The sequence below is a fragment of the Antechinus flavipes genome, chromosome 5 (genome assembly GCF_016432865.1).
Source record: "Antechinus flavipes isolate AdamAnt ecotype Samford, QLD, Australia chromosome 5, AdamAnt_v2, whole genome shotgun sequence".
Lineage (NCBI taxonomy): Eukaryota > Metazoa > Chordata > Mammalia > Dasyuromorphia > Dasyuridae > Antechinus > Antechinus flavipes.
This window is the reverse complement of record NC_067402.1, coordinates 113,314,688-113,433,781: the sequence shown is the minus strand read 5'-3', so window position 1 is coordinate 113,433,781 and position 119,094 is coordinate 113,314,688. Positions and strand designations below refer to the sequence as shown.

The 119,094-nt window shown below is 37.7% G+C and overlaps 3 protein-coding genes and 2 pseudogenes across 9 annotated transcripts; 3 read left to right on the top strand and 2 right to left on the bottom strand.

The window, feature by feature from the left end:
* The first annotated feature begins 2,367 nt into the window (after nucleotides 1–2,367).
* MEST (mesoderm specific transcript) lies at nucleotides 2,368–29,370 on the top strand. 4 transcript variants are annotated; one of them, XM_051963144.1, is made up of 12 exons: nucleotides 2,368–2,948; nucleotides 9,935–10,089; nucleotides 17,279–17,358; nucleotides 18,747–18,824; nucleotides 18,910–19,046; nucleotides 19,723–19,781; nucleotides 21,591–21,631; nucleotides 24,441–24,511; nucleotides 24,938–25,039; nucleotides 26,317–26,463; nucleotides 27,420–27,483; nucleotides 28,165–28,287. In XM_051963144.1, the coding sequence occupies exons 1-12, from the start codon at nucleotides 2,545–2,547 to the stop codon at nucleotides 28,201–28,203; spliced, it is 1,377 nt and encodes a 458-aa protein (XP_051819104.1). In that variant the 5' UTR covers nucleotides 2,368–2,544; the 3' UTR covers nucleotides 28,204–28,287. The 4 variants fall into 4 exon arrangements, with proteins under 4 accessions (XP_051819104.1, XP_051819105.1, XP_051819103.1 ...); XM_051963143.1 differs by having other exon boundaries at nucleotides 2,377–2,948; nucleotides 26,387–26,463; nucleotides 28,165–29,370; XM_051963147.1 differs by having other exon boundaries at nucleotides 2,857–3,113; nucleotides 26,387–26,463; nucleotides 28,165–29,370.
* COPG2 (COPI coat complex subunit gamma 2) lies at nucleotides 29,269–66,737 on the bottom strand. Of its 2 annotated transcripts, none has more exons than XM_051963139.1 (24): nucleotides 66,538–66,737; nucleotides 64,479–64,531; nucleotides 63,839–63,919; nucleotides 61,316–61,387; nucleotides 58,752–58,831; nucleotides 54,216–54,291; nucleotides 50,095–50,187; nucleotides 48,543–48,629; nucleotides 46,379–46,536; nucleotides 44,899–45,032; nucleotides 44,243–44,310; nucleotides 41,532–41,720; nucleotides 40,697–40,792; nucleotides 40,161–40,404; nucleotides 39,308–39,383; nucleotides 37,596–37,699; nucleotides 36,799–36,924; nucleotides 35,795–35,857; nucleotides 34,684–34,823; nucleotides 33,828–33,999; nucleotides 31,881–31,978; nucleotides 30,757–30,895; nucleotides 30,395–30,493; nucleotides 29,269–29,749 (listed from the first exon to the last, which is right to left on the bottom strand). In XM_051963139.1, the coding sequence occupies exons 1-24, from the start codon at nucleotides 66,572–66,574 to the stop codon at nucleotides 29,619–29,621; spliced, it is 2,616 nt and encodes an 871-aa protein (XP_051819099.1). In that variant the 5' UTR covers nucleotides 66,575–66,737; the 3' UTR covers nucleotides 29,269–29,618. The 2 variants fall into 2 exon arrangements, with proteins under 2 accessions (XP_051819099.1, XP_051819098.1); XM_051963138.1 differs by lacking the exon at nucleotides 66,538–66,737 and adding an exon at nucleotides 66,037–66,485.
* Nucleotides 66,738–66,876: 139 nt separating this feature from the next.
* TSGA13 (testis specific 13) lies at nucleotides 66,877–80,855 on the bottom strand. Of its 3 annotated transcripts, none has more exons than XM_051963140.1 (6): nucleotides 79,826–80,850; nucleotides 75,771–75,835; nucleotides 72,891–73,097; nucleotides 69,822–69,955; nucleotides 69,035–69,147; nucleotides 66,880–67,233 (listed from the first exon to the last, which is right to left on the bottom strand). In XM_051963140.1, exons 1-6 carry the CDS (start codon nucleotides 80,619–80,621, stop codon nucleotides 67,052–67,054), a joined length of 1,497 nt encoding a protein of 498 aa, XP_051819100.1. In that variant the 5' UTR covers nucleotides 80,622–80,850; the 3' UTR covers nucleotides 66,880–67,051. The 3 variants fall into 3 exon arrangements, with proteins under 3 accessions (XP_051819101.1, XP_051819100.1, XP_051819102.1); XM_051963142.1 differs by lacking the exon at nucleotides 79,826–80,850 and adding an exon at nucleotides 78,018–78,181 and having other exon boundaries at nucleotides 66,885–67,233; XM_051963141.1 differs by lacking the exon at nucleotides 72,891–73,097 and having other exon boundaries at nucleotides 66,877–67,233; nucleotides 79,826–80,855.
* Nucleotides 80,856–88,980: 8,125 nt separating this feature from the next.
* LOC127538614 (14-3-3 protein zeta/delta-like) lies at nucleotides 88,981–89,667 on the top strand (annotated as a pseudogene).
* A 2,963-nt stretch (nucleotides 89,668–92,630) lies between these two features.
* On the top strand, nucleotides 92,631–92,711 carry LOC127539536 (uncharacterized; annotated as a pseudogene).
* The last annotated feature ends 26,383 nt before the right edge of the window (nucleotides 92,712–119,094 follow it).

Here is a 119,094-nt window from a genome sequence, read left to right as displayed (position 1 = left end):
TATATATACACATATGATACACATACATACATTCATATACACGTCTGGTTCGAACGTCAGCTCTTTGAAAGCAGGGACTTTTAATTTTTTCTCTTTGCAGCACTGGTACATAATGCTTGTTGACTTATTTCTTCTACACCAAACCACTTTAGCTTTAAATTTAATGCACACAATAATTATGACTTTTAGCTAGATCTTAATTTAAACTGCGGATATTACAATGCTTCTTTGCTATACCTACAAGTTGATTGTGGAAATCGATGACCCTACATTGTGGAAAATAGGATCCAAAGTAGTGCTATCTGGGGTAGGAATGGGGGGTGAGGGTGGGGAGGAGAGCCCAGACCGTATATAAATATATATAAATATATATATATACATATATATACATATATAGATAGATATAGATATAGATATAGATAGATAGATAGATAGATAGATATAGAGAGAGAGAGAGAGAAAGAGAGAGAGAGAGAGAGAGAGAGAGAGAAGAGAGAGAGAGAGAAAGAGAGAGAGAGAGAGAGAGAGAGAGAGAGAGAGAGAGAGAGAGAGAGAGAGTGTCATCCCCCCACTTCCTAGTATAATGTAGTAAGCTACTATAAACCACATAATTCACCATCTCTACTTGCTAAAATACTCGAACCTTTTAGCAAGCATTAGTTAGGAGACAGAAAAAACGAACCTGACTGCCCTGGAAGAGCTTACTCTCCACATCGTGAAGAAGTATCTTTTCTTTTCTTTTCTTTTTCTTTTTCTTTCCTTCTTTCTTTCCTTTTCTTTTTCTCCCTCTTTCTTTTCTCTCTCCTCCTCCCTCCTTCCTTCTTTTTCTTTCTTTCTTCCTTTCCTTCTTTCTTTTCTTTTTTCTTTTCTTTTCTTTTCTCTCCCTCCCTCCTTCCTTCCCTCCTTCCTTCTTTTTCTTTTCTTTCTTCCTTCCTTTTCTTTTCTTTTCTTTTCTTTTCTTTCTCTCCCTCCCTCCTTCCTTCCTTTTTCTTTTCTTTCTTCCTCCCTTTTCTTCCTCTCTCTTCTTTCTTCCTTCTTTCCTTCTTTTCTCTTCCTTCCTTCCTCCTTCTTCTTTCTTCCTTCCTTTCTTCCCTTTCTTTTCTTTTTCTCCTTCCTTCTTTTTCTTTTCTTTTCTTTTCTTTTCTTTTCTTTTCTTTTCTTTTTTTCTTTTCTTTTCTTTTCTTTTCTTTTTTTCTTTTCTTTTCTTTTCTTTTCTTTTCTTTTCTTTTCTTTTCTTTTCTTTTCTTTCTCTCCCTCCCTCCTTCCTTCCTTTTTCTTTTCTTTCTTCCTCCCTTTTCTTCCTCTCTTCTTTCTTCCTTCTTTCCTTCTTTTCTCTTCCTTCCTTCCTCCTTCTTCTTTCTTCCTTCCTTTCTTCCCTTTCTTTTCTTTTTCTCCTTCCTTCTTTCCTTCCTTCCCTCCTCCTCCTCCTCCTCCTCCTCCTTCTTCTTTTCTTTTCTTTTTTTCTGTCTGTCTCTTCCCTCCCTTCCCTTTCTTTCTTCTCTCTCCATGCCAAAATGGTACATTTTGTGTGTATATGTATATATTGTATATCGTGGTATAATTTGGGCACATAGTATTGGGTTTGAGTATCCTGCTTTTTTAATTTGTTAGATGTGTGACCAAGCAAACCTCAAATCCATTAAACATTAAGTATCCACCATGTGCAAGTGCTGGGAATACAAAGCCAAAAATGAAATGATAGCTGCCCTCAAGCAAGGAACTTACTACACCGCTGGGATGTGAGAAGAGGTACAAAATCTATAGCAACAAATATAAAAATAAAAGGGGAGGGGATTGGCGAGTAGAACCAACTGGGAAACTCAGGAACGACGTTATAGGAGGTAGCAATTGAACAGAGAGCCCTGAAGAGAGCTAGGGTTTGCAAGAGGCGGGGATGAGCAGGAAGAAAACGCCAAACAATAGAAATAACAGCAGATTTGGAGTCAGGATGAGTTTTGAACTCCTGACTTGGATTTTACCCGAATATACATCTTGAGCAAGTTCTTAACTTTTCAAGGCCCCAGTTTTTTATTCATAAAAGAAGGGCACAGTGTAGAGCACTGGACATGGAGTCTAAGGTCCCTATTATCTCTAGCCTACTTTGATTTTGTAACTATAGTTTTCCAAAATTTTCTCTATAAAGTTTACAAGATTCAACACCTTTTGTCCTTGTTAAAATACTCAAACCTTTCAAAGTGAACTCAACATTTGGTTTTTAAACCTAGAAAGCGTGTAGAGAGCCTAGTCTTTGAAATCACCAGACTCGGGCTGGAACTCCAGCTCTGTTATTTTGCCTGATCTTTTTGCTAGTGTATGTGACTGGGTAAGTCACTTTAGCCTTCTTGGGCTTCCTCAGTTTCCTTTCCTGTAAAATGAAGGGGCTGGGCTCAGTGACCATCCATGGTGACCCAGGGAAGTTAAGAGTGGTGGGCTGGGAATCAGAAATACCCCAATTCTGAAGTTGCCTCCTTGAAACCCGGGGTATTCATCAGTGAAGTGGGGATAATTATAGCACCTGCCTCCTAGGGTTGTCGTGGGGACAAAATGATATCTGTAAAGCGCTTTGCAAACCTTAAAGCGCCGTTCTTTCCAGCTCTTAACTCCTATTTAGCCTTGACAGGCTTTCAACGATTCCTCTCCAGTTTTTCAATGGGTGCTGCGAAGGCCTGTCATGGCCTCGCATTTCCCCTAGGTGGCGTCGTCGTTTGGAGACCCGAAGGAGGAAGAAAACGTCAGGTGGGGGAGAGGTGGGAGAGCGGGGCCCGCCTCGGCGACGCTCTATCCCCGCAGCCCGAAGCTCGGTGGCTCCGCCGGGCTCTTGCCCCGGGACTGTGCACAAAGTCCGAGGACAAGCTTTTCGGCTTCTCGGGGCTGCGGACGGCGCGTGCGCAGGCGGCGCCCGGCCGGGCATGGACGGCGTTCCGCTCTGGGGCTGGACCTGAGCTCAGGTGAGCGGCGCGGAGGGCTGTTGGCAGGGACGGCCCCGGGAGCCCTCTGGGAGCACTCCCAGAATATTCCCCACCGCGGCGTGATGGACAGGGGCCGGGCCCTCGGAAAGCGGCCGTCGCCCGCGGGAGCCTCGGTGCCCTTTGGCCGGAGCGTTAGTGCCCGAGGTCCGTGGGCAACGAAGACCAGGCTTCTGCATGGGGGGAGGCAGGCGCGCCGAGCCGAGTGTGGCGTCACGCGGGTTCGGCCGACCTGAGTGCCCCTCGGACCTAAATGCGCTGCTACCTGCAGGAGCCAAATGGCCCCGTAGACCAAGGGGACTGAGACAAGCCTGCTGCCTGCTCCCCTCCCCCTGATCCTCTCCCTGTCAGACCTGTCTCCGCCTGCCTGCCCCCTGCCCCTCTCCCCCTGCTCTCCCCCCTCCGTCCCCTCTCCCTTCTGTCCCCCATTCTCCCGAGCTCTCCTATCCGTTGGCAGCACCCCCTGCTCCCCTCCTCTCCCCCTGCCTCCGATCCCCTCTCCTTGCTCCTGCTTCTCTCTCGGCTCCCCTTCCTTCTCCCCACTGCCTGCCCCCTGCCCCTCTCCCCCTGCTCTCCCCCCTCCGTCCCCTACCCCTCTCCCTTCTGTCCCCCATTCTCCCGAGCTCTCCTATCCGTTGGCAGCACCCCCTGCTCCCCTCCTCTCCCCCTGTCAGCCCCCTGCTCCCCACCCTCTGCCTGTTCCCTTTTCCCTCTGTTCTCTCCTTCTTCTTTTATTCCCGACCTAGCCCTGCTCCCTTTTCTCTCTGCCCCCTTCTCTTTCCTCCCCTTCCTCTTCTCCCTTGTCCTCTACCTCTTTGCCTTTATTTTTCCCTTTCCTCTTCCTTCTTCCTTCCCTTCTTTCTTTCTCCCTCTCTCCTTTCCTTGTCACTTGGTTTGGGATAGCTACTCTTCCTAGTCGGACAATACCCTTGCACTCTGGGCATTAAACTATTTGGCAAGGGCAAAAGGGTGTGTGAGGTATGGAATGTGTGTGGCAATGCTACAGGGTGTGCGAAATGTTACAGATTGTGTTTGGTAATACCGTGCAGGATTACTGTAATGCCAGTTATTCAGGGCCCTGCATGGACTATATACTTGAATTCAGTTTGTTTGATTCAGCAAATACTTAGTAAGTTCCTCCAAGGGGCAAGAGATTGGGGGATACAAGGTGAAAAAGGAAACTGTCTCTGCCTTCCTGGGGGGAAGGGTAGAACATGTTCACAGATAAGCAAATACAAGATAATTTGAGGTGGGAAGAAGCACTAATGGAGGAGCTCAGAGAAAACTGATTGGAAGAGGTGGCTTTTGAGCTGAATCTTGAAGCTCGAGAAAAATTCTGAGAGGTGGCACTGAGAAGAGGAAGTCCACTCCAGGTATTTGGAGGGAGGGTGTTGCCTGGTTGATAGAGGACCCAGAAAATGAAATATCAGTTAGGTGTGCTGGTAAACTTCTACCAACTGCTGGCTCTCTAGAAAAAAAAAGTTTTTGAAAATTTAATCTGCATTATTAACATTTTCCCCATCACTTTCTTAAGTCTAGACAATCAACAAAACAGTTAAGTCCAGCACTGACTTATAGCAGTTCTGAGTTGTTAATATTCGCATTGAAAAATCTAATAGTTGCACAGCCCTGATTGTAGGAATGACTAGAATGAAGTGTGTCTGAGACTTAGAATCCATATAATGTGAAATAAAGGTGGAAAGACAAGCTAGGGTTATCTTTGAGAAAACAGGGGACCACTGAAGACTTTTCAAAGGGGAGAGGACTGCCATGGTCCAACCTGTAATTTAGGAAAATAATTGTGCAGGATGGATTGGAGGGGTGAGGTGAGGTCCTGGAATTCAGAAAACCACAGAAGAGGTTGTTTCAATAATTGGAGAGGCTTCGTACAAAAATGAGGCAGTGTAGTCCTGGACAAATGAACCAGGTTCTCAGCTCCTGGCTACTCAAAAGTTGCAGAGAAATTGTCTATCTATCTTGGAAGATGGGCCCTTCCTACATAGATCTGGCAAAAACAAATAGCAAAAATCAAACCAACAACCTCAAAAACAATATTCTAGACCAAAGGCTATGAGGACTTGAACCCAGGTAGTGGCCATGTGGGGAGAAACAGACAGTTTCAGTAGCTGTTGTGGTAGAATTGATGGGACTTGGTAACTTGACTGAATAGGGGGACAGGGAAGAGTCTTGAGATTCTAAGGTACCTGGTAGTTTGGGGAGCTGATAGCACCCACAAGTAGAAAATTGCAGTGGCTATGGAGAAAATTATGACCGTAGAGAAGGAATTTCAGAGTTTAAGATCACGGAGGAGGAATGGTTTTGGTGGTGGTGAAATCTTAGGAGTGAGCACTCTGGGTCATGGGAGTTAAAGAAGTTGATGAATTGGAGAATGAGGGTGTTTGAGGTCATAGGAATGCCAATATTGAAGCCATCAAAGATTGACTTGACAGAGCCTGAAATGGAATAGAAATTTGGGGGCAGACTGGGGCAATGAGTTCCATTTAACACATTGAATTTGAAGTGGCCAGGAGATATCTGAGTAGAGATGTCTCCTGGCATTAAGGATGAGGAAGCAGAGGATCAAAGCAATTAGATGGTTTCCCAATAATAAGTGGAATTGACTTGAGGAAATGTTAATTGAACCTATGGAAGCTAAGGGAAAGAGTAAAGAGAAGGTATACAGACTGTTCCTTAAGATAGTCCAGTAATCTTAAAAAGTGAGCTTATGGAGGAAGAGACACAAGACTATAGCTTCAGGGGATGGTAGGCTAAGGAAGTCTTTTTAAAGGCTACATGAGACCTGAGTAGGTTGGTAGATAGCTGGGAAGGAGGAGATTGAATTTGGGAAGTGGGGTAGGAAAGAATGATCCATCAGGCAAAGCTTAGGAGGAGATAGGATCAAAGCAAAATTAGAAGCCTTAAGCCAAGTAAGAGGATCAGTTCTTTCTCAGAGACTGGAGCAATGCAGAAGACTGGTAAAATATAGGGGAGAGGAGAGATTTTGCAATGGATCGACTAGCTTTTCCCAGTAAACCTCTGGGGGGGGGGGTGTAGAGAAAAGTGGAAAAGATTTGGAATATTCAGTATGAGGAGAGTCCTCTAGAGATGAATAAAAAAAAATTGCCAAGGAGGTTAAGGAGTGCAGTTGAAATTACATAATATTAATTTTTAGAAGATGGGTCTATATACTGTAACCTATTTAACATGTAAAGGACTGCTTGCCATCTGGGGGAGGGGGTGGAGGGAGGGAGGAGAAAAATAGGAACAGAAGTGAGTGAAAGGAATAATATTGTAAAAAATTACCCTGGCATGGGTTCTGTCAATAAAAAGTTATTTAAAAAAATAAAAATAAAATGAGTCTGAAAAAAAAAAAAAAGAAGATGGGTCTATTCCTTGTGTGATAAAGTTATGCCAGTCATGTTTACCACCTTGGGTTCGGATTCTGGAAGTAACTCAGGGATGAGGATTAGCAGAGTATGAATGGAAGAAGAAGGGAGCAAGAGAGTTAGGGAGTTCCAGGGTAGAAAACAGTGTCTAATTGAACTGTTAAAAAAAAAAAAAAGACAGAAAGAAAAAGGAAAGAGCTGGGTAGAATGGGAAGAACAGAGAGAGATGAAGAAACTGGAGCTTGTAGTAACAGCACGAGAATGAAGACTAGTTGAAAAGAGAGGAGATCTAGGGAGTTCTCGCTAAGGAGGAAGTTATGACCATAGAGAAGGAATTTCGGAGTTTAAGAACATGGAGAAGGAATGGTTTTAGGTTGTGGTTAGGTTTTTAGGTTGAGCACTCTGAAGGGTAAAATGGAACTATAGGTCATGGGAATTCAAGAAGCTGATGAATTGGACGACCAGGGTGTTTGAGGTCACAGGAATGCCAATATTGAAGCCATCAAGGGCTGATTTGGCAGAGCCTGGAATGGAAGGAGGAGTGACCTCTGGAGACTGGTAGATATTTGTCCATTGCAGAAATCAGGTCAATGATGGGGGCAGAATATGGGTCACCGCCTTCTTCTCTGACTGTTGTATCTCTTTGGATCTCTCCCCTTTGGAGGATTGCTGCAGACACCAGTCAGTTAGTAGTTAGGGGGTTGCAACACTAAAGAATGGGGTTGTCTTTAGGGAACTGACATTTTCAGTTTTGATAGGGAAGTTACAAATATACATGACTAAGCACAGGGATAGGTGATCATAGTGACAACATGGCCTCCCCTCCCCTCCTCTCCCTTTCACTTCTAGTGATTTTCTTGAGGTTCATATGATAAGGTAAACTGGCTTCTTGTTTGTATTGGGGTGAATTTTGTCCTTCTTATAAAATGGGAAAACTAAGACAGTTTCATGATTATACCAGACCTATTCTCTGAGGCTTTTGACTTAAGGAGCAGGGATGATTTTATTTTTGTTTCTGTAGTTTCCACTCCCATCCCCAACTCCATTGACATGGTCATAGTGTTTAACTCTGTGGGACTCCATTGTGGGTTTTCTTGGCAGAAATACTGGAGTGTTTGCCATTTCCTTCTCCAGCTCATTTTACAGATGAAAAAACTGAGACATATGGGGTTAAGTGACTTGCCCAGGGTCACAGAGCTAGTTAAGTGTCCATTCCCGTGTTGATTTGTGGCGTGGTGTTTTATCCATTGTGCTACTCAGCAGTCAGAGGAACTGGGTTTCTGCACATGGGTCAACTTAACACTTTCTCTTGGATTGTTCCAAGTTTCAGCTCTGCCTTTGGGAAATCCTAAGAAACACTGTGAATAGTAAGTTCCATAAACTTTAGTGGAGAAAGGACAGTCACTATGTAATCCACTGCCCAGACCTCCCCTAGAGATTAGTTATTCACTGGGGAATTTCAAAGCTGCTTACCTTAGGATAAATAGCAGCCAACTCTGTAATTGAGTAACTTGTTTTTGCCATATTTTCTCAAATCATAGCATGAATAATTAGATGGAGAACACAAACTCTTCACTTCTATCTCAGAATTTCGTGTTTCCTTCAGGAATCAGTTCAAACACCACCTTTACATAAGACTTTTCCTTATCTTAACCTCAAATGATAGTGCTTCTCTTTCTTAATTTCCTTCCTTCCTCTCTCTCTCCTTCTTCCTTTTCTTCCTCTCTCCTTCCTTCTTCCTTCTCTTCTTCCTCCTTCTTTCTTTTCTTTTCTTTTCCTTTCCTTTCTCTTTCCCTTTCCTTTCCTTTGCCCTTTCCTTTCTTTCCTCTTTTCTTTCCTTCTTTTCTCCTCCCTTCCTTCCTCCCTCCCTCCTTTCCTCCTTTCCTTCCTCCCTCCCTCCCTCTCTCCCTTTCTTATTCCTTCCTCCCTCCCTCCCTCCCTTCCTTGCTTCCTTCCTTCCTTCCTTCCTTCCTTCCTTCCTTCCTTCCTTCCTTCCTTCCTTCTTTTCTTCCTTTCTCCCTCCCTCCCTTCTCTCCCTCCTTCATCTCTCCCTCCCTTCTCTCCCTCCTTCATCCCTCCCTTCCTTCCTCCTTTCTACCTTCCTTTCTCCCTCCCTCTCTCCCTTCCTTCCTTCCTATTTTCCTCCCTCCCTCTTTCCCTCCCTCCCTTCTTTCTTTCCTTCTTTCCTTCCTCCCTCTCTCCCTCCTTCTCTTTCTTCCCTCCCCTTCCCTCTTCCCTAGCTAGACTCCTTGACACCAGAACTAGATTAATTTTTGCCTTTATATCCCAAGTCCCTAGCATAGTGCCTGGTACATAGTAGATGTTTACTAAATGCTTGTTGATTGATTGGAATGTGATAGGGCAGTGGTTTTCAAAATATCGTCATCAGATACTGGGATGCTTAGAATCCTCCATGGGTAGTCATCGTAATTGTTTTCATAGTGGTATTAAAATATTATTTGCCTATTAAAATACTTCTTTGCCAACTACATATCTGTAGGAGGCCAGATTTTCTTCAAGTACTTCATTTGAAACCACATTTTGCAATAGATTGAAGTCAGAAACAGTTATCAGAATCCAGCTGTGTTCTGTTAAGCCAGACTTTCAAGAAATTTGCAAAAATATGTAAAACAATGATACTCTTCTCATTTTTTAATTTGAGAAAATACAATTGTTTTTAATAAAATTTTTTTAAGGTTTACTTGTAATGAGTTTGATATCCTAAAATGAATTAATAAATAGTCTAAAATGTATGTTTTAATTTTGAATATGGTAAATATTGACAGTTATATCCACATAGAAGCTCTTTGGGGAGCCTCAAAAATTTTCAAGAATATAAAAGGATTCCCAGACTGAAAGATTTGAGAATGGCTGACATAAGGCCTGAATATATGGAATGGAACTCTCATTTTAAAATCATTCAACCATTTTTATCTTTTTCCTTTTAGCAAATATATTATCTGTTAATGGGGCATGTGAGGGAATGGAAGGAGAGATTTATGAATTCATAAAGTAAATTGAAGGGGAAAGGATAATTTTTCCTCTTTGGAAGACTTGGTAAAATGCAGTTGAGGAGGTTCAAAAAATGTTTCTATTCAGTCCTTTTACTTTAAGCAAATAGGTCCTTCTCTCTTGAGAGCTTGACATTGAAGAAAGAGACTGGGGTCAGATGGCCTGAGTTTAAATTTTCCTGTCTCTGTGACCTTGAACAAGCATTTAGCCTCTGTTTCCTTTGCCTCAGTTTCCTCACTCTGTAAAATGCAGTGGACTAGGTGACTAGCTCTGGAACTGTGGTTCTGAAGCAGGTTTATGGTTTGTTTGTTTGGATTTTTAAAATCAAGTTTTCAGAGGCAGCCCAGTAAGGCAGATCTCTGTCTTACCTCAGCATAGAGGAGGCAAAGAAAAGTATGTTAATACATGTATAATACATGTACATTAATAAAAATACATTACCTGCCACAGGCTTCAGAGCTGTTCTTTGCCTGGGTCTGTGGTCAGCCTCCTCCCAGCCTTCCTAGGGAGGGGTGCTGTGGGCGTTCACCTCGGTTTGGGGCTCATCCTGGGTCTCTGGTCTCCCCCCAGGATGAAGGAGTGGTGGATCCAGGTGGGCCTCCTGGGCATTCCCCTTCTTGCTGTCTACCTGCACATCCCTCCCCCCCAGCTCTCCCCGGAACTTCACTCCTGGAAAGCTTCCGGCAGGTTCTTCACATACAAGGACAGGAGCATATTCTATCAAGGTGAGGCTTGGGATGGGAACTGGTCAGATGGGATGCTTATGACAAAGGGATGCAACTGCAGGGCTCCCAGCAGAGCCACCGAGAAGTTCCTTGTGGTGACCCGCAGCTTCCCTCTGTACCTCTGCTGTCAACATCGTTCAAGGGTGAATTTGTTTACGTTCTTTTGCTTTTATTGAGACCTGTGGTTTCATTAGTGTAGGAAGAGAACTCTCAATGGGAAGAAATAATAGGTGTTTAATAAGCATTTATTTAAGTGAATTATCAGGGTTGTTTTTTTAAATAAGACATTTATTTAATTGACAAAAAGAACTTATATAACGACATTCTCTCTACCAATGCAGCATCTGCTTGTTGTCTGACTGAATATATATAATGGGTTTTAATATTATTTTTCAATGGAAGAATTTTGAAAGTGTATCATCTTTAATTTCAACTTGCCCAGAGTCACACAGCAGTGTGTATCCTAGACTTGCTGGCTCTGAAGCATGCCCTTTATCCAGGGACATTGGAATGGCAGGAACTGGGTTTGAATCTCAACATCTTACACACCAATGAAAGCATTACAGTAGATGACTCTAAGGTTCCTTCCACTCAGAGTCCTGTGACTCTGAACATTGTTGGCTTCCTTTCATAATCCATGCCAGATCTGTCATCCATTAATTTATCCCAATACTCTTGGAACCTCTTCATATTTTCAGGCCATGCTTCCTTTGGGGATAAGAAGTCCCTTAAGTTTACTGTGTGAAGAGTACCTAACTTTAATTTTTTTAAACTTAGCCTTTTAGAGTTAAAGGGAGTTCTCATGGGATATGGTGCACTTTAAGAAGTCCAATATTCTCCATAATCATGACTGTCATGCCATTATAGACTTAAAATTGTAGGCTTTAATTATCTGGTCATGATATTCTCCTCCTCTGCCTCCTCACTGTGTATGTATGTGTGTGTTTGTGTGAATATTATTCTTCATTCATTCATTCGTCATCTGCCAAACATTCATTAAGTACCTGCTATATGCCAGACTCTGGGGAGATAAAGGCAGCAAATAAGACAGTTCCTGTTCTTAAGTAGCTTACGTTTTATGGGGAGGAATTAATATGTGTACAAGGAAATACTATATATAAAATATATATCTGTCTATATTATAATACTATATATGTGCTATATGTATATAGCATATATATATATAGCAAATACTATATATACATATCTATATCTATATATCTTTCTAGCTCTCCTGCTAGTGCAATGTGGATGGAATGTGAGACCTCTAGTCAGGAAAACTTGAGTTCAATTCCTTCTTCAGATACTTAGTAACGGTGTGATTCTGGCCAAGTCACTTACTGCCTGCCTCAGTTTCCTCATCTGTAAAATATGGACAGTACCTCCCAGGTTGTTTTGAGAATAAAATGAAATAGTATTTGTAAGTACTAGTTCACTCCCTCCCTCAGTTTCTCCTCCCCACCCATCTCTTCTCCCCTCACTTCCTCTCCTTTTCTTCTTTCCTTTTCTCACTTGTCTTTCTCTCTCTTCTGCTTCCTCTTCCTGCCTCTGTCTCCTCTGCTGTCTCCTCATGTCCTCTTCTCCCTCTCCTTTTCTCTTCCCCTTTCCTCTCTCTCCTTCCTTTTTTCCATTTTCTCTCTCTCTCTCTCTCTCTCTCTCTCTCTCTCTCTCTCTCTCTCTCTCTCTCTCTCTCCTCTCCCCCTCTCCATCTTTCTGTCTTTCTTTGTCTCTGTACATCTGTCTTGTCCTCCCTCCTTTCTTCCCCTCCCCATAATATTGGTCTGGATGTCAGCATGGAGCTTTCCCAGGGCTGGGGGCTCTTGTCCACTTGGACACGTTTCCCTCCCTTTCTTATCTGCTTTGTCTTCCGGTTTTCTTTGGTTCTCAGCTTCTTGGAGGTTTCTTGGCGGGTGGGGAAGTCCCTAATGTTCCTCCATGGCACTTGGCACGGTACCTTGGGATCAGAACGGCTCCCAAGAATGTAGCTTCCTTGAGGGTAGGGATCATTTCATTCTCTAACAGTGCTTGCATAAATCATGAAAAATATATAGGATGTCAGATGAATGAATTTCGCATCCCATGATGTCCATGAAATATCCCAAGGCTGGAAGGACTCTTTAAAGAAGACTTTTTACCAAAGGCCATATTGCTAAAAACTTTTTTAGATAGGCACCACGTGATTATGAATTAAATTCTGGAAGTGAAGTCAGGAAGACCTTCATCTGACACTAGCTGGGGGACTGTAGTCCAATCACTTAACTTTTCTATCTCTGTCTCCTCATCAGGAATATGGAGATACCATATTCTGTGGTACCTATCTCACCAGGTTGCCTGTGCAACTCAAATTAGACCTTTAAAAGTCTACATTTGTGTCAACTATTGATCTCCAGACAAGTTACAGAGAAACTTTGTAGCACAGATTAGTCCCAGTTATGTTTGTGAGTGTGTTTATGTGTGTGTGTGTGTGTATAAATATGTGTTTATATCTGTGTGTGTATATATGTACATTAAAAAAATCCATTTTGTTCAGTCATGTTTTTCAGTTGTGTCCGATTCTTTATAATGCCATTTGGGGTTTTTTATGGTAAACAAAGTGGTTTGCCATTTCTTCCTCCAGTTCATTTTATAAATGAGGAAACTGAGGCAAACAAGGTTTGGGAGCTTGGCATTGGAGAAAGAGACTCTAGGGGCAAATGGCCTGAGTTTAAATTTTCCTGTCTCTGTGACCTTGAACAAGTCATTTGGCCTCCGTTTCTTTTGCCTCAGTTTCCTCAATCTGTAAAATGAGGTGGACTAGGTGACTAGTTCTGGAACTGTGGTTCTGATGCAGGTTTATGGTTTGTTTGTTTGGACTTTTAAAATCAAGCTTTTAGAGGCAGCCACATGGTCCTTAGGGTTGAGCAGCTAAGCAGATATTAATGCCTCTTTTTTATCATCATTTCCCTTTATAAAAATCATATCAGTTTCTGATGTTAAGCCATTTGACAGTGGCCAGGAATTTAGAGGCAAGAACTTCATTTTCTGGGTCTTCAATAGTTGTGGCTTATTTCCAGGGTGATGGTTAAAGGCAGTGGGCAGGAAGGGTGAGAGAGCAAGAGAAGGGAGAGAGAGCAATGTACATATAATATATATATTAAAATGTTAGCTATCCTCTACAGGATATGTATACAGAGGATGTATACATATATACATATGTATAGACAAACATATACATACATTAACATTTATATATAACATTTAACATTTGTAAACCATTTTAGAGATATTTCATTTTGTCCTCACAACAATCATGGAAGTAGGTGCTGTTATTTTCTCCATTTTACAGATGAAGAAACTGAAGCAGCTGAGGCTAGTAAGTATCTGATAGGTCATTTGAATTCGAGTCTTCCTGACTTCAGCCTGGCATTCTTTTCTGTATAGACAATAGTGAGGTACATATCTTTCACCTCCTCTCCCCTCACCTTTCTCTCTTGTTCTCTTCCCACATCCTTCTATCTGGTTCCTTTCCCATTCCTCACTTATCACCTTCTTTGTTTCTCCCTATTTGCCATCTAACTCATGTTCTCTTTTCCCTCCCTCCTTCCTTCCCCTCTTATCTCTCATTATAGAAATACAAAAGCCTTAGCAACTCAGTGTTTTCTTTGAATGTGAAGTCCCCAGTGAAATCCCTGTCCCATGGCCCAGAATACTCATCATTGTGTGTGCCTTGTGGTGATAAATGTATTTTTTTTACCCTTTTTCACCTGGCACCTACTAACAGATGTCTCTATAGAAGCCCGGGGTGACCCCAGGACAGGCTTTTCTTGTGCTAAGGCTGTGTATTAGCTAGCTGATTGTGTGTTCAGTCAGTTTCTTCTACAGTTCATCTGAGGTTATGTTACATAATTATCTTTGAGGCTTAGGAGGTCAGAATCAAGAAAGATGTTTTTTAAAAAAGTTCTTTATAGTAAAACTGAAAAAAATGGATGTAGTTTGTCCTGAACTCTCTCATCTTTTGTACTCCAACCTACAAATCCTTCAATATCAGGGTTCTTAACCTTTGTGGGGAATTATGGACCCCTTGAAATCTGGAAAAGCCTGTATACCTCTTCTCTGAATAACATTTTTAAATGCACAAAATAAAATACATAGAATTATAAATGAAGCCAGTTATATTGAAATATAATTATCAAAAATTTTTTAAATGGTCACAGACCCCAGGTTAAAAGTCCTTGATATACATCTTCAATCCTTTCTTCTGCTGTTTGTCCTTGGTCGCCAGCTCTTCTCTATCACACGGCTAGACCCATTCCGAGCACTATTGATCTGATCCTTTTCTGTCTCCTCCATCAACATCTCTCCCACCTCCCACCTATCTCTGTCTCTCAGTTAATCTCAGTTTAACTATAGGCTTCCTCCCTGATGCCTAAAATTGGGCTCCCCTTTTCCACAAAACACTTCCCTTCACCTTGCTCTACGTTCAATGTCTCAAGGGCCTAGAGCTCCATTCCTATGCCCTTTTTGACCTCTGGTTTGCCTCCTGACCTCCCCCCTCCCCTGAGGTTCAGGGATCTCCCAAATGCTAACTCTGATGGCCTTTTCCAGGTCTTCTCCTTGCCCTCTCTCTGTAACCCTAGACACCTTCAGCTCCTTCCTTTTGAATGTGGGCCCCTCCTTTGCCTTTCCTTTTCTCTCTGCTGCCCCGTTTTGGTTTTATTTTCTTCTCCAAATCATTTAGATTACAGGGGTCCCCAAACTACGGCCTGTGGGCCAGATGCAGCAGCTGAAGACGATTATCCCCCTCACCCAGGGCTATGAAATTTCTTTATTTAAAGGCCCACAAAATAAAGTTTTTGTTTTTACTATAGTCTGGTCCTCCAACAATCTGAAGGACAGTGAACTGGCCCCCTATTTAAAAAGTTTGAGGACCCTTGAATGAAGATCATCATCCCTCTGCTGCCTCCTCATTGTGCTCATCTAAGCCTGTATCTTGGCCCTCTCTCCGGCTTCTCTATCTTCTTGTGAACTTCTGAAGGCTTCATCGTTCACACACAGAAATCTCCCTCTTGTCCTCCCTCCATGTTTTTTCTCCTCTCTTTCTCTCCTCTTATGTCCCCTTCCTCCTGTAACCTTTGCTCCCCTTCTTTTCTTTCCCCCTTTTCTCCCTCTCCCTTTCTGTTTTTTTTTCCTTTTTCTCCCTCTGTTCCCTCTCCTTCTACCCCTTTTCATATACCCTCTTTCCCCTCCTCCCTTTTTTCCTTCTTCCATCCCTCCTCGTCCTCTTTCTTCCTCCCTACCTTCTTTTCCTCTCCCTCTCCTCCTCCTTTCTTCCTTTTTTCATTCTCTCACTCCTACATGTCTCTGCCTCTTCCTATCTTTTTCTCCTCTCTTTCCCCCTTTCCTCCCCTCTCCCCCCTCTGCCTCTCTCCCTCTCCCCCCTTCCATCCATTCTCTCCTTCCCCCTTCATTCTTCCATGTCTTTGCCTCTGTCTCTCCCTCCCTCCTTCCCTTTCTCCACACAAACACATCCCATCCATCCCTTGTCTCTCCCCTGAATTGGCTCTATGACCTCCATGCATATAGTTGTCCCATGGATGGTCCCATCATCTTTCCCCTCCCCTCCCTCTCCTGGACTTCCCAGGCCCTTTCCCATCCCAGCCTGCGACCTCCAGGCTGTGCTGGATCCCTCCTTTACCCTCATTGCATCTCTGGTCCGTGGCTGCCTCCATGCCCTACTCCCCCTCCTGTTTGCTGCCTCTGGCTGCTGGGGCAGCCTGCCATCCCCTCTGTCTGGCCTACCACAGTGGCTTTCTAATTAGCATCCTCATCTCCAGTGTCAGTATTACAGCCTGTTCTCTCTCAGCTGTCAGGTTAAGCACACATCTGACCATGTCAGCCCCTCCACCCAATAGCTAACTTGTTGTGGCTCCCTGTCACCTTCTGGATCAAATAGAAAATCTCTTGGGTTTCCTGCCTTTCCCATCTGTTCCACCGCTCCCCTTCTACGTGGCTGACATTGCGGCCCTGTCCTTTTGGCTGTTCCTAAGGCCAGACCTCCCTCTCCTCTTCCATGTGCCTTTACCATGACCCCCTCCTGAGCCTGCCAGGTGGTCCCTGCCCCCTCTGACTTCCAGCATCCATGGCTTCCTACAAGGCTCAGCTTTCTATCTTGAACAGTTCTTTTGGCCCCTGAAGCTCAGCATTTCTGTGGACTCCGAAACCCCGTGTGGGCAGATGCCAGCAATTGCTCCCCCCTTTCCCCCGCCCTAGCCCCTGTTAGATGGGATTGGCCAGCATGGCCAACTCCCTGGCCCTATCTTGAGCTCACTTCTTAAACTCACCCACAAGAGAGCCTGGCTTCTCAGGGTGGTGAATGTTGGTTGTAGTCTTGGAATCGAGTCCAGAAGTGCCTTCAGACCCTTACTAGCTATATAAGCCTACATTGGATAAGTCACTTAACTTCTGGCTCTGCTTTCTCATTTGTAAAATGGAGAAAATAGTAGGATGCACTTTTCAGGGCTGTGGGGGGAGGCATCAAGTGAAGTACCTGTAAAGGGCTTTGCAAACCCTGAAAAGCTTCACAAATGTGGTTTCAGTCCTGTCCAGCTCTCCATGACCCTTGGGGTTTTCTTGGTGGAGATAGTGCAGCGGTTTGCCATTTCCTTCCCCGCCTCATTCTACAGATAAGGAAACTGAGGCAGACAGGGTCATGCAGCTAGTGGGTGTCTGAGCCCCTATTCCTTGCTTCAGGCCCAGCACTCTATCATATACCATGCTTTTCAACTGCCTTATACAAATATTAATTGTTGTTATCATCATAATTATCATGTGTTTGGTGCCTGGTGTTTGAGTCTACAGATGATCTGGTACCTCTGGCTTCCTAAGGCTCGGGATTTCAGGAAGACAAGCAGACTCTTGTCAGAGCAATTTCATAACACATTTCTAGCCAATATTTGCATACATGGCAAGTCAACTCCAAATTCTGTTCATTAATGGAGGAAGAGGAAAGCCATGTACTGAATGCTATCCTGAACTTGCCAGTAACAAATCTGCATTTGTTTCTAAATAGTCTGACATTTAGACTCTTTGTTGGTTCTGAGAAAATCCCTGCATTCCCACCTTGTTTTAAATTGGGGCAATTGCATTGGGTTCATGGTTGCTTTGTGGGATTTCCACCTGACCCCTCCTTCCCTTCTCTCTTTTTTCTCAGACTCATGGGGTGCAGTTGGGAGCTCAGAAATAGTGGTGCTTTTACACGGCTTTCCAACCTCTAGCTACGACTGGTGCAAGGTGAGATGAGAGAGACCCAGGATCAAGGAAACTGACTCCTGAGCCTGCACACTAAGGTGGTCAAAACAACAAAATACAAACCAAATCCGAGGATGCCCACGTCTAGTTGGACACTTTGTAGACAATGGATGAAAAAGATTCTTTTTTTCAAAGTGTAGTTCTGTGATCTTTTCATTAACAACCATTAATCACAAATCAGTCTCATATAGAAATCTATATTGAGCAGTTAATCAACAAGCATTAATTGAGCATCTACTGTGTGCCAGATGCTATGTGCGCTCATCGGCTGGGGATACAAAGTAAAAAATGAAAGCTCAAAAAGAGCTTCCATTCTACCTGGGAAACAAGCATACCAATTACCAAATACAAAATAAATGTTGAATAATTTTGTGGGGTAGAGGATGGGGGCTTGAGTTTAGCATTGGGGGTCGGGGGCAGGATCTAAAAGGGCAAGAGGAGATGGAGAATTAGTCTTACCACCAGCTTTCATTCTGATTATGGTAACAGTGAGGGTAGTGGAAGGACTGCTGGGTTCAAAACCTTGAGCCTATTCTCAGGTCCCTTCCTCATGAGGAAAAAGGAACTGACTCTGGTTCTTGGATAAGCCTCAGAAGTATGGGTGCCATTTTAGCCCTTACTAAATAGTAATAATAAAATAGCTAGCACTTACAGAGTGCTTACTGCATATTAGGCACTGTGCTAAGAGCTTAATGATCTTAATTTGATCCTCACCACAGTCCTTGGAGTTGGTTGCTAATATAATCTCCATTTTGCAGGTGAGGAAACTAAGGCAGTGGCTAAATGACTTGCACAGGGTCATAGAGCTACTAAATGTCTGAGTCTGTATTTGAATTGAGCTTTTCCTGAAATGGGCTTGACTCTCTATCCATTGCTAAGAAATAGTGTGCCCTTCACCCATCAGTCCCTGAACATAGAGTGGCAGTTGGGGAAGCTTCCTTCAGTGGGAAGTGGGAGACAGTGAATTTGCATGACTGGATTACAGTTTCATTTACTCATTCATTCCTTTAGCTCTGTAGTTCAATAGAAGACTAGAAAACTCAGAAGTCTTGAGTTTTAAGCCCATCTCTGTCATCAGCTCCTTTTAAAACTCAGGGCAAGCTGTTGTTCCCTTCTATGGAATGGTTATAAGAGAAGTATTGATAATCCTGTCATTCAGATGGTCCTAAAAGCTACTGCCCAGAACAACAGGGTTGGGAATTAATTAATGGGAAAACAGTGGACTCTACTTCCTACAGAAGGAAACCTTAGGGATCAAGCTGCTCCCAGGAAGGGGCTCTGCTTGGTCACCTGAATTATGGGAGGGCCTGATAGGTCTGTAAGATGGGGATATCGCCTTTGGGCTGCTCATGCCTCTGTCTCTCTCACAGATCTGGGAAGGCCTGACCCAGAGGTTTCACCGGGTGATTGCCCTTGATTTCCTAGGTTTTGGCTTCAGTGACAAACCAGTAAGTGGGATCTGTGGAGGACCTTTACCAGGTATGGTTCCCAGTGGAAGACTCACACTCATGCTTTTTTCCCCCCTCTTTGCAGAGACCCCATAATTACTCCATCTTTGAGCAGGCCAGCATTGTGGAGGGGCTGCTGGGACACCTGGGACTTCAGAACCAGAGAATTAACCTTCTCTCTCATGACTATGGGGATACTGTGGCTCAGGAGCTGCTTTACAGGTCAGTGAAGTGATCAGCCTCCTCACCCTCTCCTTTCTGTGTGCTTTCAGAGAAAAGTCTAACCCTTCACACCACTGGACTGCTTGCCTCGGCTGCTCTACTGACCTGAGCCTTCTGCTCCTGGTTTGTTCATTCTTTCATTCAGCAAGCAATGCTGAGTGTGGTGGATAGGATGTCAGACCTACAGTGAGGAAGCCTCACCTTTTAGGGTTCAAATCTGACTACAGACCCTTTGTGACCTTGGGCAAGTCACTTAACTCTGTTTGCCTCAGTTTCCTCATCTGTAAATGAGCTGGAGAAAGAAATGGCAAACCACTCCAGTATCTCTGCCAAGAAAACCACAAATGGAGCTGGACATGACTGAAGGGACTTAACAAAAAAGTACAATGCACTTGTGCTTGGAGGGCAGGGAGAGAGATGGCAGAAGCCCTGCCGTCATAGTCTAGCACATGGAACATATAATTTCCTCTCTTTTATAGCTAATCATTTCTACTTTGAATTATGGTTATTGGTTCAAGTGCTTTTCCTTGTATTGTAGTAAGCACTCAAGGCTGGGATCGGTGCCTTGTTTTGTATGCTGCTCCCTGGTACCTAGCACAGTGTTGTGCACATAGTAGGACACAAAGTGCTTGTGGAAGGAATGAAATTGAATGGTTCTCCCTTTCCTTGTCTCTAGGTACAAGCATAATCGGACTGGTCGGGTTCTCATCAACAGCCTTTGTCTGTCAAATGGAGGTAACTGCCTGGAGTTGGCAATGATGAAAACTGGGGGATGGCCTAGCTTGGCCAGGTTGTGGCCTAGAAGGCTGGATGACTCAGGATGCATAAGATGCAAGCACTTAGATTTTCCTTAGGTGAAATCAAAATCAGTTTCATGATTGAAAGTTCAGTGTTCCCAGAATACTCTCTGCCAGACATGTTCAGTTCAATTTAATAACCATTTATTAAATAGCCTACTATGTACAAGACACAGAAAAAGAGCAGTAGAAGGGATAACAACGTCCCTGTTTGATGCATTCTTTTGACCAGGAGATGATTGTTGGGAATTGGAGAGGAAAGGAGTTCCACTGACTTGAGAATTCATTTTTGCTTTTTTAGGAGTAAAGTACTTGCTACTTACTTATAATTTGTTTTAAGATATATTGTTTATTTTTCATGTTAAACATTTTTTTGAGTTCCAAATTCTTTCCCTCCCCTTACTCATCAAGGAGGCAAGCAACCTATCAGTTAAAGAACAATTTTCAATATGTTTCAACAAACACAAACACCTACCGTGTGTAGTGTGGTGGAAATGCAAAAATGTAAAAGGGAATTGTTCTTGTCATCCCAGATCTCACAGTATGGTGGATGGATAAGATGCCCACCTCCACAATATAGGTTAATTTATGGTTGGAATAGGGAGAACCATTTGCAGAGGAGGGATGGACTTCTTCAGAAGGTAGTATCTTGATCACCTGATTTGGATCTTGAGGGTAGATCTTGGGGGATGGGCTCCTCCAATCCAACCCTACGAGTTCATAGATGAGAAAGCTGAGACCTACAGCACCAAGTGACTTGCCCAGGGCCACCCACCTGATGAGTCGGAGTGGAGATTCACACTTATTGTTTCCCTTTCATGCCTGGGGTCTTTTCTTTAAGCTACATGGCCTTTGACAAGTAGTTTATGGTAGAGTTGGGAGGGCCTGTCTGACGCCTTTGTTTTACAGCTGAGGCAGGTGCCAGAACTGGGGTACATGGGGGGATCTGATGGGGGATGGCTTTTGCACAGGTGTTTGGTGTCTGGGAATAGCAGGCTCCTTCATCATCTCAAGGAGAAACGGGGAAATAGAAAGCACCTCTTCCTCCTAGGTTTTGTATATACTAGAAAACATATGTTTTGCAACAGAAATGATGACAACGACTGGTGATAATGTTTCTGTCCTGCCTATTATGTACTAGGCACTGTGCTAAAGTACTATTTTACCCCCACAACAACTCTGGGATGCTGCTAGTATCCCCATTTCACAGATGGGAAAACTGAAGCCAACAAGGATTAAATGACTCACTAGTAAGTGTCCAAGGCCGCATTTGGGCTCTGGTCTTTCCGACTAAAGGCCTCAGTGCTCTTAATCTTACGGACGCAGTGGGAGATGGGCGTCCACTTGGAGAGGGCACAGCAGTCCCTAGAATAGAATGGAACATAGAGTGCAGCACTGGCCTCTGAAGTAGGCTGAGGAGTCTTCAATGAACTCCTTTTGCTCCTTGGGAGTTTCTTCATCCAAAACAGAGGAAAGTAACCTGTTCTCTCTGTTTTGCTAAAGAGACCAGAGGAAGCTAAAATGTCATCTCTAATGAGAGTGACATAATTGATTGTAAAATACTTAAGAGATCTCTGAAGGTAACCCTAGTTTTTATTTATTTTTTAAAATTTTGTTTCTCAGTGAAATGCTCTAAGGGGAGGAATCAGGGGAAAATGGGTGTCAGGTGCCAACAGAAGCGTGGACTTTCATTTGAGCTGAAGTTGTTGGTGGGTGACTAAGAGAAAGTTTTCTGCCTCTCTTGCAGGTATCTTTCCTGAGACTCACCATCCCACCTTACTCCAGAAGGTTGGCCAGTCCACTGGGTGAATCTTTAATCTGAGACTCTGTTTGTACAGAATTGAGTCTTTTGGGATCCTTTGTAAAGGCCTGTGGCCTCTCTCATGATGCATAGATGTTAATGAGATTACTTCCTAACCTTGAGAAGGAAGGACAGCTCCCATGATGCTCATCTTTCACCTTAGGCAGGCACTTTTGGACAAACACTGTATTCCATTTCCTTCTTTTTCTTCTGGAAATGGCCTGTATGAAGACCTGTGTGGATTTTGCTTTTAACATAAACATTTTATTTTAATATTTCTATATTTGGGCAAGAGCATTGGAAAATTTAAAAGACAAATGAAATGCAAAATGGAGACAAGAGATTGTAAATAGTTGCATGTATCAAGTTTCTCCTATTAATTCCTAACTTTTAGTTAAAAGGAACTAATATTGACAAAAGTGTTCATATCCCAAATTTTTATAATCTCTCCTTGGCCTTTTCTGTGTCTCTAGCATGGATTTTTTGCTGTTAGTTTTTAAGAGGTTCTTAACTTGAGGTTCAGAAACTTGAGTATGATTGATTTTATTTGTTAATCCTCCTATACATTTAAAAACATGATTCTGAAAGTGAATCCATAGTCTTCATCAGACTGTCAAAGGAATCTATGACTCCAAAAAAAGAACTCCTGTTTTAACTACATGATGTGTATTTTGTTCATTGGAGTTCGCTTTCTTCTCTATTCCTTCATACAAGTCTTTTCATATTTCTTTGAGTTCTTCATAATTGCTTCTTATGATGGAACATTGCAGATCATATGCTATTAACCTATACAGAATCACTGTAGGAAAAAAACAGACTCTAAAAATCCCCATGGTCTGCCATTTTGTTTATATGTGCATTATTCCACTCAGTTTTTGCCCTAAGAGAGCACGAGATGAGAGAGAGGAATCAGCTGGTCCCTCACAAGCAGTCTCAGGCCCTGGGCGTGTCTCAGAATGGAAGCCTGCTGCCAAGTGAGATCCTGCAGTTTTCCACTTCATCACCAGACTTTCCTTAGGGTGACATATCATAAAGCAAAGACATGTTCATTCTGCTTAGGTTGGTAGAGTGATGAAAGAGAGAGCCTTAATTGTCCTTCCTAGCCTTCCTGGTCATCTAGGAGGTCCCCTGCTAATTGCTCCAGGGACTCTAGCTTCCTGATAAATCATGAGAAGAAACAGTTATGTGGGGATAAGGGGATCATCTTCTAAAATCATCATATTTAGATGTCAGGCTCCTTTGAGAATATATTTTCCCTAACAATCAGTTTTCCTGCCAACTAAATCTTTACCAGTTTTCCCCTCATCCCCTATTTGAGAAGTTCTGGCCCCAGTCTTTTACTGATCAGTAGCTTAGTTGGGAGGGGGCAGAGTGTAGTGAAAAGTGAAATTTATATTGCATTGTTTCCATGACAACCACCTCAGATCCAATTGTTCCCTGAGATTGCCTTCTTCAAAGAACTCCTATGTTCAGTACACTTATTTAAAGATACTGTAGTAATAATAGCTATCATTTACATAGCATTTGAAGATTTGCAAAGTACTTTTATATATGTGATCTCATTGATTCTCCTAACAATCCTGGGAAGTAGGTGCTATTAATATCCCTATTTTACAGATGAAAAAATTGAGGCACATGGGTGAGTCATATAGCTTTTATGTGTTCTAGGAAGACTTTGAACTCGGGTCTCTCAATTCAGGATTCTTTATCTACTGTGACATTTAGATAATAGTCTATTTTATGAGGGATTTTAAGGGTAACTTTGCCAAAGTTCCACTTTCACCTCTCTTTAGAGCCTAATTGTCTTATAGGGGGGCATAATTCCATTGCATTTGTTCAGCCCTTTTTCAGTTGTTGGATACTTTAGATCATTTCTAGGTTTTTTTTTTTTTTTTTTGATCTTACAAATAATGCTGCCATGAATATTTTTGTACATACGTGTACCTTTATCATCTTTTTAATAATGTCTGTTGGCTATAGAAGTAGGACTGCTTGGTCGAAGAGAGTATGCCCACTTTTGTAATTTTCTTTATAATTTTATATTATCTCCAAAAAAGTTGGACCAATTTGCAACTGCTGCATCAAATCAATGGGCTTGTGGCTTAGGTTTTTTTCACCAATGATGTTAATGTGAGTTGGTTTTCTTATTATCTTTGCCAATCTGATGGGTACCATGTGGAACCTCAGAGTGGTTTTAATGTCTCAGATTTTTGAACATTTTTTCATGTGGATGAATTGTTCATTTGTCTTTACCCTGATAAAATATCCTTTGTTTGAGAGTGAGGTTTTTTTGGGGGGGATGAATATGTAGATGAATGTCTGTGGCTTATATAAGAAAGCCCTGTACTTGAGCCCAGTGGACTCCTCATCCAAATTCAGGTTCAAGTTGGAATTTGAGTGTCTAAGAGTCAAGTCCGAGAGCAGGGGTTCTGGAACTAGGATCCATGAATAGATCCATGTGAACTTGAATGGGGAAGAAAAATTATATCTTTATTTCAGTGTAACTGGTTTCCTTTGTAATCTTTACTGTATATGTTCTGCATTTAACAAGGCTGATTCTGTGAAGGGGTACATGGGCTTCATCAGACTGCCATGAACCCCCTTAGAGGGAGTTAGAAATAGGCTGTTCTTTCTCCAAGGGAGGAAGGAAAGAAATGCCATTTTTCAGATATAGAGAGGCTTAGTTCAAATCCTTTTTGTCCCAGGCAAACAGGCTGAAGTTCCCAATGCCCTGGTAAAAAGTCCCCTTGTCCTGTTTTGTTTCATTTCATCTTATTCTCTTTTTTAAACCTACAGCTGCTTAAAGATGGAGGCCTGATATCTCCTATTCTCACTCGCCTGATGAATTTCTTCTTCTTTGCTAGGGGGTGAGTTGCTCTGTGCCTGAACACTGAGGCTGTTTTTTGGGAAGCATTAGAATCAAAAATGCTGCCAATCTCAATCTTGGGCCTCAGTGGTAAGGCTGGAAAGTTCATAATCTGGAGGGTAAGGGGTGGGGTATAAATGGCCAGGTCCAGTTCCTTCTTCCCTCACCTCAGCAGCTACTTCGAAGGGCCCTGATGCATCCACTGCTTTGAGGAGCAGAGAGCTGAGAGACTTGTGGGGAGGTTGCTTTGGACTGGTTTGCATTTTCAGGAGTGTAAAGATGCTCCCAAATCTCTTCCCTCTAATGCAGGGAGTGACCCAAAGTGGTAACTAGATAGTATGTGCACTGTGCAATAGTCTTGAAACTAATACTGGAAGTTTTACTCATACCTACTTACCCACCCTCTCAATTTTGGGGGATCTTTCAGCCTTGCAGTGGTCTTTGGACCATACACACGGCCCTCAGAAGCTGAGATGTGGGACATGTGGGCTGGGATTCGAACCAATGATGGCAATCTGGTCATTGACAGGTAAAAGATGCACTTTCACTTTAGTATCAGATGTTTTACTAAAGGGAAAATGGCTTCTCCTCCTCCACCTCCACTCTGTTCCCTGGATGGCCTATATCTTGTCACAGCAGGAATACCACTTATTAGTTTGATTTTATATTCATTTGGGAAGTTGCTAGAAAAGAGAGAAAATGGGAACAGAGGGAATCTTGATCTGGAGGCCTTCGTGGCCAAAGACAATTTAATTAAGCAATTGCCAATTCTAATCTCAGTTTGGTCTGGAACTTTCCACCTAACCTTTAGCAAAGTCTTGTTCCTCTCTACATAATTGCTAATGTTAACCTCTTAAAAAGGTTTTATATCCTTGAGAACTTGCTGTCTCTGCTCAAATGTTATCACATTGTAATTTCTTCAACCACTGGGGCTGAGGATATTGCCACAGGTAGCCTATGGGGGTCTATCCAGATCCTATGTCTGGATACGGATCAGAGTTTGGCAGTTTTCAGAGAGGATGTTGAAAATCTGGACATTCCAGAAACAAGGCTTCATTTTCTGCCATTGAGTTCAATGTGGCTTCTACCTTGTCTTGTTATCTCCAAGTTCTAACTGATGTCTATGTTGGAAATTACAAGAAACAATCTATTTTCCACACGGGATCTATAAGCTTGAAGGTTGTTTTTAACATGAGATGATAGTATAATTTTTTTTCTTAGTGGGAAAGAAAAAGTATTTATACTAAGAATTGATGATCCATGTTCACCTATATGCCATCTTGGAGCTGAGAAGAAAAGGGATCCACACTAGAAATTAGTCTCTTCTGATAATACTGGAAAGGTTTCTTTTCCCTGTTTTCTAGATATGAGTTGTCATACAGAGTTGTGCTCATAATAAAATGGAAGGAGGAGGTTAGGGGTGTCTGGGATTATTAAGTTCCCTTCAAATAGTATCTTGTTGCCTTAAAAGCCTATGACTCTAAATGATCATGGGCATAGATGATCATCTTATGAGTGTCTGTACTGACCCAACTGAAAAAAATGGGAAGGATCTGTTTTCCCAAGAGCATGGGATGAGAAATCTGTTTTTCATTGCATCCCTGATGAGTAACAGTTGTCATTTTTTATATTTATCATGTTGAGTTCGATCTGTGCCTTGATATCTTTCTAGAACCACTGAATTTTGACATTACTAAGTAACTGTTTGGGGTTCTGGAGTTTAACAGGAATAAATGTGGCGAGTGGGGGCAAATGCCAACTTTCCCTAAGATCTAACAATCTAAAATGCCTTGTTGTCTATGTTAGGCCTTGTGGTCTCACTAGAGTGTGGCTTTCCTTGGCTCACACACCAACTCTCACTAATCTGTCCCTGAAGTCTCTTAGAGTACATCAACCAGAGGAAGAAGCATCGAGACCGCTGGGTAGGGGCTCTCGCCTCCATGGCAGTTCCTCGTAAGTGTTCCCTCATTGTCTCTGTTAAATTTTAGGTCTTAAGGTAAAGCATCCTACCTGCAGGGAAATCAGGCAGGTCCTTAAGAGTCAAAATGAGATGGTAACCCAGTACCAGGAAACAAATATACTCTTCTGTAAACTGAAAGTAAGAAAATACAACAGCAAAGTACTGTTGGGAATTAAGAAACCAAAAAGTGGAAGACTCCACTGCTGATCACTGATAATTAGGGTTATTAGAGTATGTCTGGATTTTGCTATCCTCCTGTCACTGAATCTTCATATATTTTGTCTCCTCTAATTTGAATATGAGCTTCTTTAGAGCAGGGACAATCTCAATTTTCTATTTATATTCCCAGGATTTAGCACAGTGCTTGGCACAAATACGTGCTTATAAATGATTTTTTAATTTATTTACTCATTAGGGTTACTACAATAATTATTTTGAATGGCAGCCATGGGATACAGACTTAGCAAGGATTAGTCTCTTCAGCCATATATATACATACTTAAAAATTAATTAAATCAAGTAAACCCAGCCTCTCTAGGGTTGCCTTATTAAATACATAGTAGGCATTCAACAATGATTTACATGTCAAAGAAAAATCAAATCCAACTAGTCTAGTGATAGGTTAAAATGTTTAAATATTAAATATGAAATAATATTAATGTTGAATTTTTGAAAAGAATCAGAACTCTACAAAGAGGAGATATTCAGATACAGAATAGACCACTAGAGGGGAGAAGTATTATGAATGAGCCACATGGTTAGCTGCCTCATTGCTAGAAGCTTCTTGCAATCTATTTAATAAAAGACAGTGAGTTAATTCTTTTCTTTTCTGGAGGGCAAGAAGAATAGGCCAAGAATGACATACTGTACTGAGGGCAGTTTTTGTTCTGGTTTGGGTTTTTGAAATGGAGGGTAAAGGGCCTCTAACCCTTTACCTGTTTCTTTCCAGTTCATTTCATCTATGGGCCATTAGATCCAGTGAATCCTCATCCAGAATTTATGAATCTGTACAGGTAAGCGGCTCTTGGGAATAGCTGTGTGCCAGCCAGGTTCGGGTGCAGAGAAAACAAAGCTGATGTTCCATCAGATGTGTCTTAGATTCCCTGGTTGGTTCATGAAGAAGTAAGTTAGGGCTTGGATAGTGATACTCCTCACATTAAACCCAACAGTGCTTGGAAAAAACAAAATAGAATTCCCTTGGCTGATATCGCATATCTCCCTGAACACATCTTGCTTAGTTAGGAAAACTGTTGTGGGATATTGGCAGGTAAAGTTGACATTTGTTTGTAGTCAAAGTGAAACATGCTAGGAACTTGAGCCTATCGGGCTGCAAGGGGAAACGGAGGATATTTTCCTCTAATTAATGTACTCCTTCTCCAAATCATTTGGAGTGGGTGGGACTGTTTTGTGACTTGGGTTAGTCCAGTTATACGAAACAATGCATTTGTGATCAGATCAAGTTTTAAAGTTTAAAACAAATAATTCTTTTACTTGTTACTCCTGCTATATAATATAACCCATGAAAGTAACTGATGCCTTCTTATCTCATCCCCAGCTCAAAGCTATCCTACTTTGAAGAAATGGGTTTTATTCCTATGTGGAAATTTGTTGTAGGTTTAATTTATTTAAGCTATTGCTTATTGGAACATCCAAGCCCAGCTTGAACATTTCACCTCTACATTCTTTTTCAATAGGAAAATGTTACCCCAGTCCACAGTGTCGATTCTGGATGACCACATTAGTCACTATCCACAACTTGAGGATCCTATGGGTTTTCTGAATGCATATTTGAACTTCATCAACTCTTTCTGAAGGAGGAAGAGTTATTTTCCTTGCTTTATTTCCTTTTCAGTCTTAGTTTCAAATTAGGAACTGATGCCTCAAAGAAAGATCATAACTATTTCCCATCACTAAACAATACCCTGAAGTAACACCATGAGCTTCAATGGGTTTTATCTCTTGTGTCCCATCCACTTCCTGTTCAGGCTATGGATCAAAAAGACTTGGTAATGTCTTCGTATTCGAAATTCTAATTGACCCTCCCAAATCTTTCAAACAAAAAGCCTTTTATACCAAAGGTTTCAAAGTTATGGACTCTTAGAATTTGAAGATGGCACTTTCATTCCCAATTACACAATCATGCAATTATGCAAAGTCTCCCAACTTCTCTTAAACTATATGCTTGCATGTTCTATAACCAACATGTAGCATCACGGCAAGCCAGATTCTCTGTTTTGGTCATGCTTTTGGATTTCTTTTACCATCTTGTTAAAGTGCAATTTATAGTTGAAGTACATCTTACAGATTGAGTTACATTTTATTTGTAAGTAAGTATTTTTTTTTATAAAGACACTAAACCAGCAAGTTATGTTCTGTGGCTAAGTAGTGAATCTAATGAATTACTAAATACGATTAATTTTTATATGTCAAATTAAATCCTGTTTTCAGAGTTACCTAAAATTTTGAGGCATGAAGGATCAATAATATCTGTGAAAAGAACTACTTCTATCGGCTGATATGTAGACAAGATTCTCAGCTGATGGCGTCTGTTTATACCTCAGTGTTTAGAAGGATATTTCAAAAGATGTGTCCTTATCCTGCAAGGAGATTTTCACCCAAGCCAATCTGCTCTGTTGAATTCCTTTTATGAAGAATGCTCAAGTGGCCTTCCCTTTTAGCCTGGTTTTTCCTGTTTAACAGAAAGAATTTGTAGAAAGTTCTGAAAGGCCTTTTAAAACAAATGGTGCTGGATCCTGTTTTATTAGCTACAGTTGCAATGTCTCAGTGAAGCAGGAACATTTGTATTTTAAAGTCTTTTTTATTAGCAACTTCAAGTATAACAAATTTTGAAACTGGAATAATCGTTTATTTTCTATTAATAAAAATGAATTTTGACAAAAGTGGACTCTGGATTCCTCCCCACCACTTGGGTTACACAAGTTCTCAACTCCACCAGGCGCTTTTGGACACAATAAGTTAGAGCAAGGAATGTAAAGAAGTTGAGCAGTTGGAATAAAAACAACGTGCATAAGGACAGACATAAGGACAGACATTTGCTTAGTAGATCTGCCTAGACATTTACTTTCCAAAATCATGAAAAAAGCCAACTGACTGGAGAGTGCATTAATTACAAAGCTTAGATAAAAATTTATCCAACTGAAGCTAAGATAACATCAACAGGTGTTTCCTCTTTGCTTCTCACAGTCACTTGCATGGTCACTCCATCTCCTAAGGCCAATCTAGACCTCACCAGTAAGTCGTAGCCACCTCTGTATACACCTGAGAAAAATCACAAAAACCAGATGGGGTAGTCAAACAAACTGCTTTTATAAAGACAAGTATAAATTTTTTATGCAGGGGAACTAAATATTATCTACATGGTTCAAATACTTTTTAAGGCTCTTTCTAGCTTATAGAAATGGGGAGGCACTCAACACTTGCTGCTTAATTAAGAGCAAAAACGGGGAGAAATTAGTCAGGATTATCAGCGTGAAACCAATGCAAATTTCTTGAGCTAAACAACATTTGGGTGAACTTGCTGATTTCAGACTAAAGGAACAGGATCAGTTAAACTGTCCTGTTAATGAGACTTCGATTCTGAAATGAAGAGGGTGGGCACAGCCAAAGTTCTTCCGTTAACAGAGTATATCTCTTTCAATTCAACAAACATTTAAGAATCTACTGTGCTAGTTAACACAAAAAACTGAGATGACTTAGTCTAGTCAGAGGGATGACATACACAAAGCTATAAAACAAAATATGAAAATGCATGAGGAGTGCAAACGATACCATTTGAGGTCTGAGTGGGGAAATTATTGCTTTCTGGGGAAAAGCATATGTAAAACATCACAAAAGATGGCATTTGAGTTGATTTTAAATTTTATAAACAAGTAAGAATAAGTGAAAAGGAATGAGAGTTCTTACCTGACAAATAGAGTGTATGAGAATTTTTGTTTTCAGGTACTTTGTCTGACCTTTCACATGGTTGCATGCCCAGAAATGTGACGATGTTATTGACAGCTTCTGTGTTTGAAAGATATAAGACAGAGCATTAGAAATGTTATATTTAGACATCTACTTCTTCATGAAATCTCCACTACTGGAACTATACTGAAAATAAGAGGTGGAAAAATTAGTGCTGTAAAAAATAAACTGTATGGAGAAAAAAGTAACAAGGCCCACTAAAATAGGCTATAGACTGACAATACTTTTCAAATCCATAGAGATTATGTCAGCTGGATTTGATACGGGCTGAACTCACTAAAGAGAGAAGAGATTAGTCTCACCTTCAAGGGTTTTGGTTGTGCTGAGGGCAAAAGTCTCCTCCTTTTCAAAGTTATCTCCAACCTCTTCCCAGGCTACAGCAAAGTTGGGTTTGAGCACCTTCTGGATGTGATCAGACATAGAGACCTCAAGATCTTCCAGCTGATGGTCAAATAAGACTGGTGTCAGTGCATAAAATTTCTCTAGTAGAAAAGGAAACTAAGCCTATTGGTAGGTAAATAACCCACCATTCCATTTCAAATTCTATTTATTAGGCCTTAGTACTTAATGATAGCAATTCTACTGCACAATAAAATACTCCTCTATGGATGATAGTAAAGAAAAGGTCAACTCCCAGTAGAATAGCACAGAATCTTAGTTGGAAGAAACCTAAGAAACTGTTTACTTCAACTCACACTTGAACAGGAAATCTGTCCTCCAAAACTCAACATTTATAAACATGTAGTGTTATAAGGTAATAGATATGTTTCTATCTCATATTCACAAGCACATAACAAGAAAACTGGGAAAAGACCATTAATAACTCAAGGGGAAAAGGTCTAGAAAAGTAAAAAAAGCATTCAGCCTGGACTGAAGTCCTCTAATGTGTGAGTGTGAATGTGAGAGACAGACACAGACAGACAGACACACACACACACACACATACACACACACACAGTGTGTGGAGCCACTACTTTCTTATAGCAGCCCATTTCCTTTTTGGATGGTCCTAACTGTTAGGAAGTTTATCCTTACATCAAACCTAAATCTGCATCTCTGAAATTTACCCTCCAACTCCTCAGTGCTTCATCCATGCTGGTTACTCTCCTTTGTTTGCTGTTACTCTCCAGTTTGTTTCTAACATATGGTACCATAAAATGAATGAAGTACTTCAGATAAAGTCTGCTCAGGGCAGAGTCCTACGCTTCTTTTGTTTTGGGCATCATATTTCTCAATATAGCACAGGGTCATACTGAATTTTTGGGTAGCAATGTCGATAAACTACATTCACTGTGCAATATGTTAAGATCTGGACTATCTCCCTTAATTACAATGTAAGCTAACCATCCCTAAACAATGTCATCATCAGGTATTCCTAACAAAAACAACTTGGTACCAAAAGACCATATATTCAAGGGAAACTTACCACATACTCATCATCATATCCATCCTCATCTGGAATACCAGTATTAGGATCACAGTCCCGAACTGTAAACTTCATTGTGCAGCTAAAGGTGCAAGCAACTAGAGATGAAGAAAAAATCAAGTTTGCCCATGTCAAGGATCTTGCTACCACTAACATTGTGCAGTACACGCTATATTCCAAAAAGCAGGTTAGATGCAGTCTCTTAACTTGGATAGAGTTTCTCAAGAAGTGGTTTGCAGGCTTGTCAAACATGTAAATCACACCACAAAAGAATAAAAATATTAACTTGTTACTAAAGATCTAAGTCTATGTTAAGAAGTATACAATCAGGCAAAATTGGTCACAATAATGGTATAAAAAGTAATCCAGATTAAAGCACACAAGACAACAAAAAACTTTATGAAAAATGCATCCTTACAGTAGGATCTAAAACATATCAAATCCCACTCTTAATAGCTTCATTAAAAAAAAAGGTTACAGTTTACATCACAGAAATTCAGGGTTAGGAAAGGCCATCTACTTCATTCACACTTGAGCAGCAATCCACTCTACATTCTTGACAAATAGTCATCCAGCCTCTGCTCAAAGACTTTCCTGGTGGGGAACCTGCTATATCCCAAAAGCAAGTAACGTATTTTTGGCAGCTCTGGTAAGTTCCCCTCCCCCCTTCAACTTTAGCTGAAATCTCTCCAAACATGACAGAATTTGAGAGTTGGAAGAGACCCTAGCAGCCATTTATTCCAACTCATACCTGAAGGAATTTCCATTATAATATATCAGACAAATGGTCAGTCAGCCACAGATTGAAGATTTCCAATGAGGGGGATTCTCATCACCTCTTAAAGCAGACCATTCCTGCACCATTTTGAACAGCTCTGTTGGGACGTTTTTCCTGATGGCAAACTTTTTTTTTTTTTTTTAGTAATAGCTTTTTATTTTCAAAATATATGCAAAGATAGTTTTCAACATTCACCTTGCAAACCTGATGGTAAACTTTAAAATTTGCCTGTTTGCACCTTCCTCTTACAATTCTCTCTGTAATTCTTCCCTCTATAAGCATAATAAGTTTAAACCCAATTCCCTTTCCAAAGTTAAGTAGTGTTTTATGACATACAAACTATTTTGTATTCTTTTTAAGGGAAGGAATAAAATAGAACAACATGTCTTGAAGCCTAGAGCTTGGGGTCATTCATCCTCTCCTGTGAATCAGAAATATTCCTTAAAAAAGAGATTTCAGAAGTTGCCTGGAAGGAGAAATTTAACTTTTTTTGTATTATAGTTTCTTTCTCTGTAAGGATATTTTAAAGGTAGCAAAATACATAAAAATAAGCTCACAGAAATTAGAAGAACTGCTTTAGAAAGATCCAGAAGTTGGCTTAAGATATGACTTGAGAGAAAACTTATTACAAAAGTGACTAAAGATATAATTGACATAAATTTGCATGAGCCTTAAGAGGGACAAACTGGGTGAAAGGAGCAGGATAGAACTAGAGGAAAGAGCAAATTCAGGAGAGGAAAAGATGAGTGCTAAGGAAGACACGGACAATGAGATATTTCTGTCTTACATCTTGTGTAATGCAATTCAAAGTTAAGACTTCCAATTATTTTCCATACAAAGTTTTACCCATAGTCTTGCGAAGAATAGACTTTCTAACTACAATCAGAAGGTTAAGAAGATGTACTATGTATACCCCATGGCAAGTTATGCCAAGAAAACTTATGTATATGAACTAGCTTTGGCCACAAGGCTCCAGTTGTGACTTGAAGACGGCCTGTCTTGCTTCTCTAAAATACCTTATCAGTAGCAGCCCAGCACTGAGTTTCAGAATTTCAAGTTAGAAAGATCTATGCCACTGGGATCTAAGAGTGTGACCCTGAACAAGTGCTAGGTTAAATCTTGAACATTTCCTAGTTCTCTCCTAAGACCTCAAAAGAGGAGGGCTATACCTGCAGTAGGATCATCATCAGGTAGACGAACAAGAGTGTAACATATTCCTGGCTGGTTATAGGTGAGGCTGGGGGCAGGGATGCAGCAGAGCACGTCATAGGCATCTGAAGGCTCCATCTGCACTGTCACCTTCTCTAGGAACTGGTCATTGAGAGTGTTTGTACAGTCAAACTGAGAAAACAATAAACAAGCATGTGTAAAGAGGTCAAAGTTTTCTTTGGCTATAAAGTAACAAGACAAGAATCTCCCTTTGATACAGCATTGCTTCCCAGAAATAATCCCCTACACATTTCCTGACTTGACACTAATATCTTTCCCCTTTAAATTACACTGTAACTTTGGCCTCTGTACCCTTGCCCTAGAAGGTTCACTATTGCCCTAGAAATCGTTTAAGTCACATCTTAGCTTAAGGCAATTCTCTCCAAGATAATTAAAATAAAAATAATAAATATTTGCACTGCATAAAGTCCTTTATGTAGGAAGCTATACCTATTTTGCTTCTGCTGAAGACCTTCCACTTCAGAAGTTACAAGAGTCACTGGTCTCATCTTGAGAAGCACATACCAGGAAGTCTCCACCAAATACACTATGATTTTAAGTAAAGTCTATTCTCAATCGAGCCTCTCTGTACCTCTTTTTGGACATTCCTCTTTTATATAATCAGGAATGTCATTGCAGCAAAGAAGGCTTAAAACAAGGAATAGAAGTGATTGAGGCTATTTGTAAAGCTAGAAATTGGAATGCAGGGCCTTCAATGGGTCAATTCCCTTCCATAAATGGGGAACTGTTATCTGCTTCCAAGTTTATCCATTTAATTTTAATCCCTAGAACAGTCTGGTCTGGCACTTTTCTTACCTGGAATACAATGTGATTGTTGAACATGTGCTTGACACAGCGGACAAAATACTCTGTTTCTGCTTCTGTGAGCTGCACAGGCTCAGATGATTTGAATAAAGGCCCCAGGTTCTTAAATTCAGGAATGGCAGCCAATTGTTCTGTCCAGGAACAAGGAAAACAGAATGGGGAGGGGTAATAAAATAAGATATAGGGAGAGAATTGAAGAAAAGATCATTCTTGATAAGCAAAATACTACAATTCATTACTAAAGCCTTTCTCAGAGGTAACCAACCAAAGCTCATCTCTGTGTTTCCCAAATCATATTTTAAGGAGCTCAGTTCTCTATACTATATATGCAATCAGAGAAGCAGCTTGGGTCTATCATTTTTAAGGGATTCCCAATCCTCCTTCTAAAGCAAGGGAGAAGGGTATACATAGAGCCAGCACAACCAGCAAATATTATTAAAGAATTATGCCAGCCAGCTAAGACATGCCTGCTTTCAGGCGGTTCCTTCTGACAAGAATTAATACGGGTCAGGGCTTCTTTTAGTCTAAATTGTAACATCTGTTAAAAAAAAAAAAAGTGCCTGAATAATCTGTTTAATCTTGATTATAAAGAAATACACTCTCAGGGAGAGAGAGTGGACTGTCTACCCAGGTCTTCCTGACAGAAATGACCTTTAATCCTTCTTATCCTGTGTTTTGACATCAATAAATTATAATTATATGGATTTCCTGAGCTAAGGCTTTAGTATATCCTTTTTGAATACAAAAATCAAGTGAAACAATTTAATTCTTCCTTCAGCAAGTAAGCTCCAGTATCAAAGTAGTGTGTCCTAGTCAAGCTTGGTAACATTGTTTAGAAAAACCCACTGGGCAACAAGAATAATTCTTCCTCTGGAGAATCACAACTTTTTCATTTTAACCTAGCACCTAACAGGTACATGTATACTGACTGACTAATTTTCATGGCAGGAAACTTGTAGCCCCCATTCAGTCACATGCAGATTTCCTTTAGGAGTTATACAATTTATAGTTTAGATAGTAGAGATTCACTGTATTTGAATGCCTAGGATTCAAAACTCATTCTTTCTATCACTTTCATCTGTCAGACCCCTTTGCCTCATACCTTGAAATATATCCTGTCTGGATGGAGCCAACTTCTCTGGCTTATTGGCCACAAGCGTGATTTCTACAAAGATAAGAAGAAATCTTATCATATTTATTATAAGTCTTACAATTTCCTTACTAAAAGAACCAATATCTACTGAGTACCTACTGTGTACAGTATATTCTGTTAGGCAGTGGATGGCTACAAAATTTGGATAGGACATGGTTCTTATACTTGGATAGGAGTGGGGACAAACAAAACCAATTAAAAGACCTGGTACCATAACCACCAAGATATTAAAGGGTGAAGTGTGACAAGAAAAAAATAGTCAAAGAAAATATAAATATATGCTAGTTTCATAGGAAGAAGAAAGATGGACTAAAGAGGAAAAAAAGTAGATTTAGGAGGTCCTGGAAGAGACTTCTTATCCAAGCCAGAGAACTAGCAGTAGGAATAGAGGAAAAGTGGTGTGCCCATCACCAGGTAAACTGTTACAGGGCTAGGAACTAAATCCAAGACCTTGGGTTCCCAGGCAGTTCTCTACTTAAAATATTTTTTTTAATTTGAATTTTCAAGTTGCATATTCACTAGGTTTATTTTCTGATTCTCTCACTTTTTCCTGCAATATGAGCCTCTTGCAACCAAAACTTAAAACCAGAAAAATATAGGATAACAAGACAGAGATCTTTGATCTACTTCTTCCTGTTCTAGGGGATAATGCAACAGTCTACTTCAGATGCCGCACCGCTTGGTTTTAGAGATCCTCCTGTAGGTCACTATCTCTAATTTTCCTGGATTCTGTTTCACAGTCTTGCCTTTTATAGCAGAGACTGGGGGATGTAACTAATCCAAGACAAAAAAACATTATCTACCAACCTAGATCTCAAAAGAATGAGGAATGTGGAGTGACGGGAAGAAACAAGTGAATCTGATGTTTGGGACAATGTGCTATTTTACACAACTGCCACAGAGCTGATGCTGTCCTGCCCAGCAAATAGGCAACAAAGCAGATGCCATATTACCTGCTTTCTGTTCAAAGACAGGGGCAGTAGCAAGAGGAACAGACTTCAGGTCAAAGGGCTTCTCTGAGGGCGACAATGTGTATTGGTGCAAGGCTTTTTCCATCCCTGGTATTGAGACTGTCAGACCTGCAAAAGAAAGCAATTCAGCAAAGAAAGCTCAAGAATCCAGGCTGGCCACAGGGCCATGACTGTCACCTGAAGCAGCCTTCAGGGTCAGGCATAGCTGTATCAGAGACTTTATATATCAGATAATGAGAAAAATAAAAACGGTTCTACAAAACAACCTCAAATATGTGAGCAGAATATGCAGAGTTTTTATGAAGGGGAAATCTCTAGGGTAAGGAAGTCCATTTGACATGACAAACATGAGCAAAGGGAAAGAAGGTATGAGGATTTTAAACTGGGGAGATTGAGGGCACTATTCTTTTTTTTTTTTTTGAGGGCACCATTCAAGGAAAACAGGGAGAAGATAATGAGAGTCTTGTGTCCTTTCTTAAGAACTTGACATAGACTGCTTCATTTCAAGGAAGGAGTAGGGCTAAATGGACATATTCAAAAGACCAGATTCACAGACCTATCAAGACTCCATATTGTAAAATGCAGTTAAGATAATAACTGCCAGAAACTCATATTAAAAGAAACACATTAAGTGTTTCTCCCAAGAAATTCAGTTTTCTGTAACTCTGAGATGACAATTTAGGTTCTTACTGGATTGCCATGAAACCTTATACCTCTCCAAAATAGCATCTGGGAAATAGAGATATGTGTATCTGGCCATGTTCTTGACCCTTACTGACCATTGAAGATATATGCAGCATTCAGTGCCATCTGCTTCTGCTGCAACACATTCAGATAGAAGGTAGCTCGGTCCCGTACCTCGTCATCAGTATCCATCATACACCTGCCCAGAAGAAGAGTAGCTATGTCACAGTGTCTCAGGAGTCTCCAAACTCTTTCTTACTCAAACAATTTGAATGTTCAGACCATTTGTTTTTATCTGCATAAAAGGCTTAATAATTGCAAACTAATTTCAAAGCCACCATTGAATTATATGGCAATTTCATTATAGAGAGGAATACAATCATCAATGGCTACCCCTATGCACAAAGTATAAGGATGAAAAAAGAAAGCACTAAATACTTGTATAGGATATGTTGCCTCTGCCATTGAGCCACTAATGGGATCATGTACATTGCAGTTAAAAATCATGGATGTTTCCCACAATATTTAGCCAAATTATGAGGATAAATTGGAAAAATTTTCGACTATCCTTGAAGAAATGTTAGCTACAAGATGTGATTATTAATTTGATTTTCAAAAATATGTTTTGTTTCAAATCAGCCTTCATAGCTGAATTAAATCTGATAAACTCACTTTCTTCAAATGAAAGAGTAAGTCAGTAGAGTAAATACAAAGTTCATAAAGGGTTATGCTGCAATAGTTCTATTCTTTCTCATCTATAGCTGTAGTGAATTAATGGTATACAGAAGTATGTTTTCAAAAATCTACTCTGATCAGTGTATTGTCTCAGACCTTGTTGTTGTTGTTCAGTCATATCTGACTCCTCATGACCCCATTTGGTCATACAGACCAAAACCATGGAGTGGTTTTCCATTTCTTTCTTCAGCTCCTTTTAGAGAAAAGGAAACTGAGAACAGGGTTAAGAGACATGCTAAGGATCACACATCCAATAAGTATCTGAGAGCAGATTTGAATTCAGAGTTTTCTGATTCCAGAGCCTGGCATTTTAATCACTGAACCACCTAGATGACCAAACAACTCACCCAATGCAGGGAGAGGGGGCAAACCTACATCCTGAGATTAAGAGTTTTATGCTCTACTAACTGAACTAGCCAGGCAGTCTTAGGCCTTCCTTCTTTTCAAATGGTGGGTCCAATTATAAAGACTAAAAAATATAAGTTTTGGTCATGTTCTTAAAAGTTATATAAAAGAGGGGAACTAGGTGGTGCAGTACATAGAGCAACCAGCCATGAAGTCAAGAGGACCTGAGTTCAAATCTGACCTCAGACACTTAACGCTTCCTAGCTGTGTGACTCTGGGCAAGTCACTTAACCCCAATTGCCTCAGGGGAAAAAAATTACATAAGAGAACAGCAGTGTGGCTGTGTTTAGAAGTTCAACTACTATATACATTTTAATTCAACTCTTCTCATAAATAATATTTGTAGAAACTTTGTGTAGAATTCAAGTAATAGTCGTATAGTGTTAGAGGGGAACTTGGATTCTAAAGGTTATGTCAAAAGAACTTAAGTTCTAGTTGAAATGGTTTCAAGAATGGAACTAATGATGGATTATCTATCCTGTCTAGGGAAGGGATGCTGATGGGATTAAACATCCATTCATTAATGTTTGAACATGTGTAAATTGAAAGAGAACGGAATGTCCCTATTGCTGACAACACATCAATCTTATTCAGGTCTGTATACTACAACCCAACCATTCAGCAACAGAGATTCCTCCTACAGGAGGATCACAATTTACCTATTTACCTCTGTAGGAGAACAAGGATGCTTGGGAGAAGGTTTTCATTCTGAGCTCCAAATTTGGCCAAAGCACTGACAGCAGCTAAAGCAATACAAAAATCAGCCATTAGTTTCCAGAGTTAAATAGTACTGCAAAAATAACCATAGCTTTCTTCTCCTGTTCAGTAGCTCACATTTCCTGATTCATCATAATACAGAGACTTGTTTGCTTTGCTAAAGGATTATTTATCTTATTTGTTAACACTATAATGCTTTAAGAGAATTCAGTAGGGCCAAGAGGCTACCATGAACTCATATAATATAAAAAGAATTAAGTCCTATTTATATAGCACTTAAGGTTTGCAAACCATTTTCCCCCTAATCATCCTCGGAGATAAGGGAAATGTGTGTAAATAGGAACATAAAAATTACAAATATCATCTTTTGGTTGCTTTTCCTTCCTCTTTTCTTACAAACACTACTCAGACTTAAACCCTGTTCTAAAAAACTAATCCTGGGTATAGGATAAAAGTCTAGAACCCATGTTTTACAACTGTGCATATTTCTCAAAACAATGAAGAAGTCCTCTCATTTGTCAGTGGCTCACATGCTATTCATTTGTTTACTTGAGGTAGTCAGTTCTTTAGAACCCAGGGAACTAAAGGTGGTTCACAGCCTTCATTTATGGAAGTTGGGTAGAAACTAGAATGGAAACAGGAGAGGTAAAAATCTGCACAATCAGAGCCTAACTTGTGCTCTGAGAACCCCTCGTGTGGACATGCTAGCCCCCTTCATTTCACAACTCCTTCATCCCATCACAAAAAATCAATCAAAAGAATAAAAGTAGTAACAAATTGAAGTCAGTTTTCATGTGACTCACCAGCCCTGACAGCCTCATTCTCCAGCACTACCCTGTTGAAAATGAAACGAATATACTTGGAGGGAACAGGTGTCCGGGGACCCTCTTTCCCCAACAAGTGGAGGATCTTGGTGGCCAGCACAGTGTGTTCACAGTCTTCAATGAACTCACAGAGGTGAGCTAGACCCGACTCTTTACTCTCAGGATTCTCTTCTACAATGTTAATTATGCAGTCTACGATGGCTCGCTTATACTTAAAGCCTCCCTGGCAAATGAGAAAAGGAAACAGCCTGTTAGTCCCTGAGGAATTACATGTATCCCCAAGTTCATGCTTATAATATGCCATTCTTATTTTCTTTTCCATTTAGAAAAGGACTAAATATGCATCATTCTAATGACAAGTATGATCACTGTAAGCAGCAGTCAGAACAAGGCAAAATAATTCGGCAAACAGGCTTAAGGTAGAAGAATCCTCTCTTTGCCTAAAATATCACAATGTCCAAAGGAAGTTAACAAAAGTCAGTCATTTTAAATTTCTTAACAAAAAATACACGTACATCATCTCGTAGCATATTGGAGAGAAAAGTCATCATGACGCTGTGCTTTCTAGGGTACTTCTGACACAGAGCACTGATAGCCTGGACCACTACAACCTGGGAAGAACAAACAGAGATGAAAAGACATTTCCATAACTTGAACCAATGTACACTTTTCCTTCTGAATACAAGTTGGGATGATGCTATGGTTGTCTAAGCTAACAAAGCCTTGTAAATGCTAAGTGTCATAATGTCAGATATATTAGCTTAACTCCTTAATAAAAAAGTTATATGCCAATCATTGAATTTACAAAGTTGATCATTGAAGTCTGAATGACATATGCTTGTTAACATAAACATCAAAATGACAGTTAATGACATCTTAAAAGATAAATTTTTGTAAAATGTATGCTGAGGAATAAAAATTTTTTTCCTAAAATTTTAAGGGAAGCATCAATGCTAGTAAAAGAAAAAAAAAAACAGTAAACATATGACATACCTGAATTTAATGAATTTCAAAAATAATCAGAAGCATAAACTCACCATTTTAATTCTGAATCCAGTCTGTTATAAAAAATTCAAATAGCTGAAATTCCAGTTTCAAAACTGAAAAGAATTCCCTTAGAGAACCTTTTAGCTCTAAAACCCTAAATCTAACTGCAGATTAAATTTAATCTAAAATATTTTATATGGGAAGAAAAAAGATTCAATAAGCAAGAAATATGTTTCTAACAGTTAAGTCCACCAAAAAGCCTGATTTGAAATAACACAAAATCCTTGAAGACACAAGAATCATTTTTGTAAGTATAATCTTTTAAAAATAGCACCAAACCTAACTCAATAAGACATATATTACCTTGAACTCATCAGAGATTTCAGACACAAAAGATGAAATCTGCTTCATGAGCCTATCTACACTGCTCTCACTTCCTGTTTTTAGGAGTGTGGTAATGGCCAGGGTAGCAATGCTGCGGTTTGAGTCTGTGATCAAGTTTTCTAGGTCCAGGTTGCAGGCTGTCACTGCAGAAGGGTGCTTCATGGCTACCTGGAAGAAAAGAAGAAAAAAAAAATCAGCTAAAAGAAAAAAAAACTTTTAAAGAAAAGGTAAGACTCATGTTTAAACCTGCATGGAACAACAGGATACACTCTACCTTGTTTCACATGGCAACCATTCTCTAAAGGGTTAGCCTCATCTCCTTTTGCTGTCTTGAATGAGTTATGGGGGAAAACTCTGGTAGGCAAGGTAAGTTTTTGTTATAAAGTATTCAGTTTATTGAGAAGCCACAGTCATGGCAACTTTACATAGGGTGTTCAGGTACTATTTTAAAATTTATTTGGTTAAAATACAGATTTGTAACATCTTTTGTCAAGGTCCTGAAGTACTCAGATCTTTTATCAATATTTAACTTTTCATATGTTTATCATATCAACTAGATTGTTAGCTCTTTATGGATGAAGGCCCCATTTTGTACTTCTCTGTAATCAGCAGAGTTCCTAGAATATTATAATTGTGGTAGAAGGAATATCTGCACCAAGGTCCTCTATCACATGGATGAAACTTGTTCTTCTCCTTAAAAGGTCCTAAAATGATCCTTCAGATTCAATTGTCTCAGGAGTCTAAAGGTTCACTTGAGTACACACAAGGACTAAGGCATAAAGAACTTCAGCTGCTTCCTCAGGCTTCTGTCTAGTGGACCTTCCAAGGGAAACACAGATGGGGAAAGCTGCAGTGCTATGAGTCAAGAATGTATTCTTGCTGAATTTCCATTCCCCATGGTAGCTAAGGAAACCTCTTTTTCTTCCAAGACAAATTTCTTAAGGCATCACCCTCCTTCCCAGGCTCACAGGTTCACCACGTTGGGGTCATCCCAGACTACTTATTCTCATACTGCACACAGCAAATCCACTGCAAAATCCTGCCATTCTGCCATCATTTCTTCCACACTCTGTTCACATAGCCAGCACTCAAGTTCAGGCCCTCTTTGCCTCCCCCCCTCAACTACTGCAATGGTCATCTACATGGTCTGCCTCAAGTATCTCCCAGTTCTAATCCATCCTTCCCATAGTTTCCCAAGGAATTTTCTAAAAGTATAGGGACCATGTCACTTCCTTTATATTCAAACTTCAGTGGCTTTTGATTACCTTCAAAATAAAAAATTAAGTCCTTTGTTTTACATTTAAAGCTCTTTTCAACCTAGCCCCATTTACTACACATTCCATTTTCTTACATTTTGCTCCCTCCTTTTTCTTTTCACTCCCTCCACAATGATCTAGTTTACAATGGCCTTTTGCATTGGCCATCTCCTACTAGTGTAGGACTTTCTCTTCATCTTTACCACTTAATTTTCTGGTTTTGTTATAAATAGCAAAAATTTTACCTTCTTTTCATAGCTAAGCTCTTAATAAATGCTCAAATGTCTTTCCTGGTCCCCAGAAGCTAGTACCTTCTCATCAGAGATCAACTTTCCTCTAATGTGTATCTGTATCTCAGATGTAGCTAGCTGTTTACTAATTATCTTCCTCATTAGAATGTGAACTCCTTGATGGCAGGGACTGGTTTTGCTTTTCTTTGGATCTCTAGTACTTAGTCAGTGCCTGGAACACAAGAAGTGTTACTTGTTAACTGATTGGCTTTTATTTACTCCTAAATGTATCAAGAATGTTTCATTTCATTCCAGGTTCTAGTCATGTGCCAGAGTTACTAGGCTAGAGGATTGAGCTTATTCTACCTCCAGAGGAAGAAGCTTGGCTGTGAAGCCTGGTCTACTTGGTCTTAAGCGCCTGTCACATCAGTCTCCTCCCCAGGCTGTTTAACTCAACCTACATATCCTCAACACTTCCCCCCCTTCCCTTTTCCTCCTCTCCCCCTCTCTCTTTCCCAGTCTCCTCCTGAAACCTTCCTTCATAGTGAGCTGGACCTGAGCTTTGCAGCCCAATCCACTTTACTTCAGCAGTTCTAATTTCAAGATAAACAGGAGGGGGAAGTACCCCATCCTGCTCTGCCTACCTAGTTTCCCCTGATATGTAGTCTTTCCCACCTTAGATGCTAAACTCCTTGAGGGCAGAGACAGTCTTTCTTATTTTATCTCCAGCACTTCTCACAGTTCCAGGCATAGATTAGGCACTTAAATGTTTATTGAACTGAATTACTGAATTTAAGGCAATATAAAGATAAATCAGTTATTCTTATTCATCTATATTATAGCTCTTTTAAAATGAGACTCTCTTCTCTCTCTACCAACATCCTTTCTTCATCTGTCTGTATCTTGCTTTATAAAGTCCACTGGAAGGGATAATAATTATGTTCATGTTGTGCAAGCATACCCAAGAATATCAATACAAGCATGTCCTCCAATAGAATATCTATCTTAGGTTAAGTGTAAGACAATGTCATTATCCCTATTTAACAGAGGGTAAACTGGTGACCAAAAGATTCATACAAGGTCACAGAATAAACTACAAGCAGATATGATACCTAAGTCTAAAAGTCTTATTCATCAAAGATACCACACACATCAAGTTCTTCACATGTGGAATATACTGCTGAATAATATAAAAGTAAGTTACCTTGTTTAAGGTCCTCACAGCTGCATATCTCAAGGCTGGCTTTGGAGAACTGCAAAAAAGCTGAAGAACTAAAAACGAAAAATTGTTAATATGAGGGTCTTTACCTTAAGAGTGGCAGCTCAAAATAACTACAAAAATATTTTTTACTCAGAACATATCTAGAGGAAAATCTGAAATTATCAACTCCAAACCATATCTTAGTATAGATACAGATATAGTATAGATAGTATACATACTATCTTAGTATAGGCAGTAAAGATATAGTATAGTATAGAGTATAAAATGCATTCTTGCTAAATTAAGAAACCTACATAGCAACAAGTGAGTTAATTTATTCTAATAGTCTTATTTGTATGGCTTTTTAAAAAAACTGAAAATATAAGAACATTTTGAATTGAGAAGGTATACCAAGGTATGACAGTAATGTTACTTGGTTGCTCTCAAATCTTTTAAAAATAGGAGGAATGCTAAACAGAGAAAGAACTATTTTTGAATAAAATGCAATAGGTTCAATATAGAGCATAAACTTCCAACCTGAAGTCTGTGCATATATCTAAGGAATGAGGATGCCATCAACCTAGGTCAACTAATAACAGCCATGGACATAAAAATCCAACAGCTTATGTGTTATATTGCTTTCCAAATATTCAACAAACCTGAAACAGCAGGTGCCAGCTCCCTCGCAGTACAATTGGGGAGATGGATAATAGCTGAAGCAGCTTCATAGATAACCATTTCATGTTTGTTTCGTAAGCAACTCTCAATGAAATCAAACAGTGGACTTTCATGGCTAGAAGGAAAACAGGCTCATAATTAAAAAGTTGAATTTAGCAACAAAATGTTTAACCACACAATCTACACCATGAAATAAAGGATGGACCCTCATTTGAGGAATTATAGTTTTAATTTACTAAGAAGTTAATAACTAAAATAAACAACTTTAAAAAATTCTTATCCTATCTAATACAGAGGATCATTTACTCTGAAAACATAATTTCATCCTGGTGGTGTATGTAAATAGGATTATCGACAACAGAGTCAAAAAATCTTTGTCTTCTAAGCCAACTTCCAACATTTTGATCATTAAAATTTGCTACTAATTCTGTCACAGTTTTATTGTGAAATCTCTCCATTCTTGTGCTGTGGTTTATAATTCATCACTAACTCTACACTATAATAAGTTCTACTACAAATGAGAAAGGAATATGACTTTAAAGGATAATAAAAACATTCCAACTTCAGCATACTTTTGCAACACTTTCTAAAACTCAACTGGAAACTATTGCTACAAAAGTATTTCTTTTCTTTTTTAACAAGGAAAAAGAAAAAAAAAACAATAAAAATTGAAGTTCTGCAGTTCAAAAAAGAAAAAAAAACAATAAAAATTGCAGTTCTACAGTTCAAACAGAACCTGGAAAAATAAAACCCTAACTTTCTCAAAGTAGGATGAACTGGTAAATCAGAAAGTCTGGGATCTTCAAGTTATCTTCTCCCAGTAGATGGCAGTGCGACTTTGGGCTTCTCACTTCAACTTTCTGTGCTTTAGTTCTCTTGTCTAGGACAGAAATCAGACAGTTGGGCTAGATCCTATCTAATTTCTCTTAAAACTTCCAAGTCCTATGATCTATGTAGTTTGTGATCTATAAACATCTCTATTAGTAACAGGTTTGCTTACTATTATTAGCTTTAATATTACAAGTGATTCTATTAATATGGGTACTCAGTTCAATATACATTGAAATACTCTCCACAAATGAAAATACAGTATTTTCATGGGTCAAAATTCACTGCCCAAGAGCCAACCCTTTGTTGCTGAACCTCTTTGACCTTAGTTATGTATCTTCAGAGAACAAAAATACAGTGGGACTGATACTTGACATTATTACTGCTAGATGGGATTTATTAGCAATGAAACACAACTGATGTAACTTTTAAGAACTCACAACCACCTCTATATTATGAGGATAATCAGCTTCTACTTACCAATATTTATCAAGTTAAGAAACCTATTATGTTTTTTCAGATCAGACAAAATTATGTTTATATTGCATGATACTCAAGGTAGAAAACTAAGTCAATGTATATTGCACTTAAAAGTTGAAATCACTTCCAGTTTAAGTAGAGGCAACAATTTACCTCTCCTCAGTTTCTTTCAGGAGGCGACTAGCAATTCGGATTAGCATGCAGTAAGCAAACTGGGATTTCAGCCCAGATTTGGTGAATTTATTCAACATCTTAGAAACAGCAAGGCGATCATTCTTCCTGAGATGGTACAGGACTCCCAAGGCATGATACTAGGAAGAATAACAAGGAAGAAAATGTAACATATAGAAAGCTAATCAAAAAGCAGGACAAAACACTGCCAAAATCATACCAAAAACATGTTGATGCTTTTTATATGGTTACATGGATATGGATTAATGATTTTCTGACAAAAAAAGTAATACAGTTACTTTCAAGATAGACTTCCTTTTTTTCCCAATGACATTCAAATCCAATCAAAATGGAAGTATGACTACATGGAAGAAACATGAGAAAGAATTAAATGGGAAAAATCATTTCCCTTGCCCTACCCACCCCGTTCAATCTATTTCTACTTCAAATTTGGCCTGCAAGTCCACACTGACAGTTTTTAAAGTGTTGTCCAGATTGAAGAAGACCTTTGGGTTCCACATGACCTAGCATAGGCCCAGAATCAAGTATCTTAGAAAGCTAAGGCTCAATTGGGAAGAAAAAGTCTTCTTTAGGACTAGTTTAAACAATCTGGCTTCACCTGAAAGGTGATTTCTTAAAACAGACTTGCAAAAGTAGAATTATTTGGTTGCCTATATTCTATTTCATTTACGGCTACAAAGGGAAACCAAAGGAAACTGTACCTGAAAAAGTCACTAATTTCTCTCAAACAGCTTTCTTAAACCAACAAAATACAAAAGGTCTAAATATTAAACATTATATATCTCTTGCTTTATTTCTTCTAGGAACTTTTATAGTCCTTTTTCTCTGAGGCTCTATCTGGGCTGGTATTCCTTCTGTTTGCTCTTATCTTTGGAACCTCAGTTTCTGATTGGGGATCTTGTGATTTTGTCAAGATTCTATTTCTTCCAAGAGGACTTGGTTAAGATTGTTGATGTGTGCTACAGAATTTCTGGATTTTGGCTCAATCCCTTGAGGATTGACATAGGTTTTGGATCCTACTCTGTCTCCTTCCATTTGCATCAATCTGAATTTGGAATTGGTTCTATCTTTGCCATGACCCTGATAGATATCCAATAAGATGTTAGTTGTGCTGTGAACAGATTTTTTACAATACTTCTAGGCTTTGCATCTCAAATGTGCTGTACTATCTGGGCACTAGCCTGGGTACAGGCTTTCTGAATACTAAGCCACATGCCTCTCCATATCCCCTGCTGTGAGTCTAGTTATGTACTCTGCCTTTACTCTCCCCTTCATCCCACCCCAGTAAAGTTGGGGTGACCACTAGGGTCTTTTCTGGCCGGTCATGAACTGGATGGAGGAACTAAGAGTCACTTCTCTTTGCTTTTACCATTATTTCTTCTGGTATATTTTTTAGAGATTTACTGAAATGTTCTGTGTGAGATCTGAGTTCCTCTAGGTCTTAAAATATCAATCATCTTCCTACAATTCCAAACTCCCAAGAATTTAAGGAGAATTTAGATATTTTCCAAATAAGTGGGGTTCTTTAGCCTTCAGTAGCTTAGTGTTACTTCTTTTAATAAAAGATAATAAGTTTCAAAAGAAATAATTGTGAGCCAATTAGAACTCAACTTTACAGAGAAAAGTATCTGAATTTTGATGAAACAGCAACTTATAATTACTCTGATTCTTCCAAGAAGATTTCAAAATGGTACAGAATTAAGTAGTTTTCTTTAGAATCTCTATAAAGATCATGACCAAAGTCTAAGAAGTCCGAATACGACTCCCTCACAACACCAATGCTAAATTCTTTAGAAAAAAAAATAGTTGGTACAGAATCTTAGAAATAGAAAAGATATGAATGCATCTAATTTGATCTCCCAACAATTACAGCAAGTCCTTGTATGACATCTCGAAAGAAAATCATACAGTCTCTGCTTAAAGGACAAAGAGTTCAGGGTAGCATAGCATAAATCATAACACTAAATGAAAAATTGTGGTAATGCTTACTTAAAGAGTTCTCTACACCAAGCAATTATGCCCTTAGTTGTCTAGCCTTACTGGGGACAAACAAAATCATAAATATTACATGGTGAATGTACAATTACTCCCAGGATGTACCCTGAAAAGACTGAATGACAAGTACCTGAACCATGATATTATCACTTGAAGCAGCTTCTTGAGCTTCATTAATCCATCGTTTGACCACATCGTAGCTTATCTTCATCATGTGCTGTATACAAAAATTAAGAATTACTGAGGAATTAAAAAAAAATCATTGACAAAGCAAGGCTTTTTTGTGTAATATAAAAGTACACATATAGTAGATGATCTGGCAATGGCTAAGCAACTTGTGGTATAAAAGCCTAATGTACCTTCACCATATTAAATTATGACTGTAAAAATACAGAGAAGTTTGAGAAGACTTATAAGAACCATTGCTAAGTAAGCAGAACCAGGAGAATAATATACACAAAGATGACAATGACAATATAAAGAGCAAAACCCCCTGAAAACAGTTGTGATTAGAATGAAAAAGTGACTCAAAGAAGAGAGCTCAAAGGGGAATATGGATATGAATGATCACATAAATGATCAGACTGAATTGGTTGATTTCACTGAATTGCTTTTATTTCATAGGTTTTTTGGAGGGAGGAATATATTGGGAAATGGAATTAATATAAACAAAAGTTCTTAATAATTAAAAAAAAATCATAATCACTGGATTTTGAGAAGCATTATTTGTCTTGGAAATTTTACTCTAAAAAGAAAAAAAAACTGACAATTTATGAATCAGGTTCAGGTGTCCAATCTTTAACCAACTTCCAGAAGATTTTCTACACTGAAGGATTCAGGACTTCTCTGATTATCAACATCACCCCCAATAGCTAAATGCAGACCTTTCTTTCCCTCCTCCCCACTTAATCTCTGTTCTTACAGTGGTCCAGAGAACAGAGATGTTTACAAAAGTAAGTCTGGGGAAAAGATATTTGGCCATAGCATGTTTTACTTCCTGGTAAATTAATCTGTGATATGAGGGGACAAGTACACAGCTACTTGGGCAAAAACACAAATCCTTTTACTCAAAATTATTTGTTCCATATATCCCAGCAGGTGAAGGTACATTCAATAAAACAGACACCAAAGCATTAAGCTTTTAAGTCCAGTGTCAACTGCCTTGATAAATTAAATTGTACATTCCCAGTGAGTAAGAGTTTGAAGTGGGGAGAGTATAGAGTGATTTGGGAGCACAAGTTATTTTCATGGAGTACACGTCTGCCTAGATAAGTAAAAGATTTTGAATGGTACAAGGACAGCATGAGGGTATCAGGTACTTGAGGGACATTAAGGAGGTGGGAGATAAGTCATATACATACAGAGAGGGAGAGGGAAAATGAAGTGCTCCTTATGAGGAGATAAGGAGAGTAAAAATAGGTCAGACTCTTAGCTCTCAAATGACCCTCACTTCTTCCCTTTCCATCTTTAGTATAGATTTGCTGCTTATAGAGACTTGAGGCAACAGAATATTAATTATTCAATTCTTTTATGGTACAACAAAAAGGACTAATAAAAAACAATACCGGTTTTTTGGATACTTAATAAAAGTAAATATTGCAAAAGAGATCATAAGTATACCTTGTTTCAGTAACTGCACACTGTGTTACAAATAGTAAATTTGTGGTTATTTCTCTACTTACTAATGAAGACACCAATGCTGAACTGGACACACTCGGGACTTTATCCACAATGGCTTGCTTCATGTATCTTTCAATGGCTTGCAACATTGTTCCCTAATGCAATTTGAAAAAAGTAAACAGTTCATTTTTGGAAGCAAAATTCTTTTTTTTTTTTTTATTATTATTTCTTTTACAAAGCATATGCATGGGTAATTTTTCAACATTGATCCTCACAAAACCTTTTGTTCCTAATTTTCCCCACTTTCCTCCCAATTCCCTCCCCTAGCTGGCAGGTAGTCCAATACATGTTAAATGTTATATGTATATGTATTTATACAGTTATCTTGCTACACAAGAAAAATCAGATCAGGAAGGAAGGAAAAGAAAAACTGAGAAAGAAAACAAAATGCAAGCAAATAACAACAGAAAGAGTAAAAATGTTATGCTGTGTTCTACACTCTGTTCCCACGTTCTCTCTCTGGGTGTAGAAGGGCTGGCTCTTTTCATCACTGAACAAGTGGAACTGGTTTGAATCCTCTCATTGTTGAAGAGAGCCACGTCCATCAGAATTGATCATCGTATAGTCTTGTTGTTGCCGTGTATATTGATCTTCTGGTTCTGCTCATTTTACTTAGCATCCGTTCATGTAAGTCTCTCCACGTCTCTCTGAAATCATCCTGCTGAATCATTTCTTATAGAATAATATTCCATAATGTTCATATACCACAATTTATTCAGCCATTCTCCTATTGATGGACATCCACTCAGTTTCCAGTTTTTTGCCACTACAAAAAGGGCTGCCACAAACATTTTTGCACATGTGGGTCCCTTTCCCTCCTTTAAGGTTTTTTTGGGATATAATCCCAATAGAAACACTGCTGGGTCAAAGAGTATGTACAGTTTGATAACTTTTTGAGCATATCTCCAAACAGCTCTCCAGAATGGCTGGAGGTATTCACAACTCCACTAACAATCTATCAGCGTCCCAGTTTTCCCACATCCCCTCCAACATTCACCATTATCTTTTCCTGTCATCTTAGTCAATCTGACAGATGTGTAGTGGTACCTATAGTGATTTGGAGCACCTTTTCATGTGACTATATATCATTTTAACTTCTTCATCTGTGGAAGCAAAATTCCTTATTCGAGATTACTTACACATACAAACACACACACATATACATACACACACCCGAGTAATAATGTTGTAATGCTTCAGTTTAATCTGAGGAATAATTCTAAAAACTGAAGCTAAAATGGAATGAGTTAGCTTGGAGCAGTAGGCTTTGTCATTGCAAATGTTCAAGTACATTATGTAGAAAAGATTCCTGAATTGGATAAGAAGATGTGCTCTAAGGCTCCTTCTTTAAGAACTTCCTATTTTTATCTAGTTCTAAAAGATTTCTTAGAAGTTCAAATTTAGTTATATAATTTTTATTTACCTCAGAGGATCTGAAATAGACTCAAAGTAGAAAGTGAAGGAGGGGGGAAAAAGAGGACCTATTAGTATAATAGCTATCTCCAAAGTCTTGTGTTTCACAAGTCATTAATTTTATGTCTCAGCTCTCTCTCAGCACCACATATAATTATTTATATTCTGATATGTATTTCTCAGCTTTCTACAATGAGACAGTGGAATTTGAGGGGTTGACATGAAGACAGGAGAAATAATATTTGATAGTCTGACAAAAGAAAAGTCAGAAAAAACAAAACAGCAAATTTCTGTACAGTTGCAGATTATGACCTTACAATGAATAGTATTTATAACAAAATCCACAAGTTGAAAAGATTAAATTATGCTCAGTATCCTATTTAAGACAATGGAATGTATAATAACGTTTGGAAAGATTTAAATCCAAAATGATTTTTTGAAAATGTTTCATACCTGAAGTTTTAATTATGTGGAAAATTAATTTACATAAAATATCCCATTCTTTCAATTGATACTGGTAGATAAATGAGTTACCATAGATTATCCAAACATAATGTTGCCTCAACAAAAAATCCTCTTAAAATAAATTCCTTTGAGTCAAAGTTAGTCTAGACACAGAATGAACTGAGTCTCCTCAGTATTACTGTAGTAGTGGCTGAAGAAGAAAGCACAGGGATACTGTAAGTGAATGCTATTCTCCTAAGGTTGACAAAGCAATCAGTTCTACTCTGACCATGGCCATATGTGGCTTTTTTCACAGGAGGCCAAGGAAGAGAGTGGAAGCCTTGTATGAACTGATGTAGAGCAAAACAGACATTATCAGAATACTAATATAAAGAAAAAATTCTGGAAAAACTACCTCAGAACTATGACCTCAGAAGACAGATGTCATATATGCTACCCAAACTTTCACCCAGAGGTGATGAACCAGAGATGCAGAGATGTTTTCAGACGTGGCCAATGTTTTGAATTGTTTTATAAGGGGCAGGTTCTATTTCATGGGCTTAGTAGACAATGACAGAGACACACCCCTACCCATCCAAAAGAAGAAAATAGTATAAATAAAACACAGAAAAAAACAAAATCAGAAACTTCAGAAGGTGAAACAGAGTAATTTTGTTATTGGTGTATTAAGTCTAAATCTAAAAATATATATCTAATGCATTCTTTTAAAAAAATAATAAAAGAAGTTCATGGTTTCATATACCACCTTTTTTCTGGTCTTTATATATTTAAATGCTAATGATTTTAAGTTCATCATAAAAATTTTAAATTTAAAAAAAGTAGGAATGATAGAGAATTGCAACTCTATAGTTTGTGAGGAAGATGAAAGACAAGTAAGTACAACAGAAAAAACATGTATGTCTCTATGTCTCCTATAAAATTTCTAGCTTTAAGAAGGTTTCTAATAATGAAATTTTAAAAGAATTAAGACTCTTAAGAGTTTGTTGTAATATGATGCTTATTCTTGTATGAAGTTCTCCAATGACTTGCAAGGGATTACATTTTCTACTTATAGAGTGGATTTTTTTCTATATACTGCAAGTCAAGCACAGTATATTCTGAATATGCTGAATACAAATTGCATAATATTTTAGTACAGGGAGAAACATATTATCAAAGAGAAACTATCTGGTTATCAGGGCCACATTCCACGTCAGGGAACCTTGCTATCTGGTAGGAGGATGGACTTTAGAAAAGATGGGAAAGACACCGCCCCACAGCTAAATAGGAGTTTGCTCTGGCTAATAGTACTTCTTAAAGACAAGTATTCTTTAATCAGTATACTCAGTGTGAAAGTTCTAGTTCTAACCTTTCTATAAAAAGAAAAGCTAATAGTTAAATTTTTATATAATAATAGCAGCAATAAAAATAAGTTGTTAAGTTTATTTTTCCAGGATTTAATTTGGGGGAGAAGGGGGGAAGAAAGGACTTAACTTTTTTGTTGTTATTATTGTCCAGTCTTTTCAATCATATCTGATTCTCTGAGATCCCATTTGGAGTTTTCTTGGCAGAGACTCTAGAGTGGCTTGCCATTTCCTTCTCTGGCTCATTTTACAGATGAGTAAACTCAGGCAATGGTTTGCCTAAGGTCACGCAGATAATAAGTCTCTGAAGCCAGATTTGAACTCAGGAAGAAGAGTCTTCCTAACTCCAGGCCAGGCACTCTATCCATTGTGCCACCTCGCTGCCTATATCTGTATTTATCTGACTCTTATTCCAACTGTACTTCAGACCAATTCAGTGATGTTATTTCATTCCAACTTGAACACTCTTGAGATGACAAGCAAATACCATACTGATTCAAATACAGGCCATACCAACCAACTTTGATGACCCAGCTCTTCCTCAGTCTCTTCCACACCATGTCTTTACAAATTTGACACGTATGAATTGAGTGCAGTTAGTGACAAATGTTATTTTCAATGTATATCTATCTGTAACTACAAAAGCCAAGGTAAATAAAGAAGATGAAGAGACAAACAAGTGACATCACACGCATTTGTGCTATGTATACAAATATGTGTATATGTATAAAATGTATTACAAATCTATAAGCATATCCTGTCAACTGTTAAAATCAAATCTATTTCTTCTTTAAGGAAACATATCTCATCACAGTAGAGTTATGTAAAAACTAAATTTGTTGTTCTCAAGGAAACATTTAGAGACATAGCATTTCCTATAGTAGCACACAAATAGAACTTACATCAGTGATTCTGCAGAGGGCCCTGATAGCTGGGCCTCGATACACATCCTCCTTCCCAGTCATGTCTTTGGTCAGACTAGAGAAATCAAAATGAGTTAATAAGCCATTAATCATGTTAATATGCATTTCTCCAGACTCTTGCTTGGCTAGCTTGCAGTAACACCTCCCCCCCATTCCTCTTTCAGTCTAATATTAAAAAGAAGTTAGAACATTAAAAAATTAGGCCACGGAAAGCAGAATTCCTAATAAAAGCTGAGGACAATAAGCTAACATTTCTTTAGGGTTCCCAAGCTAATAAAAATCTTCTGTCAACTCTGATATTTCCCTTAAGATAACATCCACAGTTTCTATTACAAAACTTCCAGTCTTTCTAGCATCCTACCCTGTAATCTGGGACTTATAACCACTACTCTGATCAAATGACAGTGTCTTTTCTCAATCCTTGCCCTTCTTGAGCTTTCTGTAGCAGTATACTGTTATGGATTTCTTCTTCCCGGATTTCTGTGCTATTGCTCTCTCCTGATTTTCCTATTCCCTCCTGATTTTCTTCACTGAGGCATCCTCCCTTTCTTCCTGCAGCTCTCCAGGTATGGTTAATGTTCTAGGACTTTATCATTGGCCCACTTCTCTCATTTCTATTCTGTCCTTAATCTCATCAATCCCATGACTTCAATTACTGCCTCTAATAGCTAGCTCTATAGATGTTCATCCCTAATCTCCCCCTGTATATTACTCCTAAGTCTCTAACAACCTGATGGATATTATCTTCTAGACATCCTGTTGATACTTCAAATGAAGTATGTCCAAAACTGAATCATCATCTTCCTTCCTGCCTCTCCTTCTTAGTCATCCAAGGCCAAAGATTTAGTGTTAACCACGAATCTTCCCTTTTCTTCTTTTGTCTATTAGTTACAGAGCCCTGGCAATTTTACCTCCATGATATATATATATATATATATATATATATATATATATATATATATATATATATATATATATATCTCATCTGTTCCCCCAACACATTCCTGCTGCAAGCACTTTAGTTCAGGTCCTCATCACACCTAATCTGGACTTTTACAGCATCTTTCTATCTCCTTTGCTTCCTGTCTTTCCTATTTATCCTTTATCCAAATGCTAAAAAAATCTTCTTAAAGCACAAGTCTGATCATGTCACACCTCTGATCAAAAACCTTCAATGACTACCTATTGCATTTAGCATCAAATTTATTTATTTTTAGCCTGTCTTTTAAAGGACCTCAATAATCTCTTCTCAGAACTACTAATCTATCTTTACAACCTGATTTCACATTATTGTGGTTTAGCCAACTATAAACTGATTAACCTTTTTTTATACACCATCTCTATATATAGCTTATATGCTACTTCCTTCTCAATGAAACCTTTCCTCACCATCTTTCCACCAGTTCCATTTTCTTGTAATTCTGCCTGAATCTCTCCTTTGCCCCTACCACATTCAAGAGTATATCATATTCTTCATGTACACATTTTATCCTCTTTTTTTTTTTTTTTTGGTGAATTGGGGTTAAGTGATTTGCCCAGGATCACACAGCTAGTAAGTATTAAGTGTCTGAGGCCAGATTTGAACTCCAGTCCTCCTGACTTCAGGGCTGGCGCTCTATCCACTGTGTCATCTAGCTGCTCCCTACATGCTATATCCTTTCATTAGATCATAAACTCTTATTTAAAGGTAGGGACTCTTAAAATTTCTTTCATCTTTCATCTTCAGGGCCTAGGCACCAGAAAAGTATCTGTTACAACACAGCAAATGTTAATTATCTACTAGCAATCAGTCAAAAAGTATAAAGAACCAGATATATTCTTGATACTAGATCCCATGTCTCAATTACATGGAAAGAACTGGCACAAATACAAAGGAATGTAGGATGCTCAACATTCCTGTTGGCACAAGTTTATTTTCTAACCTGTTTGTAAAGAACCTTCTAGTAGCGTGCTGTTTCAACTAAAATATTTTCAAGCACACCTATTACTTGTTGTATATAACTATCTACCTTCACCACAGAGCCAATTTACTATAGCAGAATAGTGAAGAATGGGGAAGAAGGAAAAAAAGAAGAGAAGCTTCAAGGTAGACACCAGGGAGATAGAGAAAAGAAATTTTTTTCCCACTAACTTTTATTATTTTCCTAACTCCAGGAAAATTCAGATCTCAAGACTATGGAAGCTAAAGTACTCTACATCTCTCCTTTGTTACTGTGATGGTTCAAACAAGAATATTTATGAGAACAGGGGTAGGACCAAAGAGCTTCCCTTCCTTTCAGGTCCCATTTTTTTTTTTTAATTTGTGGGAGGAAAGGGGGGGTTAATGATTTCCTTTTTTTTTCCTCCTTTCCTCAAGATAGCAAGCAATCTGATACAGATTATACATATATAATCATATTAAACACATATTCAGGCACCATTTTCTAGAGGGAAGTCTATGGCCCTGGTATTATCCTGGAAAGCTCTCTTAAGACAAAGAAATTTTGAAAGGGAGGGGACATGACCAACCTTAAGCAAAATTTCAAGCTGGTCAAGCATGTTGAGTGCCTTCTTCTCACTTTCTTTTTCTGACTCCTGTTCTATCTGCCAATATTCATTCTTTTATAGTCCTTGTTAATCTATCTTATCTCCCAATGATAAGTATCTAGTCAAGCATTCCTTTCCTTCTGTGTTCCAGGTCCAAAATCACAATTCCCTCTCACCTCTTCAAAATTTGTTTTAAAACACATACATTCTATTTAAAAAAAAAAAAAAAGCATAGTGTTTTGTGTATAATTCCATCAGACTCAGCAAAGGAGATGAAAGGTGATAGTTAAGGTGAAGATAATACTAGGGAGAAACCAGGCCTAAGCAAAACAAACTTCTTGGTCCCAAAGGAAAAAGGAAAAAGGGGAAGTACTTTAAATGTTTCTGATATATTGAGAAATAGCTGAACAAATTTTGGCATATGAATATAATGGAATATTGTTCTTCAGGAAAAGATTAAAGATAATCTCAGAGAATCCTTGACAGTATAAGGTGATGCAGAAAAACATAAGCAAAACCAAGAGAACAATTTGTAAAAGCACAACAATATTGTAAATAAAAACAACTTTGAAAGACTTAACAACTCTGATCAAAGCTATGACCAAACATGTCTCCAAAAGGCCTATGATGAAGCACGATCTTGATTTGACAAAATAGACACAGGGTCTAGAGACAGACATTTTTGGATATAGCCATTGTGGGGATCTGTTTTATGTGACTTTGCTTATTTGTTACAAAGATTTTTTTTCCTCCTCCTTTCTTACTCTTCCTTGATAGTGGGAAGGGGAAAGGAGAATAAGCAACAGTGATGCAAAAGAAAGAGAGCCGTCCAAACATTTTTTTAAAATGGACACAAGAGAAGATATTCAGAAGGAAGAATAGAAGGAAGGTAAGTAGGACAGTTTTGAAAATGTAGCATTTTTTTTTTTTTAAGTTAGTGATGTGAAATACAGAGTCATGTTTTCATAAAGAATATTCTTTTGGGGTCTTTTGTATGTATATGGAAATGCTCCTTTTTTGGGGGGGGTATTTAAATTCAGAATAAAAAAAAAGAATAATATTAGAAAAGGAACTAGCTATTGCTTGCTCCACTTCTCCCCTCTGTGTCTTAAGCCTTGGGAATTATACATACTGCCAGCCAATTCCCTATAAAAAGTACCCTCATTACCTAGGAAACAGGATTTCCAAAATTCTCATGCTATCTCCTGCCAAAGAACTAGATAAGTCCCACTACCTGGATCCCCTTGGCTACAAATTAGATATTTAAAGAAACCTTGGCATCCTGCTGCCCCATCAAATTTTTCTTCTCCTTGATGCCAACTAACCCTATAAACACTCTCCTGATCCTTCCTAGTCCTTCCTAGATAAGGGCAGACTTACAGGATAATCTTGGCTCCATCTATTGGTCCCAGGTCACTGTTCAGGACAAAGCAGGAACCATCCCCTTGGCACAAAATTGAATGCCCCATCCCTGGAAAAGCAGTTCTTCTCCACTAGCTTTGATAAGTCCCATCAAACCATAGTTTTGGCTTTTGGGAACTGAGTTGTCCTTGCCTTTTCTTACTTCTTCACCATGAAGCCACTTTATTCTACAAAGACCATAATCATTTATAGAAGGCCAGAAAAAAACATAAGCTGCAAAGGCTACCAACAGGAAAAGAAGGATCTAGCATTGCAATGGATTTCAGGGGCTACTTAGACCAACCCATACTTGAATAAGAATTCTTCTAAGATCCATTTCTAAAGTAGTCATCCAGCTTTTGCTTGAAAACTTTCAAATATGGGAAACCCCACTATTAATCTCTTGAGGCAGCACATTCCATTTTTGGATAGCTCTAATTATTTGTTTTTTCTTATGACCACATAAAATCTATTTATTAAACAGCTTCCCTCCTTAGGCATTATTTCTCTACCAGTCAAAATATGAGACTAATTATACTTCTATTAGTGTGCAACAATTCCCACCTATATTTCTTCACCTTCACATACCTGCTTGTGACAATAATCACATCCTCAGAGATGTTGGCCATTTCTTTGATAGTGAGGTAGCACATTCTTCTCAATGTTTGCTGGGAAAAATCATTTGTAAAAGAAAACATGTTATTGCTAAGGATATAGCTGTACAAACTTTATGCTAAGAATATAAGCTATACAAATTAAAGTTCTGTTGGGGATTTGTTTAAGTGATTTTTAGTCTGGATCCCATAACAAAAGCCTCTGGGTGCTTGTATGAAGGAAAACAAAACATCTAAATAAGAACAATCCTAAATCTGAAAAGCAATCAAATTCTGTGCCAGCATAGCACTTATCATCTAGAAGAATGCTGAAAATTCAAACATTTTTCTAGATATTTCCAAATATCAGGATGTTTGACTTTAAAGAAAATCAACTTAGAATCATTCCAATGGTTTCATAATCATAATGAATTACAAAGATTCATTCCCTTCCACAGAAAGGAAGTAAAATAATTGTTACACATACACAGAGGCCCAGAATGATTAAAAAGGTAAATGAAACCTAAAGTGCAGAGGCCTTTGAGATTAAAATGACATAGATTTAAGTCAAATTTATACTAAAACAATATAAATATACTAGAGATGTCACAACTAACCAATCAAAAGCCAATTTTCCCCTTCTATTCTTCATTTCACTGAAACAATGGCATTCCTCCTAGACACCTAATGCTTTAAAAAATTTTTTTAAATCAGAATTTCTTAACATATTCAAATTAACCTTAAAATGTAAATATTAAGAAAACTACAAGAAAAAATTTTCCTAACTAATTCTGAGTCCTCACTTTATGCCTACTGCTGTGGGCAAAACACAGAAGCCTAAATTCCTGTAGCCTGGCCATTCTTAAGAACCATGCAGGCTTTGCTTTTTTAGCCAACTGTACTTAGTCTTTAGTACTTGGATCTCAAGCCCTAACCCTGTTCACTCTCTTTGGCTCTAGTACAACTGTTCTTGCCTGTTTTAGCACTCCCATTGTCACTAGAAAGGACTTGATACTAAGGAAGGGATACTTTTCACCTCCTAATGCAGCCCATGTCCACCCTGTGTTCAAAGATTATAGCATGAAAGAGAGAGATTTATTCTGTTAGGTCCCAGACAGCAGAATCAAGAACAATGTGGTAGATGTTGCAAAGAGGCAAATGTGTGCTTGATGTTGAGAATAACTTCCTAACAGCTACAGCTGGCCCCAAGTGGAGTGATTCACCCTCAATCTTCTCCAGACTCAACCTACCAAGTTTCTTCAACTGAACCTCAGATGACATGAATGCAGGACCCTTCACCACTCAGCTTTATCAATGTCCTTCTTAAACAGTAGCCTCCAGAACACCATAGTATATACCATATGAAGTCTAATAAGGACAGAATTATAGAGAGATGATCACCTCTTTATTCCTAAAAGCTCTTAATGCAGCCCAAAATCACATGAACTTAATGGCCGTAGGGGCTGCCATATCATAATGATGATTTATATTGAACAGGTAGTATTCTGTTCCCTACATATCTTTCAGACAAAATGCTGTCTAGCATGCCTCCACCATCCTGTACTTGTAAAGGGGATTTCTTAACCCAACATTTCTTTCAACCATATTGAATTTCGTCTTATTAGATTTAGCTGAAGAACTTTTTGGACCGTACCTCTGTTGCTATCCCTACTGGCTTAGGATCATTTGCAATTTTTATAAGCATGCTCTCCATGTCTTTATCCAAGTAACTAATTAAAAACATTCAAGAATTCATTGCCAAAAATAGATTCCTGGGGGATTCCATTGGAGAACTCTTACCACCTGCTACTGAATAATTAACAACCATTCTTTAAGTCTAGCCATTCAACCAATTCTAAATTTATCTAACTGTATTATTGTCAAGTCAGAGTGGCAAGTAAAGCTGATGGTAATCAGTGAGGGAAGCAAAATCAACATGGGCAAGAAGGCAAATCAAGGGCTAAGTGAGAGAATGTCAGAGGAGGAGGCAAGGGTAGGAGAAAAGATAGTATAAAATTGCCCAACCTAACCTATTCCCTTACCAGAATTATTATACATTTGACTTAATCCTGGCCCTCTGGAACGTAAATAAAATCATCCACTGAGATATAAGTGGAAACATTCTGTTGAAAAATTATGTTGAACAAAATAATTTCATTTGTTTTATTACTATGTAAACCTTATTAAATTTTTTTTTTCTACTTACAGTGAACACTTCTGGGTAATTGACTAAATAATCCTCAAAATATTCAGAATTAAGAAATGTTTTATAATGATTCCTAAACTCAAATGTCATGAAAAAAGCTGTCAAACAAAGAGTGGATTTTTTTCTTGAAATATCAATCACATACACTATTAAAACCTATGATATGGTTATATGGGAAATGTTTTCCAAGTTGAACTCAATCTTTAGTTATTTAAAAAGCATTTTAAAGCTCATTTACACATGAAACACTCAAAGTCCAGGACAAGGGCTAATTATATCTGTGGAAATCACTAACTCATTTCTTAGCAATGCAAACACAAAAAACTAATTTGGCTTACAAAGTTAAGACTTACATCATTAGACTGAAACAAGCGAGTCATTGCAAAGAAGGCCTCGGTGGCTTCAGTAGTTCCAAAGTGTTCACCCTAACCAAAATAAGAATCAATTTTAAAAATCTGTTAAATTAATTGGGAATTTTCCCCTGAAGCTTATAATATTTTATATGCCTTTCAGAACTTTGGAAAGCCAACATTTATATAAATTCTTCCTCTACATTCCAATTTCCAACATGTCAATTTTCTTCTTTTCTGAGTATTTAACAGCATAGCAACTTCCCACATTTATTTGGAAAATTAATATTGTTTACTATGTTCTTCATTTTAGGAGAGCAGTCCCAACTCTTTTGTGCAGAAGATCTATTCTTCATTTTTCTAAAGCCTTGAACTTATTTATCTGGATGAATGAGGTTTAGATCAGGGTTTCTTAAACTTTTTCTACTAGGGACCCTTTTTTTTCCAGAGAAATTTTTTTTCTCTTTTTTTGGAGGCAAAATGGAGTTAAGTGAGTTGCCCAGGTTACACAAATGTGAAATTTACGTGTTTGAGGCTGGACTTGAACTCAGGTCCTCTTAATTATAAAGCCAGTACCCTATCCAATGTGCCATGTAGTTGTCCCTGCCTGAGAAATATTTACAAAATAGTTATACAAAATAAATACTGATAATAAATAATCAAAATTTTGCAACCTCCACATTCAGGTATAAGACCCCATATGCAGTCATGACTCTCAGTCTAAGAAGCTGGAGTTTAGAAAATAAAATCTTTTTTTACACTGAATGTAAAGCATCTTAGCAAAGTAGAGAGGAAGGACATTCAACTGATTGTATTCCCTTCCTTACTAGGGATACTTGTAAACCAAAAAGAAGAGAACATAGTGGGAACAATCCAACTTGGAAGATGGATCAAGAGATCCCAAAACTGAGAGGACCTCTGTTCCAGAATATATATCTTACTTAATAGACACATTTACTAAGACTAAAAACACAACAGATTTTGGGTTAAAAGGAACTATCATTATTCTCGGTGTTCAATTAATTGACCCAAAACAATACAAGACCTTTCAGAATTCTTGCTTCTTGTAAAAATTTAACTACTACTCAAATTGCATCTCACTAGTATAATAATAGTTAAACAAAATGCCCTGAATGCCTAAGATGAAAGGCATTAAATGAAATGTAATAATAATTTGCTTTAACAATATTGTAAGTTTGCTCAATCTTTTATCAAATAATTATTGAATACCCTCAGAGACTATGCATTTTAGACAAAATTTATAAATCTTATTTCCTTTGAAAATCTTTGAAAATATGGAAAAGCAAATTTTGGTACAATGTTTTAAAACATTTCTCCATAAATCTGAAACTATGCAAACAGATAAAAAATTTGCTTTATGATTGTTTCTCATTTTAATTATCTCTATGTATGTGAGTACAATATGCATTGCAGCATACAGACAGCAAAGAAAAACACCTTCTGATCAAAACTGACCTACACAAAGTTCTATCTCCATTATGAGCAGAGATTCACAAATTGTGGATTTTTTAAAGGCAAATTAAAGTAACTTTGCCTTCTACTTAAATTTTTAAAATGCTTTTTATATATCATATTATTGACCTACCACAAATGGAGTATGGGATTTTGTTTTTTTTTTTTCAATGTTGGTGATAGGTAATTATCTATGCTTTCCTACAACCAATGACACGAATTTGTGAAATAGTTGACTAGAATGAGTAGTACAATGCTTGTCTGGATAGAATGATGTAAAAATACTCCTACAAAATTAAATTGGTAACCTCAGATTTACTAACAAGTGAGTCTAACCATCACAATGGTCACTGTTTGATAATGGTTCAAAGTGACATTTACTAAAGTTCTAGACCACTAGTAGCTCTTGCTGAGATAGAAATTTCCCTTTGATTGATTGAAAAATTAAACTTTGGAAGGTATCATACATTATCTACTCTACAGGAAGGCTGGTAAATGTTATCAGAAATTTGGCCATTTAAAAAAATATATTTTGAAAAGAACATGAAAACCTCAGAACAAATGCAGTCAAAATATTTTCACAATACATTTACTTTTTATTCATTTCAAACCAAAACATATTCGAGTATCCATCATATGTGGCTAGCAGTACATTAAAGAAAACTGAGGTCAGAGACTGTTTTGATTTCTATGTCCCCAGCAAACAGTATCAAGTTTCATACAGAGTAATATTTAATAAATACTTGATAAAGTGATTTGTGGGAATACTAAAAAGACCACTAATATGGTCTCTGCAAATCTTGTTATTAAAATCAATTTTTTTGAAAGCTGATTTTTAAAAATAGGTTTTCAAGAACATAAAATATTTTTCCCCTGAAAGTAATTAAGAATCCTAGACATTTCTATATAATAAAACAACTTTTGAAAGTATTTGAAAAAAAAAAAAGGATTTTAGTAGAGACCTGTAGAGCTCATATAATCAAACCTCTTCATTTTATGGATTAGGAAAACTGAAACCCAAAAGAGAACTGCGCTTCCCTATACTTCATTTACCTGGTTCAGTAAATAAAGGATCTTGGTCAGAATATGTAGGCATCGTCTTGGATTGATAGGAGTTTCATTGAAGATACGAGCCTGTGGGCGCACAATAAATAAATATGTGGTATCTTTTCTTTCTCAATCACAAATCCCAATATATTGAATTCAATAAAATGTTAAACTTTTCTAGCATAAAATCTATGACATTAATTAGATGAAGCAATTATAATATTAGAAAAATAAACTAGGAAATATGTTTCTATATTATACTTTTCTACTCTTTCCTTTTAGTGTAATTAATCTCAAGGTTTCATTTGTCAAAATGAATCATAAAACTAAGACACCTCAGAAAGCTGGTATGAAATCTAACATAACTTTTGCAAGTAGCTCTATAAAAGTACCTTGTCTGACATCTTTTATACCATAAGTTTCACTGCATCACTGCATATTTATCTTCTTCTAATATCCCATGACAAAAACCACCACAGCTCCTTTTTCCTTTAGGCTATGTGATTTTATCTCATTTACTGTATGCTTTAATTCAATTTTGAGAAAAAATTTTTTTCCGCCATGAGAGCTAAAACATGAATTGTGAATGTCGTTCTGATCCTACTCTGAGAGAAACAAAAAAAGACAATATAATTCTAAATCATACCTCCTGCAAAACAGCACTCTTCTCTAAATGCTGAAAAGGGTTAGAGCCACTACCTAAATAAGAAAACAAATAAAATAGCGTTGATAACTAGCCACAGGCAAATTCATTTAGCAATAATTAAGCAACATTGGAAACAAAAGTATGGGAAAACAAATTCAGGAAAACCTTTTTAAGAGCCTGAGCATGTGGATGTCACAATGTCAGGCATTACTAAGTTGCTTGTAGATAGAATGAAGTGATCTTGGTTCTATTCCTATCTCTGCTGACACACCTTGTGACTTTGGAACGCTCACCAATACTCTGACTGAAATAGGAATTACATTACTTTGTAGAGTGCTGGGCTTTGAAACAGGAACACAAAATTTCAAAACCTAGCTTGGATTCTTACTTGCTGTCTGAGTCACTTGATGTCTCCGTGCTTCAGTTTCTGCTTCTGTAAAAAGTATGTGGGGAGGAAGAGGGGCCTGAACTTGATAGCGCCTAATAACCCTTCCGTTTTAAAATCTATGTTTCTATAACTCCAAGGACAGGTTCAGCACAGCCTACAAAGCCGGTGTCCTGGAACAAATTCTAAGAATTATTAAATAAACAGAAATTATTAAGTATAGACTTATGGGAAACAGTTCCTAACATTTGAAGGTCTCCAAAAGTATAACTTGTGAGATCAGAAAGTTTCCTGTCACATAGATGATATTCCCATCCCGTTCCTTCAGTAGAATGAAGGACCTGGGCTGAGGCTCCTTCTGCTCTACGATACAATCTTGGGCACTGGAGTTAGCCTACACGAGATCCCGTTTCTGGAGCTCTTTAGAAAAGTTATTTCAGTAACTTTGTAACAAGTTCTACTTATACTAGTAGGTACTGAGGCACCGCCTACATTTCAGCTAAAATCAAGCAAGGCCTAGGTTCCTGACCTCGGTGAGCTTCAAGCAGGACAATCAGACCCTGGTTCAAAGGCGTTTGATCCTTCCAACAGGTGGAGGAGCGGAGGGAATAGCTACCGGCCCCGGAACAAGTCCTTCTCCGCAGGGCCAGAATCAGGGCATTTCGACTCTTGGGGAGAGGGAGGGAAACGCTTAGCGCGGACCCCTTCCTGCAAGCCTCACTTGCCCTGAAGGCCTCCTCTTAAGAGGCTTCAGCCACCGAGCCAGGGCCGACCCCGACTTAAATCACATTGGACAATCGGCATGTTTTGGGTCTGGGGGCCAGGGAGCGAATTTAATCCGCCTTCTACCAGAAGGTCCCTTAAATAAAAACGCAATCCTGTCCCTCCTCCCTAAATCTTCAACGTGCCTACCTATCCTCAGCCTCTCCGGTCCCCCAAAACCCCCGCTGGGCTGGACGGCCCACGAGGGACATACGGGCTCTGGGTATATTAAGAGTTCTCGCTTCCCCCCTGGGAATTTGAACGAAGGAGCAACAGCCCTAAGTATCAGAGGTCCAGAAGGTCCTCATTTCTCACTCCCGCCCTCTTCACCCCCCCCACCTCCCCCCCCCCGCCGCGTTCGGAAGGCCCTCGGTGGGATACCCTCCCCCTTTCGCCCCCTCCCCGGCTCACTTCGACCGCCTCCAGCCATGGCCCCGCCTCCTCTCTGCCACCAACCCCCGGGGCAAGAGGGGAAGGGCGGCGAGGGGCAGCGCAGCGGGAGCATGCGCTCGAGGGCCAACCAGGGGAGACCTCGTGCGCGTGGGAGCGAGGGGCGGGGCGAGCGGTGTGGGGCAGCCCCGGCGGGAGTGCGCGGCCGGAGCAGGGCGCGGTAGGGGTAAGGGGCGGGGGCGAGGGGGGAAAGGGGGAAGGAAGAGGGGAGAGAGAGCTGCTCGTGCCCGGTAAGGGAGGGTCTCGAGCTGGAGGAGGAGCCACACTTAGGGCTCGCGCTAGTGGAGGAGGAGGGGCTCCAGCTCTCAGCCGCACTCAGCCCCGCCCGGTCCTCCCACCTTCCCTCCGTCCAGCCCTCAGGGGAAGGAAGACGCGCCGCCCCCTCCCTTCCACCCCCGCACTAAGAGGAGGAAGGGTTGGGAGAGCGGGTTTGGGAGGCGTTCCCTAGGCCCCTGCGTGTACCAGACTCTTCGTCCTTCTTGTCGAATTTTTTAATCATCTCCCGCGACAACTGATCTCTAGGCCAACCGGAACCGTCGGAGCCGACACAGCGGAGAGGAACAGGCTCTACCGGAAGCCCAGCCCCCAGCCCTCAAGCTGGCTGGGCAGTTCACCCGTCACTCTAGTGGAAACCCCGCCCCCTTCCCTGCTGCGCCCTGTTATCCCCGCCCCTTTTTGCCTCATAGTCACGCCTTCCCCTCTGTGCTAACATTCCGTTCCCAGCCTTACACACGCATGCGTTTACACACACAACACTTGCACTTGGATAATGCAAAAGTCTGTACTAAGAGCTCCTAATTACAGAGCAGGGGACATGGCCCGGCAGAATTGCTATGTGACAGAGACACCAGTTCCTTTGGCTGCATCCTTCCCCGGCGGGGGGCTGGCTCTACCAGGCGCGAGGAGGCCCAGGTGACACCGGCCACTCTCTGAAGAACCGTGGCAGTGGCTGTTCTTTGGGGGCTTTGCGCGTGGCTCAGTTAGAAACCGTGGGCGCGTTGGTGAACCACTGCGGGGCCCTCCCATAGCGGAAAGGACTCTTTCCGGGCAAGGGCACGGTCAGGGTGGGCTTCTCTTCCAGGAGTGTAGCGAGGGTCAGTGGCTCCCAGGTTACGATGGAGACCTTCCGTCTGGCCGCCTGCGCCCTTGCAGCTGCAACTAAGCGGAGAAAGGCGTGAGAAGGAATCTGACAGTATTCCTAAGGAAGTGGTCTCAAAAAAAAACCCAGCTGAAGGTCTCTGCAACTTCTGGAAGCTGGACTTATTTGATGCTATCATCCATCAGCCGGTCTACAAAGCATTAACCCTGACTTCCCTTAAGTCTACTCAAATCCCAGACTGCTAGAAACTTTCCCCAGCCCTCTGAGATTCTGAGCCTTCTCTCTGTTAGTTATTTCATATTTATCTTGTATATAATTTGCTGTGTATATATTTGTTTGCATGTTGCTCCTCCACCCCCCAATTAGATTGTAAGCTCCTTGAGGGCAGGGCCTGCCTCTTTTACTATGCTTTGCACATTATTCACAATGTTCATTGGATCGAATTGAAAATTAATCTCTTAGAATGTGTCAGGCACTGTATTGGGAAGAAGCAGGTACTCTTTATTCCCAAATCCATTCCTAATACTCATCTTTTCCATAATTAGTTAGTCAATATCAAATTTCATTCTTAAAATCGTATTATCCTCCCTCTGTTTCTATGTACCTTAGTCAAAAAAAAAAAAAAAATCACTGATTAGCAGCCTACTGTGTCAAGATACTCTGCACTTGTGTATGCCCAGTCATGTGCTGGGGAGACAAAGAAAAGCAAAAAACAGTTCCTGACTTCAAGAAGCTTCCTGTCTAATGTAGAAGAAAACATGCAAATAAATACATATAAGATAGAGATAAAATAAATTATGTGGCAGTCTCAGAAGAAAGGCACTTGGAAAAGACTTCTTGCCGAAGGGAATGTAGCTGAGACTTGAAAAAAGCTAGTAGGAGGCAGAGATGAGAGTGTTTTAGACATGGGGAACAGTCAAGCTTTGAAACCATTTGGAATGACTTTCTTGTTCTCTGCTTATATACCTCTCTATTCATAGCCACAGCATCATCTTAAGAGTTAGAAAGGATATATTTCAGTGATGAGCTGGTCCCATTCCTATCTGAAACAGAATGTTCTTTACAACATGCCCTAAGAGTGTAGTCATCCAGCCATTGTTTGAAGACTTCTAGTGAGGAGGAAAACTCCTATTTCACTTTTGTTTAATTGTAAGGAAAATTTTTCTTCTATCACACCTAAATCTGTTTTCTCTAGCTTTAATCCAAGTTCAGCTCCCTGAGACCAACCAGAATTAGATGAATTGCCAGTTCTATGACAGCCAGACTACTGTGTGACTAAGTCATTCATTATTCTTCAGTGAGCAGAGGGGAAAATCTCAGATTTTATTTAATTTGCCATTGGAATCTGGATATCTAAAGACTGAAGGAGAATTAGAAAGATTACAAAATCATAGATTTAGAGCTTTGGACCTTACAATTCAAGAAGTCTAATCTCATTTTACACATCTAGAAACTAAGGCATAGAAAGATTAAACCACTTTCCCAAACGTCTGACATGGGATTTGAACCCAAGGACTTTCTGACCTCAAGTCCAATGCCGGTGCAACCTCACACTTTTAATAAGGGCTCTCAGAGGCCATCTAGTCCAACTCTTTCATTTTACAAATGAAGGAAACTGGGGTTAACTGACTTGCCTGTTCTAGGTCATTCAGGTAGTAATTGGACCTGGGATTTGAACCAGATTCTTTGCTGCTTTGATTTCCAAGGTGTATAAAAAGTGAAAAGACAGGCTTACTTTGGACATTCATTAAATCTAGCTTTTTTTTAAACTAGTTTTTTAAATGAGTTCTCATGTCTACTCACACCAACCCAAGAAACAATGATTTAGTAAAGAAAGAGGGGGATTTACTTTCTTCTTACCTGACCTGCAGTCTGGAACAAAGGAAAGGTTAGGATATGTTTCCTGTTGTTTCCTTAGGGCATGGAGCTTTGAAAATTTGGCTTCACCCTTGAAATCAGCCTTGGTGGAAAACCTTAATAGGGAAAATTCATTTAGTGGAACTTCACGACAGAGTCATGCTAGAAGGGATTTGCTAGTTAAGAGTTAATTGCATTGTTTTAGAGGGGGAAAAGAGACCATGATTAAGAAGGGTTGAGAAGCAGAGTATTTTATTATGCAATCTTAGTGTTCTGAATAAAAGGAGTAAGGTAAGGGTGGCACGAAAGCTGTTAATAGAAGCTCTATGATGCTGAGAATTGGTCCTACAGAGACTTTTAACACATAAAGGAACATGGGAAGAAAGGAGGGAATATAGGAAAGAAAGAAAGAAGGGAGGAAGAAGAAAAAGAAGGAAGTAGGGAAGGAGTTTGAAAGAAAGTTTACAAGTATTTAATAAACACCTATTATGTTTCAGGCCTGTGCTAAGTACTTTAAAAATCTCTTTAGATCCTTACAATAATCCTGCAAGGTAGGTACTTTTATTCCTGTTTTTCAGTTGAAAAGATTGAGATAGGCTTCCTAGGGAATCTTCCTGATTCCAAATTCAGCACTATACTGTGTGATGATTTAGTTATTTCAGAATCACCTTTCCCTCTAGGTGGCCTCTATATCAGGCTCCAAATCCAACATGATGCTTAAATATATGAACAAGGGAGGGCTCAGAGAGAGAGGAGGGAAGTTGGCCAAGGGAAAGGGCCAGGGCTTCACCTGTACCACTGCTCCCTCTTAGGCTTGGCATCCTCCAATACTACTACCGGAAACGGAGTCCTGGATTCGTGTTTTAATTTCTTCTTCTTCTTCATCAGGGGGAGACCAGCACGGTTGATGGCTTTCTGTTGCTCCTATGGCCGAAGAAGAAAAAATCATAGTATACGAAGAGGCAAGATGAGCACCTTGGGCTAAAAGCCAGATTGTAGAACTGGAACCTGCTTTGGATTCCAGTTTCATACAAAGAAATTGACAGAAAGTAGCACTTGAAAAAGTGTAACTTCAGCATCCAACCAAAGTAGGGCTGTTCCCAGAAGGGCTGGCAAAACCTCAGACTCACAGAACCTCAGAGTTGGAAGAGGTATCAGAATCCACTGAGTTTAACACATACTTGAACAAGAACTCCCTTAGATCATATCCAACTAGTAGTTATCCAACCTTTGCTTGAAGACTTCTGGCAAGGGAGGAATCAATCACTTATTTCTAGACTAATTGCTAGAAATTTTTTCCTTAAATCAAACCCAAATCTACTTTTACAGCTTCCATCCATTGCACCTAATTTTGCCCTCTGAAGCGGAAAAAAAGTGAAAGAAAATCTAACCTCTTCTATGTGACAGTCCTTTGAATACTTGCTGACAATCATGGCAGTCCAGAGCAAGTTTTTTCCAAACTAAACATCTCTAGTTCCTTTATGTCATATGACTTAAAGACCTTTCATAATCTTTGTTTTCTTTCTTCTAGATGCTTTGTAGCTTTATCAAGGCAAATCCTACAATGTGGTTGCCAGAATTGACCACACAATAATCCTGAGATGTTTATTTAAGGCAAATTGCAACAGGATCTTTATCTCCTTAGCTCTGGATATCATTCCTCTATTCATATGGCTTAATGGTATATTAAAAGTTTGGGGGTGTTTTTGCTCTTGTAACATATTTGACTCACAATAAACTTGCAATCCACTAAATGCCTTACATTGAGGAATTTTACCTTTTTGGGGGTCAAGAATACCTTTGGTAGTCTGGTGAAGTTTATGGACCCCTTTTCAAAATTAAATTTTTAAACAAATAAAATGTATAGCATTACCAAAAGGCTAATTATATTGAAATATAGGTAACCAAATATATACATATATTTTAAATATATATTTGGATTTCTTAAGGGGAACTTAAGAATTCCTTAACCCTCAATGTTTTTAAGGTAAACTATATCTAGTCTCTTGTATTTAATATATTGAGTTTTTTAATCCAAGGATAAGATGCAACATTTATCCCCCTATTAAATTTAATCATATTTGATCCAACCTAATGTTCTAACCTTTCAAAAATATATTTTGGAAACTGATTATCATGCAACATCTTGACTGTCCTGCCTAGCTTTATAAATTTGATAAGCATGCCTTGAACCAAGCTATGGATAAAATTGTTTTTAGTGGTACAGGATCAAGCACAGATCCCCAAGGCAATCCTCTACAAACCTCCTTTTCAGGTAACCTTGACTCATTTATGAAAGCTTTTTAGGTCAGGTTGTTTAAGCAGTAAAACTACCTAAGTTATTGAGCACACCCCTCTATTTTCTCCATAAGAACAATGTGAGCAATTTTGTTAAAGTTTTTAGAAAATCTAGGTAAACTATATTTAGTTTACATTAGTTTGTTCCTCTGATCTGAGCAATCAAGCAACCGTGTCAAAAAAAAAAATAGTCTAGTGTGGCATGTTCTTGATGAAATTGTGCTAGCCAGCACCATTTCCTCTTCCAGATGTTTGTGAAATCCCTTTAATAACACACTCTATTGTTGGAATCAGAATCAAATAAAACTCACTGATCTCTAATTCTTAGATTCTTACCTTTTTTTTAAAATTAGGACATTTCTCTATTCGACTAATGATTTTTCAAAGTTACCCCTCTATTAGTTTCTGTTGCCTGATGCTGAAAGCTTACTGGGTGGGTATTCAGTAACTGACTAAACATCTCTCATTGACTCTCTGAGGTGAGTATAGACAAGGTCATCTGTTTAAAAAACAGTAGTACTCAGGCAGTTATTTGCCCTAAAGAGAAAAATTTGGTAGAAAAAGGAGGAGGTATATCTAGCACTTAGCACAGTGTTTGGCACATTGCAGGTACTTAATAAATATTAATTGCTCTCTCACAAGTTGGTTGGTCCAGCTGGCATGTTGATACTGCCTCCATTTGGAGGACTCTTTAAGGAAACTTCAAGTGATGGACCAGTAGTGCTAGTTAGTTTTCATTGTTAGCAACAAGATACTAAGAGTCTAGAGTATACTGGAATAAAACTAGAAGTCTTAGAGAATGAAGTCAGTCCCCAAACTTGGGAAGACAAGAGATGATTAAAAGGATCTCACTGTCAGTTCAAAGATACAACAAAGATAAATAACTTCCATCCTTTACGTCTTCCCCTTCAGAATACTTTTCTACCTCATTCTGCCAAACACTACAGATACTGATTTCTTGCCTTTCATGAATTACAAACTAAGGCTTTCCAATAGCATTAGGGAATGTTCTCTCGAGCCTCCCATTCCCATGTGACTGGAAAGAGTGAGCAGTATCAACACCCCTGCTAGTAATTGTTCTGGCTCAGGGGGATCATTTCATCTTAATTTTGGGGAATGATAATTGAAAACTACAATATAGTAATTCCAAAGGACCCATAGTGACAAATGCCATCCACCACAGAGAGAGAACTGATGAATTCTTGAGTGCAGATTGAAGTTTACTCCCCCCCCCCCGTTACTTTTTATTACTTTACTACTGCTTCCTTTAAAAAAAAACAAACATGACTAATATGGAAATATATTTTGCATAACCTCACACATCTCAGTAATAATATTGCTTACCTTTTCAATGCATAGAAGAGAAGCTGGAGGGAGGATGGGAGAAAATTTGGAATTCAGAATGTTAAAAATGAATGTTAAAGTATATATATATATATATATATTTAAAAACTTCTGTCTAATAATTTAATTTTCACACAAGCTAATTTCTTTGCCTAGTACTTTCATGTTGCACTTATCCTAAAGGAGACTTGGAGCCTCCACAAATGCAATTAATTACCTTGGCGAGCATCGTCTGGGAAAAGTAGCTGGGTGGGCTGTCCTTTTCTTGCCAATTGACTGGGCCAGGAGGTGGGTTGTTGGTCATAATCAGTAAAGTCTTATTCTCATCAAAGTTTGTCACTTGGAACATGAATCTTTTAATTTTTTGTCTACTAGCAAGTAACTTTTGCTGTTCTGTGACCTTGAGAGGTTCACAATACTGGATCTGAGTAAAGGGAAAGGTATCCAGAGGGAAGAAAGTATTAGAAGAGGAGAACAAGATTGACTATCATTGGGACTACATTCCCTGGATCTTTGGGGAAAAGGATATATACCAAGTAAAAGCTTGAAGGAGTATAAGATATAGTGGGAAGAATGCTAGATTAAAATCAGAGGCTTGGTTTCAGATCCTAGTACCTTGTACAAAACATTTCACCTTTGTCTAATTTCCTCAACTATAAAATAAAGAGGTTGGAAGAGATACTCTCTAAGCCCGAGTTTATGATGGTAAGGCATATCAAAAATGCTAAGAAGTTCTAGAAAAAAAGAAATAAGACAACTTGACTTCCATGAAGCACGGGGCTGCCTGGGAGGAGAATTTAAGTTTCTTATATCCTTTTTTCCATAGCCAAAACAATAAAATCTACTTTAAAGCTACATTTAGCATCAAGCAAATATAGGAGAGAAATTGTAGCATAGAGATATTGTAAGCAGACATGCTTAGGATCATAGATTTGAAGCAGGAGAGGAGCTCAGAGGTGATTTAAGTCTACCCCTTCATTTTCTGGATGAGGAAACAATCTCTGAGAAATTAAATGAATGTTTTGTGCCCACACAGGATCCATAGATAATAGGTGGCAAACTAAGAATTCAAACCCTGGTCCTCTGACTGACTGCAATACTTATTCTAGAGGCCTTGATTCTAAGCTATAGTCTTTCCCTTTTTTACTCCCCATATCTCCTATTTTCCCTGGAACTTTTTGCTAATTGCTGCTCCGTTTCCAATGTGAGATTAAATACAGAACAATTATCTCTGAAATAGTAATAAAAATGAGACATATAATCTTTTTTGAAAGAATATTTCCAACAAACAAAGGCAGACTTCATTTCCATTAATACCACACTGTGTGACAGGAAAAAAAAAAAAACTTCTCAGTGTATGGTACAGAAGACAAAAACAACAGATTTTTATCATTGGGAAGTTGAAAGACTTCAGCCCACTGGCCTTGGCTTTTGGAAATCTCCTCCCATTAGCCACATCCTGTTACCAAATAGTTTCCTCATTTAAAGTCTGAAAAGGGTCTCCACTAAAACAACAAAAATCCCTGGAGGCCTAGAACATATATGGTATTAATGAGTCTATGTGCCAACCTTTAGAGAAATGAGTCCTAAATAAAAAAGTGGAATTATGGCTCTTGTTTAAACAGCAATTTTGAGTCTCCAATATGTTCTGAACCATTTTTCATTTGGTAGTTCAGAGGTGTTCTTTCAGGTTTCTTGGAGTAAGAACTCCCAGGAAAATCTTTTCACTATGGCAGGGCTGAAAAAGGGATATATATATATTCCTCAAGAACTATTATTTGACAGATTCATCCCAAAGAGGTATCTCTGAGCTACTGTAAAGCACACTCTTCTCACTACCCTCCCCTTTCCCCCAAATTATTTTTGGCCTGGTAAAATCGGGATAAAATAAATATTTGAAGTACCATAGTACAATAGAAAGAACCTTGGCTCTGGAATCAAAGGGCATGGATTGAAATCCCATTTCTGATGCTATTTGTTTGATTTTGGACAAGTCAAATTTCTTTGCCTCAGTTTCCTCATCTGTAAAAATGAGGGGATTAGATTAGTTGAACTGTAAGGTCCCTTCCAGTTCTAGTCTATGATCTGAAAAGACAACCATGGTTTGGAAATAAGTCACAAACGGGTAACAAAAAGCCCATGTATATGATATTTCTAGAAACAGAGAGGAGCTACTTGCTTGATAGGTAGAGATAATCAAATAATGCAAAGTTTTGCACATAGTTGGTGCTCAGTAAATATTGGATAAATGAAATTCAGTATAAATCTCAACTTTTAAAAAAATTTAAGCTCTGCTTCCTTAACTATTACTGAATTGCAACAGGAGAGAAGCTGATGGCCACATCAGAGAGACAATCTAGAATTTAGACTTGAATGTTTATAAGATTATATAGCATGAATCCAAAATGAGAAAATTGAGAACCAGAGAGGATAAGTGAAAAGTATACTTTAAACTACATTTAACATTTAAAAAAAATAAAAGAGAAATTGTGGCATGGAGGAATTGTAAGACAAGCATATTCAGAATCAAAATTTGAAGGAGCAAAGAATCTCAGGGTTGATTTAGCTCAATCTCTGCCCGAAGTCACACTGAGAATAGCTAATTTGTGATATGAAACCAGAGCCTCTGATTCCAATGTTTTTTCCAATACATTATGACTTTGCTTTTAGACTAGAAATAATCTCATCCTCAGAGAAAAAGGGGAGGAAGAAGGACATGTGTTGGAAAGATTTTTATTCTCCTTTTCAGTGATTCAGTTTTTGGAATCCTATCAATTATCAGAAGATTGATCAACATTGATTTGATTAAAAAAAATACAGGATATATTAAAAAAAACCCTGCTTATAAATAAAGCAAAATCCTTTTGAATGAGAGGCTATAGTATGTACTTAATTATTAGCTTGGGCTTTGAAAATGGCTTAGTTTATTTTTTTAAAGACAGAAATAAAGCATTCATGCAAAATAATGAAAAAAGATAAAAGTCAGCCATATAATAGCTAGGGAGGTAGTATTGGGAAAGGTCAAGGTCAGCATCAGCTTGGCTCCTGAGAGAGGAGGAGAAGAGGTGAAGTTTGGGAAAGAGGTCTTTCCACCTACCAAATTTGGATGGATTGCGTAGTGTTCAAGGTTTACTAAAACAAACTTTGACTTCTTGTCATCAACTGCAATAAAGGGAATAAAAACAAGAGTTAGTGATTTGTATATTGATCATGGTTAACACCATGGAGGGATAAGCCATCATTACAGGTAATTCTTTTCCCTACTTCCACCTTAGGTAAGTCACCCCAGCCCCATCTATTCTCCAGAGGAACTGATATCTGGGGTGAGTATTCTCCAACACTAATGTCAGAACTACCAATTCAGAATATTTCCCTACAGTGAGACCTGGGCCACAGTCCAACAGTGTGAAGCTTTTTGGCAGAGTGGTCACCTTGCACAAAGATGATTCCTAGACCAAGCTAAAACCAAGGAATGAACTTAATGCATTATGGAGAGGACACATTTATGATGCAATTTGCTCAGGTCCTCTCAAGCAATCTGCTTGGTAATTGAGGTGACTTGGAATATAATACTATGGAGAAATTAAATTAGCTTGGGAAGTAGGGAAAAGAGTTTTCTATAATGAGGGCTAGACCCTCCATGGCGTTAACCATGACTGATGTACAAATCATCTTATCTATTACTAGTTGAGTTTTCCAGCCTCTTAGAGATGCCCCAGATTGGACTCCAGGGGAAATAGGAAACAGGAAACAGCAGGGTTCAGTGGCAAAAGAGCTTTTGAAAGAACCAAGTCAATTTGCACTCCCATCCATCCTGAAAGGCATCCCATTGAATCTTGCTCCATCACTTAAAACTAAACAGAATTGGAACTCTTGAGTAAAACATTTGATGACTCAGGAGCTTACTCCAGAATTATCAACTGCTCTGAAAGGAGTAAGCATTGCCATAATACTGAAGGAGACTGGTAATAACTGGAGACCGTTGATGACTGACTTTTGTGATGAGGATTGTAGAAACAAGAAATGAAATCTTTTTAGTCTAAAATTGGACAAGCATGGGAAGAAATTTCACTCTAGATAATGATCTAATTCCCCATGTTTACTGTAGTCCTTTTCACTAAGTATTTAACCTAATATTACCAAAGTATTTCTTGGGAAAAAGAGGCACTCACTTTACCTTCTTCTAATAGAAATATAGGTGAGTTGGATGACATAAAAGTCTTACACAAAGTTACCTTCTTAAAATTAGAGATCACACGAACACTCCAGAATTAGTCCATCTTCAGTGGTAAATGCCAAAGAGGAAGAGATGCAACTCCCTTATCGAAAATGAGACTCTGTGACCGATTGATTTGAACCCGTTGTCTCTATTCCCTCAAGTTGTATCTACTACTTGAATAGAACAAAAAAAAAAAAAAGTGGTCCAGGAATTTCTAGAGGGAAATCTGCAAAAGGATTTCATCCATCCCTTTTCTATTCCTGTAACCTGATGCTAACACATCCAGAACCAGGCCCATTGTTCCACAGATACCTTCAACCTACCAGTAAGAACAAAAGGTAATACTTACAGAACATCTTAACATTTGCAAAGCACTCTATTCATTTGAGCTAATTTGATTATCACAACACTCCTTTAAAGGAGGTTCTATGTAGCTACTATCCTCATTCTTTAGATTTTTGTACTTTTTCTTCTCCCAAGCTGGTCTCCTCTCTGAGATTCTTCAATTCTCTTTTCTATTTATTATTTGTGAGTAATTTATAACCAGCAAAAATATTTGGGAAAAGGAACACCTAAGGCTCATTTCCATTGCTAGTAAATTAGCTAGATTAAAAAAATCTGGAGCATCTCTAAGAGGCTGGAAAACTCAAGTAGCAATAGATAAAATGATTTGTACATCAGTCATGGTTAACATCATGGAGGGGCTAGCCCTCATTATAGGTAACTGTTTTCGCTACTTCCCAAGCTATTTTAATTTCTCCATAGTATTATTACATTTCAAGTCACCTCAATTACCAAGCAGATACCATTAGTATCTGGGAGAGAGGGATAATTTCTACCCCATCCCTCTGCCACCTGTGCATCTAATAGTATGTCTGAAGACTCTTATAATCAAGCAAACCAAATTAAATCTCAAGTGAATTCAACACTAGACAATGAGACCTCCTGCTTTCAGATTCAGATGTCTGCTATCTAAGCAGAAGAGACATTCTTATCCCCTAAAATGGGGAGGAATCATAGCCAATAGTATGGTTTTTCTTTGAGCAAGGTTATAACTGTGCTTTGAAAAATCCAGTATATGGTATGAAGAATACCATGACAGACTATTAGATCCCTTTCACCCACCTGATTGATTCATCTCTCCTAGACCCATCTCAGATTTCCAAGCCTTATTTCAACCTGATGGTGGCAGTGTACTTGTGGAGTGTGAGTAAAAGTAAATGACCCTATAGATAAATCATTTCAGTGACTTTGAAAAAACTGTAACAATGGACTATTGTTATAGAGTTATCTGTCAGCCTTCACAGTGGTAGTGGTAGACAGTTTTCACAAAAATAGTGTTCCTAATTCCTTTTAGGGTTTTCCTAAAGTATCTATGATTTATTCAGGATAACCTCCACCAATGTGGTTTTCTATCCTATTTCACATCAAATTGAGATAAATCTCCCCTCCCCGATTTGTATTACAATTTTTGGTCAATCTTATTCAATAACTACCAGGTATCTTATTCCAAATATAATAGAAAAGATTGAAAGAATCAATAGGACAATAGAATCAATTCTCACATCCCCTACCAACAGAAGAATAGTTATAAAATTCAGTATAACATCTAGATCAATCCTCCATGGCGTTTTTCTTCTTTTTTTTTTTTCTTTTGGTCAAATTATGATTTGTATCTTTTTCTTATTGGGGAGTGGGAGTAGAATAAGGAATTGCCTAGGAGAAAGGAAAGCAGTCAACTGATAAGACAGTTTATACTCAGACTGACAGATCTTCAAAGATGTGACATGTCAAGTGATAAAATACCTACTCATTTGCAAGTAGTAATGGCATGTATATGATGGCTCCATTAGATCATCTCCATTACCATAACAGACAAATTTGGTCAAAATGCACATCCCATTATTTCCCAGTAAGTTTCCCAATTTTCTATTATCATCTGCCTAATGTTTCTGATTAGAAGGTTTTCAACAAGGTTATTCTATTGCTACATCTCTCAAGGAATGATTTTTATGTATGAATGGAAGGCATGTTTTTGTAAGAAAACTTTGTAGGCAGTATTTTTGCTCTACTGAATCAAATACTTTTTCTTACTCTGAAAACAATGTTATATTCTCTACATTTTTCGTCAATTGCAAGATGGTAAAGAAGCTAAAAACCCATTTTAGACCACTGGGAAAGTCTGCCTATTCCCTAGTAATACCTTCACTGAGGATGCTTTCAATGTATGTGTAGATGAGTCTCACAAATATTTCATGTTTACAAATTACAAAGAAGAAAGTAGAAAAAAGTAGGTATTCAGATTGGTAGTTGTGGATGTTCTCTTGGTCATCTTTTTCTCAGTTCTAATAAAGGTCAATCTTTGCCCCATGTCTTCCTTTTCTCCAGATACTTGTTATTTGATTCCTGGACACCTTCTCTATGGTGTTGTCTCCAGTTTGGATTTTCTCTACGTATATTTATTCAATATAATGTGACTAATTTTCTTGTCTTTGTTCCTTTTTGTACCATTTCTACCTCCTTTAAAAGCACATCTGGAACTTTCTGGGGTTTGGTACTTAATCATGAAAACAGGGAGTTCTAAACACTTTTTTAAGGTCTTCACCATTTCTCCTATTTTTATTTTCAACCTTAAATGTCCTCTAGAAAACTTTGCTTAGTTTGATCTCTTCTCAAGTTTTCACTAAACTGACTTTGCCCTCCATTGCTTCTGATTTATAATCATAATAATGAGTTAGGAAATGTAGATATCATTAATTCAATTTTACAGGAGCAAACTGAGGCTCAGTGAGGTTAAGTGAGCTGATCAGTTTCAAAAAGTTCTTGTGTTAAGAATTGGGGTTTGGGGCCCAGGTTCTTTCCTAGCTCCAGGTCCTGTTGCTTATAGCATAACATTTCAGGGACTCCAGGAAGACTAAAAAACTGTATCTTACCTCCCTCTAATATAGATGGCTTGGCTCCAAGTTTTGCAGCCCTAATGGCCCGAATCTTGACATCGGCTCTTCCCCATCTTTTTTTGTGCTTCTTCTTTTCTGGGACCTCACTGTCAGTCTCCAAATCAGAAGCAGATTCAGTTTCATGGGCACTGTCTGGTGACTTTGTTTTTTTCCAGGTTTTGGACATTGCGGCATGTAGCTTAAGACTGGCTCTTCGCCATCCTTTTCTGCCCTCCGGTTCAGTGATCTCATCACCAGTCTCCACATCAGAAAAAGTTTCAGTTTCTTGTCCACTGTCTGTTGACTTTCTTCTCCAGTTTGCGGTCCTGAGCAGATGCACCTTAATAGTGGCTTTCTGCCATTCTTCTTTGCCCTCCATCTTTTTGGGAACCTCTGTAATATCCTCCAAAACAAGAGGAATTTCCTTTTCTTTGGCAATGGCTTTTGCCTTTGGTTTTTTCCGGGTTCTGGTGCCCCGTGACTTAATATGGGCTTTTTGTCTGCCACTTCTAATATCTGTCTTCTTGGGGATCTCTCTGAGATCCCCCAAACCAGGACTTGCTTCAACTTCTTTGGTATCTTCTTTTGGCCTTGGTTTTTTCCAGGTTGTAGGGGCCCGCATCTTAATATTGGCTTTTCGTCTACCACTTCTAGTATCCATCTTTCTACTTTCCAAACCAGCAGCAGCTCCAGTTTTTTGGACACTCTTTGCTGCTGGTGATTTTTTCCAGGTTGTGAACCTGGGGCCATGCTTCTTAATATTGGCTTTTTGCCAATCATATTTACCCTCCATCTTTGTACGGACCTTTCTGCTAGTCTTCTTGCTCCCCAAACAGGGGACAGTTCAATCAGCACCATGGACCCTGCCCAGCCACGGTCTTTGTCAGATCCCAACCCAAACCCCAGCCCAGGTGCAGGGCTGGATTGACCAGTCCACAGTCCTTGCAAACAGAACCAAGAAACTAAATCGTTGTGGGCCCAGTTTAGGAAATACAGGGAGTACTTCACCCAAGATATTTCCAGTGGACCTAAGAATTGAGATCCTTTATCTGACTTAACTAGGGAATGCCTTAGAACACAAGGACAATTAGCTTCTATTCTGCCTATAAACAGAATTGTACGAGGTAACAGTAAGCCAAGCAACCATTCCGGAAGCAAAGACCACACTACATTCTTCTTTGATGACAGCATAGTGCGATTAAGTTTCATCTCAGCAAGGTAAAGAAGTCTGTTTTGTTACATTCTGGTTTATTCCTGGAACTCCTGGAATTCCTGTTTTGGTCAGTACTGTTCTTCAACAAGCAGGACAGCTTTGAAAGTAATATGTTAAATTTGTCACATGCTTAAGACAGGCAGTACCTAAAAGAGATTTATATTTTTATATATAATCCTACTTGTGGTTCTGCTTTGGGCGGTAGGTGTTCATTTTGAGAAATATTCAAAATATATTATATATATATACTTCAGAATAGAAAAAAAACTTTAAAACCATTATTGCCCTTCAGTATCTACACCAGGACAAACTATTCACAAAGTTGGAGAAATGTAAATTTTGGCAAGAGAAACTATAGTTTTGGGAATATGTGATTAATAGATTGTGGTCCATATATTGGAGAGGGTGAGATATAAGATGAGTAAACCTCTGAAAGGTGGGAGTATAATGAAGGGAAATTATGAATAAGGAATATCTATCAGTTTCTGAGATATCTGGGCTATTACCATCTTTTATTCTACACGTTTCTTCCTTGTCTTTTCTTGTCCTTCTTACTATTAGTATTTTCCTTTTGTTAAATATCTTTACTTCATCCTACTTTTTGTGGGGAAGGGTATATGGTTGGTTTCATGTGTTTTCCTCCATTAGACTTTGTTTCAGTCCCCAGAGCGTAGCATAGTGCCTAGTGCATAGTAGGTGCTTAATAAATGTTCAATCTTCTTTGGTGTCCAAAGACTTAAAGAAATGTCACAGAAAATCAGAACAAGGCAGGACTGTAATGACTCTATAATCCAAACTTTCCATTTCATAAATGAGGAAACTGAGGCCCACAGATGACAAATTATTTGTTTAAAGTCATACAGTAAATTACTGGAAGATTGTGATTTTAGTCCCAAATCTATTATGGTTTCATATGGACCACTGATGCTGAAAATGATTTGAGGGAGTTAAAAAAATTTTCCTAAAGGACGGATCTAATAACATTACCATCAATTCAGTAAATTCCTGTGGCCCCTTGTAACCTCCAAGATCAAACATAAAACACTTTGTTTATGTACAAAGTCCATTATAATCTTTTTATTTTATTTTATTTTATTTTTAAAAGTCCATTATAATCTAGAATCCCCCCCCCCATCTTTCCAGTTCTCCTATACCATATGTTTTTTTTCTCCCATTTTCATGTACTTTTTGATTAAGTGATGCTGGGTATTTCATTATTCTTTGAACAAGACATTATCTTTCTGCTCTGGACATTTTTACCAGCTGTTTCTCATGCATTAAATACTGTCCCTCCTCATCCTTACCTCTGACTTTCCCAATCTTTCTTAATTCTAGTGCTTCCCTCTGATGATTATTCCTGTTGAACTGTATCCAGCTTGTTTGTATGTGTTTGTTTGCATGTTGCCTTCCCCATTACATTGTGAACTCCTTGAAGGCAGGAATTATCTCTTGAATTTCTCAGTTTCCTCAATGCTTAGTAAAATGCCTGACACAAAATAAGTACTTAACTCATCACTGTGTGATTTAACAGAGCCTCTGTGATATTACCATACTTCCCAAATTACCATACCATCTTTGCCACAAAGATAGATCTTATCCCAAGTGGGATCCTCCTGTCAGGAACTTCTGCCTTCTTTTGATCCTTTTTTCCTCTAATTTTCACTCTTTTTATACACTGATTTCCCTTTTGTCTACAAACATATCCTGATAATCTCACATCGCTTTATTCTATCATATTCTTATCTCGCATCTGTTTTCCATAGCCAAACTCCTAACAAAAAGGCATCTACACCCATTGTCTCCACTTCTTCACCTTCTGATTCTTTTATAGTTTGATTTCCAATTGCACCACTGGACTAAAGCTGCTCTTTTCAAGATTATGGATAATTTCTTAATTACTAAATCTGATGTTTTTTTTTTTTTTAATTCTGTTACTTTTGATGCTGTTGTCTTTCTGTTCCTCTTGCATATTCTTTCCTACCTGGGCTGTTATGATATTATGCTCTTAGTTTTCTTCCTAATTGCTTGATTGTTCCTCAGTCTCCTTTACTGAATCTTCAACCATGGCCCATGTAGGTATATCTCGGGGCTCTGTGCTAGGCTTTCTCCTCCCTTTCTCTCTGTACCTTCTCTCTTGTTGAGCTCATCAGCTCTCACAGATTCAGTGATTCCAAAATTGCATATTCAGCCTTCTTCTCTTTTCTGAATTCAAATCTTGAATTACCAACTTCCCAAAAGACACTTTCAAGTCCAAAAGGCAACTTAAAACTCAACATGTCTGAGTTGGAGCTCATATTTTCTCTTAAAAATCATCTCTCTTTTTAACTTCTTGTTCTTTTGAGGGAATAGGTAAACTTTCAGTCATATAAATTTATAGCTTCAGTGTCATTCTCAATGGTAATATCATCCTTCACATTTTTTTTTACCTGATCAGCTTCCAAGTTCTATTGATTTTATCTCTATAATAGTTCTTAAATACATTTACTTCTTACCATTCATTCAGGCAAAACTTTGATAAGGACCTTTTCACTTCTTACCTGTAAAGCTTCAATAGCCTCCTCACTGATTTCCCTGTCTTCAATCTCTCCTCCCTGTAACTCATTTTCCACACAATTGTGAAATTGGTACACTTGACCAAATCACGCCTCTGCACAAGAAACTTTACAAACATTTCAGTTTGGCATTTGGCTCCAATACAGAATATGTTTTCTAGACTGATTTTATTACTCCTCACATAATTGATATTCTGGCCAAACTGTCCAGCTTGCTATTATTCCATATTTTTGCAAAGCTCCATGCCTGGAATGCTCTCAGATCTCATTTCTGAATCTTCAAATCCCTAGCTCTCTGCTATTCATTCTCCATTTTTTGGAGACCAATGACATTATGGATTTTGACTTGAGCATGAATTGGATTTTTAAGTGAGGCAGAGTTGCACAAAATTACCCGTCTCTTTCTCTCTTCCTGAGTCATCAAAATTCAATGGCACAACAAAAGTCAAAATCACTGGTGATGGCCCAAGGAGCAGTGGTTGACCTTGGCATTTACCATGTATGGCCAAGTTCTAAGCACATTTACTTCGGTCACCTTGGCTCCTGGAACAAATTGTTTTCATTTGCCCATTCTGCTTTGAAAAATTTTCATATCACGAAAATGTTTCCTAACAATTGGAAGTATTCTAAAGATTGCCTTCAGTGCTGGGGATGCCTCAAGAGGAAAGACTCCTAGGAAATCTTCAAGCATAGGCTGCAGGGCTATGTTTGGAATGGCATAATAGAGATTCTTTTCTTTTGTGGATCATAGATAGTTAATATCCCTTCCAACTTTAAGTTTTTATGGTTTTATAAAAAAGCTAAATCAAGGAGCTGGTCCACCCATTCTAGAAAGCAATATGCAACTATACACCAAAAGCTATTAAACTATATGTACCCTTCAACCCAGCAAGATCTACAATAGGACTAATACCCCAAAGTGTTTAGAGAGGGCTAGCACCTATGGTGTGAGGGCTTACTGAGACCGTTTCAGTGCTGCTCATTTGCCTTTGGTATTCACCTCTCTCATCCAACTGCAGCTCTAAGAAGCTGTATGTAGTATGTACAGTGGCCACACTCTGGTAAACTGTCTTGGCTTATCAAACTAGGTTGAGGGTAGCCAGTAAGCCTTAAACCTGTCAGTGAATTAAGGGGATGTCTATCCCAAGGACATGAAGACTCCCATCAAGCAATATGGCACCTAAGCTCCTTTCCCCCTAAGTCAGATTGATTTTTCCTTAAAAATTACTGTCACTATCCTCACTATTTAATTGACCACTTAGTCTGGGGTTATTATATATACATTTTTCTGGTTATTTGCGTACAAAACTGCAAACACATAAAGAGATGGGGGTCTTTCTCAGACCTCTTATAATATAATAGTGGAATGACCAACACCTACACTGGAAAGTACACTTAGTTGAATCAAGATTATATCCTGGATAGACATTCTTTCTCTGCACTGAATATCTTCCCTCTGCTCTAGCTAAGTAAATCTTTGGTTAACTGTGAGATGAATTATGAACATCTCATTTCCTTCCAATTTTGGACTGAAATTATCCAGAGACTAGTCTGAATCAGGCTCAGGCAAATGGCATCACGTAAGTTAGCCAGAAAATAGTTCAGTTAAACTAGAATGGAATGGGTGGGATTATGTGCAATAACATGGAAATGTATACTGGAACCAGATTTTCAGAGCTTTTAGAAATCAATATAAGTTTGAATGGCCAAGTCCAATTAGCACAAATAATGAATCCCCCTCTGAATTAGATACATTATTAAAATTCACACTGTATATTTTCACTGGGTTGGAACCAATTGTTATATTATAACTTCAAATAGTACACATTCAAATACATGTGACATATGCTATATTTTTAAAACAGATATGTAACTATATCCTATGTCTCTTCTGCCCTTTATAGATAAACACCTTGAAAAAGCTGTCCATAATAAGTGTTTCCTCTTTCTCTCCTCTCACTCTCTTCTTAACCCTTTACAATCTGGTTCTCAACCTTATCCCTACACTAAAGGGGCTCTTTCCAAAGTTACTAATGATCTCTTAGTTGTTAGATCCAATGAACTTTTCTCAATCTTTATTCTGCTTGGATCTCTCTGCAGCCTTAGAAAGTTACTTTATTATGGTTCTTCTAATCATCTAACCACTCTTTATGTCTTTTTCTGGACCCTCTTCCAGATTTCATTCTCCAACCAGAGGTGTCCCACAGATTGTGTTGTAGACCCTCTTCTTTTTTGCTCTAGATGCTTTACTTGGTGATCTCATCAGCTCCCAAAATTGTAATTGCCATCTCAATGCTGCTGATTCTCAGTATTTGCCGTTTGTGCTCCAAACTTTGCAAGCCTCCAATCTCACATCTCCAACTGCCTATCAGGCAGCTCAAAATGAATGATTCATTTAATTTTGCTCTCCCACTATGTTTTCTTTTATTATAGAGGATAGCACCATATTCCTAGTCCTTCAGATTTGTAATGTAGGGAACATCTTGGATTCCTCATTTTCTCTTACTCTCTACCAAACCCACTCCATTGTGAGTCCCCTCCTCTCCTCTGCCACTGTACCAATCTACAGGTCCTCATCACTACACACCTGGATTATTGCAATAACCTGCTGGTGGGTCAGCCTGCCTCAAGTTGCTCCCTATTCCATCTGTCTTTCTTTCAGTCGCTAACATGATATTCCTAAAGTGCATGTCTGAGTATGTCACTACCCATCACACTCATTCAATAAAATCTACTGGTTCCCTATTGTTTCCAACTTAAAATACTAAATGTTCTATTTGGCATTGAAAGTCCTTCATAACTTTATAACAAAATTCCTCATACCTTATATCTTAGTTCCTCACAAGTATTCTTTGACTCAGTAACATGAACGTCCTTGTTGTTTCATAAAAAGGTACTCCATCTCTCTGCTCTGGTTTTAGGCATTTGCTCTGGTTGTTTCCCATCTTTCCTCCTTCCCTCTGTCTACTGACTTGTCTGGTTTCCTTTAAATTTTAGCTGAAATCTCACCTTCTTCAGGATGTTTCCTCAATCCTTCTCAATTCTAGTGCCTTCCTTTTGTTAGTTATTTTTTTATTTATCCTGTAAAATATAGCTTGCTTTGTCCATATTTGCTTACATATTATCTCCTCCATTAGATTGTAAGTTTTCTGAGGACAGTTACCATATTTTATCTCTTTATCTATTTATCAACACTTAGCACAGTACCTGGTACGTAATAGGCACTTAATAAATGTTTCCTGATTGATTGGTTGGTTGATCACTTCAAGGGATTCATTATTCACATTAATTGGTACCTGGAGATTTTTAAACAAGATTGCCAAATCTGCACTTTAGAAATATCAATTTGGCAACTTTTTGAAGTATAATTTGGTGCCTAGGATATCAATTAAAAAACTATTGCAGTAGTCCAAGTGAGAAACAGTGAGTGTATAGTAGTGTGAGTAGAAAGAATACTCATGTAAAAGACATTATGAAGATAAGAAAAAGATTTGGCAAATGATTTGATTTCTGTGGAACATCTGGAAAAAGCGATCCAAAAATTTATGGAAGAAAATAATTCTTTAAAAATTAGAATTGGTGAGGGAAAGTTAATGATATCACAAGACACAAAGAAATAATAAATAAAAAAAATTTTTAATGAACAAATAGAAGAGAATATGGAACATCTTATTAGAAAAATAATTGACCTTGAATACAGGTCAAATGTAAAATTGTACTTGAAAGTTATGATTTTTTTAAAAAAAGAATATAGACACTATTCTTCAAGAAATTTTAAAGGAAAATTGACTTGAGGCTTTAGAACAAGAGAGTAAAATAGAAGAAAATCCACAATAACCATCTGAAAGAGATTGCAAGCTAAATATTCACAAGAATAATATACCCAAGTTTCAGAGCTCTCTGAAAAGGAGATAGTCTTACAAGCAACTAAAAAAAAAAACCACAATTTAAATACTGTGGAGCTACAGTCAGGATAACATGAAATTTAGCAGCTTTTATCTTAAAAGGTCACAGGACATAGAACATTATGTTCCAAAGAGCAAAAGAGCTGGGTTTGTAAGCAAGAATAAATTACCCAGCAAGGCTGAATATAATACTGTATTGAAAAAAATTCGGATATTTAATGAATTAAGTTTAGGTATTTATGATGAAGAGACCAGAACTAAACAGAAAGTTTAATTTAAAAGATTCAGGAGAAATAGGAGGTATCCATTTAAAACCAATTATAAGAGATTTAACAAAGTCAAATTATTTTTTATGTGGGAAAACATTATTTGTAATTCTTGAGAATATAATTTTGTGTGTGTGTGTGTGTGTGTGTGTGTGTGTGTGTATCTATGTCCAGTAATGGCAGAAGGACAGGATGAATTATTACTAAAGAAAATTCTGAAGTTACCCTGGTGACTTGGTGACATGGGAATAAGAAAGGTCCGGATGGGGAACTAGTTGTCAATCTATAACCTTTATGTTCCAGAACAGGGGTTCTTCACTGATAAGTTTATTAATTTAAAATTTTTTGATAGCTATATTTTAGTGAAATTGATTTCCTTTGTAATCTTACATATTTTAATTTTTTTCATTTAAAGATTTTTTTTCTTGAAGCATCCATAGGTTTTACCAGATTGCTAAAAGGATCCATGACACAAGAAAGCTTAAGAACTATCTGGAGGTTGGTGGAAGTCTTTCATTAATATAACCCATCAAGTCCAGGGTTCCCCTGATCTCAAGGGGAAGAATAGTTTATTTACCTCAGAGATTCCTGAAAGCTAGTATATGTGGTGGCTGTGATGGTAACTCTCCAGCTAATGAGAATTTTAGAGAGGCTGAAAGGCAGGGTTCATGAAAAAATGACTGGACTTAGAATTTGAATAAACTTTTAAGACAAGATATCATGAAAATTTTAGAACATTTGTTGTTTTGCCTAGCACTGAATCTTGTAGCTGGAACCCTGATTCTCACCTATCTTTTCCTGCCCTCGTGGACTTATTTGTGATTCTTAGTTTGAAGTCTGCTTTGTCTTTCTCATATTTAGTTCCCATATCTAACTATTTCCCATATTTAACCCTTCTGTGTAGTTATCAATTATTTAGGGATCCACATCATTATTATATCTTTACAACCAAGTCCTAGGCTCTTATTTAGGATGTTATGTTATAGTTATATTAGGATGATATGTTATGTCGTATAGCTGCTCCCCTTCTCCCCATTCTTACTGGCCATGGTTTTTCCTTTATAAGAAGTTTTTTCTTAGTCATTCCCAGACAAAATCATAGTTGAGCAAATTTTATTTAAATTAGTTAACACCATAGTAAGTCATTGCTGATGCCCAGAGATCACTGAAACTCCATTTGTCTGCTCCTAGCATTGCAGGCTCAAAATACTCTGTCATGGTTAAAAATGGGGTAGTGCAGAAGGCCAAATTAGTTGAGTATGCTGAGAGATATGATGACAGGGCAGCTTGAATAAAGTCTATAACAGAGCAAGGAGTTGAGTTGTTCAATGAGGACAGGAATTTTTTCTCTGTTCAAAAATATCACAAGAACTCAGAAATCATTTTGGAAGGTTGTTTCAAATTTGAGCAAAAGGCAGGAAATGCTAAGAAAAAACAACAGATGGCCTAAGAATACAGAGAGAAAACTGAGACAGAATTAAGAGATATCTGCAATGATGTATTGTCTCTCTTGGAGAAGTTTTTAATTCCTAATGCTTCAAAACAGAAAGCAAAGTTTTCTATTTGAAAATGAAAGGAAACTTCTATCATTATTTAGTTGAGTTTGCTGCTGGTGATGATGACAACCACCATATCAAGAAGCATTTAAAAGCAGCAAAGAAAAGGTGCAGTCATTGTATCCTCTAAGACTGTCTCTGACTCTGAATTTCTCTGAGTTTTTTTTTTAATGAAATACTGAACTCTTTAGAGAAAACTTGTTCTGTTGTAAAGCCAATTTTTGATGAGGCCATTGCTGAACTTAATATATTAGATGAAGAATCACATTAAAATGCAGTTCCTATGAGAGAACTTGACATTGTGGACTTTCAACAACCTAAAGAGATGGAACCTAAGGAGAAGGTGACAAGGAGAAGGAGTTGACAATTAACCAGACTTCTAGCTTTTGTCTACCTTATTCTAAAATTTACATATTCCACCCACTAATTAATTGTTAACCAATTATGGTTGATTTTGACCTTGTCAGGAGCAACTCTTTTTCAAAGGTATTTAACCATTCAGTGATCCTCATACTTTTGTCTTTGGTTACTGAAACCACTGACCATCAATTTATTATTTACTAACCTAATTAATAGAATATTAATACCCAGAAAAAGAATTTATACAGTGATCCATTCTGGTCCATAAATAGTTCTTGTTTACACTTTAAGATACGTTTATGTTATTTCTATTTAGATTTTTATGTCTTGTATGTGGTTTTTCTATATAATGTTAGGAAAGTAGAGTCAGTTAACAGTGAAGTTGTCTGTTGGGAAGCAGAACCACACTTTAGCAGAACCCTATTTTAGCATAGAGTTAAAAATCAAGAAATAGGCTAAAAAATGAGCAAACAATAGAAAAAAAACATTGTGACCAGAGAAAGTTATGAAGATAAAAAAGATCCAAAACACATAACTCAAAAGAAAACAACAAAGTCAAAATTCCTGCATCCAAAGCTTCAGAGAAAAAATATGAATTTATCTCAGGGTATAAAAGAGCTCAAAAAGGATTTTAAAAATCAAGTAATAGAGGTAGAGGAAAAATTGGAAAGAGAAATGAGAGCAATGCAAGAAAATCATGATAAAAGAGTTAACAGCTTGGTAAAGAGGCACCAAAATACTGAAGAAGATAACACTTTAAAAATAGGCCAACTGAAAAAGGATATACAAGTATATTTATAATTAATATACAAAAATTCCCTTAAGAGAAAAATTCCTTAAAAAGTAGAACTGACCAAATGGAAAAGGAAGTGCAAAAGCTCATTGAAGAAAATAATTCCTTACAAGTTAGAATTGAGGAGTGGAAGCTAATAATTTTATGAGACATCAAAAACCAATCAAACAAAATAAAAAGAATGAAAACAATTTAGAAGAAAATATGAACTATCTCATTGGAAAAATAACTGGCCTGGAAAACAGATCCAGGAGGGATAATTTAAGAATTATTGGATTGCCTGAAAGTCATGATCAAAAAAAGAATCTGGACATTATCTTTCAAGAAATTATCAAGGAAAACTGCCCTGATATTCTAGAACTAGAGTGTAAAGTAGAAATGGAAATAATCCACCAATTTATGTCCTGAAAGAGATCTCAAAAAGAAATTCCAAGAAATATTGTAGCCAAATTCCAGAATTATAAGGTCAAGGAAAAAATACTGAAAGAAGCCAAAAAGAAGCAATTCAGATATTGTGGGACCAGTGTCAGGATAACACAAGATTAAGTGGTCTCTATACTAAAAGATTAGAGGGCTTGGGATATGATATTCTGGGAGGCAAAAGAACTAGGATTACAACCAAGTATCATCTATCCAGAAAAAATGTCTGTTCAATGAAATAGAAGACTTTGAAGAATTTCTGATGATTTTTCTTTTCTGTTTACCTTTTTATATTTTTTTGCATCTTGTATTTTAAAGTCAAATTTCCTAGTCAGAAAGAAGAATGAACTGGAAGGAGAGAGAGACAAAAAATCTGACAAATAAGAAGCCTGAAAGAGATTTTACAGTGTAGAGGAAAATGAGGGAGGGGCAAGAGAGGGTATGAACCTTACTTTCGTGGAATTGGCTGTAGAAATCTTTTATCATATAGGAAAGTAAGAAGGAAAGGGGATAAGAGAAGGGGAGAGCTGATAGAAGAGAGGGCAATTTGGGGGAGGTAATAGAAGCAAAACACTTTTGAGAATGAATAGGGTAAAAAGATGGAGAAAGTAGAATAAATAAGGAACATAGGATGGAGATATATGCATAGATGGTAATCATTACTGTGAAAAAAAATTTGTTTTACATGGAGTGTCATATGAAAAAATGCTCTAAATCACTATTGATAAAAGAAACTCAAATTAAAACAACTGAGTTACTAGTTCATACATGTCAGATTGATTAATATGACTAAAAAGGAAAATAACAAATGTTGGAGATGTGGGAAAACTTAAAACACTAAAGCACTATTGTATTGTATACTGACTCAACCATTTTGGAGAGCAATTTGGAACAATGTCCAAAGAACTATAAACTATTCATACCCTTTGATCAAACAATACTACTAGTCTATATCCAAAAAAGAAAAAAGAAACAAAAAGGATCTATGTGGTATGTACAAAAATATTTATAGTAATTCTTTTAGTGGTGGCAAAGATTTGGAAATTGAAAGGATATCCATTAATTGGGGAATAACTGAATAAATTGTTGTATATGATTGTGACATAATATTATTGTGTTTTAAGAAATGATAATCAGATTCTCTCAGGAAAAAAAAACATAAAAAGACTTACATGAACTGATGCGAAAGTGAAATGAGCAGAATCAGGAAACCATTTTATATAGTAACAATGATATTGTATGATTATCAATAGTGAATAACTTAGCTACTCTCAGCAATAATACAATGATCGGAAGCAATTCTGTAGGACTCATGATGAAAGGTGATGTTCATTTCCAGAGAAAGAATTGGCAGAGTCTAAAGGCAGATCAAAGGCACTTTTTCTTTTATTTTTCTTGAGGTTTTTTTTTTTTTTTTTTTTTTTTTTTGGTATTTCATAGAATGACATGAAAATGTGTTTTGCTTGATTACACATATATATGTCAGATTGCTTCCTTTCTCAATGTGAGGAGGAAGGGAAGGGAAGGAAATTGGGTCTCAAAATTTTAAAAATATGCTAAAATTGTTTTTTTACATGTAATTGGGGGAAAATTAAGATTTTTAAAAAGTATCCCCTAAGACAAAACTTTTAATGAGTTAATTTACTCTGAATAAGGGCAGAAATGGTTCATATTTCATTATTCATAGCTACCTGCTTTATTGTTTTTGCAATAGCATTTAGTATATTGTATTTAAATAGTTTTGTGCAGGGGCAGCATTGTAGCCAATAAGGTTTATCTGAGACGCCATTATTGCTAAATGAAAACTTAAATGATTTAGATGACTTAATGATAAATGTACAAGATGCAATGAAAATAATTTTGCTATTGATAAAGACACTGTATTTACTTTGTCTTTACCCATGTATTTAATCTTTTTTAGATAGTTTTTGCTTGCCTAATATGCATATATTGTAAAATTAATTAATAGAGAAATAATTTGAAATAATGGCTATCTTCTGTTTTACTTTCATGAATCATCTAGCCATCATAAGTGTTAAGAATATATATGTGTATGTGTGTATATATGTATATATAGTCATACACACACACATATTGACATAAGCAAAGTTTTATAAATGGAAGGCAACATAATAGCATAACTAGTAAACACAATGTGTGCTCAGCATCCTCTTTTTTCACAGGGAAAACAACTCTTTCCCCCATCTATCTCAAGCTGAAGTCCCCATTCCTTCCTCTTCAGCCTCTCAGTACCGGATCTTGGTAGAGCCAACCCAAGATTCAGGGTCCTTTAAAAGACTTGCCAAGTCCTAATAAGACAGGAACATGATACAGATTGTTGTATTTCACAGTGAGAGTAGAGGATGCTGTGGAACCTTTTTGTAATTCTAATGGTTGCAGATACAAGAGGGAATGGAAGAACATAAAGCTTTGCAAATTTTATTCGGCAAAGACCTGCCTATCTTTAAAAGTCTCCTTTTCCCTTTCACTGGAAGGGCCACTTTGTAAAGGGTCCTATGGGCAATGGCATCCTGGAGCCAGCAACAGTGGGACAAGCATGGATATTGGGCTGTATCCTCCAGCTGCCATTGTCCCTCACTCTGTCTTTTCTCCTTCAAAGATCCATGTATCATCAGAGATGTTATTCTCATCCATTCATCATACACATCACTGTAGGAGGCGAAAAGAGTGGAGACGGCTGTATCAGTAATTGCCAAAGTGATAGGTGGACTCGCTTGTTATTTTCCTTGCATAATTATTTTTTATGTTAGGAAAATAGTTAAAATCAACCACAGTCCTTCCTCCCCTTCCCTCATGATGCTTCACCTCTGAGTACTATCCAAGCTTGGATAGCATGGTAGGTAAGGACACACAGGGAAGGGAAGATGTCAGCATGGACTATTGATTGTTGATATCCTTGAACATTTTAAAAGTAGTGAAGGAGACAATCAAAGTGGCAGAACCACATGACCCAATTTATGATAGAAAAATGCCAGCATTGCCAAGTCCTATTTGAGATTGTCTGGCTCCTACTGCACAGGTGTGTGGGATTTATAGAGGTGTTTGAAAACAAGAATGGTCTGTAGAACTGTCATCGGGCATTAATGAAGTCTTTGACTTGGGCCAATGTGACAGACTTTTCTAAGTCTTGTTTTTGTTGTTGTTGTTGTTGTTTTGGTCCCTGTTTCTTCTTCCTGGACCTTCTATATTGGATACCTTAACTCCATCATCTGTCTGGGATACATTTCAGGATAGGATATGATCTTCAGAAAGACCTCACTCTTGTTTGATCAATGGACATCTTTCAAACCACCTCACAAAAGGTCCAACTGCCATTTAGTCCATCATTCCACAATAGCTTCCTACAGTCTTAAGATAGACATTTTTTGAAATGTCAAAGTCATTTTCAAAAAACTTTTTTTAAAGAATAAATACAATTTTTTTTTCATTTAGTATCCTTACCATTCTTAAAAGAATTTATTAGTTTAATAATACTATAGCAGTTTAAGAGTATAAAATGCATTGAGTGTCCAGTTAGGTCAAATAAGTGCAAATAAAGAATCTTGTGAAGTGATCATATTATTTTGAATTTGCACTGCATATTTTCATTGGACTGGACCCAGTAACTGTATTTTACATAATTATAACTTCAAATACATGTGAATTCACAAACATGTGACTACTTTATGGGATTATTCTTTGCACTAATTGGGAACTAGCTGTAACATAATTTATTCATAAAGTCTGTGGGACTTTATGTCCCACATAAATGTGGGAATGGAAAAGAAATATGGATTTCTGTGATTTTTTTTCTCAGAAAAACAAAAAGAATAAGGAAAGCTCTAGGAAAAGATTGCCCCACTGTTCTGCACTCAAAGATTTTTATGACTTTAGATTCCTAAGGCTAGTCTTTAGCAATTACCAAATTCCAGGAAACTGTCTTTTGAAGAAAACATCTTCAAATTTAGCACATTGGACAGCATCCACCAGGAGGTTATATTGATTTTGGCTAATTAGAATCCAAGCAGGGCTGTTCTGGGAGCTAAAATGAAATTGGGTTGAGAGAAAACCAAGATACATAGAGATGAAAGTAAGCAGTGGCAACATGAAATGGATATGGGAAGGGTTAGCAATCTCTATTTTAGGTTCCAAGTAATGCTTTGCTCTTTGTATCACAAAGCAAAAGATGACATCTGACCTCTAGTTCCTCCTTTTCCACTACACCCAAGTTTTTTTTTTTCCTTCTCTGACACTCAGTTTTCTCTGTGTAAGATTAAAACAATTAGCATTACTCCCTCAAAAAATCTTGATCCCTTTAAACTTTCTTGGAGCCAGCTAGTTAGGGCAATGAATAGAATGCTAGGCCTAGAGTCTGGAAAACTTGTATGTGTATATGTGTGTGCACATGTATACATTTTAGACCATAATATCTCTATATGTTTGATGCTCTTCAGAAACTTAATTAAATCTTGAATGACCACCTATGCTAGATCCTGTGTAGGAAACCAAAAGAAAATCCTATGGCAGGAAAACTTGTTACCCACTCTACACCTCTTATTTCATTTTTAGACAGCTTTAATTTTTTCAAAATATTTTGAATATTTTCCATTTTTGACTCTCAATTTACCCCTATTTAATTTCTTTTAGTCTTAGATTTGGAGACAAAAGTATAAACTGTCTTCAGCTATACATATATTAAAGATATATATCTATATCTATCTATCTATTAGGGATATATATATTTCACCATCACCGGTCACACTCTGATTTGTCAATGTTTTTTTCCAAAGTATCTCTTATACTCAGAATAGGTTGCAATATCCCACTTGTGGCTAGAGAGACACAGGGTACAACAAGACTTAAACTGCAACTAAATTAACACAACCACATAATTTCATAATGTCTACTTTGTAATTTTTATGACATTACACATACATATTTTGTTAAGTCATTTTTTCAGTTGTATCCAACTCTTTGCAATCCCGTTAAGGGTTTTCTTAACAGAGATACTAGAGTGGTTTGCCATTTCCTTCTTCAGCTCACTTTCAGATGAGGAAACTGAGGCAGACAGGATTAAATGACTTGTCTGGAATCACACAACTAGTAAGTGTGAGTTAAGATTTGAACTCGGTAAGGTGAGTCTTCCTGACTCCAGGACTAATATTTTATGCATTCCCAGCACCTTCAATATATCTTAGGAAAGCCTGATTGCTGTTGTTTTTGTCCTTGTGTCCATTTTATTGCTTTAAGTGAAGGAATATTGAGATGGAATGAACAAGACTATGACTTTGTGAATTTCAAAAAGTCAAAGGTGACACCTGAAATCCAGAAATGAGAATTCACACCTGAGTTACTGGCAGCTTAGCCTTGACCCTATGGAGCAGTGGATCAGCTTCATTAATCCCTACATAATATCTTGCAGTAATGAAATCACTTGCATAGTAGCTTTGCTATACCTAGGAGTAAATTAGGTGATACAGCAAGAACACTGGGCTTGAAATCAGAAAGACTCTCGAATTTATGTGTTCAACTCTGGCCTTAGGCATTTACTAGCTGTATGACTCCGGGTAAAGCACTTAATCCTGTTTGCCTCAGTTTATTCATCCGTAAAATGAGCCAGAAAAGGAAATGACAAATCACTCCAGTATCTTTGCCAAGAAAATCTCAAAATGGCATCGTGAAGAATGAAATATGACTGAAATGTTTAAACAACCACAAAATTTGTTCAGTTGAATGTTCATAACAACTACTTTGGGTCTAAACCCATTCTTCCTAAGGAATAAGATGAGAGGACCCTGGTTTGAGAGGGATGTATTTTAATTTATCCTTGCTCTATCTTTTCAGTAAATATCACTTCCTAAAGCTAATTAATGTTAGTTGCTTAAAAATAATATTGATATTTTAACTGACTGATATGAAGGGAGCGCTTTGGAATGAGAGTTCAAGCTGATAGCATTAGACAAACAATTCCAATCCTTTAGGGATATCCCTAGATCCTGAGAGGGAGTAGTCAGCCAGACTTTGGGGATTCAACCTGCTAGTGCTTCTGTGGATTGAGAGAATGAATTCAAAATCTTATTATAGACACATTTATACAAAGCTGTATTGATAACCAAGATCTCTTTGCCCCATTTTGGTCTTTTTGTATATTGAAATTTTATTCTTTCTTCCCTTATAGAATGTAATTTAGGATTCATATGTATAATCCCAAAAGGAGAGAATTATAAACACTTTATCAAATTGTTTTTTATTCTTACTTCAGAGAATAACTCAAAAGAAATCCTTCCAGAACTAGGCAGAAAATTTAGAACTCATTCTTTGGGAAATCTCATGTCCTTATTAACTGGCTACAATTATGTCTAACTATATTGTTTTAATTGTTCCCCAATATTTTTTGCTTTAATTCCCAAAGTCAGCCAAAAAGGCTTCCTTAATTTCTATAATTACAATTTCACCTAGAATCTAGGTCCAGATGGCCCCAAAGGACCTGGGATGGCAGGTAATATCAGCAACTGGATGGAGGATTGGTATGGGTAAAAGTTTGAGGGAGGAAGGCAGACAGGAAGGCAGATAGAAGGTTACTGCAACAGTTTAAGAGAGAGGTGATAGAGACCTGAATTATAGTGCTGGCTTTGGAAATATAGAAAGAGGACATTGTAGGAGAGATGTAGTGAAGACAGAAATCAGAAGATTGGACAGGATACATACTGTTCTTGTTTAGTTATTTCTGAGTCTTTGTGATCCCATTTGGAATTTTCTTGATGAAGATGCTGGAGTGGTTTGCCATTTCCTTCTCCAGTTCATTTTATAAATGAGGAAACTGAGGCAAACAAGTGACTTGGCCAGAATTACACAATTAGTGTCCAAGACCACATTTGAACTCAGGTCATCCTGTTCCAGGGCCAGTGCTGTATCCACTGCACTATCTAGTTGCCTAAGACATATCCTTACTGAGCATCTATTGTATTTTACCATTAAAAGTAATTTCCATGAGTGGATGCCTATTATTAAGGGAATGGATAAATAAGTTATGGTATATGACAGTATTAGAATATTATTGTTCTACAAGAAATGACAAGTAGGTTGATTTCAGAGAAGCCTAAAAAGACTTACATTAACTGAGGCTGAGTGAAGCAAGCAGAACCAGGAAAACATTGTACAAGTACAATATTTGTACAGTACAAATATTATGTAAAGATCAACTATGATAGACTTAGATCTTCTCAACACTCAGTGATCCAAGGCAATTCCAATAAACTTTGGTTAGAAAATACCATCACTATCCAGAAAGAAAACTATAGAGATTGAATGCAGATCAAAGCACATTGTTTACACTTTTTTCTTCTGTTATTTTCTTCCTTTCTTGTGCTTTTTCCCTTTTGTTCTGATTTTTCTCTCCCAACATAACTCATAGGAAAATATATAAAAAGGAATTTTTACATGTGTAACTTAAATAATTTTTTTTTAAAAAAAAGTACTTTCCTTGTAACCATCCTGTGAGATAGAGTGCACAGATGAGAAGGCATCTGAGGCTCACAGAATTTTGACACTCACAGTCATATAGCTAGGAAGTAGCAGAACCAAAACTGGAATTCAGTACTTCTGATTCAAATCTTTCCACTATATCATAATATATATTGACAGCATAGTGCAAAATTGTGTGGTATAGACAATTAGAAAATAGAGTAATATATAAGGAAGCAGTTATAGGATAAGGACAGTAGTAACAAGAATGATCTTGCTAGAGCAGAGCATGTATTGGCAAATAGTGAGAAATACATTTGGATACATGGCATTCAATGAGAAGGCAATAGGTATTAATTCTAGGTCATTTGTAATAATTTCTGGCATTTATGTAATACCCTAATATTTATAAAGCCCCTTCATAACATATGTTACAAACACAATCCAGAAATGATTTCACTCGATGTAAAAACTTTTCTGTTTGTAACAGTCTTAGAAGGGATTTTAAAGCATTTTTTAGTGTCATGAACCCCTTTAGTTTTGTGAAGCCTATAAACCCTTTCATAAAATAATGTTTTTAAATGCATAAAATATATAGACTTATAAAGGGAGCCAATTTTATTGAATTACCCAAATATATTTTTTTAAAAAGTTTTTTTTTTTTTAAATTCCGGGTTAAAAACCCCTGCCTTAAAGAGATTCCTGGGAATTGAGAAGTTGTCTGACGCTGTCCATGGTCATAGAGTTAGCATATGCCTAAGACAGAGTTCGGTCATTACTACAAAGCCAGTCACACAAATATGTCTGTTAACTGCCCCCTTTTTACATTTGATTTTCTCTCATACTATGAGATCCATATTATAGGTATTATTATCCTCATTTTATAGATGATAAAACTGAGGATGAAAGATATTAAAAGAGCTATGGTCCCTTAGCTAGTGCAGCACCAATGCTTTATTCTCTTAACTGTGCTATCGCATTGCGTACTTATCTTCTGGTTTAGAGGATATGGGTGACAAGGATCCTGCTCTTCTGTGATACAAGTAAATTATTTTTGAAGAACTAAAAAGCATCAATTCTGCAAAGTATTCCTTGCCAGGCAAATGGATTAAAGAACCTTGAAGCCTTTTGTCATCTTTAGTTTCTTTAACTGTTTGAATCCTGGTGCTGCTGCTGAATTTAAAGTTATAAAGTTCTATCCAAGTTGCAACTTTGAGGGGTAAATCTTGTATTTTTTTTTTCCTTTCATTTTTTACAGCTGGAAAAAAACACAAAACTACATATGCACACACACATACACACGCAAGACTGATGGAAAGATCTGATATACTACATCTTTTAGGACATCAAGAGACAATATTTTAGAGAGGAAAAGGAAAGATACAATGCTTCCATTGTGTAAATATCCAAGCCTAAGCTTTTCTGACTCTGGGAAGAGATGGAGATGGTTTGTCATAGGGGAATTCTGGAATTCCTCCATATTCCATATTGGAGGTTGAAACTGGAAGTCTGGAATTCTTAACCTGGCAGTCAAAGTTTTTTCCAGTTTGTCCCAACCCAATTGTCTTTTTGTTACCAACTTAGGAGCCATTGACTAAGAAAAACTTTCAAAATACATTTTAAAAAACAATAAAATCCATCATTAATAATTTTTAAAACATTGAAAAAAGTATAGATTAAATTTAATAAAGTAACCAAGAAACCATTTTCTTTGTTCCTTTCTGAATTTTTTCCTCCTCTTTATATTTTTTATAGAAGAATATTTTTTGGTTGCTATTGTCATTCTCTTATTTAGTTGTAGTAACTATACATAATCTCATTTCTTCTTCACTTTGCATTACATTGCAGTGAAGATTCATATATTTCTTTGTATTCTTCACACTTGTTATTTTTTATGGAGCTATAATATTCCATTATGGTTCTAAACTGCAATTGGTTCAATTCTTCTTCAAGCATTTTTGCTATTATGAGTAGTCCCTAACAACATTTTTATACAAATAGCTCTTTCCCACGCAACATCTTTTAGTATCATTCTCACAATATAATCCTAAAAGTATAATGACTGGATAAAAAAGATATGAATGATCCTGCATTTAATATCATATAACTCCATATTTTCCCCCCCAAATCTTACACTATTGTACAGCATACTATATACCACTTGGAATTTTTATCTTATTGCATTCCACCTAGTATTCAACTCTATCTACATCATTTTAGAACAAAATTAGATTTCAACACGTGAACTTGCATGGGGGAACAAAATACATGTTTACTTTCATTAACCTTTGGTTTACTTTATAGTCCTCTGTATAATATTTTTATGCATTTAAAAATCTTGAGTAGTCTTCATCAGACTGAAGATGGATCCGTGACACCCACAAAAAGCTAAGGACCCTTAGTTTTAAAGTTTGACTTTGTTATTCAATCTGTTAGTTATTCTTCCCATTTTTGTGTGGAAAATGATCATGGCAAGGCAAATTACTGTAAAAAGATGAATACCAAAGGGCTAAGCAGGGACCCTAGGCCAGTCTACTGTAGACTTTTTGCTAATCAAGCCAACATTGAACCATTAGTAATTATTGAGTCCAAACATTCAATCAGTTCAGAATCCATCTAATATTAAAGATCCTGCCTATCTTCCATGTCTTCCACATAAATAGCAGTAATATTTTTATCAAACACTTAGTAAAAATCTAGGTAAACTATCTAAAGCATCACCATAATCTATTGGTTTAGTAAGTGTGCCAGAAAAAAGAAATAAGGTTACATATCAGAACACAAAAAAGGATTACATACAAAACCATAACTCTTCATTTCATATTGCTTGTTTTCTTTAATGTATATATATGTGTGACTATATATATGTATAAATTTCACCAAGTACCTAAATTATTATTTGTGTTTCCTTCTAAGTTTTTTTCTGTTCATTTAAAAATCTATTTATGGTCTTTTTTTGGCCTTAGTATTACTCTTCCTTCCAACTCCAACCTCCAATTAAAAAAAAGATTGAGGGAAAAGCACCCTTGTATCAAATAAATATTGTCAAGTAAAATGAATTCACATAGTTGCCATGTGAAAAAATTGTCTCTTTTTCATCTTTATTCCTTCTCCTCTCTGTCAGGAGATGAATAATATACTTCATTATATGGAGACATGATTGGTAACTTCATGGATAAGAGTTCTTAAGTCTTTCAAATCTATTTTTCTTTGCAATGCTATCCTTTTACACGATGTTTTCCTGGTTTCTTTCAATCCAATCTTCATTAATTCATAATACCGTGGATTCTCTGAAATAATCTCTTGTGAAATCTTCACATTTGTCTTATTTTTAAATTATAGAATAAAACAAGCATTTCTATAACATAGTATAATAAAAAGATGATTGTATGTGAACAAATCTATTGGACAAGTTGTTATTGTTGTTATTTCTTTTAAATATGTAATAGTTATCATATAAATTTATTCCTTTTTTCTTTTTTCTTCCCCCCCAGATGGTTATTGTTGGATACAAATAGGTGTGTGTATACACACACACACACACACACACACACACACACACACACACATATATATATACATATAAGTATGTATGTATGTATAGGTATATCTATACACATACATATATATAGTATATATATAATTATATCTATAAATATTTCTATCAGTTTTTTTATCTGTATTTAGATAGTATCTTTCTTCATATGTCCTTTTGTAGTTAATTAGGATATTTGTTATAGTAAAAAATGATTTATTCACTCAAAGTTGTTCTTAAAACAATGATGTTACTATATATAAATGTTCTCTTGGTTCTGCTCCTTTCACTCTTCATTATTTTGTGGAAGTCTTTTCATGTTTTTTTAAAATCATTGAGCTCATTATTTCTTATAGCACAGTAGAATTTCATCACAATCCTATACTATAGCTTGTTTAGCCATTCCCCAATTGATGGATACTCCTTTAGATTCTAGTTTTCTCTTTCCTTTTAATCCTTCATTCAGGATAAAAAGGGTTTTTTTTTTTTTTTGCTTGTAATTATTCCATCCCTAACATTGCTTTTCCACTTAAGTGGAATTTCTTGATTCCCTCTTATTTATTCTTGTTTCCTTGTTAAGTTTGACATCTTTCTTTGCCAAACTGTGTATACATGTGTGTTTTCCAACCTCCTTTGTCTAATAGATTTATCATTAGATAATGGCATTAACCATTGCTCCCCCAATTTCTTTCCCTATTTTTGTATTCTTTTTTTCTCCTATTCCTTAAATTACAATAAATAATTAAGTTCTTCCTCCTTTCTACATCAGAATATTTCTTTTATTTTTGCTTCTTTCTCCTCTTAAAATGTAAAAATAGAACCATCCCACCCTTTGTTTTCCTTATATAATTCTCTCCATACCCTTTGAAAACAGTAATATTCTGAAAGGTAGTTGTTTCTTCCCTCTTTAGAATGTTAGTACTACATCATCATACATCCCCTTTCAGTTGTTTAAATGAGCTTACCTTTCTGGCTTTCTTTTGGCTCTTGTGTTTGCCTTTCAAAGTTTCTGTTCAGCTCTATTTGTTTGTTTTTCAGAAATGATTGAAAGTGCTCCATTCCATTAAAAGCAGGGGTGTGCTGGAGTCAACTCTTACCAATTTTAAGAGAGTCAATTGTTAGATTTTTCAGTGTGAGCATTTACATTTTGGAAATAAGTGGATGATATAAATCAGGGCTTAATTCTTTTGTTGATGTTCTGGATTTAAAACAGTGATAGATAAAATGTTAATAATGCAGATTAAATTTTAAAGTTTGTCCTGCATTCCTGTCCCCCCGCAGAGAGATGGTTATTAAACATTTACCAGCACACTTCTGAAAAGGTCCACTTCTACTTCCCCTTTTTCATTCCTCTCCATAAGATCATAATCAGCTTTGTAAAATTATTCTTGGTTGCAAAGTTTATACTTGTAAAAAAAAACCTTTTAGAATATTGTATTTTAAAATCTCTTTGGCAGGAAAACAAAATGGTAGAGAAAAGGCAGAGTGAACTCTGCAAAATTCTCTTTCAAACTTTAAATGGCAGCTCAAAACAAATTCTGGAATAGCGGAGTCCACAAAGAGAAGGGTGAAACAATTTTTCTAATACAAGACAATTTAGAAGGTTGGCAGGAGAGATAAATCTCACAGGGGTGAGTAGGAGTAGGGAGACTGGGGAGGTGTTACGTTAGAGTGGAGTACTGTCAACAAATGCTTGCGCCTTGAGAGTATATGAACCAACAGTGATAGGGACTGCTTCTGGGGCTCTTAGCCCACAGATGGTAAGGGGGTTGGATATTTGTTCAAAAGGAGATTACAGGGGTCCCTTTGCTGGCACTAGTTACAGGATTGTTGCATTTCCCATACTTGGATCTGGGTTGAAGACCTAGAATGAGGGGAAGCCCTAAGACACCACAGCTTATGACAGTTAAGGAGTGGAGACCCTGCTCACAATTTCAGGACAGAAAAGAGTACTTGGAGTTGTTCACAGATTGCATACACACCTCTCCTTAGGTTATAATATCTTGAAAGATCTAATGATGGCATTAACCATTGCTCCCTCAATCTCCTTATTTGTTTATTTTTGTTTTGTTTCTTACATTACAAGAAATAATTAAGTTTTCCCTCATTTCTACATCAGAATATTCCTTTTACTTTTCCTTCTTTCTTCTCTTAAACTGTCAAAATAGAACCAACCCATCTTTTGTTTTCCTTATATAATTCTTTCAATTCTCCAGAAGTACAGAAGTCCCCAGAGCTAACTTCACAAAAACCCTGAAGCTTGGGACAATGCTCCCTCTATCCTGGGAGCAAAGCTCAACTTTAATATAAAATTAAAATTCAAGAAATAGGCTGGAAAAATGAAGAAACAAGAAGAAAAGCTCCTGACCATAGAGAGTAACTATGGTGACAGGGAAGATCAAAACACAAGCTCAGAAGAAGACAATAAAATCAAAACTGCTACATCCAAAGCCTCAAATTAAAATGTGAATTGATCTTAGATCATGGAAGTGCTCAAAAAGGATTTAGAAAATCAAATAAGAGATCTTTGGTCTGAGAGAGACAGCTAAATGATCATCTTTTTATTAATAACCCTGCTGGTCTTATTAATAAAATGAATAAATTACCCCAAAATTATGACTCTTTAATCTTTTGAACTGTCACAATACAATGCAGAATATTAGTTATCAAAGTAGTATAACTGTAGTATAACCTTGAATAAATTAAATAGATTCTTGTAAAAAAAGGAAAAAAATTAAAAAGATTGAGGAAAAATTGGAAGAAATAATAGTAATATAAAATCTCTTTTCATTTAGAGTAGAAGCTTCCAGGTTTTGTGAGATGTTGGCTTGTGGTTCATAGGTATTTGAACTGTTTCCTTCTGTGTGTGTGTGGATGTATGTATGTGTGTATATGTGTGTTACACACACATTTTCCCTTGTGTATTTAAGAGTTCTGGACTTAGCTTATGATATGCATGGACTTTTTCTTTTTGGTATTTCACAAAGCTACTAGTAGACTCTTTTTTATCTTCACTTTGCTTATTGATTCTCTTGTTCTTTGGCAAGTTTTTATTTATAACTTGAAATATAATAAGATTTTTTTAAATCATAGTTTTCAGGTCAGTTGTTTTTAATCAGAAATCCTACATTATCTTTTATTTTTTATTTTTTTTAATTTTGTTCTAATTTATCTCATGGAGTCATTGATTTCTGTTTTGTTTATTCTAGTTTATCAGAATATGTTATTTAGATAAGAGCTACAATTTTCACTTCTAGGCTAATTATTCTCCCCAATTCTTTCCTGTAAAACTATTATTTCATTAAAAAAATTTTCACTTCATTTTTTTTTTAGGTATTTAGGTAGTTGTCATGTGAAAATCCATTTTTTGCATTGTATATCTTTACAATTGTTTATTATTATTTTCCTTTTCTTTTTGGTGCTCTCCAGATCTATAGTGATTTAAAAATAAATCATTTGTTGATATCTTCTCTTTTAGTCATTACTTGATTTTTAGTTTCTGAGCTAGTACTTCTTGACCATCGGAACTTAGTCGGAAGGACAGTTGGCTTCTGCTATCACTGGAAAGAGAATCACATATATTTGATCTATCTCTAATATATTTGATCTGTCTATGGAAGTCTGTTAGCTTATTTATCTAAAATACTGCTAGCTCTTGTGACGTCCTTATTTCTTATTACTCGTGAGTTTTTAGCAGATTTTTTTGGGGGAGAGTATGTAGAAATCACTATTGTGAGAATGAAGTCACTTGCTATAGTTTTTCATTGGATTTATTGATCATTATTAAATCTGGATATAATTTCAAAATTTTCCTCAGCCATGGAATGGTTGGGAAGAATATAGCAAAGTGCAGATGGAAACATAAAAAAAACAAAAAAAAATTATTTAAATAAAGGAATGGCTCACACATTTTTCTTGGGAAGATAAGGAAGTTTGTTTTTTATACATCCAAAAACAAGAAATATGATTCTATGAGGCATTTCCTAATTGCCAAATTTAATATCTTTTTTCTCAGATCTTATCTTCTTGACCTCTCAAGCTCATCTGGTGTTATCAACCCTCCTAATCCTCCTGGATGAGTTTTGTGACAGTGCCTGTCTAACTGCTCCATTTTTCTTACAAACTGTAGATACCCCTCCGGGTTCTCTCCTGAGCTCATTCCTCTTTTTACTCTCTACTCTATCTACTTGGAAACTTCACAAGTTCCTGTGGGCTCAATGCTCATTTCTTTGGAGAAGACTCCCAGATCTACAGAGCTAATCTTAGTCTTTCTCTTGATTTTCAGGCTCATATTGGCAGTTGCTTATTGTATATTTTTAACCCAGTATTCTCTAGGCATCTCAAACACATATCCAAAACCAAAATTATCTTTATCCCCTAAATATACCTCCTTCTGACCTTTCCTATTAATGCCAAGGACTGTCTTTATCATCCTTGTCACTTGTGTGTACAACATTTGAGATATCCTTGACTCTTCATTCTTACTCACATGTTCAAATCAGCTGTTAAATGTTGTTTTTGTCATGGTATCTCTCACATTAGTCTCCTTTCTACTCTATAGCAACTAATCTGGTTCATTTGACATCTTATGGAAAATAATTAAATATTTAAAGAACATAATCTCATAAAACAGTAAGAAGTAGAGCAGAAAACAAGCTTGGAAAAGGCTTGGAAAAAGACCCAACTTTTTAGTCATCCCAAAGGAATTTAAGGATAAAATTGGAAGGGAGACAATGAACAAATAAAAAAAGAGAAATCTTTGTGATAATTACCTCAAATTCTTTTTCTCTATCAATGACTCCAACATGATAGCCATTAATATGTTGCTTGAGGATTTGGAAAGGCACCAATGAAACAAAGATGAAAAGAACAGCTGGTCTCAGCTTAGCATAGACAAAAGAGGTCTATGCTTGAGGCAATACAATTTTATAAGCACTTAAAAATCAATTCTCAAGATATATTAAATATGCAAGAATGCCAAATGCTTATAAAATCATGAAACTAATTATCCAAAATGTATCTGAAAAATATCACTAACTTGTGATCTACTTTTATATTCCCAGAAAAGAGTGAGATAGGTAGTTTAGATACCCTTGTTTGTTGTGTGCATTAAAACCTCAGATAATCATTCTAAGGACTTTGGCTTAACTCTTATGAAGAAAAAACCAAGGGGATGAGTAATGCCCATTGTTCAGACCATGATAAGCAGTTTAGATTGACAATCCAAAGAATTAGTACTTCAGTTTTTGCATGTATGTGGATGAACATAAAATAGGTTTGCAATTGAATAGGAAGACAATAGGTTGTATTGTCTTTGGAAAATTATTCGGTTCCTTTGTTGACATCAAGCTTCTCTTTAAAAAAAAGTCCCAGTCTTTCATTATTGGCATTCTGTCAGTGGTTCTATAAGGTTGTGAATCATACAATATCACAATTTCTGAAGAATGTGAGTGGAGGTGTACGTGGTGAGCAATGTGAATTAGCTGTAGCATATTTCTGGGCATGAGCTGGCTACAACATATTACTAATGACTTTAGTGCAGATGAAGTTGCAAAAAGGATATATAATCAGAAAAAGAGATGGGTCAGGCTAGTCAGTACTAAAAGGGAGGAATGCTGATGAGCAGCCTACATACTCAATTGTTATGCATACAATGTCAAGGAAGGCTCCAGTATATGGGGTACATCTTCTAGGGAACCTTTATGGGAGGATTTGAACAAGAGTAAACAATGAGAAGTGTGAAAGTATTGTTCTCTGTTTTTATCTTTTTTTATCTCAATTTCCTCAAATGTAAAATGAGGGTTTAAAATTTTTTGGTTGTTGGTCATTTTGGCCTTTTCTTGGCAGATACTGGAGTAGTTAGCCATTTCCTTTCTAGCTCATTTTACAGATATGGAAACTGAAGCACACAGAATAAAAATGACTTGCCCAAAGTCACACAGGCCAGATTTGAACTCAGAAATATGAATCTTCCTGACTATAAGCCTGGCACTCTGTCCACTGTGCCATGATCACTAATGTCACTTTAAGTTCTAGAATCTGTGATCTGTGTGTCTAGTAAGTGTAATATAGAATTTTAAAGACAGAATCCTACCAATCCATTGTTGAGCTGATCACAATCTCTCCTCAAATGTCTGACTTTCCTCTGTCTATCCAAGGGATTCCAGTCTTCGTGATCACTCAAATATTTACCCAAAGGTTTGATTACTGTTTAGCTTCCTGTTCATATGCTCTCTTGAATTTGTCATATACTTGATAATGTGATAGAGGGATTACTTCCCTGAAAAGTTCCTGTTGTTATTATTATTAATGGTGGTGTGAGGCTCAAAATGACAGTTTCCATAATTATTCCCTCTATTTTTTAAAAATGAAAATATCAGTAAGGCAAAGGAAGAAATTGATTAGTTGCTCTGTTTTTAGCAGAGAGAAAGCTTCAATAGTTGTTTACTCACTATTACATCATGTAACCCGAATTCATCATCCATTGCCTCTTTCTATTTAGGTGTAAAGAATAAACACTTACTATGTGCCAGGCGCTGTGCTAACGCTGTGTGCTCTTTTTATCATATCATACTGCCTTCTGTGGATTCATCCTCATTCAACTGCTCTCTTCTATACCTCTTGATACATTTCATTAATTCATATTCCTTCTTTAATGTACAATGTTACTCTACTACCTGTTCCTTTTGAATAACATACTTTTCTGCTGCTATATTCCATCAATGAGTTACATACTAGCAAGTCTCAGCAAAGATTCTGACATCTGATTTATATTCTTACATTAAGAAAATTAATCTCTTTTTGAAGTCTTTACCTTGAACGGGCAGCAATAGTATGAGAAAAATACCACCTATGCTCCTAAAACGTTCAGTTTCTTTCCCAGGGCTTCATAATCAAAACCCTTAGCAATTTTTTCTAGGTTCCTTCTGGTATTATCCTTTTGTTTCATGTGAATCAGCAGAAATAGGCAAAGATCAGGGAGATCTCAAGCTTTTTACGTCATGTCCTGGATACATGTCTAATAAAGATAGCACATCTCCTGCTTGTTCATATCAAGGTGACTTTGTTCATCTTCAGCAGGAATTGCCAGCTGCTACAACTCTTTCTCCTCTAAACAGTATAAATGACAACACTTCCAATAAAATTTGTGAATATTCACCATTGTTTCTTAGAACACAAGAAGTTCCTTATTCCTTAGAGGGTCCAATTTTGCCTTCTCTGGGAAGAACTTCCTATCTAAATGGTTCCTCTTCCCTTTCTTCTTTGTGTCCCATTCTTCTACCTTACAACCTCTCCACAAGGTTTAAATTTCTTTGTTGCTTCTTTCAGATTCTTTCCCCATTGAGCAAACACCATCTTGGGGAAGGAGATGGGCAAAAACTTACTTTTAGTCATCATGATTTGTGCTCTGATTCACTCCAGAGTAATCATAAGTTCATTGCACTTAGGAGACGAGATCAATGAGACAACATTCCAGTTAGAAGCTTGGGGATCAATTTGTTCTATAATCTCTGCTCACCTGGTATACTCTTGCCCTATGGTAAACAAACCCCATTCTCTTGATCACCTAATTAGTGTCATTTAGAATTGCCATTTGCTAAAGTAAAAAAGTTTTACTTCCTATATTTTCCCATATTCTTATCTCCATCCACCTTACTCTTTCTTACCTCTTAGTCTCTATGCAAACATATATATACCCCCAAATTCCCATTAGCATCATAGTGGATGTGTACTACCCTCTAGTGGGGATAGAAGGAATTAATTATCAGGTGTACATTCTTGGTGATAGGATTTTTATGCTTATTTGTTAAATATATACATAATATCACTTGATATAACATATATACACACATACGTATATTATCAAAGGAGAGCTTTCTTTGACTCTTCTCTCTAACTCTGTCCACATCCTCTCTTACTCATGTAATTATAATACTGCTTTATGCATGTGGATGAATCTAGCACAGACTGGCTTCAGTTGCACAGTTGTAAATACTCAGAAAATCTAGAATGAACAAGAGCCAAAACAGGATAGAAAAAGTCCTGAGTGGCTCTTGGGAGGTCAAACATTTTACTTTAATTAAAATTTGCTGTAGGGGTATCTAAAGATGAATAGGATGAACCTTGTCTTTGTGGAACTTAATGGTTTAATGGGGAAGAAAAGGTAATTATAATAACACAATATTAAAACTGTAATAACAGAGGCACAAACTGCTATGAGAAATTATTTCCAGCTGAGGAATCAGGGGGGATTTCATGGTGGAACTGGTATCTGAGTTGGGCTTTGAAGGGTAGAAAAACTTTGACAAATGAAACTGATAAAAAAGAGAATTCTAGGTATAGCTAAGTAGGTATAGCTGTAGTATAAGCTAAGGAGAGGCAAAGGGAGAGACATATTAAGCAAGGGGGAATAGTCCAGTTTGGCTAGAGAATAAGGTTTATCAAGGGAAGGAATGCTAGATAAGGTTAGAAAGGATCAAATCATAGAAGGCTTTGAATAGGAATAGTGTTTAAACTGTGTATAATATCAGGTATTATTATATATTGGAAAGTTGGGGCAGTTATATGGACCTCCCAACTAAGCCAGGGAAGCCCAAACCCCTTGAGCTGATCTGGTTAAAGTAAAGTCAGAGATAATGGCTAACCTCTTCCTCCCCTTTTCACCCAATGGAGAGTGAATGTCAATTAAGTTACCAATTCTTGAGGCATCCTGCCAACATGATTCAGTACTAGTACCTTCACTCTGCAATGAAAGTGATAGAAAAATGGAATGAAAGCTTGGTAAACTTTATTTGATTATTATAGGTCAAGAAGGACCTCATTGAAGTCCATCTTCCCCGATTGTCCCTCATATTGTGAGGGACAGTTTCTCCTCAACAAATCTTGCTGTGTTGCTTTTTCTGCCCTTTATCTTATAATGTGTTTTCCCTTGTGGCTCTCCATCTTAACCACAGCCTTTAGAAACGTCAAAACCAGGACTAACAGAAGACCTCTTCTTCCCAAACTATATCTTAGTGAATATAATAATCATAATGGGGTGATTCATCTAGGATTTCTCCTATATCCCAGACCTATAGGATAGGATAGGATGTAGTACAATGAGGGGGCAGTAATGACCCTTATATACCAGGGGAGAAAGTTGAAGGGCCATAAGGATCATTACATATATATATATATATATATATATATATATATATATATATATATGTGTGTGTGTGTGTGTGTGTGTGTGTGTGTGTATGTAGTGTACGTACATCTATACCTACACACATGTATATGTATATACACGCATGTATATGTATATGACTATGACTAGGGGCTTACATTCAAGCAAGCTCTTCGTCCTAGCATATAAGGGTGATTACTGCCCCCTTCTTGTATTATATTCTGGGAACTCTCACTCAAGAAGGGAGATCTAATAAGTCACATGTGTAGGACTGATAGTGTCCTCTTCTCCATCTATCTACTTATCTTTCCTTTTGGTTCTTCCCACTCTCCTCCTCTTCCCTCCTTCTCTCAAATTTAGTTTGGAAACTTCTTGTTCATTCTTAAGATTCCTCCATCACCATATTTCAATATCTCCCTGAAGGGAACAGATGGTAGATAGCTTTCTTCTCTAAACTAGCACCCAAGCATTTTACTCAATCTCCTGAGAATCATGAAATAGTTAGGAGCCTCAGGAAATGAGTTCTGGACTTGGAGTCAGGAAAACCTGAGTCGAATCCTGTCTTATATACTTAACTAGAGGTATGACCACAGGTAAATCACTTAAATTTCTGTCAACCTCAATTTCCTTATCTGTATAATGGAATTAATAATAGCACCTAATTCAAGAGATGTTGTAAGGAACAAATGATTGTTTTGTCAAATGATTTATATATGTAAAATGCCATAAAATGCCACAAAACACTCTATAAATGGTAACTATTACATCCACATGTGTGGGATATCTGTCCATTTTCCTATCACAATCCCTGTCCTTCCTTCCCCAGGCAATCAAGGATTTTTTCACTAAAAATTAGTGTGAGTCAGACTTCACTTTCAAGTTGCGGTGCAGGATGGGGAGAAGATATGTCTGTATTTCATTTTACCGTAAGTATCCACTGTTCCCAGTGGGGTTGCCCCCATTGCCAGAGGTTACAGCACAAATGCCAAGGTATAGGGTCTAAGACCTCTCTCTGGTTGTTTCCCTCCCTCAGCATCCTCGCAACCTCATCTATTATGACTTCTAGGGATTAGTCAGGACAATCTCAGTTCTCTGAATGGAGGACTTTGGGGAACTGGCCTGGAACTATGTTTTTTGCAATTGCTGTAGAGACAACAAGGCCGATTCTGCTACCTCCTTTCCAGGACTTATTTCAATCTTTTGGAGCACCAGATAGGGTCCTAATTTTGAGATAGTCTTGTTAGTAGAAAATTGATGCAACCTCAGGGAGAAGGGAGTGTGAAACATCCTGTGATAAGGAGAATAAATGACTACAGCTAGTTCCTCAGCCAGCCTGCTCAGATGCAGCCAGATCTATCTCTCATCGAGGTAGATGCATTGCTAATTTAAATATTTTGCAGTCAGGCTATAGTTTCAAGGCTTCCTCCCTCTTAAATTTTGTCAATCAAAAAAATGATTATCTCGAAGGAGAAGAACTAATCTTGTCTCTCTCCTGCTTTTCTACCTCTCTCTCCCCGACTGGCATTGTTGAATGTGATACTGAATGTGACTGACATTCAATTATATTTAACAGATATTTCCAAGATTTCACTCCCTACCAAAACAAAACAAAATGAACTACAGGGTTGGGGAAGAAGGGAGTGGTTGAATTTCACTGTTAACTGGAGAAGAATTTTGTGGATTTATTAGTGATCTTATCTTTTGAGAATTAGGGCTGGGGACAAATGAAAAATGGGTTTCTACATTACATTTGGACAAGTAAATAGCAGGTTATGTCTTTTAAGCTGACCAGTGCTCCAAAGAATATTTCAATGTTTCATCAGTGATGACCTTGCTGACTTTTTGGGTCAGTGTGTTATTGTAGAAGTAGATAACATTTTTATATTTTCATACCATGAGCTGGGATTTGTCTCCCACGTAATGGAAGTTTTAAATCAGTCGCAAAATCATAGCTCATGTTGAAAATGGAAGAAATGTTTCTTACCTCAGTGTTGGGTAACTTTCTTGGGATTCATTTTAAGACCAGATGGATCCTAAATGCATTTGGAATAGATATACGCCAGACAAGGCTGGGCATTTTTTCTGTGTTGTCACTGTAGTGTGCGTATGTGTGTATGTCTTATGAGTGTGTGTGTGTGTATGTGTTGAGGGGATAGGGGAGTTATATTTTAGTAAGTTTATGGCTAGTTATTCTCGTAAGCATATAGTGGTGGGCACTAAGGGATGGGTTTATCTGAAATCATACTTTGTCCAGTATTACTTCTACAAAATGTGCTAACAAAGCTAGCATCTGGTTCTAACCACAAAGGTGAGTAATAATAATAACAATATTAACTTATATAATTTTACTATTTACTATGTATTGGATACCATACTATATGCTTTGCAGTAAGTATCTCATCATTTGATCATCAGAATGACCCTGGGATCGCTAGTCAGTAAATATCTCTGGTAGGATTCTCTGAGTTCAAATCTAGCCTCAGGCACTTACTACTCATTTGTTAGCCTCAGTTCCCTCATTTGTAAAATAAACTGGAGAAGGAAAAGGCAAACCACTCCAATATCTTTGCCAAGAAAACCCCAAATGGGATCACAAAGAGTCAGACATAACTGAAAAAGTACTAAGCAGCAACAATAACTTCCTGACCAGAGGCTTAGTATTCTATCCACTGGTTTATCTAGGTTAGTGACAGAGGGCACTGGAAAATATGGAGTAAAGGCTTTTGAAAGTGCCTCAAATGTTATAAAAGGCTTTATTCAGAAGGTAATTCTCACTTGGGACTTAAAAATCCATCAGACCAAGAAATGTCACAAATGCAGTGAATGGATAATTTACTTTCCACCAGAGGGCATGCTATCCGTTCTTTCAGTCTTCAAAGAAGATCCTGTCATTCGTTCATGAATCTAATGGCATGGAACTCTTGTTGGGCAGCACGTGCTGCCCAGAATTCTGGGCTGAGTCGTCTGAACCCAATAGCTGGAAAGATTTTTAGTTCATTCATTCAACAGGTAGTCTGTGACCACAGTATTGGGCTGAGAGCCAGGAAACCCTATGCATAGAATGAGTCTGAGGAAGGCTTTTTCTGGAGCTTCAATCTTCATAGGATCACAGATTTTAGAGAAGAAAGGGGCTTCAGGTGTTAATGGGTCCAACTTTTCATTTTATTGAGACTTAAAAGGACCCCCAGAAAGTTGTAACCTCACCTCTCTCTCAGCTCCCCTCCCAATTCTCTACGGGCTTTTATACCTCTGTCCCAAATGCTTCCTCACCTCGAAGATGACTCAGCCCACATGGTCAGTCCCATCCTCCCGTGGGTAAGTCCCTGCCTGGAAGCTCCATCTGACCAAGTGCCTAGGCCGGTGTTGGCTCCCTTCTCTCCTGGTTCTGATTCAGACTTGTCACCCCCTACTCCAACCCCCTTTTCAATAAGTTGGTCAGTACTTATTATGTGGCAGGCACTGTGCTAACTGTTGGGGTTAGGAGGAGAAGTGAGAAATAGTCCTTGCTCTCAAGGAGCTCACTCTCTAATGGGGGAGACAGAATACAAGCAATTTGTGCACACGAGACAGTGACAAGATAACTGGAGGTGATCAGCCAAGGGAAATACTGGCTCCAAGGAAGATCAGAGAGGCTTCGTGCAGAAGGCTGGAAGAGTTTGGCTGCCTTTTAGATGGCTTGTTAGAATGTAAGCTCCTTGAGGGTAGGGACTATTGTTTTTTTGGCTTGTATTTATAGTCCTAGCACTTAACACTGCCTGACACATAGGAAGCACTTAATAAATGCATGTTTTATTTACTCTATACGATCTCTATCATCTTTCATCTATCTCTCATCAATCATCTCTCAGCTATTGTCTATCTCTATTGTCTCTCATCTGTCTCTCACCTATCATTTAGCCCTCTATTATATTTTTATCTATAATTCTCTTATTTATATTTCTCATCTTATCTCTTATCTCTCATCTTTCATCTATTTCTCATCAATATATTATCTATCTCCTTCTCTCCTCCTTCCCTCCCTTTCTCTGTCTCTATTTCTCTCTGTCTCCCTCTCTCCCCTGTCTCTCTCTATCTGACTCTGTCTCTGTCTCTGTCTCTCTTTCTCTCTTTAGGGAGATTACTTTGTCTAGTCTTTCTATTTCAATCTGCCTCTTTTTCTCCCTCCTTCTTTTCTTCCCTCTCTGTCTGTCTCTATTTTTCTGTCTGTCTCTCTCACTTCTCTCTTTCTCTCTCTCTCCCTTCTTCCCTCCTCTCCCCCAAATCTGGCTGTCTTTTTCTGTCTCTGTCTCTAGTTATGCTCACTCTCTCTGTCTCTCATCTATTTCTGTGTCTGTCTCTTTTTCCCTCTCTTCTTCCCTCTCCCTCTCTCTGTGTCTTTGTCTCTGCCTCTATCTCTATCTCTGTCTCTGTCTCTCTGTGCCTCTGGCTCTGTGTCTCTGTCTCTGTCTCTCCCCCCTCTTGCCTATTTATCATGCCTGGAATTTTCCCACTTCATCTCTTCTTATGACTTCCTGACTTCTTTCCAATTCCCAGCTAAAATCTTATCTTCTGTTATTTTCAGTTTAACTTGTATATATCTTATTTGTTGTTCAGTTTTTCAGTCATATTTAGCTCTTCGAGACTCCCTTTGGGGTCTTCTTGATAAAGATACTGGAGTGGTTTGTCATTTCTTCTATCACTCATGTCATAGATGAGAAAACTGAGGCAAACAGGGTTAAGTCACTTGCACAGGGTCACACAGCTGGAGTCTAAGGCTAAATTTGAAATCAAGAAGAGTTTTCCTGACTTCAGAGTCAAAGTCACCTAGCATCTCTTGTTTGTAGACAGTTGTTCTGTGTTGTCTCCTCCTCTGGACTGAGGTCTTTGTGAGAAGGGACTCCTTCCCCCCTTTCTTTATACCTTCCATGGTTTGCATCATGCTTGACACATCCTAAGTGCCTAATACATCTTTGTTGACTTGATTATAGCATCTTGCCTAAGGTTGACTAGGCAGAAAGTGGCAGACAAAGAATTTGAATCCAGATCTTCTTGCTCCAAATCTGGTTTTCTTTCTATATCATGCTTCTCTTCCTCCCTCTTCCTTTTTTTTCCTCCTCTCCTCCTCCTCCTCCTCATTTCTTCTTGTTCTCCTCCTCTTCCTCCTTCTTCTCCTCTTCTTCCTCCTTTTCTTTTTTCTCCTCTTCCTCGTCCTTCTCCTCTTCTTCTTTCTCCTCCTTTTTTGCCTCTTCCTCCTTCTCCTTCTGGCAGAAAACATATATTAGAAAGTGACCCTGTTGTATATACAATATGAAGAATCCAAGGACAATTCAAAGCATCTCAGTAACCACATCAAGTAACAATGAACGTATATTGAACTTTAAGGTTTGCAAAGCATTTGACACATATTCTCATGTGTCAAGCCTAGGGAAAAGTTGCTATTATTTTCTCATTTTTCAGATGAGAAAATTTAGCCTGAGAGAGGATAGAGCACTTGCCCATGATGCTATTTCCCCTACACCACCTAGATGTTCATGTGATAGTCACTCCTCAGCTTTCTTAAGTTGGAGATGTATTTGCCACCAAAACAGAATCCTAGAGCTTAAAGAAACCTAGGAGAGATTACTTTGCCTAGCCTTTCTACTTCAGTCAGGCAAACTGCCTCAGACACTGTCTATTTGGAATCACAGAAACACAGAACTTTAATTCTGAAGGACCTCTGTTAGCAGTGGATAGTGCCTTAATTTTATACATACATACACAAAAATGGACAGTATTTGTGAGGATGTTAGATCTATCTATATATTCACTTCTATGGATGCAAATAAGTGTATACACTTCACCTGTCCATAGAGGTGGTGACTGGCTTTAGGTCAATATTTATCTTTGGGAACAAAAAGTCCCATCTCAAATGTCAGTAACCCAAGTTAGGAATTACGTTTGAGATCTTTCTTTTTGATCCACCCAGGGAGTTTATAGAATTGTTTATTTTCTTGTAGGATGTAATGCCAAATTCCCAAAGTAGAAATAGCCCAGGACTTGGCAGGAAAGAGATTTGGATTCCTAATTTATTCCCTAGTTCTACTGTCAGAATTTGTGTGTGTGTGTGTGTGTGTGTGTGTGTGTGTGTGTGATCCTTGGCTTCCATGGTGGCTTAAATTTTTTCCCCCAGTGAAACCAGGTAAGTAATCTTATTTTGCTGAATGATCAAGTCAGAAGGTGAAAGGAAGTTCAGCTAGGAGCTTTCTAAAGCTGCTCAGAATAAAGACAGGATTCAGCAAAAGTTGTTCTGTTTTTCATATCAAGCAAAGTTATACTTTCTGTCCTTCATATATGATGGTGTGTTGCCATAGAAACGAAACACTCTGTTCTTTGCGTCAAAGCATCCACTTCTATCTACAAGCTGGGGAAGGGAAGACAAGATTGATTAGACTGAAAAAGGTGACCAAAGGTGATTCAGTAAATTAAAAGGAGGAAGAAAAAATCAACTTACAAGACAAATTGCTTGAAATTGGTAAACCTTGTCAAAAAAAAAATCCCAGAGAAGCCTGAGGAAATGATGTCTGGTACATGAAGCATTGGAGGAATGAGGGGGAGATATGTCTTCTCTATATATACATATATAATATATATAGATAGATACAGATATATCTATATGCCTACGTATATACAGATATATATACATATAGATAGATACATATATACAAATTTATATATATACATATATATATACACAGATAAATATAGATAGGTACCGATATATATATATATATATATGTATGTATATATAGACATAAGCATACATGTATATATAGACATACACATACACATACACACACATATAAAAAGATAGAAATAGAAATATATATACATACATATATATGTGCATCTATCTATCTATCTATCTATATACATATGAAAACATCAAAGCATTAGAATCCTTGTCTTATTTCAGGACTCAGTTCAGGTATCACTTCCTTCAGAGCTGCAGATTAAAATTATATTTTACCCAGCTATGAAAGTATTATGTCTCTTTTATCTTTTCTTTTCTCCCTCCATCTCTCTCTCTCTCCTCCTCTCTCTCCCTCTCCCTCTCTCTTTTTCCTTCTCTCCCTCTATCTCTGTCTCTCTCTTTTTTCTCTTTTTCTTTCTCTGTGTCTCTCTCACATTATCCTTACCTCCATCAAGTAGAATATGTATGCTTTGAAGGTAGCAACTATTTTTCATTATGTATTTGTGCCTTCTGCATGTAGTAGAGTGCCTTGAACATGTTGCTGTTCAGTCATTTCAATTGTGTTTGATTTTTTGTGATTCCATTTGGGGTTTTCTTGGCAAAAAATACTGCCATTTCCTTCTTTGTCTCATATTAGAGATGAAGAATTGAGCCAGTCATGGTTGGGTGACTTACCCAGGGTGATACAGCTGGTAAGCGTATGAGGCCAGATTTGCACTATGGTCTCTCTGAATTCAGAACCAGCACTCTATTCACTGTGCAACCTAGCTGCCTCATGTAGATAATTTTAAGTCATAGGATCATACATTTTGAGTTGGGCCAAAAGAAGTCATGTAGCCCAAACCCCTAATTGTGCAGATGATGAAAATGAGATCCAAAGACACTGTGACTTTCTCGTGGTCACACAGTTTTAAGTGGCAGAGCTCTTTGATCTCAGTACTCTTTCTACTGTGCCTTCCTATTAGTGTTCCATATTCCTGTCTATGGGCTGAGACGAAATGATAAATTTGTCACCTAAATTTGTCATTTATTAAATCTGAATACGCCTACGTTCCCTATGTATCCATAGATATCTCACAGTCTTCTACCTCTATGATACCTCTGCTATCTTCTTACCTCTCTTCTTTTCTAGTTCAGGATCTTGTTATCTTTGATCTGGATTATTCCAATAGCCTCCTCATTGTTCTCCCTACCTGAAGTCTCTCCGTAATCCAAACCTTTCTACATAGTTGCCCAAGTACTTTTTCTGAAACACAGACAGGTCTGACCATGTCACTCCCCCCATTTAGTAAATTTCATTGGCTCCCTATTACCTCTAGGATCAATT

Bases quoted from the DNA above. Each gene is read 5' to 3' on its own strand.
- MEST (XM_051963143.1), top strand. From the start codon at position 2,545: ATGATATCTGTAAAGCGCTTTGCAAACCTTAAAGCGCCGTTCTTTCCA. The intron at 2,949-9,934 runs GTGAGCGGCGCG...GTCTCCCCCCAG, and splicing joins GGGGCTGGACCTGAGCTCAG to GATGAAGGAGTGGTGGATCC. The intron at 26,464-27,419 runs GTAAGTGTTCCC...GTTTCTTTCCAG, and splicing joins CGCCTCCATGGCAGTTCCTC to TTCATTTCATCTATGGGCCA.
- TSGA13 (XM_051963140.1), bottom strand. From the start codon at position 80,621: ATGGAGGGTAAATATGATTGGCAAAAAGCCAATATTAAGAAGCATGGC. The intron at 69,148-69,821 runs GTGAAGCCCTGG...TTCCCTATTAAG, and splicing joins AAGAGGGAGCAGTGGTACAG to GTTTTCCACCAAGGCTGATT. The intron at 67,234-69,034 runs GTAAGAAGAAAG...TTCTCCGCTTAG, and splicing joins TGTTCCAGACTGCAGGTCAG to TTGCAGCTGCAAGGGCGCAG.
- COPG2 (XM_051963138.1), bottom strand. From the start codon at position 66,130: ATGCTCCCGCTGCGCTGCCCCTCGCCGCCCTTCCCCTCTTGCCCCGGG. The intron at 63,920-64,478 runs GTATGATTTAGA...GTGCGCCCACAG, and splicing joins AGAGTGCTGTTTTGCAGGAG to GCTCGTATCTTCAATGAAAC. The intron at 36,925-37,595 runs GTCAGTAAGGGT...TTTCTTTTGCAG, and splicing joins TGCTGCATATATCTTCAATG to GTCTGACAGTCTCAATACCA.